The sequence below is a fragment of the Mixophyes fleayi genome, chromosome 12 (genome assembly GCF_038048845.1).
Source record: "Mixophyes fleayi isolate aMixFle1 chromosome 12, aMixFle1.hap1, whole genome shotgun sequence".
Taxonomy (NCBI): domain Eukaryota; kingdom Metazoa; phylum Chordata; class Amphibia; order Anura; family Limnodynastidae; genus Mixophyes; species Mixophyes fleayi.
The window spans coordinates 33,471,307-33,597,243 of record NC_134413.1 but is presented as its reverse complement, the minus strand read 5'-3'; the positions used below and the strand labels follow the sequence as shown (position 1 = coordinate 33,597,243).

General features: G+C 41.3%; 1 protein-coding gene across 2 annotated transcripts; it reads left to right on the top strand.

Moving 5' to 3' along the window:
- The first annotated feature begins 22,733 nt into the window (after window positions 1–22,733).
- RPAP1 (RNA polymerase II associated protein 1) lies at window positions 22,734–84,117 on the top strand. 2 transcript variants are annotated; one of them, XM_075193056.1, is made up of 25 exons: window positions 22,734–22,830; window positions 24,372–24,582; window positions 25,873–26,021; window positions 27,232–27,324; window positions 36,171–36,342; window positions 37,942–38,106; window positions 39,841–40,023; window positions 44,764–44,879; window positions 45,340–45,438; window positions 46,002–46,103; window positions 46,343–46,510; window positions 49,314–49,511; window positions 55,155–55,289; window positions 63,395–63,574; window positions 64,265–64,422; window positions 71,969–72,151; window positions 72,668–72,869; window positions 73,789–73,898; window positions 75,066–75,261; window positions 76,397–76,546; window positions 77,719–77,861; window positions 78,936–79,740; window positions 81,574–81,750; window positions 82,448–82,504; window positions 82,971–84,117. In XM_075193056.1, the coding sequence occupies exons 2-25, from the start codon at window positions 24,393–24,395 to the stop codon at window positions 83,136–83,138; spliced, it is 4,299 nt and encodes a 1,432-aa protein (XP_075049157.1). In that variant the 5' UTR covers window positions 22,734–22,830; window positions 24,372–24,392; the 3' UTR covers window positions 83,139–84,117. The 2 variants fall into 2 exon arrangements, with proteins under 2 accessions (XP_075049157.1, XP_075049158.1); XM_075193057.1 differs by lacking the exons at window positions 22,734–22,830; window positions 24,372–24,582; window positions 25,873–26,021; window positions 27,232–27,324 and adding an exon at window positions 29,351–29,430.
- Window positions 84,118–125,937: the final 41,820 nt, after the last annotated feature.

Genomic DNA, 125,937 nt, shown 5'->3' with positions numbered 1-125,937 from the left:
TATTGAACATGTATCTCCTTTGCTTATTTGCGATTTTCTCCCCTTTTTTATTTTCTGTACCAATTTGTTTGTTATGCTTTTAAACATTAATAAAAATATTTAAAAAAAATAAGAATTTACAGACTTATATATACTTTTCTTAATCACTGTAGCTGTACTGTGTATTGAAAATAATAATATTGACTTACATCTCATGGGTCCCACCTTCCCATTACCTGGTTCCACACTTTTAGTTATTCTCCCAGTAATCATCTGAGGAAACAAATCATCTTCTCCTGGGTAGATGGGACAGAGCAGCAACAATCGTACAGTAACAGGCAGCAGGTATGGTGCAAATGAGTGACGACAGTTGTATGAGTTTTAGTTTACAGATTGCAGTGTTCACAAAACAATGAATTAAACAGCACTAATCTCTGTCTAATGTTACCTATTAGAATATCTCTCTTGAAAAGGGCTATAAAGAACAGAACCCCCAAAAGTATCTTTTTTGTGTCCTAATGATGACAACAAATATGTTAACAGTGTTAACAAAAAAGGAAAAAATATTAAAGAGGACGGGCCTGATTCATTAAGGTAAGTTAAATAAAAATAACTGAGTAAGTAGTCTCCTGGACAAAACCATGTTAAAATGCAAGGGGTGCAAACTAGTTTTCTATTTTGCACATAAGTTAAATACTGACTGTTTTTTCATGTAGCACACAAATATCAACTTTAAATTTCAGTGTACCAATAATCTATCAAGTATTTGTGTGCTACATGAAAAACCAGACAGTTTTTAACTTATGTGCAAAATAGAAAATTAGTTTGCACCCCTTGCATTGTACCTTGGTTTTGTCCAGTAGACTACTTACTCAATTTTTTTACTTAGCTTTCCTTAATGAATCAGGCCCAACATCTTTAACCATCCGCACCAAAGTGTAACCTTATCATTCATTACAGATAGCTGCAACTTCCCTCTTAGTGTCCTAATGGGATCTGATACAGGTGCAGTCATTTCACTCTGTGTAACCTTTGGCCCTGCCAAGTGCAGGCTGGGCCAGGGGGTAGTCCAGCATAGAAATTCCCAGCCACGTCTATTCTGCGCTCAACAAGGGAACCCTTATTCCTCCAGATGGGTCCTGTACTATAGGTTCCCTCCTCAGCCAGTGACTGTATCAATCCCTCACTCTGTCTTCCGATACACCTGTTTCACGTGGTGCTCTGTCTCAAACCTCATGCAGGTCAAACCACAGCCCGTTGGTCGGCTGTCTCATGGTCTTCTCAGAATTCCTGCTACCCACAGGACACATACTGGGCACTCTGCTCTGACTCCTAAACTGAGGTCTTCAAGCTTCAGTCACATCTTTTTTCAATCTTGTGGGGGATGATCCTAGACTCCAGGGTTTGAACATTTGGCAGACTAGCACACCTAGCCTGTAACCACAAGCCCTGCCCCCCTCTCCATCTCCTAACCTCTGGGGTGAGCGACTTAGGGGCAAAACCATTCATGTCAAAGTCGTTCTTCGATTTCTTGATCGAGGTCTTTCCACAACTTCAAGACCAACCTTCTCTCATCTGTTGGTCTCATCTTCCATGTTCATTTGTCTCTTTTCTGTTTGGATCTTGGGACCTTTGCATGTCTGTAACTCATCCACTTGAACAGTATATTTTTACTCTAAACTGGCTTGTGCCTCTTCCATTTTTGGCTAATGTCATGTGTGGAACTGCAAACTCCAGCTCCAGTGCCGCTTTTATCTCTACTTTACTATACATGGTTACGGTCTGTCAGAATCACTAGGTCTAACACGCCCCTGGTTTTCACCAGGAATCTCCGCAAGGAGGTATGGACTTCGCTGCAAGGGACGTGCAGGTCGCGGCCCTCAGTATCAGTCAGCTGGCTAGGTAACAATTGAGGCAGCGGCGACAGCCCACCAGGAGGCAGGATGGAAGAGTAGTCAGCAAGCAAGGTCAAAACAAGAGGAACGGATATAGTCAAATCAGAAGCAGGAGAATGGTCAGGAAGCTGGGTCAGTACCAAATATCAGTCTAAGCCAGAATCAGGAACCAAAGGAGAAGTCAGGAACAAACCGGGGTCAGAATCCAAATAACAGCAACACAGGAACAAATGCTGGAGCAAGGCTGAAGACCAAATACTCTGGCACTAGACATGTGTCAAAGGCTGCTTTATATACCCTAAGGTGCCTCCTGATTGGGTTAGGGAGATTTTGGTGGTAAGACATGCTGTCTGCAGACAGGTGAGCAGAGATAGCGTCCCGCTGCTAGGCAACAGGACGTGGTTGCTGAGAAGGTGCAGGTGTCTGTCTCCTACACCAAGTGTCAGTGCGGAGACGGCGCCTGACATGGTCAGCTGCATTTCCTTCCTCGTGCAGTTATCTGCTGCTCCTGTTTATTGTCAGAATTTCTCAAACTCTAATTTACAATTCTTTTCATGTTAGGAGTTTTCTCCTACCTGCTATGCTCTCTCTCAGCATTCGGGCAATGTACTTTCCAACACCATCGCACAAGCACTTTATTGTATTTCCTTAACATTTTGATAGTTTTAGGTAACTTTCTTGAATTCCCCATCAGGTTGTGAAACCTTACTTCATTCTATTATGCATACTCTCTCTGCTTCTGACTGCTTCCTTCCTGCTTTCCTCTAGGCAGCTTCTTTATTTATAGAAACTGCAGCCTGTATATACCACATCCACAGGGTAAACAGATTATCAACCTCTTTAATAGACAAATGAGACACTTTATTTGTCAGTAAATCATAATTTTGGCTGATCGTTTTACTGTCCATCTTGTTCTGAAAGTCATCACAATAACTGTTTCCACTTCGACCAGTGTATATATGTAGGTGTGTGTATATATCATATATATATATATATATATATATATTTAAATTAGTGACAAAGAGTGGTTTGCCACAGGCCTCTAAGGGAGCGGTTGGATGTTCAGCAAGGCACAGCTGCAGGACGAATTATATATTTTCATCACAGTGCACCTAGTTTAGAGATAAACAGGTGGAGGATATACTGTATGTGTGACAAAATAATAGTATATGGTGTGATTTAACTTACATATTTTGTAGTGGTTTTGAAGGATTTTTTTCCACTGCTAACAGCAAGTTGACAGGGTTTGCCTGCAATGAGAGCAATCAAGCAGAGCACTTGCAGAGAACTCCTTTTTAAAGGCATGGTGGGAGTACCATCTGTCCATCAAGTTATGGCTGTGAGAGGAGTATAAAGAATTTAAACCTGTCTTTTTCATTTGTACAGTGTGACCGATGCCAGAGAGTGGCCGGTGTCTATGTAGCTGGAATCTAGCATTAGGGTCATGAGAAAGTGTGTGGAACTTTATGATGTAAATTACTTTGCCAACCTGACAATAAAGAGCAAAATACAAAGCTACATTATAAATCATATTCATATATATATTGATTCAGGTCTCATATGCAACTGCAGAGATCTGCCTTTCAGCTGGTCATCACTGATGCACAGTTGCCTAATTTTAATGCGTCCCCTCATGGGAGGTGAAAGTGACAAATGTGGGCAAGTGACACCTAGATTCACTGTAATTTGTGTCACTGAGCAGTGCTGGTGGGGCCATGATGACACAATTCATTGCAAATTCTGTCATCATAGCTGTCACGATAGGACTTGGAGATGCCGCTGACTGGTATTGACTCTACAAGGCAGGAAGGCACAGAATCTAACGTAACCCCGATATTCACCAGGGATCCCTGCAAGGAGGTATGGGCTTGGCTGCGTGGGGAACGCAGGTCGCGGTTACTTCAAGCTAGTTAACAGCGCAGTGGGAGTTTGCAAGAGTAGTCATACGGTCCGGGTCGTAGCCAAACGGGAGCGCGGTACACAAGGGTGATCCAGGAGAATGGTCGAGAGGATAGCTAAGGGTCAGAGTCCAATAAACGCAGAAGCCAAATCGTGGAACAGAGAATGGTCAGAAACAAGCCGTAGGTCAAACACTAAAGGAAGCTGGAAATATGGGAACAGGATGTAACGCTGGAGAAAGGTGAAACCAATACTCTGGCACTGATGAGAAAAAGGAGAGCCTCTTTATAGTAGGGCACTAGCCCTGATTGGTGCTGTGGCAGTCAGGTGCTTCCTGACCGCCAATATAACGGAAAAAAAGCGTCCCGTTGTATCCGGCAGCCGAGTCAGGCCTCCGCTCCCGACACCTAGCATGGTGTGAGAGCGGCGCCTGACAATAGCTCCATCCCACCCATTTCACAAGAAGGGCAGGAACTGATAGGGTGCCATACTCTTCCAGAAGTGCTCCCTGAAGTCCATGGATCTCCTAGGCATTGCAGGAGAGTAGACAAATATGCACTGGTGATAGGGACTGCCCTTATATATGAGAGTTATCATAAATTTCCTTGTCGAGCGAACAGCATTAATGCTGTTTGAGGTGATGGGGTTGGGAGCAGAAGCCAAAGAAAATTATCCCTGACCCCATCACCACCAGGCTGTCATTGATAGTGGATGGCCACACATCTATGGATCCTTGTCACTACTACTTGACCACCATGTTTTGTAGGTGTTCATATACAGTATATGGGCACAGATAGATTAAAAAGCAACTGTTTTCATACTAGGTTTTCGTAGTCTATAATATCAAGAAAATTGGTTCAGTACACAATGTAGCTACCTCCACAAAGTACCTCAGTGATGTCACTGGTTCCTTTCTAGTGATATGCTGCATTCTCATACATTTTTGGTCAGCTTACAAAACAGCTGTCTCTATTTTATGTAGATAGCAGATCAACTTTTAATAGGGTCATTTACAGACTTAGATTATGCTTTATGTGAAAAGGTTCATTTTTGATACAATGTTAGCCCTTTAAAATATCAAGCTCACAATTATATAGCATATTTACTTTGTATAGCAATGCAGGCTTTTCACATGGACAGACTCAGCTCCCTCGCACTTCTCTGAAGATGTTACAGAGACAAGGTGAGAATACCAGCTGCCAGGTAGGTAGGCCTTCAATTACCCTTTAATCAGTGTCTCTGTCTGTTCAGTGTTATGGAACTATAAGTCACTTCATGACAATGCCTATGCCCAACAGTTCCAAAATAGCTGGAGAGCCCAAGGTTACACTGGTATACAGCTAGCACAAAATACTCTTAAAGTGGAACTATCACCATATTCATGGTACCTAAAACAACCTGTGAGTGCTATTTACCCAACCCTAGGCTAAAATTTTCCTGTCAGCCCCTAGGCCTTCCCTGAGTATATATCAACCAATTTCTTAAGATGTCAGTCCCTCTTGCCTGCTGTGTTAAAGAAGCACATTCCTCTTATCCTGGACTCATTCAGTTAAGCACATACACACAAGTCGTTTCATGTACATATATTAATGTCAGACAGTTGCTTTACTTGCCATTGAAAACTGGTCTGGCTAGGGAACTTGCCAGATTTGAGGAACGCTGCAGCAAAATTCTCTGTATTTTATGTGATCTTAGTGAACTAAGCCAGCTTGAAAGATATACTGCAAAATGGAGGTTGCACTGCACATATACATGTAGGGTCTGATTCTTTCAAGAATGTAAATGCTGATATGTGTCGTATTTTGAGTTAAATCACACTGTGCATGCCCAGAAATTGACTATACGTCAGTAAACGCAAGAACATCCAAATAATCTTTGCACGCAAAGGACACTTCTGACAGTGTTATGATTACTAGTAAACTCAGGAAGCGGCCACAGAAGTATAAATACAAATGAATGAAATCTCTGTACAGCGCTGCGGAATTAGTGGCGCTATATAAATAAACAATGATGATGATGATGATGATGAAATGACTTTATTCCTGCAAAATATATGAGCAAAGATTCAGTTCAAGGAATATGCAGGTTTTTAGTAACAGCATAAACAGGTATTACTCCCAACATAAATTTGAACAGGTGTGATGAATGGCAGGAAAGTTCACAGAGCAACAGGTTCCAAGCAAATGACAGATATAGTTAAAATGCAGGAACAAATATAGAGTTACCCTATTGCCAGGATGTATGAGTCTGTCCAGGGAAGCAAACAGAGGTGTTGAGTCCAGTGACCAGGCAGAGGTCCAGGCAACAAAAATATAAGCAAAACCAGAGTCCAGGCAGAGTACAGGGTCACAAGCAAACTAGCATAGTCCGTTAATCAGGCAGAGGTTTTGGGCAACGAGAGTTCAAGCAGTATCCAGGCAGAGTTCGGGGGTCACGCAGGGTCATCTTTCCCATTGGGCACAATGGGCAGGTGCCCGGGGGCCCTGCAGCCCAGGGGAACCCGTCAGAGGCAAAAAAAACAAAACCTGAAAAAAAAAAAAAAGACAATACTTACCTTGCGGTCAGCTGGCGCTCCGGCTCCCTCCATGGTCTCCTCCTCCGTATGGCACCCGACATCCATTGTGGAGCGCGATGGAGGAGGAGACCATGGAGGGAGCCGGATCGCCAGCTGACCGCAAGGTAAGTATTGTCTTTTTTTTTTCCAGGTTTTTTTTTTTTGCTGCCTCCGACGGGCCCCCCTGGGCTGCAGGGCCCATATATATAATTTTTTTTTTTTTTATATATAGATGTTGTTAAGAGGGCCCTGGGGTCACGAGCAAACAAGCTTCAGCAGTAAACAGACCAAGGTCACAACGGGAGATCAAGCAGCAGCAGAACCAAACTGGAACAGAGAGACACGAGCAGCAGCCAGATATACACGGATGAACTGCACTGAGCACAGGTTGAGGCAGGTATTAGAAGCTGAGACACAAGTGCAGTTCTAATTAGGCAAGGAGGTTAAACCCTACAGGCATAGTGCAAAGCTCAGGAGCAGAACAGCAGCACTTCTGGTGGATTAAAGGTACTGCTGCCACATACAAAAGATAGGAAGAGTCATAACAGACAGCCTACATGTTCATGGATGGCAAAGGGAGAGGAATAGGCGTATACACATAGTCAATGTACAGTAAGGGCGTGCCAAGCTCGAGTGTACACAGCAGTGCTCTATTCGAGCTTTGGGCATCTCTAAGGTATGTGTTTTTTTGTCGTATAACTTGCTCCAGCTACAGGTCAAGTGTAAGTGCCAAATAATAGTGATGACTGTTGCGTATACGTGCTAAAACGTGTTTGCAATCAAGAGCAAAAGTAAAAATGCATTTTATGTACAGGAGACATTAATAACATCCTCATAAATGTATTTCATGGGGGGGGGGGGGGGTATTATATGTTTTTTCATTAATTACTATATTATAAACAGGTGACAATAATTGAATACTTTTTTTCTTCTGTGTGTTCTGTTGGGACTTTATATACCACATATGTATTGTACGTGTCCTGCAGTGTACTGTGTCTGTCTCAATACAGCAAATGCTGTATAAGCAGAGCGTACCTAGATATGGTTTGAAGGGCCAAAGGCTTCTGACATTACTGTGGTTTGGTAATGTAGTTGGAAGATTACAGCATACCTGGGGTAATAATGGTCATCTTCCAACCATTTATCAGTATGCAAGGTAATTACATAATTGGTTTCAATCTGATTATTAACAGTCATCACCATTATTTTTTGAGTCACACATACTTTAATATTGCAACATGTCCAACAATAGTAAAATTAAGAACTTTGTGACATCTACTGAGCAAATAACATATTAAAAAACTGTCAGTCATTATAACACAATTGGCTGAACTACTTCTCAACAGCAGAAAAGTTTACTACAGTCTATTAACACATTAAGTGTTAAGACGGGCCCAGATGGTAGTCTAATAGGTAAACCAATTTTCCACAGGAACCCTGAAAGGAAGTATTGGCCTTTGCCATGAAGGCTCATAGGTGATGGCTAGTCGCACTAAGAAAATTGTTGTAAGCGCCGGTCAGATACTTAGACAGGTTCAAGCTAAGGGTTGGGCATGGCATTAGGTTCAAAGTCAGACTAGAGGCAGACCTCAGGGTCACTGAGTTCTGGGAAACTGGGTTAGTACCAGTTAATGAGATATGTTAATCAGAAAAGTGGCCAATGTAACTAGAATTTCAGAAGAATGTTAGGCTGGGTAAACATTACAGAAAATTTCTCAGATGTGACATCTTTAATGATTTTACCAACAACAGAAAAAAAAAGTCCCAATCAACATGCCGATTCATGTGTACACACTATACGCGTTTTACACAATTTACCTTCAGATCTGTGCTCTTCATCTGTTATGACCTTCTGCTGAAAAGATCGTGACTGTGCACATTCCATAGAGATCTATGGAGACTGTCGGTAGTGAGTGCAAAAACACTGCAGGATTGGAACAACGTCATTGAACGGCTTTTTAAGTCCGGTTTAAACATCAACTGAAATAAATATGATGTACTTTGTAACGATAATTGTTCATTATTGCAGTGTACACACTAATGCGATATCGGGCCAAACGGTCGTTTATCATTTGAATGGCCTGATAATTGCCTGAAAACACTGCAGTGTGTACCCTGTCTTATTCATCAGCTGAGCCACAAATTTAACAGGCTTTTATAATACAGTGGGTGATGTGAAAGAGCTTGCGCTGGAATGTGTGCTTGCACAACACGAGATGTGCCTAACCTGCTTCCTCGATAATTCAAACAGCGAGTCATGCACCTAGATAAGTGGAGACATTGGAGACATAGAAAATGGATACTATAGTGACAAGAGCACAAGGACACCTGTCACTACAATGGTTTTGTAATAATGCAATCAAACATTATTTTACTTTTTTTTTTGCAGGTCTCTGGTTTGGAGCTGCAGATTTCTGAAGATCTCCTGCCTTACATAGTAATTAGTTGACTCTCATGCAAGTCAACAGGAGTGGGCTTCACTTTCCCATTCTGCTCGGAGATCTTGCATATCACACAGCAAAATGACAGTTATACCTGGATACCTTTGTGGAAGAATACTCACAATATTGGTGCTTCATGAATTGTCATGCAGATTGTTTACATAATCAATATGACAATAGACATATTAATGTATTGAACAGCTACACCCATTATTACTGTTATTCTTAACTTGCAGCCAGGCATAGATTTGTGGAAAAGCCACCCTAGGACTCGGCTTAGGGTGGTGTATTAGAACTCTACTGAATTTGCACATCATAGTTTATTTATTTTATATATTAAGAATGCATTTGTTATATTTAACAAACAGATAAATGTGAATATTTTATATACATGGTATGCCGTAGTGATTGAATTCATGGAGAACCACAGATGTTTAGGAGTACTGAAGTGTGTTCGTGGATTGGTGACTAGGTACTGCACTTCCGTTGCATGTGTATGCTGTATCTACGAAGAATCACATCTGTCTGGTGATTGTATATCCACATTGCCATATTTGGAATAAACTGTGTTTTGGTTGCAACAATCTGCCTAGGTGATTTCAAAGGAGCCACTAGGACGTGCCATCCTCACATTTGGTGGCAGTAATGAGATCACCAAGTGCTGGAGAAAAGGCTATTAGATTCGAACTAGGCTCCAAAAGCAACTATACACAGACACCCATGGCCAACAATGTCACTGAGGAATGGCACAGGGGAAATGGCTGGACTGGAAAAGGAGTACAAAAAGGTGTGAAAAGGACAATGACAAGGAATTTTCAGAGGCAGAGAAATTTCGGCTGTGGAAAGTGACACAAAGGATGTGTTGGTAGCCAAGTTGCTTCAATGGAAGCAAGAGCATCCGACAGGTCAATTCGAGGAACATATGGAGGAGATGTCAGAGACAGCGAATGAGCCAGGGATTGCGCCTGGAACCAGTGTGAACATAGGGCAATCCTTTATGACCCAAGGTGAACAGACAGAATTAGATGCCAGATAGAATGAAATGCCAAATGTAAATACATACATACATAAGCTCAATGCTGCAACCAACACTAACCAACAGCTACTCATGCAAAGACTTTCTGAACAACAATATCACTTTTTTCATATAATGCTTAAGAACAGGGTGTGAAACAGGCTGCACATATACTTGTAAACACAAGTTGGGAGTCTCATCTCCTAACTTGTATATGCTAAAGTGAATTTGGTGACATTACTATGACAGTGTAGAATTAGAATGTGGCATAATGTCCACAAGGGATAGTTAGTCCATAAGAATCTAGAGCAGCTCCGTGAATATTTTATAATGTCACACAGAGATAGCATTACCTTGTAACCTAACTAAAATATATATCAAGTAAACGATAAATAAGTCTTCAATATTAGGGGAACAATATTTGATTTATAAATTGGATACTTAATAGTTCTATAATCAGTAATTACTGCTAAACCAAATTATTGGTATAATCTTTGTACACGAACACATCACTTTAATAATGGTTAACCCTATAATTATATAATATAATGAGGACATACTATTATGGAATATTTAGATTAATTCAACAATATTAAAATAACTCCCAGCGTACGGTTTAGATTATGATAAGACAATATTTTAAAAAATTCTAAATAAAGTTGTGTTAGTAAATAATGGACCTGGTACATTCACTGCATGGGCAATAGCACACTCTGGGTCCCATTCATCAAGGTACGCATTCTGAACGCAACCCACGTTTAGTATTATACACGCGTATTTAGGTTTTGCGTCCTCCCGAATTCAGCAAAGCACGGATCTCAAGAGTGTGCTTTTGAAATCAGGTGCTCTACTACAATGGACGCAGCAGGATACGGCCAATACACATGTAGATTATAAATTCGGACAAGAAGGCACGCATATTATGAATATTTATTGATAAACCTTAGTGTACAGATTTTAGTGCAATTACAATTTTTCAATTAAAAAGTTTTTCAGATAGTGGCCTGCTGATATCCCAAGGGTGTGTATTTTGCTCAAGGGATACTTACGTGACATTATTAACCACAATGAGTCTGGCGACTCCCCATTCATTGTTTTACTTCTAAGTACTAGGCTATCTCCTGCCTATCCTTACTCCTACTGGAATCATAGTCAAGAAGTTCACAGGTAGTAGGTATAGCTGTTATCATAACAAGAGCACATTAGGGGATCAATATAAGTAAGGGAGATAAGAGGATAAATGATTCTGAGAATTTGCATATTACAGTAAAATAATTAATAAAACAGATATCATTTGTACATTGGCAGTCTCCTTCTCCACCAACATTAAAAGTGGTTTGCAAGATTGGTACTCTTAAAAAGTATGGACGACATTATTCTATCCTCCAACGACAAATTTGAAACTTAGTGTACGACATGGAGCAGCTGGTTAGAATTCACAGATTCTGTAGCATACACCTCCATACAATTTCTTCCGCCTTGATGAAGGCTGGCAGTGGTCTCTATCCCAGACCCCTTATACTATGTCTCTTGGTTGACACCGGACCTCAAATCACAACTTACATTACTCCCTTTTACACTCTTTTCACCCCCCTTTTCTTTCTTTCTCCATCTGTTTGCTATCATTATTCTGTGTCTGTCTGCCAACTTTCTTTGTCAAGAGGAAGATATTTTGTACCACACGCTAAAGTATCTATAATTTATTATTCTCCATCGCTCGTTTCACAAGATTTATCTGTACTTTTGATTGAGGATTACATCACGACTTCATATGTTCTATTATCATACTACTACAGGAATTGCTAACATGGTGTTTCTCAGCCGTGCTTTGCAATTGTTCATTTACCTCTTTGTACTTTGATGGTATTGGTTTATACTTCTTCCAATAAAAAGATATTATACAAAAAAAAAACAAAAACAATTAGATATCACTTACAGCCATTTTTAGGATCTTAAGTCTTACGATTTGCAGAATTAGCTTATTTTGAGACATTATTTCCCATTGCAGTGCAATATTTATTGAGACAAAGTTCATAGGATAAAGTTCCTTAATGTAGAACTGATTTTTTTAATGAAAATTTCTGTTGGAATATATATTTAATAACAACTTCAAATTACATTTACATAATGGCACTATGATACCTCATATCAAGGTATTCAGATACCATTTGTGACAATAATTCACTATAGCTTGGATGACTATGGACAGTCATTTTTATTGTAATTTGTTACGCTACATATAGTTCTGGGCAACACACTGGAGGCAATTATCTTGAGGGGTCCCATCACTGCCTGGCTACCAGAGGAGAGGAGTATGAGTACATTGTAAAGCAGATGCTGGCATGGGATATCTATACACTGATAACAAGGAACTCTTTATAAAACCCAGCATCCAGCAATTCTGATGTAATTTAAACCATTATAAAACCACCTGCATGCAAAAGATTTACTTTAAATAAACTTAAATAGAAAAAATACCAAAGACAATTGTAATAAACAATTTTTTTTACTTTTTAATATATACAAAGTTAACTTTAGATGCAATATTATACATTTTTGTATATAAATAAAAATAGCAAGGTAGTTTTGCATCATTATAATGACAATCTCTCGCACACATATACAAAAAGAAAAAAGTCCTGCTTTCCTTAATAGTAAGAGAAATCGAAAACAAATATGCATAAAGTGCTTTAGAAAGATCTAAAAAAAACAGAAAGGTAAACTATTTTGTAGCAATGTTGTAAACAGTGTTATGGAACTAGAAGCAAAACCTATTTTTGCATCTAAAACCAGTGTATTTATATATAAACTACAAATTCTAAATCAAGTAAGTAATATGAATGTTAACAAAACAACCAATAAATATATAATAAACAATGCTCTGAGCTGTAAAGTTTAAGAATTTTACATTTAACCATATTTAATAAAGAAATACAGGCATATTGAATTTCACACTCCCTATTGTACGGTGAATGCTAAAGTTTCCTATATAATTAGATGTGGTGTAATAGATGTGGTGCTAGACTCACTCACTTTTTCCAAAGGTGGAGCTTAAATCCATTCAGTTACAGTAGAAACTAAGTTTTTTTTAAAACATTTTTTTTGACAAGGAATGATTGCTAGGCTAAAAAATCGTAAGCATTCAATATGACAATCCTAATATGTGTCACATGGTTCTCATAATATATTTGCAAATTATGTTGTCACTATTTTTTTTATAAAAATAATTAAAAAAAGGATAGAAGTATATTCTCAGCTTAACAATACTTGGTTGAGCGGCTAAAGTTTCTGCATATATCTAATATATTGAGATGCTTTTAGGATAGAAGAGGAAAGAGTGAAGGTCTCTTCCACAAGGGTTACAGATAGACATGTAACAAATAACTAATCTACATGGGGATGGGGATGGGAATGATGCAGTCGAGGCTCCTCTTCCAGGTCTGGCGGCTTGTAACCAAAAGAAAATGTGCTACATAAAAAGCAGTGTGTCTGTCTATGTTGTGTTCAGAGGTCCTACATGTGTAAATCACCGTACATTGTAAATTATTGTGCACCATTTTCACATAGGGGCTTATGGCATGATATCATCACTAAACAGATTATTTAAATAAATAGATTAATTGCTCGCAGTGCAATACAATGGGGTATATTTACTAAACTGCTGGTTTCAAAAAGTGGAGATGTTGTCTTTAGCAACCAGACTATAGCTTTCATTTAATTAGGGTGTTCTAAAAAATAACAACTAGAATCTGATTGGTTGCTATAGGCAACATCTCCACTATTTCAAACCAACAGTTTAGTAAATATACCCCAATGAGTGAGCTGGTCTGGCTGACCACCTGTATCAGTCACCTCCTCATGGATCCTTCACTGTAGGGGTGGGGGGAAACTTTGGTTTGCACATTAAAATTGTAAAATTGGATAAAAGTGTGAGCAAAGGACCAGGTAGCCACCCAACACAGAAGTTCAATCAAGCCGCCATGGAACACTCTCCGATCTGGTGGAGAGAGCCCGAAGATTCTCCAGAAAAGCCTAATCTTCTCTGCAAAAATCCGTCTAGCAATAGTAAACTTAGAGACTCGCCAGCCCCTCTTGTGCATATCATAGAGGACCAAAATATCCTCAGTCCTGCAGACATCTTGAGTTCTAGATACATAAGTGCACAAAGCTCTTGTCACGGGCACTAGGAGTTGCTTACCCGAGTTTCACCAGATGGAACTCTGCTAGAGAGGCGGGGTTATGGTACGCACCTCAAAGCAGGCAGGTGAATGATTGGAGCGACACAACAGCAGGAGAGTAGAGATAGTCTGAGGAAGTCAGCGACTTGCAGCTATGGTTAGAGGAAAGTCAGCGACTTGGAGCAGTAAACTGGAGGCTGAAGATAATGTAGACACGAGGAGTGGACGTGGATAGGTGATGGTAGGTAGAGGAGGAGTCAGTGGTCTGCGTACAGCAAGTTGTACCACTGTAGTGATGGGAAGAATAGTACTGGTGCAGGTAGGTAGCAGGGTAGTCGGTGGTCTGCGTTCAGCAAGTTGTACCACCGCTATGGTGAGGAGTCTGGTCCAGGTGTAGGTAGGTAATAGGAGAGTCAGTGGTCTGCGTATAGCAAGTTGTACCACCGTTGTGATAGGAGGACTTGTCCAGGTGCGGGTAGGTAGCAGGGAAGTCAGTGGTCTGCGTGCAGCAAGTTGTACCACTGCTGTGAGAAGGAATGAGCACTTGTCCAGGTGCAGGAGAGTGAAGTTGAAAGGCAAACTGTGGCTTTATGGAAACAGCGCGAGTAGAGCAATGTCTTGTGAGGCAGAGATGGAAGGCACAATGAATAGTCTGTATGGAGTAGATGCCTTGCAGGGAGGAGAAGCTGGTCACAGCAGATATGCACAATAACGCTAAGTAGTAGCTTGAGGAGATATCGTAGCTTGAGTGAAAGCTTGTCCTAAATGAAGCAATGCAGTAACACAGTCTATATGGGTACTTGTACCCTGTGCAGCAAACAACAATGGATACAACTGGTATGCGAGCAATAGGCAATAGTCAATAGTCAGTAGAGCATACCCAGTTGTGTAGATCCGGAATCAGCTGAGAAGTGAAGCGTTGTAGCGGTATGGGAACCGCCGCTGAGTTGAGCAGGGAGCAGCGTGGAAGCTGAAGCATGAGTAGAGCTGGAAGCAGTTTGGAAACTGTACACAGGAGTAGAACTGGAAGCAGTTTGGAAACTGCAAACAGGAGTAGAGTTGGAAGCAGTTTGGAAACTGCACACAGGAGTAGAGCTGGAAGCAGCTTAGAAACTGCACACAGGAGTAGAGCTGGAAGCAGTTTGGAAACTGCACACAGGAGTAGAGCTGGAAGCAGTTTGGAAACTGCACACAGGAGTAGAGCTGGAAGCAGTTTGGAAACTGCACACAGGAGTAGAGCTGGAAGCAGATTGGAAACTGCACACACCTATAGAAGTTCACTGGGAGTGAGACTTCAAGATCAGGTCCCTACCTAGGGTTGCAGGTGCCTCAAATAGGGTGAGGTGATTGATCTGTCAATCACCTCCATGGACAGGTAAAGCTACTAGCGAGACCTGCGCATGCGCAGATGGCAGGATCGCGAGCGGCCACGATTCCACACAGGTGTAGGGAGAAACGATGGAGGACCTCGCACCAGAGTAGAGGCACTCACGGTCCGGTGAGTGACAGCTCTGATCACATCCAAAGAATGAAGAGCGCTCTCGTTATCAGAGGACCTACTCTTGACCATAGCTGGAATGACAATGTCCTGATTAATATGGAATGTGGACACCCACTTTAGGTTTGAAGGATGGTTTGGTCTGAAGGACCGCCCGATCCTCATGAAAAACTAGCAGAGAAGACTTGTAGGACAAGACTGCAAGCTCTGAAACTCTCCTAGACATAGAAATGACCAAAACTAAGATAGTCTTCTAGGTAAGGATATTCAAAACCAACATCCAAGGGTTCAAAAATAAGAATGCTGCCAAGCATTTAATACCAAATTAAAAATATCAAGAAGCCATTGAACGAACATAGAGGTTGCACATGAAGTATACCCTGAAAGAACATCTGCACATTAGACATCAGATCCAGTCTTCATTGAAAAAAACGAAAGAGCCAACACCTGAACCTTAAAAGAGCTAAGGCACAAGCCAGTTTCAACCGTTATGTAGAAACGGTCTTTGACTTAGCAGGTCTGGTCTAAGCAGCAGTCGCCACGACTGACTCACCACCATGAAGACCAAGCCCTACTTAAGGTCCCTCGGAAGACATACTATCGGATCATTTATGGATAGCAAATTCAGATCTCGGATAACCATTATATCCCGGCTTCAGGTTACTATAGTAACACTTATATTACGGTTATCCAATTGGAAGTTCGAGGGAGGAGTTATAGACATTTAAATCCCTCCATTGGTTCACTTTGAGCCTCGTCACTTGTTAATATGAACTTACTTTTTAGTGATTGGAGATAGTGGATATGATAGAGTCTCTCCGTATTGGCGAGTATTTATGTTTATTTCTCATGTCCTCTCATGATTGGTTAATCCACCATTGCCATATTGTAATTACCGCCCCCACTGACGGTATTTAAGAGCTGTCAGTAATCACCGCATTATTCAAAGATTAAGCATACTCAGCGAAATGCACGTCGGCGTCTCGCTGGATGCTTTTGCCTATTGATTTAAATTTAGAAGGAGAAACTTTGCACAGACTGATAGGGTTTGCTCATTATGCCCAGAGCTAGTGGAGCATTGGACAGGTAGATAGCAATTAACCTCCCATATGCGATTGTGGCCGTGGGCTGTTCAGCTTCCCAGCATATGTCTGGATTTTGTGGTGGTGCTCTAATTTAGGAGCTACGATTACCCCTCACCTACCAGATCTTTATCTGCATACCTCGATCTATTTACAGGGCAGGTTGCCCCTCACAAGTAACAATTTGGAGCTATTTCCCTGACTCTGTGCTATTCCCAGTATATATATATATATATATACACAACTAAGGCAATTTAGCATTCAGCTAGTTTTAATACACTGCATTTTAATATGTTACATATCTCGCTGTTTTAATGTAATAATAAAAGTTATATTTTAATTTGATTCCACTGCATCATTTATGATGTTATAGTGAGCTTCAGTGCACCCAAAATTATTTAGGTTTCTTTTTTACTCTGATACTCCACATAAGCCTCCCAGGACTTAAGCTAGAAAGTCCGAGGAGCCGAAAGCGCAGAGGCATATATCCATACTTCAATCAGTCCCTCATCCTGGGCTGCCACTCCCAGATAGTCTGTAGCTCTCTGAATATGCTCCACCAATGGGAGCAATTCAGATCCCGTCTTGCCAGCTAACAAGCTCTCTGAAAGCTGCTCGGGCCAGCATTCCACAGCCTTGGTGTCACAACTTATCTGCTCCACACTAATGTGTTGCTGATTTCGTCTAACTCTGTAGAACTCAGCACTTCCTGGTTTGGGCAGTCACATGACTGCGGCTGGGAGGCGGCATAGTGTTTCAGCAGAGTATATAAACCTCACTCTGAGACTGTAGCAGTGTCAGAGCAACAAGTGTCTAAGCTTGTCTGACTACTGGTCCTTGTTTGGTTCCTGTGCTTTCGCTCCCCGAGTTGCTATCCTGTTCATTGACTATTCGTGTACTAGACTCTGGCTCCATCCTGACACTCCATCTGCTTCCTGATTCTACTACTGCATTGTCCTCCTGTGTACCAGACTCCGGCTCAGTTCTGACAATCCATCTGCCACCAGAACTTATTAACCATTTGTGTGCCTATTCAGATTCAGTTTCTCCGATTGCTGTCAATTGCTTCTTCCCTCTCCTACTGTGTTTAGTATCATGTGTTACACCTAGTGGCAGGTCAGGGGACTGCGACCTGCGGGTTCTCGGCAGCTATGTCCATTCCGCCTTGTGGCGGTTCTTGGTGAAAACCAGGAAATCCGTTAGACTCCGCACCCTTGTCGGCCAGCGCCAATCTAGGTTAACACAAGGAATCCTACCTCTGAAATTGTTACACTTGGTCACACAAGCCGAGGCCAAAGCGGACCATAAGGAGGCTCCTGCCACCACAAAAATGGACTTAAGGATGCCCTTGATCTTACCATTCATCCTTAAGCGTAGCTGCATTAGGAATTGAGATGGCAGTTGTCTGCACTACCTGTCTATCTTAAGAGTTGTTTTCCATTTACTAATATCCTCAAAGGGAAGAGGTTAACAGGACTGTAATCTACAGGACAGAGAAGGCTCTGCAGTCTCAGGGACTGCAATCTCTGGGAACTTTAACACTTGGGCCACAACCCATTTCAGCTCCTCCACCCCCTGATGTTCACAGGTGACTTCCTCCCCAAAGAGATAAAAAGATGGAGTAGTGGATTACATCATCCTCTCCAAAATGGAGTAAACCAAAACCAAGCTCTGTCCCAAACTCTCTAGAACAGTGACACAAGCCAGGTAGTCTGAGACTGCTGCCACTGGACCCGCAGGACCTTGGTTTGGCACTACAGGCACCGAACCAGCCAGATTGTTTGAAGAGCCAGAGGGAACCTGGAAAAGACCGGTCCCTAATTGGGAACAGACTAGCTAAGCAATCTCAGCCATAGCGTTGGCTAGTAATCTAGCCTAGTCAGATTCCGCCATGTCAGAACCGCAGGCCCCAGGCACACAGGGTATCTGGTAATCAGACTGGCAAGCTGCGCACAAAGCAACCGCACCCGACTATACAGAAAGCAATTCAGCATTGCAGCCAGCACAAGTAAACTTTGTCATAGAATTTACCCCAGCCTTAGCCCTCAAAGATCTCCCCCTATCTGACATTACAGACACAGATAGAAGAAAATGTCAAGAAAAGACAGAAGCAGCACACAATCAGAAAAAACTAAAGTGAGTCTGCAAGACAGATCTAGAGCCCAATAAATCTGATGGACTAACCACTTAGAAAACCAACCCCAAAACCTGGGACTTTACATATGGAAGGACAGAGAAGGGGAGTGCTGTAGCTACAAGATGGCTGCTGTTTTGGGGTCTGCATATGGAGAGTGAGAAAATACATGGGGCTAGATTTACTAAACTGCGGGTTTGAAGAAGTGGAGATGTTGCTTATAGCAACCAATCAGATTCTAGCTTTCATTTTGTAGAATGCACTAAATAAATGACAGCTAGAATCTGATTGGTTGCTATAGGCAACATATCCACTTTTTCAAACCCGCCGTTTAGTAAATATACCCCATGGAGTGAGACACCATCTGGGAAAGGGAAGAAGCATCTCCCCCAGGGCCCAGAACTGGATTGGTAGTTGTTCAGAAGGACAGCCCCCTCCAAAATGCAGTGCCTAGTTGGGACGCATATATACCCAGTTACCACATGAGCCAGCTCCCTAAAGTAAATATTAAGCCTGCCCCTATACTAAGTAGAAAGCCATTCCTGGAGCCCATTGCACGATACTCTGAGAGGTTAGCTCCCACCGTCCTGCCATCCTCCGGAGTCCCGTAAAGCAGTAACTGTCATTACTACTGTGTCTGCCTGAAAACCCTGCGCACAGCCTGCAGCAACTATGGCCGGGTCCTGTGTTGGGATTGGGGGGTAACAGTGGAAGCACCCCTTCAGTACCTCTAGTCCCTCAGTCAGATCAGTGCACAGCCATCCGTGCTGTGAGCCATGACACTGCAGTTACACAGTCCAGAGACCACTGAGGTGGCTCTGGAGCCAGTAACATAAACAAATAAAGAAAAAAAGAATAGAAGAAACAGAAAAGCAGTCCCAGTAATAAAAAAAACCCATGCCCTGCCAGGCTGGGCATCTAATATAAACAGAAGGCCTAACATGAGAGGGTTATAGAGGAGAAGGCGCATAGTTGAACTTATATGATATCTTAAAATGTCCCCACGATCGGTCCCTACACTAAATTCCAATGTTTCCCAGAGTGCCCCAAAGGATGCCTGAGAAATAACAAAATTTAAAGTTCTGGGTAAATGAGAAGACTGAAGTATGACACCTAAAAAAAAGTGCCTAGAAAACGGAATGTATTATTGTGTTTGTGGAGATTGAAAATGGGATTTTATTTTTGCGAGACTTTTATTTACTGTGTTCTGACAGAAACAATTATACTTATGGTCCTTTATCACACAAAGGGTGCCTACTCACCCGGAACTTTCGGTAGGCTCCCGAATTTCGTGTAGTCCTTCCGGACTCCCGGAAGAGTAGGCAAACCTCCTGGACCCTATAAAATGCAGAAATTCATGGCATTGAATAACGGGGGCGGGGCTTAATTGTGTCATTAAGCCCCACTCCCACTATTCAATACCTTGAATTTCTCTAATTTTAGTGTGGCCAGCGCTATAATGATACAACAACGTTGTAACGCCCCCTACTACCCTCTGTCACATGACCTGTACTCCGGGATCTCCCAGAGTACAGATTTAAAAAGTAGGCAAGTATGGGCATATGTGGTAAAAGCTGGTGGGCAGCGGTGCATGCAAGATAGAAAATTGTGGGCAAGGGGCCTGTAAGGTAAAATAAAGTAAGCAGGTGTCATTGAGAATGTCAGATAAAAGCTGCGAGTGTCAGGATATTGATAGTTGAGATGGGGCAGTGTGGGGAAGGATCACACATGCCCCCACTGCCCACATGCTATACTTACACATGTAACCATCTGCCCACATGCTTTACTCACACATGTACCCATCTGCCCGCATGATTTACTCACATATGTACAGATCTCTGCCCACATGCTATACTCACACATGTCCTCTCTGCTAATATGTTTTACTCACACATGCCCCCTCTGCTAACATGTTTTACTCACACATGTCCCATCAGCCCACATGTTTTACTCACACATGCACCCTCTGACCACATGTTTTACTCACACATGCCCCCTCTGACCACATGTTTTACTCACACATGCCCCCTCTGACCACATGTTTTACTCACACATGCCCCCTCTGACCACATGCTTTACTCACTTAAGTACCCCTCTGCCCACATGCTTTATTCACATAAGTACCCCTCTGCCCACATGCTTTACTCATATAAGTACCCTTCTGCCCACATGCTTTACTCACATAAGATCCCCTCTGCCCACATGCTTTACTCACATATGTATCCCTCTGCCCACATGCTTTACTCACATAAGTACCCCTCTGCCCACATGCTTTACTCACATAAGTACCCCTCTGCCCACATGCTTTACTCACATATGTACCCCTCTGCCCACATGCTTTACTCACATAAGTAACCCTCTGCCCACATGCTTTACTCACATAAGTACCCTTCTGCCCACATGCTTTACTCACATAAGATCCCCTCTGCCCACATGCTTTACTCACATATGTATCCCTCTGCCCACATGCTTTACTCACATAAGTAACCCTCTGCCCACATGCTTTACTCACATAAGTACCCTTCTGTCCACATGCTTTACTCACATAAGAACCCCTCTGCCTACATGCTTTACTCACATATGTACCCCTCTGCCCACATGCTTTACTCACATAAGAACCCATCTGTCCACATGCTTTACTCACATAAGTACCCCTCTGCCCACATAAGAACCCATCTGTCCACATGCTTTACTCACATAAGATCCCCTCTGCCCACATGCTTTACTCACATAAGAACCCATCTGTCCACATGCTTTACTCACATAAGTACCCCTCTGCCTACATGCTTTACTCACATATGTACCCCTCTGCCCACATGCTTTACTCACATAAGAACCCATCTGTCCACATGCTTTACTCACATAAGTACCCCTCTGCCCACATAAGAACCCATCTGTCCACATGCTTTACTCACATAAGATCCCCTCTGCCCACATGCTTTACTCACATAAGTACCCCTCTGCCCACATAAGAACCCATCTGTCCACATGCTTTACTCACATAAGTACCCCTCTGCCCACATACTTTACTCACATAAGTACCCTTCTGCCCACATGCTTTACTCATATAAGAACCCCTCTGCCCACATGCTTTACTCACATAAGTACCCCTCTGCCCACATGCTTTACTCACATAAGTACCTCTCTGCCCACATGCTTTACTCACATATGTACCCCTCTGCCCACATGCTTTACTCACATAAGTACCCCTCTGCCCACATGCTTTACTCACATATGTACCCCTCTGCCCACATGCTTTACTCACATAAGTAACCCTCTGCCCACATGCTTTACTCACATTAGTACCCTTCTGCCCACATGCTTTACTCACATAAGATCCCCTCTGCCCACATGCTTTACTCACATATGTATCCCTCTGCCCACATGCTTTACTCACATAAGTGCCCCTCTGCCCACATGCTTTACTCACATAAGTACCCTTCTGCCCACATGCTTTACTCACATAAGACCCCCATGCCCACATGCTTTACTCACATATGTATCCCTCTGCCCACATGCTTTACTCACATAAGTGCCCCTCTGCCCACATGCTTTACTCACATAAGAACCCCTCTGCCTACATGCTTTACTCACATATGTACCCCTCTGCCCACATGCTTTACTCACATAAGTACCCTTCTGCCCACATGCTTTACTCACTTAAGAACCCCTCTGCCCACATGCTTTACTCACATAAGAACCCATCTGTCCACATGCTTTACTCACATAAGTACCCCTCTGCCCACATAAGAACCCATCTGTCCACATGCTTTACTCACATAAGTACCCCTCTGTCCACATGCTTTACTCACATATTTACCCCTCTGCCCACATGCTTTACTCACATAAGAACCCATCTGTCCACATGCTTTACTCACATAAGTACCCATCTGCCCACATGCTTTACTCACACATGCTCCCTCCCCATCAGATTATTGCCCACATTATCCCTTCTTCTAACCTTTTTCTCCACTAGTGACTTCCAGCTGCATAGGAACAGAGATTTGCAGCAGCAGCAGCTGCAGCCTCCTGCACTGTGCACCATGTGACTGCGGTCACATGACCTGCTGATGTCACCACGATGTCGAAGGTACCTTAGCTGAAGGGATCTAGCCACTACCATGTGGTTTGTACTGAATGTCTGGGCTATTGTGGGTGAGTGATTGTGTTGCCGAAACCAAGCCTGAAAGATACGCAGAAACGCTAATACAAATGTTAAAGTACCAAACTCATAATTGAATATCTGTAAATTACTTTGCATACTTATGCTCTGTTTATATAGGACTGGAAAGAGAATATACAAAGCTGCAGGATTATAGTGTTAGTGAGTTTGACAGTTGTGGGTTATTAGTTTGTGCACGGTTATATGCTGTAACATAGTTACTTCTTATTACTGAACACTGACAGGAGATTCCTACCTTGATCGTTTGTATTTGTTTCATGTGGCACAACTAATTACAGTATAAATTATCCACATAACACATTAGGTGAATATTTTACAATAAGCATCTATCTAATGGGATACACATTTGAAGTATCTCACATGTATGTCATTTCCTGTAAAGTGAAGTCTGTATTTACCATTATACTTGTAGAGATGTCAGTAGTAACTACATGTACTAAACTTGTTTTCTCACGAATATCATATAAAAAAAACATTAATTTGCTCAAATAATTCTTGATAAGCGCAATGTTATGCTAACCATTTTATTCCAGAAATGTTTTCTTTTAATTTGTTTTTATGCTGTCCATATCTATTTCTGCTGACTGCAATTGCACATATTTTGATATTCACTTACAAAAGTATTCATTCTAGCTCTATGTATAACTAAGCAATTATATTTGTTTGTAAATAAGTTAGAGCATATTGAATAATCAACTTTAAAAAATATTTTCAATTTCATTTAGTATTATGGGATTATTTTGGTAATGCATTATTAAAGTGCATACTCTTATTTTTGGGAGGGTGTTTGTTTGTGCTGCTACCGATAAAGAAGTGTCCTGTTGAATTTGTAATTTATGTGTGATACAGCAACTTGTACAAACTTGAAGCATCCACTAAATTAATTAATGTATAAGGAGAGAGAGGTTAGATTCCAGGTTATTTATCGGTCTTCTGAACAGAGTTTAGTAATGCCATAAGACTAGTGAAGTATTTCTTTACTAAACCGTACTTAAGATGGGAAGTAACTGGTGAGGAAGTGATAGACTAATTTCTTCAATATTGCTGTTTTTAGTGCATTTAGCTGACAGATGCACAAGATCCTACTGCCTGGTTTATGGGACTGGTTCAACTCAAGTTCTTGAGCACCCATATTGAGCAATACCTATTTAAACTGGACACACAGCTTGTGATATCACAGCTGACATTGGACAATTGACCTCATAACTCAATGTCAGTGAGCCCAAAATGACCACAATGCCAAAGAAATTGCTGTCAGCAGATGACCATTGTTGGCATGTGTTTATAGTCATCTTCTGACTACACCAACATGCGCAATAAAACTTGAGGGGATTGGCCGCTCAACCCAAGAGACGAATGACTTTTTTCGTCCGATTTGGCGTGATATTGAACTTTGATCCTGTTGCACAACTCTTGTGTTGAGCACATTATTGCTCTGTGTATGACCACCTTACATGTGCTTTAATTTTGTGTTGCCATAAGAATATGCCATAATTCTTTTTCATTGTACCAGATTTCCTGAGATAAAGACAGAATGTTGTCAAGGCCAAAGCCCGGGGAGTCAGAAGAAGACATCTTGAACTTCCAGAACCAATTTCTTGCTGCTCGGGCTTCGGCAGCGGCGACGGTTGTCCGGAAAGCAGATAAGAGAAAAGGAGTTTCTGAGGGATCAAGTACGCAGACTGCTGGAGGAGCAGAAGCAAGAGATGTTGTGTCACTTCAGGGTAAATATTGATACGTAGTACTCCGTAGAAACAGATTGGGGAATTTGCTAAGTTAGTGAAACCTGATTTTTCTACTTCTTCAAACTGCAAAGTCTGCTCCCTGTGCTGTAACAAGTCCAGTGAATAAAATGGGCATTTGTTTAAACATCTAAAAACCTAATATGACAGTGAATTAAACATGTGTTGAATCTAAACAAATTTTACATCTGCCATGTTACCAGTAGTTACAAAAATAAACTGCATGCTGAAGTATCTGATTTCACTGTCCCAATATAACGATGCATATGTGTTGTAAAATACGTTTGGATGATGACTTCAATTGACCTGACCTGTGTATGCGGCCATCTTCTGTCTCTCTAACATGCCTAACATGCCTTATTGTGATCTGGTCTTTCATTGCTCAGGCCAAGTGGCAACTGTGGTCATCATTAAAACCGCAGAAAGGCTTGGAGGGCAGATATATCAAGCTAATAATACCACTTTCACATTGCCTGTAATTTCCTGGGTTTTTCAAGCCGGGTTTTCGCCATGTCAGAGCATCCCAGCTCAGAGACCCTGTTCACACTGCACCTTGGACCCGGGAATGTCCCGGGTCGACCCCATTCATACTGAACCCGAGTCTACCCTGGCAATAAGTGTGAGCCATCCCAAGAGAAGATTTGTTTAGCTGAAAATTAGTGAGATCATTTAAAGGGGACTTTTTTTCTTTTTTTGCACACAAAGATGAGGCCAAAGTGGGTGGTGACTGTTCACAGCATTGCTTTAATCATGGCCAGATCTGTTAGTATTATTCTATTTTATTATTATTTTATCTGTTAGTATTTTTGCTATGTTATAGTACACTGTTGCATCCTTTAAAGTGCCTGTGATCTGTATTTTGATTTCCTCCTTTCCTCTAATGGCCAGCAGCTCATGCACTTCTTCTTCTGGACAGTGTGCCATGCTTTCTCCTATCGCTCTTCTCTGCAGCATTGAAATTGCGTCATCCTAATCCCCCCAATCAGCTTCTTTATGTGAGACCTGGGTCACACCATTCACACTGCAGGTGACCCGGGACTGACACAGGAATAGCCAGGGATGCAAAAGTCCCAGGTCTAATATGACCTGGGATTTTGCAGTGAGCCACAATCCGGGTATTCGGAGCTCGCCCCAGCAAAAACCCAGGTTTTATAGGCAGTGTGAATGGGGTATAAGCTTGATCTTCATTTTGTGAAGCAGTGACTGAAGCTTTATTTACATAAACTCTCAAGGTCATCTAGTTATCACACTATCACATCTTTCTCATTTCAGATTTCAATGACTTGCCACCAATTTTGACACCTGGGCCAACTAAGAAATCAAAAGTTGCTGGAGCACGGGTCCATTTTGCTGAAGAAGATCCAGAAGACATATTGGACTTGCATGACCACCATATCACAGCTGTCATCTCACAAATCATTGTGAGTCTTTTCACACTTGCTATCTTGGTTTACTTTCTAGACTTTCTTTTGTTAAAATAAAATTATTCATTTCCGTTTTGATATCCGTTGTACAGTTTGATATCTTTTCACAGTTGGGATGACTTGGAACATTATGGGCACAATTACTTCCTATCTTATAAGTTGAAACTATCTTTCAAGTCCTTTGTCTGATGGAGGTTTTAACGATTTATGTCAGTTATTCACTCAATATAATATATATAGAGAGAGAGAGAGAGAGATATCTCTACAGTTTTTTTTCTGCGTATTTGAAGTATACAAGTTCATTTCTAAACTGTTCTAGCAACACATAGGCCTTCTCGGCCTTTTGGCTAAGATCAAGTGCAGTTGTGGCAGAGATGCACTTGGTCCTCTGGCCAGGGGCTGGGATTGCTGCTTTGAAAGCCTGGGACAAATGTGCCTCCGGGAGTGGCGACCCCGGTGGTGCCATAAATCACTGGTCATAGCACCTTAAACACGTGATTAGATTGGCACCCATGCACTTTTGACCACTTTCTTTTAAGCACTCGCTCTATTCTTTGCCCCGACCTTATGGCTGGGCGAGAAAATTTTTATACCAAGCCCAGCCATTAGGCTGGGGCCGTACCCACTCGGCACTATTTATTTTTCTTCACGTTTGTCACTTTTTCTTTTGTGTTCACGTTTCTGGATTTTATTGGGTGCGGGTAGGCCCTTTTGGGCTCCTGTCCCCGAGACGATCGAGGGGGGGTTGTGTGGCCCTTAGGTTCCAGCCCCCCTGATCACCTACGTAGGTCCTCCCCTTAGGGGGTGGACTAGTTGTTGAGCCCTGGGTGAAGCTTCGGTGGATCGCAGGGGCTAAAGGGACCCCCATAGCCTCGCAGCGAAGGGGGTCTGAAGACCCTTGCCCCCTAAGGGACCTTTTTGGTTCCGGGGGTCGGGGACCAGGGCCCTTTCTTTTTAAAGAAGGGGCCAGTACCGTACCCCTTGTGCACTTTTTTATGGTTTTACACCTTTTTTGGGCACATTGGGTTTTTGATTGCACGTTCCCAGGCTTTCAATAAAAAAAAAAAAAAAAAAAGGTTAGTTTTGTATTCATTCATTTATTTCATCTAACCACTGACTTTTCTAGTTCCCATTATTACACTATGTTTTTTTGTGTGTTTGTTTTGTATTTTCTTGTGACCCTTTAATGTATTACCTATGATTTCAGGAGCGGGACACAAGTACTGCCACCATCACAGCCCCTGTTCCTACTGGAGAGCCGTTTCCTCGCGTCTTTCACAGATCTGAGATACCCAGTGTGGTGAGAGAGCTTCTCTGCTAATCAATGCATCTTCCAATAATTTCTTCACTGCAAAAAAGTTAATTTTATCTCAACTGCAACATATATCTGATTTGTTATTTACAATACCTAACGAAATGCAACTTGACAGGGAAAACTGTATCATTAGCATATATATGTATAAAATATTCCATACCTTACCAAAATATAGCTTTGTAAATTGTATGCTATATTTTAACAGTTGTCAATTTGAAATTGGCTTTTTTTGATCAACTATATGCTATTTACTCATTTTAAAATGTAAGTAGTGCTAATCTGTTACAGTGACAAACAATAATATATGTAAACAAATAAATACCTAGAATAAGTATTCTTATATTATGTATCTTCTACATATAGTTGCAATTTTCTTTTAGAGGCTAAAATACACCTACTTTCTTTCTTATTGCATTCACAAGTATATATGTAGTTTCTATTTTTGACGGTACCATAAAAGTTGTATCAAAGCTGGATCTCACCCCTGTCTTGTATATGAGAGTCACTGGCATTAGGCAGTAAATACAGAAAGGTATGGGTATTTTTATATACTATTGAAACAGGAGATGTTAAATTATTATGACGGGTGTACTTGACTGATGTCCCAGTACCTTATTGTATTCATTCTCCATTGTCTCCTTGTCTGTTTTGTCCATTATGTAACATTTATTGGCTAATCAGATCGTTGGCTACGTAGTGAAAATTATAATCGTACCATTGTATTGTTCACGGCATTGATTGCTAGAAAGGACAAGGCTGCATGTGACAGTGTCATGATGTGAGTAGGGGAATGGAGACAAGCAGGAAGCTACAAACTGAGATTAGACGAGGAATGACGGACGCACAGAGTAGTACAAGGCTAATGCCACTTGGATGGTTGTAATGTCAAATAACCTGTTTATGAAATGAAGTTCATGCATCTTGTTGAACTTGTAGCACTTTAAAACTTGGGCAGAAGCATTAATGTTAAATCTTTTGTTATTCATTTGCTACCAAATGGCACAAATTTTCTAATGTTCCTAGGACGCTCTCCTCAATTCTCTGTCATTGAAATCTGCAGCATCTTACATCCTGCCACAAAAAGACATTTTTCAACAGTGGTGCCATTATCTGCAAATACATGATCCAATGACATTGTTTCCTTGGTAACTATAAAACATGATGGATTTCTTTGTATGCCCAGCAATGACAGCTCATTAGTGAGGAAACCATTGGAGAGCCTGCTGCAGCCACTTCTAATATCATTAATATCCCTCAATTCCAGGTGTTGCTAGGAATTGGTGAAGTCACTGCATGCATTAAACAATTATTTGCATTTACCTGACACTGTTGATCTTGAAACTATTTAATAAAGGAACGTGTAAACTAATCTCTAAAGAGCACCTATCACCTACACATAATTGGAGGAGGAATTTTGTGGGCAGCGCCAATATTCGTGAGAATGTAGCCTATTGACTCCGTAGGAACCAGTGGTCTTGCAGATTCCTGGGTTTGCCGAATATGTTGCTTGTTTAGAACGCATGCCTTCACTCTGTCTAGGTAACGAATATACATTAAGAGCAAAACACCTACAATGCATAACTTGTTCTTGTATCTCCAAAACTCATAACATAACACTTTGTTCTTTGTAATTCCTTACTTCACTTTTTGTAACTATCTATTATGTGCCTTTATTTTATCACTCATGCTCCCTTTTAAGGTGAGTTTTATAAAGACAAAAAACCTCATATGTTCGTACACAAGAAATAGCTCCAACCCATTTGAAACATGACTTTTCTCTCTCCTACCACTGGGGGACACTGCCAGACATTGGGGTATAGTAGTGGGATTGGGAGTTTAGGCACTAAAAACTCTATGATTTTTACTCCCCTCCTCTGTTATGCCCCTCCTCTCCAGTAGATACCTCAGCTTTTTTTTAGTGCCTTAGGAGTTAGGCCAGTTTGGTATAGACTCCTGCCTATACTTACTTTAGTGATAGTTTGTCACGTTTTTTTATTTTATTTTTTCTCAGTGGTGCTTCGCGGGGATCGATCCTAAGTCCCAGAGAGGGTGAATAGTCCTGGGCTTCCTTCACCCTGATCCCCGCGCAAGGTAAGAAGTGGCTGATGCCCAGGTCTTCCTTTCACCTGTCTTGCCGGCAGTTCATCCCCTAGAAACGAGCTATTAGCTGTTGGTAGCGCCATTAGGGCTTTAGGTGCCCACGGAGGTAGACCTCTTCAGCGGGCCACGGAGATAGGTCGCGCGGGGGAGATCCAGGATCCATCTCTCCCCGCCGACGGACTAGCCGGCAAGCCCCCTCCTCCATACCCCCACCTCCCTGACAACGAGCAGCGGATGTCCGTTAGCGCTCCCTCTATTATAGAGAGCGGCGCTGCATGAGGAGGGCAGAGATTACACACGCTAGCCTGGGCACTGTAACAAAGCGTGTTGTGGAGCAGTTACCGACAGCCATATTATAGATGAGCTGTTTGGTAACTTAGAGAGGAGCAGACATTTTTTTGTTGAGGGCGGAGCTGGAGGAGAACCTTCGTTTCCCGCACTTCTCAGGATCCTGCACAGCGGAGTCGTCATTTTAAGCTCATATCGAGCAGCTGCATGTCGCTTCTCTCCTCTCATTTACCTCTTCTGTGACTGGTATCGTTAAATCCTGTGTTTGTTTGTGTACAAAAACATTTTAAACATTCATGGTTGATTGTTCTGCCTAGCGGGAGAGGTTAAAAGTTACTTTGGGGCTGATTTGTACCCGGGTATATAGATCTGGCTACAAATTGTGTATTGCTGTATTCTGACATTAACTGTTTATAACTAGACAGATAAATGATTATTGTCTAATCAGTTTATACTGTATTTAACCAGTGATGTCTAACAAGGAGTCCTCTGACAGAGGATCCTCTGGAGGGTCTGCATTGTTTTTTACTTGTGCCATGTGTAAAGTAAAACTCCCAAAAGGACAAAATGACAAAGGTGCCCTTTGCGCTGCTTGTGAGGCCGGATCTCAGGAGCGTCCCGCCCCAGTTCAGACACCAGTAGCCATGGTGGTAGAGCCGCCTTGGTTTAAATCCTTTGCTGCAACCATGGAGAAGTTTACTACTGTGATGTTACAGGCTGCAGAGGTACGTCAGAATGTTGTTACAGACTCTCAGGTATCTCTCACTGCAGGGCAGCGCTCCACACATGTAACGGGGGGGTGACCAGATAGAAAGTGCAGGCACAGAGTTCTCTGACTCAGAGTGATGATCGCCTACTTGCGGTCTCCCACAGAGCCAAAAGGGCTTCACTGGATGTAAACCAGGGTGGTAGCCCAGGCTCAGATATCCCATCAGATGAGGATGGGGATGTAGACTTGGATACTCAGGAGGAAGACTCACTGAGTATTATGACCACCTCAGTGGGTAATATTGAAAGTCTGGTGTTAGGTATTAGGCATAGCCTTGGTTTTGCTGACCCTACACCCTCGGCTCCCTCAGGTTTCTCCATTTTCAAAAGGACTAAATCTCAGGTTATGTCTTTTCCACCATCATGAGAGATGGTGCAGATTGTGACGGACGCTTGGTTAAATCCAGGGAAACAGTTCGTTATGCCGGGTAGATTTAAGAGTTTTTACCCTCTTTCAGCAGAGGATTGTATTAAATGGGAGGCGTCTCCTAAGGTGGACAGACCGATTATCAGTGTCAGGATTCGAACCCAGGGCTTCTGCCTCCGTGGACTGCTGCTCTGCTGACTGAGCTATTCTGGCTGCTGGACAGTTCCTTGTCTTTATTCAGTGTTCTAGATCAGTTCCAGTGATCTCCTGATCTTCCAGCATGCCTTAGCTCCACCCCTTGACTTCCTATAAAAGCCTGGCCAGTTCCTGTCTCCAGTGCCTGATTATTGTGCTCTGTGCCTGTGATCTAGCTCCTGCTCCTGTTGCTGTTCCTGTCTACCTGCATTTACTACACGTGTACCGACCTCGGCTTGCCCTCCACTACGCTTCTGCCTCAACCTTTGGACCGCTACGCCTCTCTGTGTACCGAACCCGGCTTGTTTGACCTTTCTTCCATCTTATCTCCTGTTAGCCAGCCTTCCTCCCTGCCACTGGGCTCTTATCCAGTCTCTGGACCGTGACAATCAGGTTGTCCTCTTCCTCTGCCATTCCTACCCAGGAGGGAGTATCTCTCAAAGACCCTACTGACAAAAAGTGTGACAATGCTCTCCAGTCCGCATATGTTGCTTCCAGTAGCTTGTTTAGACCCACTATGGCAATTGCATGGGCAAATAAGGCGGTGCAGCTATGGGCGGAGCAATAAATCTCGGGCATTCAGAGTAAGGCTCCGCTACCTGATCTCCTTGTTCTCGCTGAGCACATTCAGGAGACGGCGGATTATATGGGACAGGCATCCATGGACGCAGTAGCAGTCAATGCTAGAATTGGCGGCCTTATTATGGCGTCACACCGTTCCCTATGGTTATGTTCGTGGACAACGGATGCTGAATCAAAGAAGTCCTTGGAAATCCTGCCTTTTGATGGAGTCACTATGTTTGGGCCGGAGCTTGAGAAAGTGATTGAGGTAGCCACAGGAGGTAAGAGTAATGTTCTTCCCATGGGCTCTCGTAAACCTCGTCGGGCTTGGTTTCGCCTTCCATCTCTCAGGTCCGTGGCGGCCGACCAAGGGGTCAGCCGGCTGTTTCCAGAGGAGGTGGCGGCAGAGGTAGGGGCGCTCCCAGACGGGGAACGTCGCGTCCCAGTGAAAAACCTGCAGCATGACTCCTTGGCCCCCACGCCGGTACCCGTGGTGGGGGCACGGCTTCTTCTCTTCAAGCGCCAGTGGTGGTCAGTCACGTCGGACGCTTGGATTCAAGGAGTGGTGTCGAGGGGTTATGTTATAGACTTAATCCAGTCTTCGCCAACAAGGTTCCTTTCCTCACCGGTGCCCGCTTGTCCCCTCAGAAGTCAGGCCCTGCTGGAGGCAGTGGCGAAGCTTCAGGGTGTGGGAGTGATGGTTCCGGGGTCAGGGGTTCTACTCCAATCTCTTCTTGGTTCCGAAACCGAACATTCCGCCCTATACTGAACCTCAAGTCCTTGAACAAGCAAGTGGTAGTCCAGAGATTCAAAATGGAGTCTCTACGGACAGTCATTGCAGGGATGGAAGAGGGAGAGTTTCTAGCTTCCATCGATATAAAAGATGCGTATTTACACGTTCCCATCTGGGAACAGCATCATCGGTTCCTGAGGTTTGCGGTGAGTTCCGATCATTTTCAATTCAGGGCCCTCCCTTTCGGTCTGGCCTCCGCTCCTCGAGTGTTCACCAAAATTATGGCCGTTATGGCAAGTGTCCTGAGACGAAGGGGAATCACGATGGTTCCATATCTAGACGACCTTCTCTTAAAGGCGAGGTCTGCAGAGATCTTATCTCGCCAGGTTCAGACCACAGTGGAGTTCTTTGAGGACCGTGGGTGGATTCTGAATGTGCCAAAATCGTCTCTCATCCCAGCTCAGCGCATGCGCTTTCTGGGATTGGTGTTCGACACAATGGTTCAGAGGGTGTTCCTTCCTCAGGAAAAGATCATCGCCCTCTAGCGGAGAACCAGAGTATTATTGGATCGCCCTCGAGTGTCCATGCTCTGCTGCATGAAACTTCTAGGGACCATGGTTTCGGTGTACGAGGCAGTTCCATTTGCCCAATTCCATTCCTGCTCTCTTCAGTTGGAGATTCTCCGGAAATGGTCGGGGTCACAGGAACAGTTGGACAGGCAGTTCATCCGCCTGTCTTGTTTAACTCGACTGTCATTAGCATGGTGGCTCTCCACGAGCAATCTGAGCAAAGGTCAGACCCTCAAATCGGGCCCCTGGACCTTAGTTACCACGGACGCAAGTCTCTCGGGTTGTGGAGGAGTCACGGGACCGTTAAGGTTTCAGGGACTCTGGTCTCCCCAGGAGTCAGCTCTTCCCATAAACGTATTGGAGCTGAGAGCGGTTCACAAGACTCTGTTAAAAGGTCAGGGGTTTCTGAAAGGAAAACGCCTTCAGATACAGTCAGACAATGCCACGGCCGTGGCTTACTTAAATCATCAAGGAGGAACTCGCAGCAAGGCAGTCATGCAAGAGGCTGCCGGGATTCTAACCTGGGCGGAACATCATGTACCCCAGATTTCAGCTGTATATATCCCGGGAGTGGACAACTGGGAAGCCGATTTCCTCAGCAGAGAGAAAGTTCATCCGGGGGAGTGGTCCCTGTGCAAAGAGGTCTTCGCTCTTCTTCTAGTCCAGAGATGGGGTCTACCAGAAATAGACCTCATGGCTTCCAGACTGAATTGTCAGGTCCCTCGGTATTGTGCAAAGTCCCGGGACCCTCAAGTATACGCAGCAGACGCCATGGCGATTCCGTGGCGCTTCAGGCTGGTGTATCTGTTTCCACCATTTCCGATGCTGTCTCGCGTTCTAAAAAAGCTGAAAAGAGAACGCGTGTAAGCAATCTTAGTAGCCCCTCATTGGCCTCGCAGGGCGTGGTTCTCAGACATCCTAGGAATGTCAGCAGATCAGCCGTTTCGTCTGCCCATGCGCGCAGACCTGCTCGTTCAGGGCCCCCTTCACCACCTCGAATTAGATCGGCTGGCTTTGACGGCGTGGCTACTGAATCCTTAGTGCTAAAGGCTAAGGGTTTTTCGTCACGGGTTATTGCCACCATGATTAGGGCAAGGAAGTCATCATCTTCGACTATTTATCATGGGGTCTGGAAGATTTATATCCTCTGGTGTGAATCCAAAGGTTTCCATACTTGCAGGTTTAGTCTGTCTAGACTGTTGGCTTTTTTGCAGAAGGGGCTGGATAAGGGACTCAGACTGGGTTCCCTTAAAGTTCAGGTGTCTGCGCTGTCAATTTATTTTCAGCGAAAATTGGCGCCTCTGAGTGAGGTTCAGACCTTTTTACAAGGGGTCCTTCATATTCAACCCCCATTTTCTCATCCGGTAGAACCTTGGGACTTGAATTTAGTGTTGAGGGCTCTTTGTCTTCCTCCATTTGAACCCCTTCAGACCGCAGAATTGCATCATCTGGCTTGGAAGACGGTTTTTCTTCTAGCTATATCCTCAGCTAGGAGAGTTTTAGAATTGGCAGCGCTCTGTTGTAGCTCTCCATTTCTGGTGTTTCATGAAGATAGAGCGGTGTTACGTACTAAACCTTCCTTTGTTCCAAAGGTAGTGTCTAGATTCCATCTCAACCAGGAGATTGTGGTTCCGGCATTTCATCCGGATTTGTCTTCTTCAACTGACTCTGTTGATTACGATCTTCATCTGGATGTGGTTAGGGCTCTCCGGTGCTATGTGGACCGCACAGCCTCAATTCGCAAAACAAAAGATCTGTTTGTTTTATACAACGTTAAGAAGCGTGGTTGGCCGGCGTCAAAACAGACTATTGCTTGGTGGATCACTTCCACTATTAATCTGGCTTATGTCCGAGCATCTCGGCCAGTTCCTCAGATGCTTAGGGCTCACTCGACCAGGGCTGTTGGTGCGTCCTGGGCGGCGCGCCATGGTGCTTCAGCTGAACAACTGTGCAAAGCGGCCACTTGGACGTCTGTTCATACTTTTCTAAAGTTTTACAGATTGCAGGCTTTCGCATCTTCTGATGCGAGCTTTGGCAGGAAAGTATTGCGTGCAGCTGCTCCAGAGCATTCCCTCCCATAGAGGCTGCTTTGGTATGTCCCCAATGTCTGGCAGTGTCCCCCAGTGGTAGGAGAGAGAAAAGAGGATTTTTACTTACCGTAAATTTCTCTTTCTCTACTGGGGGACACTGCGCTCCCTCCCTTGCTCTGTAGACGAATTGATTATGAATGTTTTTGATTTACATTCTTTTGCCCTTTGGGCAGCTCCTTATAGTACACTTGGTTAGTCAAAACTGAGGTATCTACTGGAGAGGAGGGGCATAACGGAAGAGGGGAGTAAAAATCATAGAGTTTTTAGTGCCTAAACTCCCAATCTCACTACTATACCCCAATGTCTGGCAGTGGAGAAAGCAAAATAGATTTTACGGTAAGTAAAAATCCTCTTATTGCTGAACTGTTCTGTGACAGAATACCTAAGTGTTAACAAAATGCCTATCTACACCTATATGCATACATAGATGATGTTTTTTTTGTTAAAGGCTAAAGGTGTTTGGAAATAACCACCTTCATAATGTCAGCCTCACTAGCTATAATATCTCAATGCATTAAACGCTACTAATTCTATTATGTCACTCTCTTTATAAATCCACCATCACTATAAAGCCAGTTTTGGCCTCTTAAGGTGGCAGTATATAGAGGGACCACTGTATTACCCCACAGTGATAGTGTGGGCAGCATGTTGGCACAGTGTTTAGCATTGTTGCCTCGCTGTGCTGGGGCTATGGGTGTGTCTGTGGTAGAGAATTTAGACTGTATGATCCAATGGGACGAGCACTGATATGTATGATTAAATATTCTGTATAAAGTGCTGCATAATATGGTGGAACAAGGACTGAATGACTTTTTGCCTGTATGTGTTGTAGTAGATTTTCTTTTTTCCTGTAGAAACCAAATCTTTTTTATTTTTTTTTATTTATTATTTTTTTAAAATTATTAGTATGTATGTATCCGGAAACGATAGGCCTGTGCAAATGTTTTTTATGTTTGTAGTTCAGTGAAGCAGTTACATGCCTGCCGGACAGCTCCCAACGTGAATCATGCCATTCGCTCATTTTAATGAAACAGACCGCACCCAAAAAGCTTTTGAAAATATGATTTGCGAACGTACTACAGAATCTATGATGGAGAAAAATACCAGTATATGTAGATAAACTATGTCAATTAAACCTAGTATTTTATGTCTCTACTTAGGCCATGCCTGGAACTGGGAATATAAGCATCTTTGCTCAGAAAATGGCTGCCAAAAGGGTTTCTGAAGCAGGAAAAAGATCTGCAATCTCCACAGAACAACCCCAACATTTTTCCTTTGTTGATCCTATAAATAGTCGTCCCTCGGAAGAAAGCAAATCTCCTCAGTTAACAGGTAGGCTGTCAGCATGGTGAGTTTCTATAGGAATGCCTGTGTACCCAGTGGCTGATACTATAAATACTGTCACCTAGATAACTGGTAGGCATGAACTAAGACAATGGTTTCCAGTGTGTGTCAGAATGGAGATGACATTGTAGTTCTGTACTGCTTGGGTGCTGATATTCTAAGACACATGAACCATAGCTTTAAACTTTCTATCAAGCTTTAGTTAGCTGGAGGAGCAAGGAAAATGCTTGAAAGAAGGCCATATCAGTCAATCAACAATTAGCATTGGCTCATCTAGTGTAAATTAGACTAATAAAAGCAAGTTTGATTGGTCTGAGTTACTACTGCCCAGTGCATTCTACACCTGTTTTACTAAAACCCCACCCCCAGATTTGTATTGTACATCAGAGTTATTATACAGCTCTGTGCTATGCTATCTTTGTTTTGGTATCTGATTTTTGTTTTCCAGAGAACATGTTATGTTGGTGAGAGTAAATGGGGCCAACATGCTTTATTAATTTTAATGACTGAATTTATATTAACATTTGACGGAAGCTTTAGTTATTTTAAACATATGTACTGTTTGTGAAGCTCTTTTTGCTGTTAAAACCATGGTAACTCCACAATTACAGTTCTTTTGCGTTATTTATGATATATTAAATAAGTGATTCCCAACCATACCGACATTGGTCCTAGGCACTCAACAAAGACATTATTGATGATATGTAGCTACCTCAAACTGTAATCTTTATTAAAAACAGGGTATGTTCATTCCACATATTGCAACACATGTTAAGCTGACCCACTCACACCAAAGTCTTTCCCTTCTGGCCAGTTCTACACTAAATATAACATGAATTCTAACATGTTCAGTGCTATGCTTTGTATATGAGACGAGTCTTGCCTGTTAAACAGCTTTTAAAAGCAAATACTCCAACCTGTACGTCAAGAGATATATTTGTGTCATCATAATGTGCTGAATGCGTAACAAGATTTTAGATGTTATAGGAGAAATGTCTTAAAATAATTTGAAAACCTGAAATGGGCATGATATATAGACTACGTTTTCATTAAAAATGTAAAAATTTGGTCAAGTAAATTTTTTTTACATTTTCTTTATTATATTGCTTCTTACAATATTTTAACACTGTTATATGGCAAAAAAATGATTATGTCCATTGTTTAGTTACAAAATCAAAATGGTGAGGAAGCACTGCAATAGAGGTTTATTGATTTATGTAAACACCAAACCTATCCCTCTCTCCCACTCACCCAGCATGGGGTGATGGCATACTGAGTTCACTTACCATATAAGTATGGGATGCATTGTCCTTTTCCCGCACCTCCCACCCTTCGTATTCAGATTACTGGTGCCACACAGAACTGTGTTTGTTTAGGGCAGTCTTGCTTTCTGCTTACTTTACGGGCATCATTCCTAAATGGTCTAGAGCACAAAGGAAATTGACATGCCAAACAGGCAGGGCGAGTCCAAGATTAGTAATTAGGAGTATACTAGGCACTGTCAATTTGTTACATATTTGTATAGTAAACCTTATAATTGGGTAACACGCTTCACTTAAATACTGTTACTTTATTGGTATGTTTCAGGTGAATCGCGTATGACCAGATCCTGTCTGGTAACCGGAAAGGGTCTTCGAAGTTCAGGAGGTCTTGAAGAAGCTCAGAGAATCCATGAGGAGAATGTGGACAAGCTGAAGGCTTTATCCAAGGAGGAAATAAAACAGGAACAAGAGCGTCTGATGTCTCAGCTTGGTAAGAGAAAAGCACTATATTGATCTGTAAGTACAATCGGCTTGATTTATTGAAGGTTAATTGACAAATGTAAAATTATGCAGTATGACGCACACAGAGAGAATCCACTACAAAAAGAAGAAACAACCTTAGGCACTAATAATAATTCCAAATATTATTAATAGTAGCTTAATATCGCATGGGCAAAAAAGGTGCTGCCAAAAAGAGATTCTGTAATCTCTTTAAAAGGGATACTAGAAAGAGAGGATGGCAATAAAGTGCACCTATATCATATATTGATATACAAATAGAAGGATCTAATGTAGAAACCAGTGTGTACATAAAACCAAATTGTGCAATAAATAGAGCCAAATTAAAATTCAGCTAATTAGCATAATCCAACTTTAATTTAATATGAGGTTGGTCCTCTCTTTGCTGCTGTAACAGCCTCCACTCTTCTGGGAAGGCTTTCCACTAGATTTTGGAACATGGCTGCTGGGATTTATATCCATTCAGCCACAGGGCATTAGTGAGGTCGGGCACTGACATTGGTCGATAAGGCCTGGCTTGCAGTTGTCATTCCAATTCACCCCAAAGATGTTTCCGGCTGAGCTGTTGTTGCTCCTAGGTGTTTGTTTCCACTTCACAATATCAGCACTTACCGCTGATGGTGTCCTCTCTAGCAGGACATAAATTTGCCATATTGACTTGTTAGAAAGGTGACATCCTGTGACAGTGCAATGTTGAAAGTCATTGAGCTCATTATTGCAACTCATTCTACTACTAATGTTTGACTTTGGCGATGGCATGGATGTATGCTTAATTTTATGCACCTGTGAACCAATGAATGTGACTGAAATAGTCAAACACACTAATTAGAAGTTATGTCCACATACTTATGGACATGTAGTATATATATATATAGGAAACACAAATCCCAGATTGTTTTGTTCAATGTACAGTGTAGAAGACAAAGTCCCAGATTGTTGTTTCCTTAGGAGAGGGCCAAATATGTAATAATTATGTAGTGTAGAACGATGGAGCAAACATTTATCCCATCAGTAGAATAACTTGATTCAAAAGCTACTGGTAGAATGTTTTTGTCACTATTTTAGAAGGGCTGTCAGACTTGTTATAGTCTCCAGGATTGTAAAGGTAATGACTGTCTGCACTGCCTTTAGTGGGGAAAGTTGTGTCCATTGTGCTACCGTTTGAAGGGAGGGAAGTGAAATAGAGAGAGAGAAACCCAATGTCCTTTCATTTAGGTTAATAGTAATAGGTAATTTGTTCAACCCCCCTAGGTACTCTGTATGTGAATATAGATTTTAGCTAGATGGAAGGTAGCAAAGTCAGACCACATATATAAGGTATAGTATACAGTCACGTAATTGGTATTAGTGCAACAGATATAAACTTATCAAATATAGTAATAAAAACAATGTAAGTGTGCACAGAAAATCTTCATTAGAGTAGAATATGGCAATAAAGTAAATTGATGATGGTCCGGATATAATCTTTTTATTGTTTGTATAACTTATGTCTTCCTGTATCCGTTTTATGCATGCATCTATGTATGTATGTGTGTATTTGTAATATATATTTTACAGTCATATACTAATATTATATTTCAGGAAAATATCTTTGTCACTTGCTTTTTGATAGATTTTTGCTGTAAATCTATTGGCTAGAGGATGTAATGTTGAAATGTATGAGGGTTGTGCAGTTACTATCATGCTTTCCTTTTACCTCCATAAGATCCCATGTTGGTTGCATTCTTGAGATCAAAGAGAGGAAACCAGACCACCCAAGAGGATTCGGGCACTAAAAGCACAGTGGGGGAATCCCAGACTATCAGCCCGAAAACACCCCATTCTCCAACAGAGACAAATACATCCCAGCAGTCTCCAAGCGATGAAGAAAATCAAAGTGCACTAGCAGGTAATCAATCACCCTCATGACAGGACCTCTGCAGAGTAGATCAATACCACTAAATACCGGGGATGAGTTCAGCATCAGAAGTGAATGCTTGCTGCTTGAGTAATAGGTCTCATTTCCCGTTTTATTCACTTTTCTCAGTATTACGGTGCTATCCTTATTACACACATAAAAAGTCAGTGTACAATATCAATACCCAGCATCGATAACAGACATCATACATCAATCAGTGACAGTGTCCTAGTTTTATTGCTAGGACATTACTTTTACCACAGAGTGTACATTGTTTGGCTGAATTAGCAGATTTTACCTCCTATATAATTTTGATGGGAAATGTCAATCACATTTACTAGTGCTGGTTCTTAGGAAGTTTTTATAAGCGCTTCACCATAAGTGACTTTATGTATCAACCTCATCTGTGTTTGTATTTTTGCAGAATTGGATTTTTTTTTAAATAAAATAGGGTATTGAAGAAAACTAAGAAAAAAAAATTGTTCTGTACCTTTATTTTACACACAACGTTCTATATTCGCTGTTCAAGATATGCCTCAACACCATCTTATTGACACACCATAATGCCCTCTTGCATGTAACTATCCATTGACATTGCCCTTCTGCCTTTAACATACAACACCTGTTGTGCCTCCGTAAACATTATTAACGTTGCCCTTCAACACTTCCAGCTTATCTCCGCACTTCTTAATTTACAATATCTTTCATCTGTTATGCATTGGTACTCAGTGACTCTACGTCCTCATATTCTGTTTAATTATCCATATTTTATATGGATACATGTAGAACATAATGTTCTTCTAGATTCTTGTGTTGTACCACTCTGCCTGGGTTATGCTTGCTCGATAAATAGAAATATTATGGACTGTAATTACAAAACGGTGACATACACTAAAAAAAGTGTTATGTGTATATTTTCCCTTTCTTTTTTCGGTGACTTCGTCAGGCAGCTGTGCATGGCGTCCCGACCATGGTTCTGTAGTTACTGCAGTTGTTACCTTCACTGTCTGCTAGTGCCATGCCATCCCTCCTTCTCCCTCTGGTGAGTGCGATGAGCAGGTTTTTATGTACTAGAGAGAAGTCTCCTCCCTTCTATCTTGCAGAGAATCAGTGCATTCAGGGAGTCCTCTGTGCAGTGCATTTCCTCTAGCGGTGAGGAGGGGCTATGGTGTTAGTTTGCACAGATTTTCTTTCTGGACTAACCCTGCCCTAAATGCCTCTCATCCCTCTTTTGTACTTTTCTCAAGCATAGCGCTTTTTCTCTTTCCTGCCATTGGGGGACACTGCAACCATGGAGTGTAGTAGGTGGACTTGGAACAAGGGCACTTTAAATCTCGAACTGTTGAGTGGAAACTCCTCCCCTACTATGCCCCTCCCATTTAGAGCCATCCTCCATTTTTATATTTTGTTTTTGTTAGCTTGCTGGCTGCTTGCACTCTGTGTCCCTGATCAGAGGGGAGTAGCCATTTGTTGGCCCTCACATCACTCATTTTCCAGCTCCTCTGCCTCGGTACAGCAGTGCGAGTGTGCTAATTTGAAATAGCTGCCACACTGCAGAGTCTGAGCTCCTGCAGCTACACCTTATGATGAGACCTCCTTGGCAACGAACAGTTCTTCCCAGGAAGAGTACGTCTCAGCAAGGGGAGAGCACCAACAACAGGTTCTGACAGAGCAGTGAGTAGAGGGAGTGCAAAGCACCTCCTGGAAGCTCTCATAGTGGGAGAGCTTACTAGATAGGCGTGTTTCTCCTTTCTCCTTCTCCATTCTTTGGCCGACTTCTTCAGCGGAGACGCCATTTTTCATTTCACAGGGATGATTCTCTCCTGCTGTGCGCCCACATCTGCTAGCACCAGGATTCAATACTGCCCATCAATGTCCTGGAGCCTCTGGCTGGGAGACCACTCAAAGTCCAGTGCAACAGCGGTAGCCTACCTGAATCATCAGAGGGGAAGACGGAGTCTATGGCCATGCGGGAGACAGCACGCATCATGTCCAGGGGGCAATGTACTGTTCCAGTGATATCGGTCACATTCATCCCGGGGGAAAGGAACTTGGAGGCTGATTACCTCCATCAAAACAAGATTCATCCGGGGGAATGGTCCCTTAACGCAGAAGTGTTGGCTCAACTGGTACTGCATTGGGGTCAGCCAGAGGTAGATTTCATGGTATCCCGCCTGCAATCTTCAAGGTTCCTCAATTCTGTGCAAATTCCAGAGACCTTGAGGTGAGGTACACATATGCCATGACTATCTCATTGAAGTTTTTATTTGATGTCCTTATTTCCACCAATTCTCATGCTCCCACGGGTGCTAAAAAATCTAAATGAGAACGGGTAGCTGCCATTCTGGTGGTTCCAGATTGGCCATGCAGGAGATGGTACTCAGACATCCTATAGATAGCTGTAGGTCTGCCGTACCGTTTGCCTCTTCGTCTAGATCTGCTGGCTCAGGATCCTCTTTCGGTGTCACTCTTTAAGTTGTCTGGCTTTGAAAGAGTGGCTACTGAGACCGTGATACTTCGGGCCAGGGGATTTTGGCACAAGGTTGTGCAGACTATAATAAGGATGAGGAAACCCACCATCTTCTGCAAATTACTGTCGTGTATGAAAAACTTATATTCAGCAGTGTCAAGGTCACAGTTTTCACACATCCCAGTTTAGTCTTTCCCATTTGTTATCCTGCTTATAGGAGGGTTTTGACAAGGGTCTCTGTCTCTCTTCTGCGAAGGTACACTTTTCGGTGCTCTCAATTTTCTTCAGCATAGGTTGGCATTAATGAAAGATGTAGAACCCCCAGAAAGTTCTGCACATGTTCAGTCCCCCTTTGTACATCCTGTAGAGCCTTGGAATCTTAATTTACTGCTCAGGGCTCCTAATAAAGAATTGATATCTGTAATGTTACCAAGAAAGTGGTGTTTTTACTCGCTATCTTTTCAGCTCATCGAGAGTCTAAGTTGGGGACATTGTGTTGTTACCCCCCTTTTCTGGTTTTTCATTCTGACAGGGCAGTGCTTCATCCTTTTTTTGAGAGAAAGTGGTCTCACGTTTTCACTTGAACCAGGCGATTGTCGTTCTGATATTTTGTCCTCAGTCTTCTGATGAGTCTTTGCAACTTCTGGATGTGGTCTGGGCCCTCTGATGCTATGTGGCCCGTACTGCATCCGTTTGTAAGACTAATGACCTTTTCATTCTGTTGGATGCACATAAGTATGGTTAGCCTGTATCTATGCAATCTATTGCTCGTTTGGTTAACATCCACAATAGTTTGGCTTACATTAAAGTGGCTAGACCAGTGCCGGTGGGCAGTTGGTGCTTCCTGAGAGGTGCGTCATGGTGGTTTAAACAGTTGTGCTGGGCTTCTACATGGTCGTCTGTCCACACCTTTTACAAATTTTACACGTTGCAGGGCTTTGAATCTCATGATGTTTGCTTTGAGAGCAAGATCTTACACGCAGCTGTTTTAGCACAATCCCTCCTTTAGGGGCAGCTTTGGAATGTCCCCATGGTCGCATTGTGGCTGGTGTAGGTTATAGCTCCTAAAAACATTACATAGTTATAAGGTTGTAAAAAGACAATCTTCTTTCCTAAGCTCTAATTTTGTTGGTTCACAGGAATTCAAAAACAAAACCCCTAGTTTGACAGTTGCCACTTTAGCCTCAAAATAGGAAAAAATCCTAAAAATCCTAATCTGTTCCTGGATCAATCAACCCCATAATGTCCTCTGTCAATTATAGCTGCAGCTACCATTTCTTGTAAGAAATTCCTGCAATCCATTTTTATTTATTCTGTAAAATGACTTTCCTTATCACATGAGGTGGTGATGGCAATTAAAACAGCTTTAAAAGCTTTACAGTAATGAACAATTTCCAATGCTGATGGTGATAGTGTCTTTCTTTATATCACAAATGATGACCCCTTGTTCTCTGTATGGTCCTTTTGAATGAAAAGTTCACTAGATAATTCTAGTTATTACCATGGTTTTGTTAACGTAATTATTTATTGTTACTCATGTTATGATAATCTGGTTAGTTTTTAGATATAAGTATATTTATAAATACATTTTGTATATTTATTTATTTTTTACAAATGCTTTATTAAATTGTCTATTGAGCATAGATTCTTGTCTTTACTCATTCTGGTGCCAAGTATTTTCCAGCGCTGTGAGTCTAGTACTCGTTGTTAATAATACTACATAGCTTAGTAACCTCAGCAGATATTGACAGCTTATCTTTAAAGTTAACGACAAATTCAATATTAGAAAGCTTGAAAAAGACAGGAACCGATATTGATCCCTTTGGTACACCAATAATTTAGCTCCATTGTTCCATTTACAACTACCCTTTGTCTTCTCTCCTGCAACTAGTATTCTTATGGTCACGATCTTTACCAGGGTCCTGTGTACCAATCTTTAGGAGCCTGACGTTAAACTTTATTTTGTCATCCCACCTGTAGTACTCCATCTCTGGAAACATTCTATCTGATACTAATGGAAACAGGGAGAGGCCAAGAGTGTTGGGGATTAATCAAATGCTGTCGCACAATGGAGGATATATTTTCATTTGGAGATTACATAGACTTTGAAGAAGCTTTTTTCAGTATTTCACTACTGTTTTGCAAAATTTAAACTTTCTTTATGTTGATACGTTTTTTTTTTGTACTGATATGGAAAATTGGTATATGTGAAATATTGCATTTGTTAGATTTACTACAGTAACTCCAGCTATTCTTAACAGTTGAAGACCTCCCGGTGAAGCCTCAGAAGGAGTGGGTTCACATGGACACTGTTGAATTTGAGAAGCTGGCATGGACGAAGGGCCTGCCCCAGACAAAGCAGAAGAAAACCAAGAAGGTATTATTATGTCTGGCTTGTGAGTGTTTAATCATTTACTTATGCATATCCTATGCTTTTACAGCCTTCTCATAGTGCACATGTCAGTCCCCATTTTTAATGTATTGCAGTTGGCTTTCACAATTACTGCACAGCTTAGGTTTTTGAAATGAAGTAAAATGGATTGAGTGGGGGTTTTCAGCATCATGAAAGTGATTGTTAAGGAAGGTGAAGCTGGACAGTACTTTTCTAAATGCTAAATATTTTTTCACAACATTCCATTTATGGAAGCACAACCCCATTAAAATATTCGTTTGTACTATGCCCAGTGTCTGAAAAGTGCAGCATTTATGAATGTTGGAACAGATATTTCCTGCTGACCACTCTGTTCATCTCTGCTTTTCTTTGACAACATAAGTAATGCTTCTTATACTGGGTGTATTATCTTGTGATACAATATAAGCATGGTCCATGTTTGCAGGGAATGCAAGCACGATTCAGCTTGACAGGAGATCTGATACCTCCACATTCTGAGATTCCTGTTCATCTGGGGCTGCACCACCATGGAGAGGAGGCTGAGGTAACCAAAAGTTGAAGCTTTTTTTAGCTATGTGAGCGGACTCGCTGTAATAGGCTGTTATAAGTCGTTGGCACCAGTGTAAATAGTTTTAAATTAATAATCTAGACATGTCTTTTAAATGCCTTTACCCCCCCCCCAATCCCATCTGGATGTACAGTGGGGTTCTGCTGTCAAGGACCCACACTGATTTATAAAAACTCATCCTCTGGAGCCTCTCTAGTGGCTCATTGTACTTGTCAGGAGAATTTCATATTTGCCAGCTCTTGTTGCGCTCTTACATTGGGTTGTGGACGCTTCTAAGCAGCTGCTATTAAAAGAAGGTCCTTCTAGCACCATAATGATAATGTACTTTTACCTAGATATAATGGAACTAACGGTCTTCCTAATGACAGAATCCCGTCATTGGACCCCTACCATTCTTCTACTTTTTAGTCAAATATGCGAGTTGGTCAGAGGATACTGCCAGTTACCAGTTTCTTCCTGGCTTCATACACTCTTCACTTAGCTGAGTATGTGAATGCCATGTTCTTCTGCCTGGCTGACTTATTTATTTTGTTTTACAGAGAGCTGGTTACTCCCTCCAGGAGCTCTTCCATCTTTCTCGGAGCCAGTTCATTCAGCAAAGGACTCTGTCGCTGCAGGTTCTGGGACGTATTGTGAAGAAGGTAAGATAGAGAAAGTTACCTATGAGGTTATACTAGCTCAGAGGAAAGCCCATCAGCCAGTCTAGTTACCACTTATGTTGGATTAGTGCTTAAGACAAATTGACACTACAAGGGAAATTATGAATAGTGAAACCAATAGTTGTTGCTATAAACTTGCTCTTTCCCTCTTGTGTTAGCTGTCAGTATTTAATGCCCATGTGTTGATTATCAGTTGATGTCCGGACTGTTCTATCTTATAGGCCAAGCAAGGAGAGTTTGTGTCTGTCCTTAAAGGAAGTGTTCTACAACTGCTGCTGGATGCAGGATTCCTCTTCCTTCTGCGTTACTCTTTAGATGATGCTGTAGAAAATGTAATTGCTGCAGCAGTTGGCGCTTTGCATTCCTTACTGGTGTCGCCAGAGGATGAGGTAAAAGTTTTTATCTTGAATTTGCTTTTTGAGATTTGTTAAAATTTATGAATATCCTACATTGTGAGTTAATTAGGCAGCATTAAAGGTAAAACTATAAATACACATATTATTATTTTATTTCCATCTACATGTAACATTACAAGGTCACCTTCAATGTTAATGACTGTATTTTGTATCACTTTTTATACTTTGGCAGAACGTGACGTATTTGTTGATAGAGTTTATTATATTCATTATTGTCTGGAGAAGTTTTTAATTTCGTTTTTGTTTTTTTAATCGGGTACATTTTTTGAGATTTTACAAGCAAACAAGACATAATATAGAATACAAATCAAAAATGGTAAATAATCAAAAAGTAGCCGCAACAACAGTGAAGGTAGATTGGTACAGGCAGCATTGATTCAGGTAGATTGAGTGTTTACATGGATGCATATACAAGGATATAAGTGGTACTGTTCTTGAAATAACAGGTGGCAATTGCAAAGGAACAGCAATACAGGTGGTTAGTGTACTGAATTTAATTTATCATCCAGTAGTTACAAGAAGCAGATATAGCTGGAACTGGCCCCTGGAAGCTCAGTCTTTAAAATAGAGAGTGGACTGGAAGGGGGGGAGAAGTTTTTCATGTTTGGTTATTAAAAGAGAGTTCTATTCCTGGAATGGTAGAAACATGAAATTTGTTAATGTGTGAGATTCTGTATAGGTGAAAATATTGCGGGACATTTATGAAATGTCCCGGAATATCTCCAACGGGTAGAGGAGTTGGCACTCCAGAACACAGTTTGCCGCCCCCATGGGTGGTTTGCAGTGTGTAGATGGCAGGCCTGGTCCAACAGCCAAGCCTGCTGACAAGCAATTGACATTACAGGCGTTCTGCCAACCCATGATATGCTGCGGAAGGAGCCTGTATACTTCTCCGACAAGCCGGCACTGCTGAGGCAGATATCTTGGCCCCAATCAGTCTAGCATCCAGGATTGGTGGCTGTCCTGAAGGACCACCTCCTCCCTCAATCCAGTGCCTAGTGGGGGCTAACATGAAACAAGCAGCCACTGCCTAGGAACCCCGTGGTAAAGAGCCTTGTGGTATACTTGGGTCTTCACCAAGATCGTGGCAAGCATGGCAGCTTTGTTGAGGTCAAAGGGAGTGACCATCATTCCCTATTTGAACGATCTTCTCATCAAGGTGGAGTATCCAGCGGTGCTTCTGTCCCATGTTTAAGTGACAGCAGAGACCATGAAATCCCATGGCTGGATTCAGAATTTCAAGAAGTCCAAATTCTGTCTCACTGGATGATATTTTGGGGTCTCATCTTCAACATCTGTAAACAGTGGGTGTTTTTACCACCTGAATAAACCAAATTTCTTATGGGAGAATGTCCTGTGGACAGGTAAGACCAGTGAAGAGTTTTTTGGGAAAACAGATCATCTCTAAATTTACAGAACGTAAAATGAAGCTTTCAAAACATCTTCCCTAAAGTCAAACATAGAGGATGTTCAGTGATGTTTTGGGGCTGTTGTGCTGAATCAAGCATTGAGTGCCTTTGAATATGTGCATGGCATCATTAAATCTGGAGATTACCAGGCAATTTTGGAGAGCATTGCTGAACCCAGGGTCAGCAGGACAGTGACCTCAAACACTTCAAAGAGCATCCAGGAATGGTTCAGGACAAGACACTGGACAGCAATTGAGAGAAGAGTGGACCAAACTGCCAACAGAGAGGTGCAGGAAGCTCATCCATGGCCATGGGAAGTGGCTGCTTGCAGTTTTTTTGTCTAGGTTGTCAAAAAATTTAGTCAATGCCATTTTCTTTTCATTTTCTTATTTAAAAGGATATACAGGGATATATTGGGTGCCAATATTTATGGCCATGACTGTAGCAACAAATACCTTTTATATACATTAAGACATGAGATGACCACCATTTACTGTCTAATCTGTATTGTATTCTAATTTGTCATAATATAATTTTAGTTTAGAAACTCCTTTAATTGATTATTCATGAGTGAGACATAAAAGTTAACTATCGCTCACTGTAGTCTCTATTTGCTTCCAGCCTTTATTGTGATAAATGTATGTTTTCCTCTGTTACCTGAACATGTGAAGCAAATTTGTGTTCAACATCCTTTTTGTCAAGTGGCAGCAACAATGTATTTTGCATTTTAAGCAGGCACTTCCAGACAGAAGTACATGTTGTAAGAATTTTATGTTACTCTAATAAGGATTTTATTAGGCAACATAATTTTTACACTTTTATTCTTGCACTTAGTTCAATATTTCCAGAAGTTCTTTGATTGGAAGTTCATTTTGGCAGGGTCATCTTTATTTTCTGCGGCATGTCACTGCAATGTGCACTGCTGTGTAATATGTTGGTGCTATATACAATAAAATATAGTAGAATAATAGTAACAATAAAATATGCAATGTTGTCTTCTGCATCCTATATGTATGTGTTATATATGCAGCACTTACCACTGTAACGTTGTAGACCATTAAATCATGCAAAGCAAAATTGATGCCATTGTTGTTCGGAAGAGATTAATAAGACTGCAATAGCAAAAGGGCCAGTTCTGAGGAGGTATTGAATGCTTTCAGGAAGAACGCTGAGTTTTGCCTCGCTAGAAAAGGACGGTATCATTACAATTGTATTCTTGATAAGGATATACACATACACATTTATTCTTATATTTTGTAGTACAGGGTTAGCTGAACTGTATTTTCTTTTCTTGATTATCAAGCACAGGGCTGCATTCATTTGTATATATTTGTAGGCATTTAATTGACTTTACTTTTTTGTGGCAGGAATACCTAGATATGACTTTTTCATGGTACCAAGGAACAAAAGTCTTCCCTTTCTTACCCAACGAAGAGGAAAGTGATGATGATGATGAAGATGAGCTAGAGGAGAGCACAAATAGGGCTGTCGAAAAAGAAAAACTGCAAAAGTATAAAGAAGAAAATAAACCCGATCCAGATGTGGCTCGTTACGATGCTGTAAAGGTGAGACTGTTGTTTCTCTTTCTGCAGTTTGTGGACACAGATTGTGGATAAACTAAACCCTCTGGGAGTCAGGCCATTGAAAAAAAAAAAGGTGAACTTTCCCCCACCTATAAAACCATCTGTCCCTGGACAGTTGTCCCCCCCCCCCCCCAATCAATGCCTGCCATAGGAGGTTGTGGCTGGGTCCCTGCAATTATCTTTAAATGGAGGGGCTACGATACTGGCGCTAGACGGTGTTGGGATATGCTAGTTTTAAATGTATTAATTATTTATTGATAAAAATGTATTTTAAAGTGTGCGCTGCGGCGTTGGGAAGGTAGTTCCTAGCACCGCAGCATTTAAGGGGTTACACCTCGGCGCCAGGGAGTGTAGGGACATGTGTTTAGGTAAATTAAAGTAATAAATGCAAAGATGTATGTGTGTAGGCACTGCAGCGCTGGTATAGAACCATTGTGCAGCGCTGAAAGAGTTAACACACTCGCTAGGTGCCGGGAGTGTTAAACCATGTAAATATATGTATTTTAAATGTGTGTGAAATGTATAAATGTTTAAATGTGTATAAGTAATAAAATAAAAATGCTCTTACCTGTCCCTGGTGGTCCTGCAGGGGTTGCAGGGGCAGCCCTGGATGCCCTACCCCCGGCAGCCAGCTTTCAGTGGCTGCTGGAGGGACCTATAAACTAGCCTGCTGGAATCAAATAGATCCAGGTGGTGCAACCCCTCTTGGTGGTTCCTGGAAGGCTAAGTCGCTTACTGGGGGAGATAGTTTTAGGCGGGAGATTTAAAAGATAAATCTACAGATTACACCCCCCCTTGACACTAGCAGCAATGTAAAAATGTGTTAACCCCTCCAGACTGATTTACGTGCAGGCTGCATGAATCAGTCTGAATTGGTTACTGGGGAGAAGGCTGGATTACCTCCTGCCAAGGTAGTGTCTCAAAACTGTATTTCTCTTTCATCCAGTCTGGGGGACACTGCTTACCATGGGTTGTGGAGGGGAGCACGGGAGTTGGCACCTAGCTAGTTAACTTGAGCACTGCTGACAGACCCCTCCCCTCTACAATCCCCCTGCCTCTTCCTCTTCAGTTTTTTTCTAGGTGCCCATGGAGTTGGGCTGTGTTTTAGTTTCTGCTAGGTTTATTTCATTTAATTTTATTTGACGAGCCTATATCAGATAGTGTGAAAATAAGTCATGTCACACCTCTTCTTTTCGTCTCCCTCGCTTATTGGCTTTTCTTCAGGATGGGCTAGAAGAGGGTCTCCGTGTAGGTTCCTTAAGAGTTCAGGGTTCAGCGCTTTCAGTTTTCTTTCAACTGAAGTAAGCGGATTTGCCAGACATCAAGACGTTTCTTCAGGGAGTCTTACATATTCAGCCTCCCTACGTTCCGCCTACAGCACCATGGGATCTTAACCTGGTACTTAACATGCTTAAAGGGCCTCCTTTTGAGCCATTACTGGCGGCAGATTTTAGGTGTCTGACCTGGAAGGTCGTTTTTCTTTTAGCGATTGCATCTGCACGCAGGGTTTCAGAATTGGGAGCTCTGTCTTTCCGGGAACCATATCTGGGTTTCCACGAGGACAGAGCGGTATTAAGAACTCTCCCATCTTTTGTTCCAAAAGTAGTGTCAGCATTCCATTTGAACCAGGAAATTGTGGTTCCGTTTTTTTCATTGACTTCTCATTCTGATCAGCAGTCTATGGAAACGTTAGATGTGGTTAGGGCTCCCCGTATTTATGTCAAAAGAACATCTCAAATTAGGCATACAGATTCTCTGTTTGTTCTTTTTGATTCTAATAAAAGAGGCTGGCCAGCCTCAAAACAGTCTATTGTAAGATGGATTACGGCAACCATTAAGCAGGCTTACGTAAGGGCTAACCGTCCTGTGCCAGAGAGACTTACGGCCCATTCCACCAGATCGGTAGGGGCTTCGTGGGCAGCCAGAAATGGAGTTTCTGCGGACCAGCTTTGCAGGGCAGCCACCTGGTCTTCTGTCCACACCTTTACCAAATTTTATCAGTTTAATGTATTTGCGTCCGCGGATGCAAATTTCGCTCGTAGTGCTCTACGAGCGGGGCTTTCAGAGTGGTCCCACCCTTAGGGGGGCTGCTTTAGAACGTCCCCAAGGTAAGCAGTGTCCCCCAGACTGGATGAAAGAGAAAAGAGGATTTTTGTACTTACGTTAAATCCGTTTCTCTGATTCCGTCTGGGGGACACTGCGATCCCTCCCTTCTGCCTTTCCTCTGTATGCTCTTGGTTGATTGTCCTATCTCCTTGGGGCTTTTTAATTAACTGAAGAGGAAGAGGCAGGGGGATTTTAGAGGGGAGGGGTCTGTCAGCAGTGCTAAAGTTAACTAGCTAGGTGCCAACTCCCGTGCTCTCCTCCACAACCCATGGTAAGCAGTGTCCCCCAGACGGAATCAGAGAAACGGATTTAACGTAAGTACAGAAATCCTCTTTTAAAGAACCCTGTTTTACATTGAAATGTATTATACCACCTGTACTTTCTAGATATCGCTAGTACCTCCAACTAGTGTAACTGTCCTTTTCAGGACTTCTTGAACTAATAAAACTCACTGCTTAAGGAAGACTTTGATGCCTACTTGCTTGCTATAATTCCTGTGACCTACAGATTAGGCACAATCGAATCCGTTATTCCGGCAGTTCTGAGATTGGGACCCAACGTCTAGTGCCAGAGTGATAGGCCAGGGGGAACCATCCACAGTAACCCTGATCTGAATGCAAGTGGTCAGGGTACCCAGCCAGATGTACCAGCAAGGGTGTACACTAGCAGCGAGAGTCACCCAGAAAGACACAGTTCTAATTCTTTGTCCCAGATCTTTGATGGAGGGTAGCCTTTTCAAGAAATACTTAATCAGTATTTACCTTTTTCATTGTAGGATAAAAGCAGGTCTGTGACGAACCCTCTAAATTTCAGACATGTACATTGTGGTACAATAAAGTCCTTAAGGACAGTCAAACATGTCAACCACAAGTCGTCTGACAACACCAAGAACTCCAGACTACAGGTTGAGTTCTGAGGGCTCAGGGGCAGTAGGAGCTTGCCTTCTGCTCTTCAACAACTTCTGTTTGTGCCTATTTGTAACCCATTGGCTTCTCAACTTTGTGAGGCGAGGATGGCAGATGTTTTCCAAACAGATTTTATATGTCCTTGGTCCCTAGGAACCAAAAGCAGAAACTGGCCTTTCAGGCTATCGGCCAAATGCTCTGGATATTATGGTCATCTGTCCAGTCCCAGGACACCAGAGGGGTCAGGAGTTCTACTGCAAAGTGGGATGGGTCTTTCTGATCCATGTTGGATCTAGACGTTCAACAAGGTTCTACAACTTTGAGTCTTTTAAAATTGAGTCACTCTGGTTGGTAATTTAGTCAATGGAACGGGAGGGGAATTTGTGGCGTATTTGGATATCAAGGACGTATTTCTCCATTTATCCAGAATTGTTGATGCCACAGCATGACATTTGAGAAGGACTCCATCAAGTGAGCATTGTCCATTGTCTTCAACTAGTTCTCAAAACAGGCCCAAATCTTCCTTTGTCCCATTGAAGTTGTTTCTACTCCATGACTAGGTACACTCTTTAGATGAACAAACCCACAATTAGGAACCTCATGATCATGTTCAGAACTATAGTCTCTCTTCTGGAGATGATAAAGTACATGCAGTTGTACATGCACTCCCTGCAGAATGATCTCCTGCTTTCCAGAAACGGGTTCATGTCAGCTCTCAAGTGTCTGCCTTCCAGGACAATAATACTCTCCCTGTATTGTATTGGAGATTTTTCAGATGATCAAAACCAATCTGTGTCTGCCTGTGGCAGGCAGTTCTTTTTCAAATTCTGTTTCAGGGGACATCATCTCCCCAGGAGATTGAGCCTGTCAATGTCTGAGCATCTTTAATCTGATCCAAGCTCCTAGACTAACTCTCTCCTGGGCTAGGCGTTCAGAGTCTAGTCTGGCAATGCCACTTTTGTGGCCTACCTAAACCATAAGGAGGAAACTTGCAGCCCTTGGGAGATATGACATGAATTCTGCATTAGGAAGAATGGTTTGTTTCTGCCATTTCTTTGATTCACATCCCAGAAGTGAAGAACTGAGAACCAAAATTTTTTAGCCACCAGCGATAACGTGGGGTTTCTGTACCTCAAAATATTTGAGTGGAGGTATGGGACCTTAGTGATAGATCACAAGCTGCCCTTTTTACAGGGACAGGATCATTCCTCAGTCACGCTCTTTGTATACTAAATCTGGCCTATCCCTCTGATGTCTTGAATTCTTTGGAAGGTCAGATTGGAAGAAGCTTGGGTGCTGATCTGATCAACCTTTCAGTTGATTGGTCCTGACACTTTGCACTTCAGCTAGACCTACTCTCTGAATGTTACTCTCATCAATGTCTGGCTTAAATTACATGACTGCCCACCCAGAGGCAGAAAGATGTCTTTAAACTCACCATTGTTTGCTCGTCAGGTTGTGAATGCATAAAACTTCCCTATCTCGCATCTGTCATAGGAGTTGAGAAAATATGTGCTGCATAGAACAAAGACTTTCAGATGAATGTCTGGCCTTTCTTTACTTTTTTTTTTTTTTGCAGGGTGGCCTGGAGATGCACTGTTCATGTTTTTTTTCCAATGTCTCATGTAGCCATCATTACAGAGGTTGAATTTTCATTTTTGCTAAAAATTGGGTATGTTAATTTGCCATTATGGTCCAGTTCTTCCTTGGGACCTTAACCTGGATCCGAAGGTCCTGCAAGGGGCTCCCTTCATCATTGCTATCTGTTCCAATGCCCATCCTTTCTTGAAAGTGACTTTTTTTTCTTCTTGCTATTGTTTCTCCAAGACCCGGGAAATCTGCTGTACATGTTCCCTCGTACTTTTCAATGGACATAGAAAGGGCTTAGGCGTGTCCTCTCAGTTTATCTACAGATGGATCAGAACAGCAATCAGATGTGCTTAATGAGTGGCTGGAGAGACCACTACCTTTTGAACTTAATTCTCATTCAACCCATTTGGTCAGCCTTTGGTGGTCCGTGCATCATGGAGCTTCTGCAGAATAAGTCTACAGAGCAGCCCCTTGGTTGTCTTCTCTTTCTTACTTTTGACAGATTTACAAGTTTGACTTGGTAACCAAGACGGAGGCTACAGGTGGCCATTGAACCTTACCATCCATCCTGTGTATGCTTAGCTCTTGGACTCCAACCATCTGTGCCCCCTAATGCAGAAGTGGAGAAGGGGTTATTTTTGCAGTTATCGTTTAAATTGTTTTTTCACAATACATTTTGGGGGTCACAGTCCATCTCAGATAGGAATTTCACTAACTTCTGTATTTGCTCCTTTTCTTATTTATTTTTATTGCTTGGCTATCTGTTAAAAAGTAGGGTGAACAGGGGGTTTACAGGAAAGAGAGGAGTCAGCTTTTCTGCCAGTGACCACCTCCTGGATAGTGAAGCTTTACCACTGTTTATGTCCCTACCTATCTCATCTCCTTGTAGAGGTCTGATATACTATAAATCGTTATTGCACACTGTTCTGTGCACATATTTGCCTATAGTGCACCTAAATTGTTTATTATTATTTTTTTAAAAAAAGCATCCTAACTTTTACCAACTTATTTTGTTTTTGTCTAGGGTCTTCTGAAGACAAAGTTTCTTCACAGGTTCAGATATATCTTGGAAGTCGTAAGACCGCCACCCGCTGTGGTTTTGAACATTTTTGATATCCTGATAAGGGTGGCTCGACACTCTGTGACAGCCTGCAGCCAGGTGAGAATTGCAAAGAACATTCCCCCAAAATATCTCCATATGATTTACAATGATAAAGAGCAATGCAAGCCATGTCCCTGAAGAAAGTTGTGGTTAAGTGTAACAATACCAACCAATAAGAAAATTATAACCCGAAGGTTGAACCACAGCTCCAGTTTAATGGGAGCTGCTGATTTTTAAAGGACCACTAAACCTAAAATAAAAGCCTTTAAAAAACAAAACGGCTAACAGCATTCACAAATAGATATATGTAAAAGTTTCAGGATGCCATCAGAACTAAAGAGATGAGATAAAGTATATATGGGCAGTAGTATAATCCGCTAGTGGAAATGATCCAATTGCTCGTCTTGACCATCGCATGTCCAGATCTCATCCAATTTGACCACCCACCTGTGTAGTCAAATTCAACCTTGATCGTGTCTCTAGGCTCTTGGGCCGAGCAGGTGCATTGCAGTGTTTGTGGACATCTTAACATCTCAAATTGTGTTAAGGTCTGGGAATATTTACTAAATAACTTCTGAATATTAAGTTATTATATTAGGCAATATGTAATTGTAGGTTTAGCTGTCCTAGTACTTGCATTTAGTGCAGTTTTGAAACACGTGCAGTGCAAAAAACAGAATTATTCTTATTTTATTTTGCACAAATATATATATGTACTTATTTAAGCATTGTCATGTCATTTGTAATACAATTGTTAATCTTGTGTGATATATTTTAAAAAGGTTTATATATTGCTTGCAGTTTTATTTTCTGCACTTATAGTTATAATGTTGAGAATAATAAACTGCAGTCCCAGTAGGTCGCCAAATTGTATTAAATCTGGCTATTTGGGGCATGGGAATGCAGCTTGATCTCTCCTGTCATCACTGAGCCCTGATACTGCGGTTAAAAGATGACCCCAGACAAACTGATAGTCATCATCTTCCACGCACATTTCCCAACATGCTGATAATGGTCTGATCAATTTCAAACAGTATTTTCAGGCATCTGAACTATTTTGTGGGCAGACACTGTAATATCGGTTCAGTTGCCTGTTATTGGGGTTAGCATGGCCTCCATTTAGTTTTTGGCTTGCTGGGTGTCATAGAATAATTCTCAAAAAAAAAAAAAAAAGCTAACCGTTCCAAATTCAGAATTCGAGTCAAGAAAAAGTTTTAAAAAAGGTTATAAAGTCTAAACTACTTTATTATCATAACGGGTTAAACCTAAAATGAAATACTCAATTAAAATATTGTTGAATCCCACTATATGTTATAACACATAAACATAATAGCATATTGTCTAATAATTAGCTTAATCCTAATATTTATGTGATCATGTGAAATACTGTACAAAATCTTAACCAAAAATATTCACACCAGTTCACATCTTTTATGGAAAATTTTACTGAGAGAATAAACTGTACTAATCAAAATTTCTCTTTCATCCTATCTGGGGGACACTGCTACCATGGGTTGTATGAGGGGAGTGTGGAGTTGGCACTTAACTAGTTAACTTGTTTAATGTAGCAATGCTGACAGACCCTTCCCCTCTGCAACCCCCAGTAGCACCTCAGTTTAGTTTAAGTGCCCAAGGAGTTGGGCTTACATTTTTTTTGCTAGCATAGCTTTTTACTTTTATTTATTATTTTATTTTTTAGGAAATAGTTTTTTGTTTATTTTGCTATCTTTATCTGAGGAGTGTGCTCTAGAGAAAGAGAGCATACTCCTATTAGGCAGCCGCACTACAACTGTCTTGTGAGAGCCGGACGACTCTCACTGACAGTGACTGCAGTTTTTCAGTGCTGACAGGCGGCTTAATGAAGACGCGGTCACACTGACAGCCTCCCGACATACCAGTGCTGCCTTGACAGGCATAGAGCGCCAGCGGTCGGAGCGATGGCAGTCACCATCTTGCTGGATCATACAAAGTTCTCCCCTCAGAGAAAGGAGGGGATGAATCTTGAGTAAGCTGCAGAAACGTCATTCAGGAGGAGAACGGACAACACATAATGCGGTTGGCTGTTTAAAATAGGAACAGCCACCGATTCCATTAATGGACAGGAAACCTCGGGGGCGGAGCTAAGGCATGTAGAGCTTCCCCCATCTCTGCTTGCATGTTTGGACTTTACTATATGTGCGCAAAGAGATTTTTCGGTAAGACAACAGCTCTCCTCAGCCTGCGGGGATACTGCTGACTGACTCCTCTCCTGATATCTGGCTTAGCTGGAAGGCTAAGTACCAACATTATATACTTTATACTCTGTATTGGATATAGGGATATATATATTGTTAATGTGTTGCAAGTAGATTAAATTATATTCTACTTATTCAACCTACATCTTTTCACATATTGCTTGTTACAAGTTATAACTTTTGACTGTCATAGATTAGTTATTATACTTGTAATTATATCAAGCCTATATCTTGTATGACTGAAATTCTATTGCTTCAGTGTGTTTCCCCATTAAAAATATGTCTAATAAGCAAAACCAGATTTCCATAGTTGGAGGGCTTTGGTAAACGAGACCATGGACCACGAGAGATACACATATACTTTGCGAAGGGCTGAACACAAATATCATGTAGTTTGGTCATCTTGGTACGAATCCAAGCATAGAAAAAGAAGGGTGGCCCAGGATGTTGGATAGTTAAATGTGAGAGCCCCTCTTGGTCTGGACTAAATTGAAATTAATTTAATTCCATTATTTAGGCGTTGATAAACTTTGCTACTTTATGCAATATTTCTGACAAGATTTTATGCAGGATATTTATACATTCAAATATGTTTGTAGGTATCTGTTCTGTTGAATCTGAACTTGCCTCATTTCCTCTATATACTATTCTGTTCTACGTATATATATTTTACATCTATGCCTTTATTCGCATTGATCTCACCAGGGTAACCTTAGAGCTTTGCTAAACCGCTGACATACGTTAAGTTAAGTAATGTTTGTTTTGTCTGGTTTTTTTTTTTGTTATATGTACTAAAACTCAATAAAAAAGTACCTGATTTAAAAAAAAAAAAATGTCTAATAAGGGGAAAACACCACATACAAAATATTTCACTTGTTCAAAGTGTAAAGTTAAATTGCCAATTGGACAAAAGGACCCGGGGGTGCTTTGTACTGACTGTGACGCAGGGAAACTCTACGCAGGCCTAGATTAATGTACTACCACTACCGGAAGGACCGGCATCGGCATCTTCTCTGACGCAATCTGTTACTACACTGGTCCAACTGCTTACTAAGCCTACAGGGCTAACAGCAGTTTCTGCTGTTCTCCCCGCCACTTCAGTAGAACTTCCCTCCCCGTGACAATAGGGATTCCAGTGACCGCCGGGACATTTAAAGTGGCTTTGGAGGATCCATCATCCTCTCTCGCTAACCCAGGCCCTTCGTCTGGAGAACTAGTCTGGGCCTCCTCCTTGGTCAGAGGCCTAGATAGATTAAACGGGTTTCTAGGCGCACAAATACTTATACTGTCTGGAAATAAGAGGCTTCGGTCTGCAAATCCTCTCCTATCCCATTCTGATTCTGAAAGATCATCAGAAGAGGAGGATGAGCCTATTATTGACTCAGTGTCTGGGTAGGTCACTGATCCGGAAGAATCCTCTTGATATCAGGTCATTGACGATCTGGTAAAGGCAGGCAGACAAGCCCTTGACCTTATGGATTTGGATGAACCCAAACCTTCGGATCAGGGTCTTTTAAAAAAAATTAGAAGACGCACTATCCGTTTTCCACAGTCAGTGGAATTAACAGACATCGCAGAAGCAGCCGGGCCGGAAGTTTACTATTCCAAGGAGATTCATGCTCTGGCTAAAAAGAATGATGTAAACCCTTGATCACCTAGTCTAGTCTAACTGTAAAACAAAAATCTTGTCACATTCTTTACCCTCTGTTGGTTCATACGTAGGTGAACACTGAGAGCCAACATCCTTCGTTATAACAATGCTGGCATGTAATCATGATACCAGCCTGAATGTTGGCTGATATCATGGGTGCTGGCTAGTATCATGTGCAGCACGGTGGCTTTGTGGTTAGCACTTCTGCCTCACAGCACTGGGGTCATGAGTTCGATTCCCAACCATCTGTGTGGATTTTGTATGTTCTCCCCGTGTTTGCGTGGGGTTGCTCTGGTTTCCTCCCACACTTCAAAAACATACTAGTAGGTTAATTGTCCCTAGTCTGTGTGTTAGGGAATTTAGACTGTAAGCTCTATTGGGACAGGGACTGATTTAAGTGAGTTCTCTGCACAGCACTGCAGAATTAGTGGCACTATATAAATAAATGATGATGATGAATACTATTTCACTTTTCACTCCAACTTTCTTAACCATATATCCGTAAAATGAGCAACTAATTGGCAGGCACCTGAGGCATGAGTAGGCAATGCCTAGAATACCTATGGCTAAAATTACATACTGCACACATCCGGACATCATCCTAGTCAATCATCTTCCCAACCATTCATCCCAGTTCTCACTACGCAGGTTCCCCAATTTATCCTGCAACTCCTGTACTTTCTCAAAATGACCATATTTCTCATGTTCATTATCCTTTAATGTAAGTACAACATTATTACCCTGCAAGAGCACAAGTACCTAATTTATCCGACAACACTTGTGTTCGGAACTGAGAGGAACATTTCTTCCCAAGCAGATGCACAGTGCATTACAGGGTGCACTGAACTCTACAACTTTGACATTTATTTTGTAGCTTGTTTATTGTCTGCAGTAGACCTTTTCAACTTTTCATAGGTAATAAATGTCATATCTGTGAAATCACTGCACCCTGGTGGGCATAAGAGAGAACACAAAGTGATACTAAAGCATATAATTCTAAATAAATGGCTCAAACGTAGCTCCAAAAGAATAAACAAAATTGGTCTCAAATCTAGATGAAATGTGTTAGAGCAGAATTGTGCAATAGTCCCATATCACAGGCTATTGTGGTGCTTCTTTAGATTTTAATGCAGCCAGGTTCCTGGTAAATGCACTTTATAACCAACGAGAGAACAGAAAATTCCAGCCAGCACTGTCAGAACTTGAAGTTTAACAGCTTGTATTCCAATAGTCCAAGCATTGCTTTTATGTGGTTGGTTGAGAAGGATGGCCAATCAGAGCTCTGTGCAGTGTCTCTAGAATAAACCTTATGTTAAATCCTGAACATTGTGCAGAAGATAGATTATCATCATTATTAACATTCATTTATATAGCTCTGAAAGGAAAACGAAGAAAGACCGCAAGAAAAAGAAACTAAAAGAGTGGAGTGGAATTCAAACAACTAATAACAAGACTAAAGATATTTTAAAAGAAAGGGCCATGGAATTTCAATCAAGGGTTCTTTTGTTGTATTTTTCAAATGCCGATTATTATTATTATTTTTTCTATTTCATGGTGTTAGGCAATTTAGTATAATTATTTGCAGTAGCATGCATAGGAAAAAGTATGCTCAGATGTCCCTATCATGGGAGAGAGGACATCTCGTAGGTGTCTTTTAATTATTATTGGGTTGCTATGTGCGCCCTTCAGCATTGTTGCACCAGGTCTCCCAGGGGACTAAAAAGTTAACAGTTGAATTTGACCTCCCCTGCAACAAAATATGTTGTTTGCTGTATTTTACACTATTAAGTTTGATAGTGCGTTACACATTTAATAGCATTATGGGCAGAAGAGGACAGAATACATCACTTAATCAACTCGCATCTAATCACGTGCAGCCAAGATCCCAGATTAAGCCCGGGAGCTAGCTTCAGGACCCATGATTCGGTCTTTAAAATACTATTTTTGAGTTGCTTTACCTTACGGCCCAGTCGTGCAAAGTTCAGCATTCGGTTTTTTTCTGCATGGGGTGGAACAACCCCTTTTAATCTACTTGTACTTCTGTGAGGAAATCCACAAAATATGTTCTGTTGGTGAGGACAGAAGACATGCTTAAGAACCACTACTGTGGGGAAAGTTGTAGTTCTAAATCATACTAGCACTTACACAAAAATATGGGGCTAATGGGAAACAGATTTATAAAAATAAGCTCACTCGAACGCTCTCTCTCTCGCGCGCGCTTGTACTCTCGTGTGCTCTCACTCGTATTACTTCAACCTTTTGTATTCCACATTGAGCAAGCTAGTTTGAAGTTTTCACACTTAAAATATCTTTGATTTAGATCAGGTCTGACCAAATACCAGTAGTTGGGTTGTCTGTACCATTAACAGTCACTGCTTGTGCCCAACTTTTTGGAGTCATTTCTGTTATTAGTGGATGTTCAACTTCCCTGGCTAGATATCACTGGCTGGCTGGCTCCTGAATTCTGTATTATTTTGTCCTCCCTCCATTAGATGACCAATGTCTATAAAGATTCTTTTTTTTTTCTTTTTTCTCTTTTTTTTTTTATTAGAATTTTTCAAACACCGATACAGACAAAACCTTTGTAGGCTTCACACAGGGCTGCATACGAGAGGATGAAAAGCATATAATTTACATATCATCATCCTTGTCATCTTAGAGGGGGAGGAATAACATACCGGTTATACCAGACCATTATGATATTTGTGTAAAGCCTCTCTGCGCTCATACATAAATCAAGACGTTGCTTACAGGGTAATCCAGTTATGGACACTGGGAAGATCTGGTGCCATCCAGCTTCTGGCAACAATAACCTTGGCTAGTGAATTTAGGTTAAACATACACTATATTGACAAAAGTATTTGGCCATACCTGTTAATTATTGAATTGAGTTGTTTCAATCAGACCTGTTGCCAGAGGTGTATAAAATCAAGCACCTAGACATGCAATCTCCATTTGCAAACATTTGTGATACAAAATGGGTCGTTCTGAAGAGCTCGGAGACTTCAAGCGTGGTAATGTGATAGGATGCCACCTTTGCAATAAGATGGTTTGTGAAAATTCATCCCTGATGGATATTCCACGGTCAACTATAGGTGATATTATTAGAAAGTGGAAGCGTTTAGGAACAACAGCAACTCAGCCACAAAGCAGAAGACCACGCAAAATCACAGAGCGGAGTCAACGACTGCTAAGGTCCATGGTGCGTAAAAGTCGCCAGCGCACTGCTGATTCCATAGCTGAGTTCTGAACTTCCACTGCCATTAATGTAAACACAAAAACTGTGCGGCGGGAGCTTTATGGAATGGGTTTCCATGGCCGAGCAGCTGCATGCAAGCCTCACATCACCAATGCCAAGTGTAGGATGGATTGGTGTAAAGCACACCAATGCTGGATTGTGGAGCAGTGGAAACGTGTTCTGTGTTCAAGCTTCTCTGTTTGGCAGTCAAATGAGGAGTCTGGGTTTGGCGGATGTCGGGAGAATGTTACCTGCCTGACTGCATTATGCGAACTGTGAAGTTTGGTGGAGGAGGGATAATGGTGTGGGCTGTTTTTCAAGTTTTTGGCTAGGTCCCTTCTCTCCGGTGAAGGCAAATTTTAATGCTTCAGCATACCAAGTCGTTTTGGCTAATGCTATGCTTCCAACTTTGTGGCAACAGTTTGGGGAAGGCCCTTTTCTATTCCAACATGAATGTGCCCCAGTGCACAATGCAAGGACTACAAAGTCATGATGAGTTTGGTGTGAAAGAACTTGACTTGCCCGCTCAGAGCCATGACCTCAACCCCTATGAACACCTTTGGGATGAACTGGAACGGAGATTGCCTTCTCGTCCAACATCAGTACCTGACCTCATAAATGCTCTACAGAATGAATAAATGGGTACAAATTCCCACAGAAACACTCCAACATCTCGTGGAAAGCTTTCCAAGAAGAATGGAAGCTGTTATCGCTGCAAAAGAAGGACCAACTCCATATTAAAGTATTTGTATTTGAATACAATGTCTTTACAGTACCTGTTGGTGTAATGGTCAAGTGTCCAAATACTTTTGTCCATATAGTGTATGTTTAAACATAGGTTTATTAAAACATTCTTCCAGAGTGAGGCCAATGAGACAAACCCTAGGACATAGTGTGTGGATAAATACAACTCCATATTGCTTTCCATAATGTGTAAACAACCGGACAGATCCAGAGCATGTGCCAATAGGTGATAAAGATTAATTTTAATATTTTAATTTTGGATCACTCAAATAACCTCTTGTTGTATTGTCCTTAGCTCCTAGATTGCCCACGTCTGATGGAAACCATAGTGCGTGAGTTCCTGCCTATGCAATGGAGTATTTCAATGGAAACCGGTGATCCTGGACCTTCTAGCCTTCATAGTGTGCCATGTTCACTTGCTATGAAATTTCTGCGGGTGCTGGCATCCTCAGGGCGCCATTCAGCTGCCAGACTAGTAAGTAGACAGAAATATGGTAATTTTAAAAAAAAAATGACCCTTCCTATTTTTTAGAATAGAAAGGTCTTTTATTTGATGCCACGCATTACTATTTTTAGCTCATAAAATCCTACCTAGGTGAGAACTGTATTAGTTAATCTTTATTTGGAAGCTTACTATTCTATTTAGGTGTGAAGGATTATAGAGCATTAACAAACACCAGATTTCTATATTTCTTTTGTGTGCTCCACTGGGAAATGAAGAAACGCACAGAAGGTTGAAAGTTATTTGGTAGAAGTTAAATTAGTCTCATGAAGGTGGGAAGCCCATTTAAATGTAATGAAGAATCATGTATTCTGCTTTTTACAAATTAAAGTAGACAGTTATCTATGTTGTATATAGATATAGGAATACTTTCGCTTTCTCTGCCTTTCCTGAGAAGATCTCAAACCTGTGCACAGGGTGCATCCTTATTCAACTGAGACTGTGTCATTGACAACACGTAGATAGATTTTATCTGATTAGCAATATCGATCTCTTTGCATTCACCATTGAGCAAGATATTTTGATATTTTTTTAATTAGTTGTAAGGAGCTACTCATTACGAAATGTGACTATATCAAGGATATAAAAAATTCCAACCTTCAGCATTTCATTTCCCAGTGAAAGGCTTTAATTTTTGATTTTTTGTTTTGTTTGTTCTGTTAGTTGAACACTTTTGACATGAAGAGTCGTCTAAGCAGATTTGTAGTTCAGGAGCCCCAAGATCTTCCTCTGCCCAGGGAAGAGGCAGAGAGGTTGAGCACTGAGACATTTCGCCTCTGGGCTGTTGCCGCCGGCTATGGCCAGGCCTGCGATATATACAGGTTGGTAATAATGGAGGGCACTAATATATCAGCTGAACGGTTATTTCAGGTCTAGGCACCTTGTAGCGGGGCCTGGCTTTACAATTATGCTTCACTTGCAGGAGTGACAGGAAATGAAGGTTGGGATTGGTGGCTGCAGTAGAAAATGTGTTTAAAGGCTAAATTCACAAAAGTGGTGTTTAGTTTTGTCTTGAAATTTTTTCTTAAAAAAACCCAAAACCGTTTTACAGCCAAATTCACAAACAGTGCTTTTATGAATTTGATGATCATAATTGCAAATCGAATGTAAAGGTTTTGTATGGCCAAGCTCCTAAAGGCTTATTTTAATATATTTAAATGTAATGTTACCTGATCAAAGGTAGGCTGCTTACCACCAAAACGTCAATCTAGATCATTATTTCACTTAAGTCAAGTTCTGAGAGTGCTTTCATCCTACTTTCTCTTTCATCCAGTCTGGGGGACACTGCTTACCATGGGGTTGTGGAGGGGAGCACGGGAGTTGGCACCTAGCTAGTTAACTTTAGCACTGCTGACAGACCCCTCCCCTCTACAATCCCCCTGCCTCTTCCTCTTCCTCTCAGTTTTTTCTAGGTGCCCAAGGGAGTTGGGCTCTTACATTAACTGCTAGTGTTAATTATTACTTTATTAATGTATATTTTTTATTTTTAATTCATTTTCTTTTAATTTTTAATGTTTTATATGTACAGGGACTTTTATTTTGAAGGCAGACCTGGTAGTGTGTTGTACAATAGAGAGCACACTCCCAGAACAGCAGCACAGACACGTCTCTGTCAGATGAGAGCCGAGGGCTCTCACTGGCACAGTCCTGGATGTCTGAAACAGAGTGACAAGCGGTCTCTGGACCACTGTCACTCTCCGCCTCCCCGATAACCGGTGCTGCCACTGCGGGCATAGAGCGCCAGTTATTTGATCTCCGACAGCCATCTTGAATTCGGAGGAACGACGAGGAGACCAGAGGCACAAGAAGGGGGCAAAACCAAGATCCCCCCCCTCAATAATAGGAGGGGGCATCGGGGTCAGAACCGCTGCAGGAGACCTCAGTCTTTTTGAGGTCTCCATTACTCTGCTGTTTTTTTTCTATAGAATTCTCTTAAAAAAAAAAAAAGAGAGAACTGAAACGGAAGAAGGGGAGCTAAAACTATATAGAGCTCTTCAAGGCAATTGAAACAGCCTGGTCTTCTGGCAACAGAGAAGCCCGGGAAGAAAGATATCTCGGTGGGAGCAGGCACCAGGACACTGCTGTTGGACTTCTCCCCTGTTTTGGCCTTTTGGCTAAGTATCTCAAATTTATTTAAGCATTTACAAAACTGTATTGTTTGATGATAAAGTGGGGCTAGTAGGGGTAATATTGTTGTATTCTCTACTTGCCAAAATGACATTGGTTATTTAAAAAAAAAGTACAAGTACAACTTTTATTATAGATCAGTTGATTTACTTGTGTTTTCTCTGTCTCTCTCACTCTCTCTCTCAAGTCATCAGGAGCTGTGGCTCAACAGATATATACACTGTTCTGATAACATATTGTTGTGGGTTCAATTCCCCCTAAGAGCACATATATATATTTATGGTGTGCTGGGTGATTCTTTCCTTTGTAAAATGACAGATAAAGAAAGAGGTCCTGAGGCTAAATATTTTACATGTTCTAGATGTAAGGTTAAATTACCATATGGGCAGAGGGACCCGTTGGCGCTTTCTTCTGATTGCCAAGAGGGATCCTCCATCTGCGCAAACCAAACTGCAGACTCTTCTGTCAGTTTACTCTTTAGCCCAGCTTCTCACTAAATCTACTTAGTTATTGACAAGCTCGGCAGCACTTTTTTCTGTATTGGATAATGCTCTCACGAATGTGGGTGGTTCTACTGCGGATGCTTCTACTGGGACGGCTAAAGCAGGCCCTTCTTCTTTCATAACGGATCAGACCCCTGTCTCGGCAAAGAACCAGCAGGGTCCATCATCATTAATAAAGGGTTTAGACAGGCTAAACCAGTTTCTAAATCCCCATATTTGACCCCTACTAAAAGAAAGCGGTGTAGATCCACTAATCCTTTTCTGAAGAAGGGAAACAAATTTTGATCCTGATCAGGTTCACGTGTCTAATCAGGAAGAAACCGCCAGATAGCAGGCCATTAATGATTGGTATTAGCGGTAAGGCAGGCCTTGGACCTCCCAGAGTCAGAGGATCCTAGTCCTATAAACAGAAGTCTCTTTAAGTAAGCCAGAAGAAAGGTTATTTGTTTTCCTTCTTTGGTAGAATTGAGAGATATTGCTGAGGGAATATAGAAACAACCTGATTAAAAGTTTTCTATTACAAAGATTCTCCTCCTTATATCCATTACAGGAAGAGGATCTGGCTCACTGGGAAGGAATCCCTAGGGTGGATACTCCTGTAGCCCGTTTAGCCCCCACACTACCCGCCCGGTCCTGGACACTGCAACTCTGCAGAACATACTGACCGCAGAATTGAATCTTAAATAAGTCTATATTGGAGCAGCGGGTTCTTCCTTTAGACCCACATTGCTTCGGCTTGGGTCACTAGGGCCATGGAGGCATGACCAGAGTAGCTGGCTGAGGCCTTACAGAACTCAGAATTGCTTCCCCTGGTTTTACATTTGAAAGCGGCATCTGGGTATGTTTACGAGGCAGCTCAGAACACAGCGTCTGTGTCTTCCTCTGTTCAGGCTTCGGAAAGTTCAGCAAGAAGAACATTATGGCTGAAATCCTGGAAGCCGGATTCGGAATCTGAGAAATCCCTAGAAACCATTCCTTTTTCAGCATCAGGTTTGTTCGGCCCGGAATTAGACAGTTTGATTTCTCAGGCAACGGGTGGCAAAAGCACCTTTTTGCCAGTGAATGTGGGCAGAGCCCGCCTCCCGCGTTTCAGCTCCTTAGGCAGTCCTTTCGGGGGACCTCCTTTCCTAGGGGCCAGTCATCCAGGGGCAGGACACACAAATTCTAGAAGCTTCTCAGTCAGAGATAGATCCTCTTTCTCAGCTAGACGTCAGGCCTCCAAGGTTCAGGAGAAGCCTGCACCCTGACTGCCATTCTACCCACCAGGTGGTGGCGAGAGTGGGGGTGGGGGCTGTCTCCTTTCTAGAACAGTGGACAGTGTCTTCTCACGATTCTTGGATTCGGGGCAGTATAACTAGGGGGTACAGGATAGATCTCTTGGGTCCTGTTCCACATCGTTTCTTTGTAACCCCCCTAGCTCCAGTTCCACAAAGAAGGCAGGCAATACAGAATTGGGTCGTCTCTCTTCTTTCAGCAGGAGTTATTTGCAGGGTCCCAGTAATCCAGAAGGGGAAAAGTTTTATTCAAACCCTTCTTTTTTTCTTGTCAGGAATCCGGACGGTTCCTTTCGACCCATCTTAAGAACCTAAATATGCACTTAAAAGTGGGTAAATTGCGGATGGAGTCTCTGAGGTCAGTAATAAACGGATTGAAAAGGAATCAGTTTATGGCCTCCATAGACATAAAGGACGCATACCTCCACGTTCCTGTCTGGAACGGTCATCTGTCTCTCCTGAGATTCAGGGTGGTGGCCTCTCACTATCAATTTCGGCCTCTCCTCGGCTCCAGGGTTTTTTTTCTCAGGGATTATGTAGGTCATGGCAGCTTGTCTTCACTCGGGGGGAGTTCAGGTCATGCCTTACTTAGACGATCTTCTCATAAGATCTGTCTCCGAGATTTCCTTGCAACAGCACATGTCCTCCACCATAACTTTCCTCGAGAGGCATGGGGGGTTAATGGACTCAGAGAAATCCCAGGTGATTCCGCGCCAACGCAGGATCTTTCTGGGACTCGTGATGGACACCAAACAACAGAAAGTGTTTCTGCCAGAAGAGAAGATCAGGTCGGTTCAGAGGATAATATCTCAGGTCTTGTCCTCTCCCAGTCCTTCAATACAATTGTGCATGCATCTCCAAGGAAAGATGGTGGCCTCCTTCGAAACGGTCCCCTTTGGTCATGCTTATTCCCGGTGCTTCAGTGGGACCTCTTGACAAAGGGGTCGGGATCCCTCCTACATTTGGATCACCAGAACATTTCTCTGTCTCCGGGTGCGAGAAATTCGCTTCAGTGGTGGCTGATTCCGGATCACATGTCGGTGGGCAGGTGTTTTGCTCGAGGGTTATGGATCATAGTCGCCACAGACGCCAGCCTGAAAGGTTGGGGGGGCTGTATCCCTTCATCTCCGGCTCCAGGGTCTTTGGTCAGTCCCCTCTATCCATCAACACGTTCGAGTTGAAGGCAATCCTTTTGCCTTTTTCGGGGGACCTGAACCTTTCTTCAGGGTCATCTACTCAAAGTTCAGTCCGACAATGCCACGGCTGGGGCATAAGTCAACAGACAAGGAGGAATGAGAAGCGTAGCGTCAAAGCGGGTATCTCCTCAGATATTCGTTTGGGGCGGAACAATATGTTCCAGCAATCTCGGCTGTGTTCATTCCAGGAATAAACAACTGGGAGGCCGATTATTTCAGTCGCAATGCAATGAGGCTAGGGAAGTGGTCCCTCTATCTGGAACCTGTTCAGAGGTGGGGTCTACCGAATAAAGATCTCAGGACCTCCAGACACCCTTGGCAGTAGCACCTGCATGGCCGTGGCGAGTGTGGTACGTGGACATAATCTCTGGCGATAGGGTGAGAGCATCGTCTCCCGTCGTGAGACGATCTTCTCCTTCAAGGTCTTTTTCGTCACCAGGATTTACCTCGGCTGAATTAACGGCATGGCTGTTGAAGCTAGGCTCTGGAGGGCTAAGGGTTTCTCCCCCAGTGTAGTGAACCCTCTGCTACAAACTCTTAAGCCTGTTTCGACTCGCATCTATCACCGCATTTGGCAAGCCTATATCAGATGGAGTGAAAATAGGTCCGGTCATACGTCCTTTTTTTGTCTTTTCCGAACTTCTGGCCTTTCTTCAGGATGATCTTGAGGCAGGTCTCCGCTTAGGTTCCTTAAAGGTATAGGTATCTGCCCTTTCAGTTTCCTTCCACCTGAAGTTGGCGGATTTGCCAGACATCAAGACGTTTCTTCTGGGGGTCTCGCATATCCAGCCTCCTTATACTCCTCCTACAGCACCTTGGGATCTTAACCTGGTGCTTGATATGCTTGCAGGGTCTTCTTTTGAACTCTTACTTTCGGTATGTTTAGGTCTCTGACCTGGCAGGTGTTGTTTCTCTTAGCTATTGCATCCGCTCGTAGAGTTTCAGAGTGGGGGGCTCTGTCCTGTCGACAACCATAATTGGTGTTCTAAGAGGACAGAGTGGTATTGAGAACTCTCCCTTCTTTTGTTCCGAAGAGTGTTCAGTCTTTCATTTGAACCAGGAAATTGTGGTTCCGGTCTTTCAGACAGATTCTCAGTCTGATCAGGTGTATAGGGAGAAATTTGATGTTTGTTAGGGCTCTCCGCATTTATGTTAAGACAGTTTTTCAAAATTCGGAGTACCGTTTTTCTGTTTGTCCTTTAATGATTTTCAGGAGAGGCTGGCCAGCCTCTAAGCAGTGAATTACGAGATGGATTAGGGTAACAATTACACAGGCTATATCAGGGCTAACCGTCCTGTGCTAGAGAGACTTACGGCCCTTCCACCCAATCGGTGAGGGCGTCTTGGGCAGAGAGAAATGGGGCTTCTGCGAACTAACTGTGCAGAACAGCCACATGGTCTTCTGTCCATACTTTTACAAATTCTATCAGTTTAAAGTGTTTGCATCTTCGGATGCAAATTTTGTCCGTACTGCTCTACGGGCCGGGCTTTCAGAGCGGTCCCACCCTTAGGGGGTTGCTTTAGAACATCCCCATGGTAAGCAGTGTCCCCCAGACTGGATGAAAGAGAAAAGAGGATTTTTGTACTTATGTTAAATCCGTTTCTCTGATTCCGTCTGGGGGACACTGCGATCCCTCCCTTCTGCTTTTCTTCTGTGTGCTCTTGGTTGATTGGCCTTTTCTCCTTGGGGCTTTTAAATTAACTGAGAGGAAGAAGAAGAGGCAGGGGGATTATAGAGGGGAGGTGTCTGTCAGCAGTGCTAAAGTTAACTAGCTAGGCGCCAACTCCCGTGCTCCCCTCTACAACCCCACCCATGGTAAGCAGTGTCCCCCAGACGGAATCAGAGAAACGGATTCAACGTAAGTACAAAAATCCTCTTTTTTTTTTTCTATTCCATACTTGAAAGGTACTGCATATCTTTATCATAAGCCCCCCCCCCCCCCCACCCAGGTGGAATCTCCTGGATGCTGAATGTGCGTGCAGTCGAAATTTTTTTCTCCTGGGTTCCCAATAGACTAGGCCACCTTCCTGGATCCTACCTCACTATCTCTGGAAGGGGGCGGTGCTTTTGATGCACATTGCTTTGATGAGCAGACTACCTTGTCCTATCACCGGCACTGGTCCCTTGGACCTCCTCTCTGGGATCTCCAAACTGTAGGCAGCTGTGTGTTATTTATAAGCTTGAAGTTGTGTCTGCTCTCTAAATGACTGGATGAAAATCTGGGCAAAATACCATCAGCCCATTGTGGAGAAGGTGTTTAATATCTATGGTGTATACTTCATATTTGCGTTACTTTATAAATATATAAAATTTAGGTAAAATTTTCACCTATAAATTCATGGCTTCACCTGTAGTGCACCACATGTTGGTCTCATAAATGTCCCTTAAAACCATTAAAGATGGATTACACTCTTTTCTGTGTACTAGTTTTCAGAAATAAAAAAAATGTATTTGGGCTGCAAATTGTTAATTGTGCATTTTCTTTTTGTGAACAAGTGTTCTGTAGGTCATTATTGCAAATGGCTGTATTCACTGCTTACCATTTATAAAAAGGGAAACTGTTTAACTGGTATGCTTAGCAGTGTGGGAATGTGAAAAACATCAGTATAAATTTTACGTAAAGAAAAAATAGATGTGTGATTTGTATTATTGTACAGTCCAGAATATTGTTAGCAAAAATGATCATGTGTTGGCTATTTTATCCAGTTTTGCCTTCCTAGCATGGTAAGAATAAATTTCAGGGACCTTTCTGAAAAACAGATGTACGCAGATGCTGCAACACACAGCAGCCAATCACATTCTGTCATTTTTGTAGTGGGGTTTATAGAGAACAAAATGAAACCTCTAAATGATTCACTTGGTTTCAGCATGTTTGTCTGCACAGTTACCTGTATAGCAGTTTTCATGCATGTCAAACCAATGGTCATTACTGACTCACTGACTCCAGATCTGTTGAAACAGAATAGTGAAAAGCAAGACGGACCATTTGAAGGACTGGTGTAGACAACGGGATGAGTAGGCAGCAGAAAGGTAGAGGTTTATGATACTGTGGTATTACTTATTTTTGTTTGTCTGTAATGGCTATATAAAATAAGGGTATTTTTTTAATATATAATGCTTTTTAATGTGAAGCAAATGCCTTTCATTTGGCTCCATGGAGCGCTACTTTGTTTATACGTAAAGTATATTTACCCTTGCAAATAATTTAAAAAAAAATCTGCGTGAATAGCTAACAGAAAATTGCTTAATGTTTTTCTGACTTCTAGAGACCTGTACCCCGTCCTCTTGGGAATTCTTCAGTCCCTGCCCACACTGATTGCCTCTTGTATAGAAGGAAGCGGTTCCCCCGCAATTCTCTCCATCCAACGAGCAGCTGCTGTGATTACTCTGCTTAGTCATGTGACTCAGACAGCAGGCTGCACTGCTGAGCTAGAGGCCCAGCTCCACAGGTACTGTAATAAAGATTGCTTTATTATAATACACAATATCCATAGCGGTTCGACATCCATAGGCTATTACAGTTCTCCTATTATTATCCTTTATTTATATAGCACCAACATGGTATGCAGCGCTGTACAATGAAGAATTGTTTATTGGTTCACATTAGTGCCTGCTCCATGGGAGTTTGCAATCTACATTCTCTAACACATGCACAAGTACTTTATACACCCCACCTCTCTTATTTAGTAGAGCATTAGAAAAAAATAGCATCATTTTTTTTTTTTTTTATATTTTGCTATAATACTCTTCCTTGTAGGTTACTTTACATGTGTTTTCAGTACATTGCTCTCTTGCTGCTTGTCCAAAAAAACCAAAACATTTATTGGGAGTTTTCACAAAGAACTGGGAACCAGAGATAAATCCCTACCCCAGCCAATTAAAATCAGTCTCCGTATATATAGAGCTAATTTTAAGAATGATTGATTGGTTCCTACTTATGGATGAACTTCTGGTGTTATTCACAGTACTTCATTAGACACAGAACCTCAGATTCCTCCACCTCCTGTGTCATGGGCTAATGTCACTGGATTGCTGCCTCTAGTGGAAGGATCCTTGAGGAGATGTCTGAAAGAGATTTCACATCCCAGTACCTGGGACCTTCTCCAGCCTCTCGCCATTACATCCATCAACTTTATGACATCTTATTACCGGGCTGCCAGCTGTCAGGTGAGCCTTACAAGCACAAAAACTGTTTATTAAGATGCCAGGGTATCACACACTGAAAACAATTTTACAATAATGATCAGATGCAGGAAAAAGGGAGAAAAGAACAGAACAAAATATCACCAAGACTAGAATACGCGGCTAGCTAGCACAATAGCTTCTCTGGGATACTTTACCTTCCAATGGGTCAGAGTACTACATTATATTCACAGAGACAGGGTCATTAAATTCATTATTGCCAACATCAGGTTTCAGGTGCATAGGTCATACAAGGTCATTGTTACAATGTTGAATTTAGGATAAGAACTAGTCAATTTAGCACAGACAATGAGAATTGTTTACTAACCAAATGCAATGTTGAATGTAGAATAGTGAGAGACAATAGACAATGTTTGACATATCAGGTAATGTTGAATCTGGACAAATATTGGTGCAGCTTAAGTATAGCTAATGTCTAAAGTTAGTGTTGCATTGGTATTGATTGTTTTTGAGTAAAACTCCCTTCAAAGGGAGATCATCTCATTGTATTAAGACCTCTGATGAATGGAAGCCCCGCACTATGGTTATCCTATTGCACAATGAGTCTCTATGGAAATATGATGGAACAGTTATATTAATACAACAAGCGATTCGGTTACGTTTGCCGTGCCATGCAGTCGCTAGTCTCGTTGAATTGCGATTGCATTGCACACAGGGAAAACAATTTCTAAACAGTTCAGATTGATTGATTTCACTGATATTGTAATGAGATTTTCTTCTGCAGTATACTCAATTGTTTATCTAAATTTCTAGTCTAGTTTCTATAAATACTTGTAAATTGATGAGGGAGTTGTTGGATATAGTCTTGATATATTGGGAAGCCTGCACACATAGGGCATCAGTAAAACGACCAGTACAATGACCATGTGTTCTCTCTCTGTAGCCCTCGCTGAATACTGTGCTGTGTAATGAGGAAGTTGAGAAGCTGACAGATAATGTGCTTCTGCCGTTCCTGCATCATACAGCTGTACAGTCCATGTGGGACTTGCTCAGGTAAAGTCTTCCCTGTGGTTGGTTTATATGTTGCATAGGATAAAGGGGGCATTGTTTTTGTTTTAGTTGTTGAAACTACTGAGGCAGACGTAACGGACATCTGTTGTGCCATTCACGTCCTTCGTCTCTTTAACACAACACAAAAAGAGTAAGGGAGTAAAATAAAGATGCTTCTTTATACCAATGGACACAAGCTGGTGGATTGCAGAAATGCTATAGACATGCTAAAAAGTCTACCTGGGACATGAAATGAGATTTCTGATAACAAAATTATGTGAGGTTAGGTTAATAAGTACTTTGCTATGAAAGGGGCATTCAGTTCATTGAAATTTAACATACTTTTTAGCATTTTCTAAAAATCTTTTAGAATGCCATAATTAAAATTATGACGGAAGCCAATTTTTGCTTTTCTATGGCAACCTTTAAGAGATTCCATTAAGATAAATAAAGCACTGTGGCTTACTGGTTAGCACTTCTACCTTACAGCACTGGGGTCATGAGTTCAATTCCTGACCATGGCCTTATCTGTGTGGAGTTTGTATGCTCCCCCGTGTTTGCGTGGGTTTCCTCCGGCTGCTCCGGTTTCCTCCCACACTCCAAAAACATACTAGTAGGTTAATTGACTGCTGTGGGGGCAGGGACTGATGTGAGTGAGTTCTCTGTACAGCGCTGTGGAATTAGTGGCGGTATATAAATAGCTGCTGACGATGATGATGAATATAGCAATTATTTCTGATTTACCACCAAGCTATTTTTTGGAGGAAAATATACAACATTCAATTCTGACATTTTGTAACCTAAATCTTTTTGCGGAACAACTTATTTTACTGTTTTGTAATGTACTGTGATTTGTTTCTGAATGTCGGCGTGTTCTGTCATTTCAAATTTGTTCATAAAAATCTCTTAAGTTATATTTTGAGTATTGGCCAAATCCAGTTTTTAAAATGTTTTTTTGCTGTTCATAGTGTAAAAAAAATACATTTCTGAGAGCGCAGCAATGTTTAAAATATTGTTTAAATGTGTATTATTAGTGTCCCTTTTCAATAGCATAACTTTTTTTGTGAGTTTGCTTCATATATCTTTATTTGCTTCCTAGATCTGCATCACTTGGATGTACATTGGCAAAAATTTTAAATTTGTCTTACTGTCCAAATCTTGTACAAACAGATCTTGCTCTGCTGTGTGTAACCCACTTTCCTGCTCTCCATTGCCTGAGTCTGTCCACAGTATTGTGACTTTGAGCTGTACAGGTGGGAAACCTTCACTCAGCCTCCCTGGGAAAAATTCTCCTTTCCCCTCTTTGACTGCGGTGCTGAGCCTCATCTGCAATATTACGAACATCCACAAGGGGCTGGTCAGTAAGGTGAGCTCTGCAGGGTGGATAGGTATAAAAGGCAGAGATTTTTCTATAGCAGGATTTATGTAAAGCACTAAATAAAAATGAATTGACAAAGCTGCATGTTACAATATGGAACAATCTATATTCCGATTATATTACAAAAATGTTTGAGCAAAGAAGTGTGCAGTATTTCTCATTTCTGTGTAGTATATTGTTACAGCAATTATTAATACTATTATTGTACAGTATTTGTAAAGTACTGACATCTTCACAGTGCTATTTAATCATTAAAGGGAATATATTTGTTTTCTATATATACTGTGTTAGTAGATAAATCTATGTATGTATATAAATACATTAAATCAACCAGCAACATCAAATAGGATATACAATACAGAAAACTATAATTAGTATGAGTAATGTAACGAGCAACATAAATCCCTTGGAGACAGCACTCCAGTCACCTGTTTTTTTCTATTATGGTTCCAAATAGTTATTCCACACTCCCACTTTAACCTGGGTCTATTTGGTGTATGCATTATTAGGCTGAGATCTATGCACGTCCATAGCTCATTAGCTTGTGAGCAGGGCCCTCTTACCTCTGTCTGTAATTATTACCCAGTATTGTTTTATTGTAAAGCGCAACGGAATTTGTTGGCGCTATATAAATAAATGTTGATGATGATGTAGGCGTACATTTTTTTTAAAAAAATTAGATGATTCATTATGACATACCCCTTAATAATTCAGTGCAAAGATAATAAAATATAAATAGTGTATATTTCCTTTTGAGGCTTATTTAACCTGCACAATAATTAATTAAATGGCTGCAATCTGCTTCCATGTTTGAGTCCTACTAAATTCCAAAGACTTTGATGAAAGAGAGCCCCTGAAGGCAGATTTGTCATGTGTTGTGGACCCCTACCGTTCTGCTTTTTGATAGAATTTGGATGGTCTATTAACACTATGGGACTGATTTCCAGTGAAAGCATTTGCACGTCATAATTATACGTTTTGTGCAAATTTGTCACACTATTCGTGTTCACTACTTGTGGCAGTATTTGCAGAGGCACACAGCTTACCCTTGTGAAAGCAGGAACAGTGATTTGTTTGTAGTATTCTAGTATAAACTTGACTGTTCTTTGTGCTTCTTGTGTAGTTTTCTCTTATTCTGGGATACAAAGGTCTACAAAATTACTTACAGACTGTTTGTGAATCCTCATCTCCACCGACCACTCCGTCTTCTAGCTGGCTTCTGCGACACGAGTATCACTTTCAGTATTTTGTATTATCTCTGTTATATAAACTGGTAAGTAATTGTATTCTGTTATTGTACCATTAATTCCTTTCTATGTGTGTTTATCACCTTGGTCTCTTTTTACTCTACTCCGAGTCTCTACCGCATATTATGTTCTTCTATTAGATGGTCTGATTACATCAGCAATATATGTTTATTTATTGATATAGAGTAACCAGAAAGGTTAGAGTGAGGCAGGCTAAAATGCTGTACGCATTAGCAGTAAAAACTTTCTGCTATAAAAATAGCACTGCCTCAGAAAACCATGGTATGAGCTTCATAGATGGAATTGTGAGCAGAGAAATTCAAATCTCTTAATATAGTGTACAGCAGTGGTTCCCAAACTGTGCGCCACGGCTCCTTGGGGGTGCCGCAGTGAACTCATAGGGGTGCCGCGGTCAGGGCTGGTGGTAAGCAGGGCGGGGGAGTATTTGGTAATTATTTTGGCTTAGGGGTGCCTCGAAAAAATCGTGGAGACCCTAAGGGTGCCTCGAACTGAGAAAGTTTGGGATCCACTGGTGTAGAGTATAGAGAGTGACAAATATGTAGAGCTAAAAATTCTTATTGAACAGTCCAATCATGTTGGAATCCTTCAATGCCACTGCTACTAAATGTTTTATACTATATAAAACATATTCTTCCATAATTAATCTTCATTAACAATTGTTAAGTATTTAAACATTTATTTTGTGGTTTGTTTGTTTTTTATATAAATACAGTAATCTGCTAGCAGCTAAACTAATTTGTGGAGGAATGTTTACTGTTTTAAAACCCACATTTTGCAATCAGAATGCTTTTTATGTAACATGACCCAAGTTATTATCACTTTGCTGTTATGTTTAAATATTTGTCTTACCCACTGTATTATGTTTCTTATTGTCAGCATGTAGAAAGGTGTTTCTAATCCCATGACACAGAAACGTATTCTTATAACTGCTGGTGGTTTCTATTACTGTGCAGGATATTAATACTGCATTGTACAAATATAAACATGTTACTTTACACAAAACCATACACATTAATAGCACATCCAGTTAAACCATATCTGCACTAATGTTGGTTATCACCATAATACATGCTAAGAAAGAGAAAATGTCATGTCAGGATAGCTGTGTGTTCTTTGGGAAAAGAGAGACAATTCAGATAATTTTATCTTCCTTTTCTTCCTGTTCTTCCCTATGTAGGTAATGGTGTATCCAGAACATTCCCAGCATGCATCACTTTGCCACTCTGTCTCCCTGACTTTACTGAGCAGACTCTTGCCGGGCAGCGAGTATTTGGCTCATAAAATTATTTCTACATTTACTTTCAATCCCACTTTCATGCCGTAAGTCCTCACTGCATAATGCTGTTTTACATTTTAATAATAATGTTTTTATAACTGTGTAATTTATTTTGTTGAGCCTGTTTGTTTTACCCTTTCCATTTAAATAAACCTGGAAAGTGTTCTATGTCATCACTCAGGAGAGAATTTTTTTCAACAATCATCCTTGGAGCATTGCAACAATTGGACTTGCTTTCCAAATCAAGCTAGCACACTGCACTATGCTCTCTCCTGGCCTGGCTCTCTACACTGCATATCTCTGTTGATATGCAGGCTGGAGACAGCTTGCCTGGAAGAGAGCATAGCGTGCTAAATAAACTGCTCTCCTCTGTGCTCAAGGCACTACATAGTAAAGCAAAAATATAATATTGTGGAACCAGGTAACCGTTTTGCTTGAAGATAAAATCTGGTGGATTTCAGCCATTTGTTTTTTTTGTCATCATTTTCTTGTACATGACAGTGATACCTGGTGTTAGTGGCATAATTATGTACAATGTGTACATAAGCCTAGTACAGGTGTTGCCGGTGTTCAGTTATATTTTTCTTTTTCTTTTTTATTCTACTGGTAAGTATTTCACTTCTGCAGGAATGTTTTATTTATTTGAATTCCCATGAGATTGACAATGTGGGGAGATTAAGGATAGAACACCCTATTGGAAGCTGTAACTCAAAACAATAATATAGAAGCCAGAGTGCTACATTATATAATGTTACTTTTTAATAAACTATTTTCGAAGGGCCCACTTTATTTAAGATGGCATTATCTGTTGAATGATTGTCAACAATCGTTACCATTGTCTTCAACAATTCCATGTTGCGTGGAAGCGTACACCACTTCTAGCTTTTCTTTACACTGATCTAGTTTTAATACATTACAAACTGTCCCAAAAGCCTTTTCTGACTTAGTTTTTCTTGTTGGCTGGGATGTACCACATGATTCCATGATATTGGATGTCACATGTGGCAGTTTCCAGGTGGGAAAGTAGTAGTTGAACTGTTGACCTATTTGTGTAGTGACATTAACTGGAAAGTGAGATTGTTGATGTTAATGGTTTACTTCTCTCCTATATTTCGCAGTGAGGGAAATGCAGGTGGTCCGCAAGCAGCTGATTTTTCCGACATGTTACACATAACATCTGAAGCGAAAACAACATCCCCTGGTTCAGCTGCTTTGACTTCTGTCTCTCCAAGCCGTGGTGTTCTGCTAGAAGAAGCCTTCAAAGACCTCCCTTCCATCAGGACCTGCTACTTGACTCACTTAGCCTACATGGAACAAGCCCTCAATTACTCTAAGGTTGTTTATCAGGAGAGGACTTGTTTTGTCCAGTCTGCTATGCTACCTGAAGCTAAAGGTCCAATTCTGCCATCTGATTGGCCGTTCCTTCCATTAATCAACCTCTACAATAAAGTAACCAATGCAGAGACAAAGGGAAGTATTGTAAATACTCTTCCCCCTGACCTGGTGAACACTGTCGCTCGGAACTTGCAGTGGATCCTTCTTTTGGAGACATGGCGTCCTGCCTCTTTGCAGAATATCCCCACAGCTGCAAAGCTGACACGTTTGGCTTGTGTGTTTCTTACTGGTGGTGACCTCTTCTTAGAAGGACATGTCCATGCATACACTGCTGCTCTTATAGTTTTTTACTGTCAGCCCAAATACATTGAATCTCTAAAGCTTGATGTTCCTCTGCCTGGACTTGTTTCTTTCTATGATTTCTACATGGACCTTGTGGAGCAGTTTGAGGGAGTTTCATTTGGAGACCCCTTATTTGGAACATTTCTACTCATCCCCTTACAGAGGCGTTTTAGTGTCCAACTCAAGACGGCTGTATTTGGAGAACACGTGAGCAGCCTGAGATCCCTATGTGTGCCCCTAAAAGAGGTAATGTCTTTAAAAACTGATCAGTTGCCTTACCATATATAAAACAATTATTTTAGGACTCCATGTAAGCAGCACCTGTCAATTCATAGATGTGAAGGTGATTAATGGGAATGTTATTATTGTGTTCGTTTATTTATATAGCACCAAACATATTATGGCGCTGTACTGAGAGTATGTAATTATTCAGGCCCTGCCCCATTGGAGCTTACAGTTTAATTCCTTAACACACCCATTTTGTCAGAGGCTAATTAACCTGCAAGCTAACATATCATTTTAGCATTCTGCGCCTTTAATTGGGGCTGTTCTAAAAACAAAACACAAGATGTTCCTTAAGCTGGGTACACATCTATGCAATTATCGTGGAGATCACACAATTCACGAGAGTTTGTTCTGTTACTGCATGAGTGTGTACACTTCCACGATCATGTTTTATTTATCCCATAGATTGTAAGCTTGCGAACAGGGTTCTCTTACCTCTCTGTCTATATGTATTACCCAGTATTGTTTTATTAATGTTTGTTCTCAATTGTAAAGCGCTACAGAATTTGCTGGCGTTATATAAATAAATGATGATGATTGTAGCAAAACACATTGCATCTGCTGATTTGGTTTTCTAAACTCCGTAAAAATCAGAATCCGTGAGGGAAAGATGTTGGTCAAATGTGGAAGTGTGTACGCACTCTCGACTAGCAGAATAGGTAGATATCTGTAGAGTATGAGCGGAGTCACAATCTTTTCAGCAGATGGTTATGAGAGCTGAAGATCACAGATATGAAGTGAAATTGTGACGGTGTGTACACATGAATCTTCAAGCACGTAGGGACTTTCAATCGTTGGTGAAATCGATACAGAGATTGCCTAGGTGTGTATCCAGCTTTAGGGCTCAACAAATGTGATTATTAGAGCTTGTGAAACTGTCACACATGGAGAGTTCTTGGTCTGAAAATATAGTTAAATATGTGTGAGAGAAAAGAAAATTGTGTAATAGACGTTTATCATTGTATCAATAGATAATCTCCCTTAAAAAATGTGATACATAAACAGGTGCAGCAAAATATGGATCCTCACCGCATTTATTGAACTAGAGGCAGATACCTAAAGAAGGTTGATCAAAAGTGGGAAAACATTATACTTACTAGCTTTCATCAAGCATATGGCACAATAACTTCAATGGTGTAGGATTTATATTAAACCCACACAGAGCAACCCTATGTGTGTCTGTATGAATGGTATGAAAAAAATATGTTATTCCTATGTTCTCTGTCATTTTAGCTTCAATATAAGCCTCAGAAAGATTGGGGTATTTCTGGGTTATTTCTAACCTTGTTTTCTCCATACGCTATCTTGCAGACACAGACTGACCAATGAGGATAAGTCCCATGGTGGCAGGGCAATAAAAACAAAATATAAGATGAATGAAAAGCTTCTCATTCTCCTGTAATCGTGCGCCCTGTTTTTACATTTCTTTCTCATTTAATGATATTCTTTTGCTTTGATCTATAGCAGACGTGCTGCTCTCTTATAGAAACCTTGCAGTATGCAAAGTATGAGACTTTAGAAATTATCCTTGGTATATAAGACCCTCTTTTTTAACTTTCAAAGGCATGGATGGATAGTATTTTGCCATACCATGAACTGTGGTTCACCTTGCTACACTGCTTTTATGGATGGTGTCATATGGCTGCTCTGTTCTCTCTCTTGTGGACTGGATATGTTTTGTCTAGTGTGTTAATCTTGTTATTGATATGTGACAACATTGGCATTACATAGAAAATCGATCTTCCTTTATTGTCTTTTCATGCAGATTTCTGACACTTTTTTTTTTACTTCCAGTTTCCTATCCCACTTACACTGTACACAACCCCTCCTGAAGTTAACTTGAAACTCTTGCGCCTCTACTTCCGGACGTTGGTTACAGGAGCCCTTCGTCAGACCTGGTGCCCAGTGCTTTATGTTGTGGCCGTGGCTCATGTGAACAGCTTCATATTTTCACAAGACCCTGTGGCTCAGGTAGGAGAGTGATATAAGGTGACTGGCTCTAATGCAGGCCTTGACAAACAAGTCCTCCTCTGTCAAGGACCCAATGTGTAGCAATTAGTGTTGCAAACGTTCTGCGTCGTAGTGCTCATTCATTTCAGGGGCATAATGACATTTGAACGCTCCAGACAGATCACTATTAGTGCTGTGGCTCCCAGATCTCAATATGTTGCGGAAAGGGGTGTGAGATGCGGTGGTGGTGGTAAGACAACAGAATGCTCCGCTACACATCCGCACAGAATTTGTTTTGTCAGGGTCTGTTGTCTTCAGGGAACTTGTCAGTACAGAAGAAAGGGGTCCCAGTGAATAGATGCATTTTTACAAGGACATTTCCCAATGGAGTCTTACTTTAACTGTGTGTAAACCGTTAGAAACATGTATCATGCGTCACACAAGTTACTTTATGTCATGAAACAATACTATCTGATAACATCTTGCAAATGACAGCCAATCAGATGTCTGCAAAATAGGCAATGCAAATTAATACCCAATTCGTTTTTATGGGTAGTTTTCTGCTATTTTTTACTATATAATTGAATAAACCGTAAAGTGGAATTATGGGCTATATGGACTGTGTCTAACTGGTATTGTTGATTGTACTAACATTTTACTGGACATTTATGAAATGTTCAGCAATTTGCTACTTTGACACAGCTGTGTTCTCTTGTAGGATGCAGATGCTGCAAGAAAAAGCATGCTCAGAAAGACGTGTCTCCTGGTGGATGAGGTGTGTCCTTTACCTTACATTTTCCAGTGCTGTGTTCAGCAGATTATTTACCTATTGGTACAGTACGCTTGTGAAGCAGTGAGCGGTTATCGGCATACAGTGCGATTGTTTCCAGCCCTTAGTGTAATCCTATCATGTTATGGAGAAGACCACTTAACGTGTTGTGTTGTAGAAATGGACATTTCCAGGAACAGATCACAGATATGGCATTTTACATACTTGTCTGGAGTGTACTATGCACAATATTATGCCTGATAAGGGAAAGGTTTGATTTTCCACTTGAAACCTGGTAATCACAAAAGTGGACTGTCCCCATTTAAAAAAGGTTTATCTTTCCCCCAAATTATTGTATTATCAATGCTCTGTTATGTCTAATATGAATCCCTGCTACAGACCTTAGTTGACCACCTTTAAGTTATTGAATGGACATTTTTGATGACAGCTAATCTGTTATTTCATCTCCTAGGGTCTGAGGAAGCATCTCCTGTACTTTAAGCAATCATCCAGTGACAGTCCGGTGGGCTTTGAGTTATATGACAACCTCCCACCTCTCAGGCAAAAGTATCTGATGAAGGTGACAGAAAAGCCACATCAGACAGAAGAGGCAACTTCAAATTGTGCAGCCATGATCTAGGACAGGGCAATTGGTTCTTACTGAACTCTCAGACACTAAGAGCTAAAGACCAGACGTTTTCAAGTAAATAAATGAAGTTGTGGTAAAGTGTAAAGCTGCATCCAACTAGCACATTATCTTGATGTTCTTTTGAATTCCCTGCTCCCAGAAGCCAGAGCGAGCACTATACAAGTCAGACTTTCTTGCTGTATTCCATTAAAGATGTTCTGTGTGCTGAAAAACCTCTCAGCCGCCTATAATGTGTATTTCAGTGTGTCTCTGAGGTTGCAGCTACAGAACATCCTTTAGCGGCCAGCATTGTTCACCAGACCTCAACAGTCTCTAGTACAAATGCTGAAGTGTACACCCAATACAGGCAGCCATTTTTGTGTTTATATTCCACAGAATGCAGCTAATTAACTCACTAGGAATCAGCATTCTCACTTAGGCCCGGGGGTAGTTATTTGTGGGATCAGCCTATAAGTGCACTGGTTCATGCTGTATTGATAACTACATTCTCCTTAACATTCGTTCAGCCCATAAAACAATGCCTAGGCAATGAGTACAGGAAACTCTGATCAATATATGTGTGTTTATAAATTTGAAGTACTACTGAAATATTTAATGACAAAAAATATTCCCTAGGTTTTAATTGATTTCGGTTCTTTAGTCTGTGACAGAATATCATCCGGTTTCAAAATAAATGTTTATATGTATATTGGAGATTTGTAAAGCACTGAAATGATATGAAATATATCTGCAACACAAGACAGGTTTATGGGCCGCTTATGAAAGTTGAAAGTTGGGGGTATGGCTTCATGGCATTTAGCATTCAGCGTCAAGCACTGTTTTACATGAGGAATTACCATTCATAGTGGCTGTTTGAGGTTTAGAACTGCTTATCTTTGCTCATTCATAATCCTTGTGAGATTTCTTGTAGTCAGTAAATCCATTTTTGCCTCAGAGAATTATTAATGTAAAATAAATATATATTTTTAAATTGTTTGCCCATTTTCTTTTTAATAAATAATTTATTTCTCTACTGGATCAGAGCTCCTATAAAGTGCTTGGTTGGAAGTAAAATCAGGAACAAGAGCCATTGTAACCTGATTTATATCCAATCAAATAACAATATGTTTATCATTCTAATCCCTATACTGTATTTTAACCCCCTCTATTCATTTATATCCATTGAACTACTAAAAACCAGCGATTCTGACAACTTGTTACACTCCTTAGCTGTGTGGGGAGTGTCCATGTTTTTAACTCCATTTTTCCTTCAAAAGTAGGGGGACACAGGAGCTGGGTTATATTTCACTCCTAAGGAGACAAGGCATTGTGAGATGCTAAAAACAAAATAGAAAGCAGCAGGAGCATGCACCCCATGTGTATGACATCACTGCCCTGCTGACAGCCAATCGGTGACAGCGGTGGCAGATACTAGGGATACCCCCCTCCTGCTGCTTTTATATGAAGCATATATGCAGTGGGGTGAGAAAACAAGGAATTACATGGGAAAAGAAGGGTTGGGGGGGGGGTATTATTATTTTTTTATTATTATTTATTATTAGGCGCCACAAAAGGTCCACACCGTACATGACATATATAGACCGCAATGATCCATAGTAAAAATTAAAAAAGAAAAGGTTGTGCTTGCAAATTTACGTTGTTGGTGTGACATTATGTGGCACGCTGTTATTCTGAGCCCTCACACTATAAACATTATGAAATAGCAACCTCTAATCTAATTTTATTTTTTAACTATCACTATGCACTATATAAAATTGTACCCACTAAGCTAAAATTCAGCATGAGACAATACTAGCAAACAGTACAACAACGTCATTGACAAAATATGAGGGCAGGCAACTCGGTGGAAGCGGTGCCTATAAATGTGGCGCTCAATACCCGTATGACAATCTTTTTACATTCAGTGGGCTCTTCCAGAACCACAGACTTCCTAGCAACGGTATAACCTTCTCCACAACTTCAGAATCACTTTTATGGTCCGTGATAACAGAAAATGAATTCTATAAATGGACAGTTTATGGGATAGCAGCTGGGACATGTCTACCATCCACAGTCCTAACTCTTACAGATCCTACAGTGGTCCAAACTGTGCTGCTCTGCAGTGGAGACAATTTAGGTGGACATGAGAATATAAATTATTACAATTTTGGTCTGTAACCTAAGAATCTCACTGGCAAATGTGCAAACTGCATACAGATTGTATGTCATGCAGATTTGTAAATCATGCAAAACTGTACTACATACAAATGCAAAATAGCTACCGTCATGACCAAATTGCAGGTTTTTTTTAAATAATGAACTATTTCTTCCAGAAAATTGTTGTTTAAAGTATAATAACTTATTCCACATAAAAAATTTGAAATGGACTGAACAAAATTATTGACTACTTTTAAAAGTAGTTAGAAATAATTAGATTTCAAGCAGGTGATTCACATCATCATCATCATCATCATTTATTTATATAGCGCCACTAATTCCGCAGTGCTGTACAGAGAACTCACTCACATCAGTCCCTGCCCCTTTGGGGCTTACAGTCTAAATACCCTAACACACACACACACAGACAGACACACAGACTAGGGTCAATTTGTTAGCAGCCAATTAACTTACCAGTATGTTTTTGGAGTGTGGGAGGAAACCTGAGCACCCGGAGGAAACCCACGCAAACACGGGGAGAACATACAAACTCCACACAGATAAGGCTATGGTCGGGAATTGAACTCATGGCCCCAGTGCTGTAAGGCAGAAGTGCTAACCATTCACATGGAAGTTAAAGTCATCTTTGGTGAGAAGCAGGTGTCTGCAATATAAAAATCAGTCATTAACTGAGCTTGAATAGAGAAGGGACTCGTTCTCCTGTTTTGTGTCCATATGTACTGCAGTGAGCACGGAGAAAAGAAAGAAAGCCATAGAATTGTCTGAGCAGAGAAGACAGAAGGTGGAACCAAGCATGGACAGTCTCAAGGCTTCAAATCAATGTCAGTTGAACTTGGTGTTCCCGTTTTCGCCATATGTAGTGGTACTAGGAAGTTGAACACCTATGACACTGTTGCCAATCTCTCCGGAAAGAGAAAACTTGAGATTGCAGTGCATGTTTGTTCCAAAGCACCTTTATAAACTGCCAGATTCATGCTCACCTTCACAAACAAGGTACAACCGTTTTAACACCCACCATCCTCTCAATGAGAGGTAATATATCATAGGAGGCCCAGGAGGGTCTCACTGCTGACGGAAATGCATAAGAAAGCCCAACTGAAGTTTGACAAAATACACCCAAACAAGCCTAATTCCTTCTGTGGACAGGTCACAGCTAATTAACAGACAGACTGAGACCACGCCCATGATAGTAGGGGCCCCTATGTGGTCGGCCCCATCTACCTCGGCAGACAATGTGACCGCTGTTTCACAGATTACTGAAGGGGACATGTCACAGACTGCTTCTATTACCCCTCGGTCTGCTTAGGCGGAGCAGACTCTCTAAGTATGGTGACACCTAGAACCAAGCAACAAAAATCCTCTCACTCATTTTTTTCCCTGTCAGATTCAGAGGGGTCTTCTGAAGAGGGATTGAGGATTCAGACTCTACCCAGTTGGCTGATTGGGATGAGTCAGTAAGGAACCAATTTATTAAGGATCTAGTTATGGTAGTGCGTCAGACCTTTGATCTGGTAGAATCAGAGGAGCCGGGTCCTTTGAACCAGGGTCTATTCTCTCGTAAGAGACCTAATACTGTGTGTTTTCCTTTCTCGGTGGAGCTCACAGAGATAGCTGAGGCAGCTTGGAAACAGCCGGATAGGAGATTTTCTGTTCCGCGTAGATTTTCTTTACAGGAACAGGAAGTGGCGCGCTGGGAAGAGGTTCCCAGAGTAGACGTGCCAGTAGCTCGGTTGGCTCATCATACCACCTTACGTGCCAAGTTCGACAGTTGTCTTAAGTCTATATTTTCTCCTGCGTGTTCATCTTTCAGACCCATGTTTTCATGGGTTGCTAGGGCCATGGAATCCTGGGCTGATCAACTAGCGATTGGATTACAGGATTCAAAGCTTCTCCCGTTAGCCAAGCATTTAAAGGAGGCCTTGGGTTATTTATATGAGACAGCACAGAACACAGATTCTATTTCTTCTTCGGTTTCAGCTGCAGCTGTTTCTACTAGGAGAATCCTTTGGCTTAGGGCCTGGGACTCGGATGTGGAATCTAATAAGTCCTTGGAAGCCCTGCCTTATTCTGGTTCGGTCCTTTTTGGACCCGAGTTGGATACCATGATCAGTCAGGCTACGGGAGGAAAGAGTACTTCTTTGCCAGTTAATGCACTTAGAGGTCGAGCTCCTAGGTTTAATTTTATTTCGGCAGTCCTTTCGGTGTAGCCCGGTTCACAGGGGTCAGTCTACCAGTAGAGGTAGAACCCAGGGTTCCCGGGGGCAGGCTGTCAGAAGCAAGGGGTCTTTTTCTAAGAGGCGCCCAGTCCTCAAAAATTCAGATAACCCCTACTGTAGCTTAGATTTTTCAAACTATTGAGAGAAAGATGAAATCTATTTCTCTGTCCTTTGCTGTTTGTCAGGTCACTACAGCACAGTGATGTCATTAGTTTCTAGTGAATTGATTGGTACAGCCTACAAAAAGGCAGAGTTCATTTATGAAGTGTGAAACGTCCGCTGTGTAGTTCAGAATCCTATTTCCAGTAAGGTCTTGTGTGGAGGGGCACACAGCTATTTCATCTCCACAAGACTTGAGTTTTGCATTATCTGATGGTCTTTGGGTCTGGTAATATACTTTTTGGTATAAAAGTTGGGGGGGGGGGATGGGGGTACATGAACAGTATGAGGAAACAGATCAAAATCTATTCCAACAATAATTTAAGTACAAAATTGCAGGATCCGGGGTAGTAACAAAACTTTGAAATAAAATGAAATTGCTTCTGCTTCAGGAAGGCTCTCATCTCACATGATCATGAGAAGGGCCTGGAAGCGCAGGCTTGCACAAATAGACATCTGCAAGGAGAATGCTAGAGAGGTGTTGGTGCACTTGTTTGATGACGGCCATGGTGGCTTTCTCAAAATTACCAGGGCGCCCATATGGTATCAAATTTAGCTTGTTTATCACTGAGGTAGTAGGTGATGCTTTCCATGCAAGCATAATGTGCCAAATGGAAGTTTTGATGACAGCGATAAGAGTGGGGGCCTTGTTGATTCCAATTCTTAGCTATTTGTGAGAATGTAATCAATTTTTTTTGTTCAGTTGACTGTCTTGAGGGGGACGAGACAGCAGAAAGATTCAGGGGTCTTTGAGTTTTGGTTGTTCTGAAAGTGACACAATTCCGCCTGCAATTTGGGTTGGAGGTTGGGAACATTTTAGAGTTCTCGGGGTTTTAATACCATCTATAATAAAGCTTAAATGCAGTTCTTTTTCTACAAGTGGATATCGAACTGGTGGCAATTCCCTCTCTAACCTTTTCCCAACAAAATTCATCAGTGGGTGGTCCCTGATATCCCTCTCATGTTGGCTCTGAGAGTCAAGAAAATAACCCCTATAAAAGATTGTATTTCGTAGAGATCAAACCCTTGCTAGTGGGGTATTTTATGCAAATTGATTCAAATGAGGTTAAATCTCTTAGGGAATCTATAGATGGAAGGGGAGGTAAGAAAGTGTGTTACTTAAAAAAGCCTCAAAGAACAGGGGTCTAAGAGGAGAAAACTTGCAAAAAGATGCCATCTAGAGAGGCCCAGGTATTTTGTATATTAAGTCATAAGCAACTCTATTACTATTCTGTCTCCAGTATTTAAACTGAGGAGCGGAGAGACCTGGGGAGCTCTGGATTGTCCCAAAGTGGGGTAACGGGCAGGATTGTTGTAGTGAAATTATTATGAATCAATTAATTCCTTTTTGAAAACAGGAAAATGCAATAGTGGATAAACTGTATTCTTACCCACATGAGTATGGAAGGCTCCACTCATATGGTTTTGTAGACTGCTGGAGTCAAAGAAGTTCATGGATCTTGTATTTTTATTCTTTATCTGATTTGAATGGTGTTTAGACTAACTAGCCTTTTAGTGATGTTGTTAGTATGTAATAATTAAGGGTGTGCACCGGCCACTTTTAGTGTTTTGGGTTTTGAGTTCTAATTAGCTTGAGGTTTAGGGTTCTGATTTGTTTTGCCAAAACATCCGACGAAAGGTTTTGGTTCTGATTTATTTTTAAAAAAGCATAAAAAGTGCTAAAAACCAGTTTTGTGTTTTGTTTTTTTTTCACTCCTACGCTATTATTAACCTCAATAACATTCAATAACAATCATTTCCACTAATTTCCAGTCTATTCTGAACACCTCACAATATTGTTTTTAGGCCAAAAGGTTGCACCGAAGTAGCTTGAGCACATAATGCCAAAAAAAGAGATACAAGATGGAATTGTTCTGGGCCCTCCCTCCCACCCCTCGCGAGATTCGACGCAAGACTTGGACGACAGAGCCTCGTTTTCAATTTTTTGCCCGCCGGAAATATCCGAACAGTGCTCGGATCCCGTTCGGATCCGCACTGTTCGGGTGGGCTCGGATTAGCGGAATCCGAGCCCGCTCATCTCTAGTAATAATTAACAGATGCATTTATATTTCACTCCTGTAACTTTAAATGCAAAACAATAGATGGCACTATAAGCATTCCTTTCTTTTTGATTATTATTATCGTTATCAAGTTCCTAAAGGCTGTGGTCCATTTTCCTCATTTTTACTTTAACTATTTACTCTGAATAGAATGTAATTGGTTTATTCAGTCTGCACATTGTGTTGTTGTTGTTGTTGTTAAGAGTCTTTCAAACGCTCTCCCTCCAAACTCACCTTGTTACAGTTGCCTACCTGGCTCCATCCTAAGACAATTCCTTCCTCAGGCTCCATGTGCCCCTTTAGCTCCACCTCTCTCGTCTCAATTTACTATCTTAATCCACCTAATGTTAACTCTCACAAGTTTGGTCCACTCTACCTCCTATCTTCTCATCCTCTTTGTAATGTTTCCTTTCTTCTAGTTGTGTCTTATGTAGTTGCTTTCTCCTTTGTATATTTTATTGATTGTTACTGATTTTATTATTTCTCTTGTCCCTTGCGTATCTCTTTTTTTTTTTTTGTTGATTGTGCAACACTGCGGATTCTGTGCACCATATAAATAAATTACGTGGACAATGGTGATTGTTTATTTATAAAGCACTAACATATTCTACTGCACTGTACATTGAGGGGTATCTAAATGCAAACAAATTTTGAATGATATGAAATTGATTGTAAGCTCACCTGGCCAGGTCATCTTTACCTTCTAAGAGGTGTGGGGAACAATTGATACATACATGTTATTATCTTAATATGTATTCTGCTTTTATCTACTGCATTCTGTGTTGTTTATTGTTTGCAGATACCCGGAGGTATAATGGGATGTGCAGTATTGAACCTTTATTGTCATGTATTTGTCTTGAGGAGGGAGATCATTTGTAAATGTCATTGCATTGTAGTTTCATATTATCTAATACTATAAATAGTTTTTTTAAAATCGGATCACATTGTGTATCCTTATGAGCCTTTACTTTTAATATACACATGATATACGAGTTCTACAAGGAATCGGTTAGGCTGCTTAAGTTCTGTTGTGGAACTGGTACATTCTACAGCTGTACTGCATACTAACACCAGCAAGTGGCGCTACAGCCTTTACATTCATCTGTATTGGCGTAGAAATCCTATGTGTGTGTTTGTATATATGTGTATATATATATATATATATATATATATATATATATATATATATATATATATATATATATATATATGTGTATATATATATATATATATATGTGTATATATATATATATATATATATATATATATATATATATATATGAAAATAAGGAAAGCGCACCAACACATAGTGTAAATCTTTAAAAACCCATAAATAGGTTCAAAAAGCATACTTGTCAACTCTCCCGGAATGTCCAGGAGATTCCCGCATTTTGCGAGAGTCTCCCGGACTCCCGGGCAAGTGTGGCAATCTCCCGAATTCTGCCCACTTCACTAGGAAGTGCCCACTTCCTAGTGAAGTGGGTAGAATTAGATCCCAAACGCCGCGATTCCCGGTGAATTGCGGCGTTTGGCCCCGCCCCCGCTGTCAAATGACACGGGTGCGTCATGACGTCACAGGGGGCGGGGTCAAAATGCCGCAATTTTGGCCGTCCCGCCCCCGTCCACTGGCTGGCTCCCGGAAGGGAGCTGAAGAAAGTCGGCAAGTATGTCAAAAAGTGCTACTGTGACTCGTACCAAAACGATGCTTATATGATGGTAATAGATCCTCAAGCTTCCAGGGATAAAAGTACACACGGAGCTATGGCCCAAACAAGAAGGAGCAGATGGTGTAATACGTTCCAAAACATATGTCGCAGTATGATCAAAAGAAGTAATTAATCATCCAAACTGTATTAAGAATAAAAGACAAGCAATTGCCCGTACATTAGAATCATATAAGAAGGTTTATCTGTAGTCCACCAATAGGAACATTCCTCTCAAGATGTATACGTCCTTGCCAGATGAAGAGAGACATCCCAACACAGCCTACAAGTGGAAAATACAATCTGCCAATCTTTGACGCGTTTCGTCATTCACGACTTTCTCAAAGGGTTTAACCACACTGTGACAAACAGAGTTTAAATAGTCTGAGATCGCCAGTCATATCACATAGACGCCGGCATTACGTCTTGTATATCCATGCGCCACATCCAGTGACATACTTCCGAAATATAGTTTCCGGTATCCTGAAAGGCCCCCCATGCTTACATAATACATTCATATGACACTACTCCAAAGTATCGCGGACTTCCAGAATACAACTACCGGCTATCTGAGAAGACCCTTATATCACAGACTTCCTGAAATCTGAAAGACCCCTAATCAGACATATAGAGAGACTATTCTGATAAAGTATTACATCCCCATACATCTTATCATATATAATAACATAAATAGCATATTCTAAAGCATATCATTTATACAGATGAAGTTTGCAGATAATTCATAGAAAAATTTATATAAGTGTTAAAAAAGATTCCAAAAGTAATCATACAAGTTACCTCCACGAACATAAAATCCCTTTATTAATTTACATCAATATTTATCAAATATGGATTATATAAAATAATATAAAAAGTTAAAATACATAAAAGACAGAAGAGACCCATATGTAATACATTATCAACAAAGGAAAAAAGAGAAAGAAAATATAGTTACTTAATAAAAGGGGCAATTTGGAAAGCTTCATTGAGCCCTAAGGGCGTTAAAGTATTGACTTTAAAAAAATCTCCCGGCATGTAAGTTTATTGTCCAAATTGTCACCCCTGTCTCTTAAAGTGACATGTTCTATTGCTTTGAACTTAAAACCACTATAATCTCCCCCGTGATATTTAAAAAAAAGCCTGGAGACCGAATGCACCTATTTATGTGAATTTAAAGATTTACACTATGTGTTGGTGCTCTCACTTGATTTTCTGATTTTATAGATTGACATATTTTGCAAATAAATGTTCTAAAGAGAAGAAGCTGCCTACTACACATACAAAATTAAGTATATTTTATATTGCATTTTCACGTATTGGTGTTTCACTTAGTGCCAATTGGCTTATTCTGTTGGCTAATATAATATACCTTTAAGATAAACATATGACCACTACAGAGTAAAAAGTCATATTTAATACTGCTACAGTAAAATGGAGATGTAAATGTGATCTTTATACTGGAATGAAATAAAGTTACCTCTAAATTACATGTCAACATTTGGGAATACAGTGTTGTATAGATCAGCAGCTATTTATATAGTGCAACTAATTCCGCAGCACTGTACAGAGACCTCACTCACATCAGTCCCTTCCACTATTGTAGCTTACAGTCTAAATTTCCTAACACACACACACACACACACACACACACGATAGCAGCTAATTAACCTGCTAGTATGTTTTTGAAGTGTGGGAGGAAACCCAGGCAAACATGGGGAGAACATACAAACTTCACACAGATAAGGCCATGGTTGGGAATCAAAGAGCTGTGGATCAGTCGTTAGAATGTAATTAATATATGTAATTAACCTAATGAATGATAGTCTTTTACTTTACATCTGACTTTACTATCTGCAAATTCACAAAATAATCGCAGTGTTCACGAAGTTAGTTATAACGCCATCATATTTTACAACATTTTTAAAGACATATTTAATTTTTTTTGTAAGTTTTGCCCAAAGTTAGAAGGAACAGGAGAAGATTTACAAAAGATGAGAGATTGCAAGCATCTGATGCTTCTCCATGGTTAGGGGAAATAAGTCTATAGAGTCGGAGCATAGATCATAAAAGTAATTTACTAACTACAATACATAAGGGGAAATGTGCATATTCAATCACCTTGTGTTTACAAAGTTGCTCGCCCATTTGCATGCCCCATCTGTTGCAGGATTATGGACTGTGCAGAAAATGCTCATGTTGAAAAAAGTAAAAACGTCACTTCAATACAATACCTACTGTCACTTTAGGACCCTTCCCATAATTGATCACAACGAGAGATTGTACAGCTGAATATTCACCTTATTCTGTATTTGTGAGTAAAAATTCGGTCGTTGGTGGGGGGAGCAGGCTAGTTTAAAAAAAGAAAAAACATACTCACCTGATCGCGGAGCCGGCATCCCTCCTCTCTGCTGCTCTGTGCTCTATTCAGACTGTCTGAATGCCGGGTGTGATGTCATCATGTCATGCCCAGCATTCAGTCAGTCTGGAGCAATGGAGCACAGGGCAGCAGAGAAGACCAAGAAAGGAGAAAAGGTAAGTAAAGGGAGGAAAACGAGGGGGGCACAGAGGGGTTAAAAAACAGGGGGGGGCAGCATGTCAGAGGGGGTTAAAAAAATGAGGGGGGCATAGAGGTGTTAAAAAACGGGTAAGCAGCATGTTAGAGGGGTTAAAAACGGGGAAGCAGCATGACAAAGGGGTTAAAAAATGAGGGGGAGCACAGAGGGGTTAAAAACCGGAAAAGCAGCATGTCAGAGGGGTTAAAAATGAGGGGGGCCACAGAGGGGTTAAAAAACGGGGCAGCATGGCACAGTGGGGTTAATAAACGGGTCAGCATGGCACAGTGGGGTTAAAAAATGGTGGACAGCATGGCACAGTGGGGTTAAAATGGGGGGGGGAGGCATGGCACAGTGGGATTGAAAAAGGGGGGAAGCAGCATAGTATAGTGTGATGAAGGGGAGCCAGATGAAGGGGGCAAAAGCAGCATGGAGGGCGCAGTGTGATCATAAGGCATGGCGATGATGAAGGGGCACATTATTGTAATATTGGAGCTGGAGCAAGGCCTAATTATTAATCGTGGATGGTATTGATTTAACGCCAGGGTTGTTTGGAATTATCTAAATGTACCTCTTTTTTTCCAAATAGGGCCCCCAGCATTCCAGGATCCAGACATGCAGCAACAGGTGGTGAAAGTGAGAAGAACAGGTAGGAGAGAGCAGGACAGTATGTGAAATGTTGTGATTCTAGTAGGGACAATGTAAATTTTTGGTGAGTGTTGTGCCCAATGTAAGGTGGAGGCCAAGACTGAACTCTTTGTGTACACACTGCATTTTTTCTTTACTACATTTTCGTGCTAGATGTCCTGAAAGTCATGCCCCGTTCTGTCCTTTCCTCCAAACCCATTCATTGCCGTGTACACAAAAGCTGTCCCGATGGGACAGTTGGGAGGTGTGATAATGGGATGCATTTGTTGTGTTGGAAAAATTTCACTGATCAATGGGCGATTTATAGAGAGTGACAGTGGCAGCTATACTTCCTGTCCAGCCAGGGTGGTAACTGCACTGCTCTGTTACTAATGTGTCCAGCTCCTGCAGTCAGGGCTCCTCTTACCCCTGGTACTCAGCCCCATGTGACTGAGGCTAAGTGAGTCTCAGTGACAGTTGAGCTCAGTAGAAATTGGACCATCATCTTCATATTGGACTTCATACCAGAGTGGCACCAGGCAAACTATCTCAGCACTGCAAATAGAGCTGCCAGTGTGAGCACAGTAAGCTTTTTATTATTATAAATATTGAATATTCCAATTTTGTAATAAAGCTTGATGGGTGAGCAATTATTGTAATTAAAACTTGAAGTTGATTAGAATTATGCATCCTGTTGTCCTACAGTTGCTATGGAAGTGGAAGACCTGGCAGCAGTCCTTTATTTAACGTGGTACCTGTATTTTTAAATATATTTCTTACATTTGTTGAATTGTGCTTATAAAAGGTTGTCCAACAATTACAACTTTCTGTTATGTAAACAAAGGACAGCTAAACCAGAAACATTCACTCCATTAAACATGGCCAATCCTCCACCCGTTGAGATTCAAATAAATATCTTGCTGGTTATCTGGGAAGAAGGTTTTTCCGCCTAATAAATCAGTTCCTATGTTTTTATACCTAAAACCACCTTTTAAGGTTTGACTGCTACTATTTGGCCAGTGCTGTGCGCTTGCCCCCCAGGTTAAAATTTGTCAGCCAACCCCAGCTGCCAGGTCCTCCTTAATGCACCGATGAGCATATACCATGATAGTACTTGACCAGCAGCTACAACTACTGTTAATGTTTTACTTTGTTGAAACAAATCCTACTGCTATTACAGATGGGTACTCATCGCTGGGGGCATCCTGCATAGCATGGGCAAGCCTATTTACCAAGGACAGCAGCGGTACTTGTCCTCTGATTGCTAACTCCATCTCAGAACGGCGTTCGCAGGGGGGTGCCCACATGAAAAAATACTTTATTATTATTAAAATGAAAATAAAATTCTGTTTGTTTTAAAAAAATAAAAAAAAATCTATTTAATTTTCTTTTTCCAGACTTCCAGTACTAGTTTGCATGCTCGAGCTGGCTTGCAGGCTCAAGCATGTGACCTGGTGCCAGGACTTTCTTGGCAAGCAGTAAGAGGTGTTTTATGCTTCTAGTCGGTATCACCGGGGAACTGAGCATTGCCCAACTGTCCCGGTGACATTTTTATAATAAATTGCACATTAAAAGATTTTCTATTGCTGCAATACACATCAATAGAAAATTTAGTCATTGGGGGACTCTTGATAAATAGACCTCAAAATGTTGTTTTTCAAACATAAATTGGTGAGTGAAGGTGTTTGCAGATCAATGCAACCAACACCTCTCTTCTCATCCGCAACTTGATCAGATTCCTTGTGACGTACATCTACAGGAGGGTACTCCTGGTTTCTGCTTTATCATCACTGTGGCTATGGGAGATCGAGGAGACTCTATTTCTCTTTCATCCTTCTGGGGGACACTGCTACCCTGGGGTTGTAGAGGGGAGTGAGAGAGTTGGCACTTAACTAGTTAACTTATTACTTGTGACCTGCTGACAGACCCCTCCCCTCTGCAACCCCCTGTAGCACCTCAGTGTAGTTGGGCTTACTTAATTACTGCTGGCAATCGCCTCAGCTCGTAGAGTATCGGAACTTGGGGCTCATTCATGCAGGGAACCATATCTGGTTTCCCATGATGATAGGGAGGCCTTCCGTACTGTTCTGTCTTTTCATCATCATCCCCATCTAAGGTGGTATCGGGGTTTCACTTAAACCAGGAAATTGTACTTCCGGTTCTTCAAGAACCTTCTGCTCCTTCAGGAGATAACCAGACAGAGCTTTTGGTTTTCGTCAGGGCATTACACATATATGTTCATCGGACTGCACGCGTTGGACAATCAGATTCTCTGTTTGTACTATATGATCCCCATAAACGGAGATGGCCTGCTTCTAAGCAGAGCATTTCCAGATGGCTTATTTCAACTATTAAGTATGCTTACGTCAGTGCGATCCGATCTGTGCCCAGTTGCATTACTGCCCATTCCACCCGGTCAGTGGGAGCTTCTAGGGCCGCGCAAAATGGGGTCTCGGCGGAGCAGCTATACCAAGCGGCCACCTGGTCCTCGGTACACACATTTACTAAATTTTACCAGTTCAATGTGTTTGCGTCTTCTGATGCTAGCTTTGGCTGTAGTGTTTTACAGGCCGGGCAATCAGAGCGGTGCTTCCCTTAGGGAGGCTGCTTTTGTAAGTTCTCTTGGTAGCAGTGTCCCCCGGAAAGAGGAAAGAGAAAATGGGATTTTTATACTCACAATAAATTCTTTTCTCTGATTCTATCTCGGGGACACTGCGTTCCCTCCCTTCTGCTCTTCTGCTGTTTGGTTTTTGGTTGTTTTTCTCCCGTTCCGTGGAAAATTACACCGAGGAGGTACAGGGGGGTGGCAGAGGGGAGGGGTCGGTCAGGATGTCACAAGTAACAAGTTAACTAGTTAAGTGCCAACTCTCTCACTCCCCACTACAACCCCATGGTAGCTGTGTCCCCCAGATGTAATCGGAGAAAATAATTTATATAGTATAAAAATCACATTATTTCACCCCCTGCTATATGTATCTTTTATATTTGGTATTGATGTATTTGCTTTCTTTTTTCTACTATGGAAATTACATTGTGTTTTCTTTCTAAATATAAACCAGTATATGCAAATATGGTTTTCTCTGAACTCTGTATAACAGGGATCCGCAACCCCGGCATGCGTGCCAGATGGGGCACGTAGACTACTTCTATCTGGAATGCTAAGCTCTGGAGCTGTTGGGCTAAAGAAACCAAAGATGGGTGAAACGGAGCTGCAGCACATACATGTAGCAGCTTTGTTTCAGTCATCTTCATGAGGGATAACAGGAACTGGTGGCATAAGTGTGAAGGATACCAGCAACTGGGGGCACAAGTGTGAGAGATATCAGCAACTGGGGGCACAAGTGTGAGGGATACCAGCAACAGTGGGCACAAGTGTGAGGGATATCAGCAACTGGGGGCACGAGTGTGAGGGAAACCAGCAACTGGGGGCACAAGTGTGAGGGATATCAGCAACTGGGGGCACAAGTGTGAGGGATATCAGCAACTGGGGGCACAAGTGTGTGGGATACCAGCAACTGGGGGCACAAGTGTGAGGGATAACAGCAACTGGGGGGCACAAGTATGTGTGATACCAGCAACTGGGGGGCACAAGTATGTGTGATACCAGCAACTGGGGGGCACAAGTGTGTGTGATACCAGCAACTGGGGGGCACAAGTGTGTGTGATACCAGCAACTGGGGGGCACAAGTGTGTGTGATACCAGCAACTGGGGGGCACAAGTGTGTGTGATAACAGCAACTGGGGGGCACAAGTGTGATGCATAACGAACTGGGGGGCAAAATTGTGTGATATAAACTGCGGGACACATCTTTGAGGCATAATATGATCTGGGGCACACCTATATGGCATAGTATGAACCAGGGACACTATTATGTGGTATAACATAAATGTTTATTTCTTGGTCCCATTCCTATTAATATTTTAATGATATTAGCATCATAAAATTAGAAATAATTAAAGAATATATAAATATATACACACAGTGGTCATAGAGGAAATTTAGTAGCGGCGGTATGGAAAATGTAAGTGAATGGAATTTGATAGTTTTACTATCAAAACCGTATAAGTGGCATATAGAATGTCACTGTATACCAGCACACTTTGACATATATATATATATATATATATATATATATATATATATATATATCTATATATCTCTCACTCCTGGGCTTAAAAGGATTTTTGCCGGCTCATAGAAAAAGGTTGCTGACCTCTGCTGTATAATATCTTTTTACATGATGCCTTAGTTGCGTGTCTGGATGTTTTTTTTTTTGACTGTTGTGTTTAGCTGCACATTTAAATTTTGTTAGTATTTTAAGTGCTTTCACTGCTAAAAAAAAATGTTGTTTATTATTATTTTATTTTCTAAACACTTTAATAAAGGTTCAAAAACCACATACCTTTCAAGTACAAGTGTGTATGCAAAACAAACTACACACACCTTGCAAAACAAAGATAATATGTATTTTATATGTGGTTTTGCATAGGATAATAATATTTTTAAGTGTAGGTATAATTATGTTAGACTTGTTCCCATTGAAATTCTTTATGGCACATTTTTGCTCAATATTCCCCGTCTTATTCCTTGTTTTTGTACTGTATGTTGAAAAAACATGTTTTGCTTAAGTCGGTAACATGGAAACCTGGTTCTAGAGTTGGACAACACTAAGCTTTATTTATAATCAGACAAACTGACACTCAGCATCAGAGCCGGATTTAGACCTCATAGGGCCCTAGGCAGGATACTGTTTTTGGGCCCCTTCCCTGAAACAATCCATAGCACTATATTTTTGCAGCCTACCATATACCCTTATAGTTACGTAGAAGTGAAAGCATGTGCCGCCGCATGCCTACCATATACCCCTGCGCGGCGGCACGCCGCCAAAGGAGGTGAGGGCGTGGCTTGCATCTTTGGGGACGTACCTAACATGTGAAAAGAGCAAGGCCATCCTGCTGCAGAAAAAGGCACCCCTAAATAATTACCAAGCAGTCCTGTTTTTTTAAGTAGTTGGGTCAAAACAACTTAAGTAAGTATTTCTGCCCTGACTTTAACATTTATTAAGTTGTTTGCAAAAATAATACGCATAAATCCAAGTATGTGCTCTTGTCACTTTTGTCCCTCTATCATCACACTGTGCCCCTTTTGTCAATTTTGCCCCTTCACAATATCACATGTGCCCTTTCACCATCACCACCTCTGTGCCCTTCACCATCACCACCTCTGTGCCCTTCACCATCACCACTTCTGTGCCAATCACCATCACCACTTCTGTGCCAATCACCATCACCACCTCTGTGCCTCTTCACCATCACCACCTCTGTGTCCTTCAGCATCACCACCTCTGTGCCCAGCATCACCTCTGTGCCCATTACCACCTCTGTGCCAATCACCATCACCAATTCTGTGCCCCTTCACCATCACCACCTCTGTGCCCATCACCACCTCTGTGCCCTTCAACATCACCACCTCTGTGCCCTTCACCATCACCACCTCTGTGCCCAGCATCACCTCTGTGCCCATCACCACCTCTGTGCCCATCCCCACTTCTGTGCCCCTTCACCATCACCACCTCTGTGCCAATCACCATCACCACCTCTGTGCCCATCACCACCTCTGTACCCTTCAACATCACCACCTCTGTGCCAATCACCATCACCACCTCTGTGCCCAGCATCACCTCTGTGCCCATTACCACCTCTGTGCCAATCACCACCTCTGTGCCAATCACCATCACCAATTCTGTGCCCCTTCACCATCACCACCTCTGTGCCCTTCACCATCACCACCTCTGTGCCCTTCACCATCACCACCTCTGTGCCCCTTCACCATCACCACCTCTGTGCCCCTTCACATCACCAATTCTGTGCCCCTTCACCATCACCACCTCTGTGCCCTTCACCATCACCACTTCTGTGCCCTTCACCATCACCACCTCTGTGCCCATCACCACCTCTGTGCCCATCACCACTTCTGTGCCCCTTCACCATCACCACCTCTGTCCCTCCGTTGTTTTCTTACCTTTCTATTGCCTTTCACATGATCGCTCGTCGGGTCCCGGCAGCCTCTCCTCCTCTCTCTCTATCACTGAGACACTGAGAGGAGAAGAGGTTGCCGGGACCCGATTCGCGGCACCCGACCCCCCCTCCCCCGATTTGCGGCACCCGACCCCCCCCCCCCCCCCCCTCCCCTGACTCGCGGCTCCCGACCCCCTCGGGGGCCGCGAGTCGGGGGAGGGGCCGAATTTTTTTTTTTTAATTGCTCCTGTCCCCCCCAGCTGTGCCCCCGAGAGCCGCTAGGCCCTAGGCAGGTGCCTAGGTTGCCTAGCGGTAAATCCGGCCCTGCTCAGCATCCCTGCTAAGTAAGAACTATTATGATTTATTTTCTTCGATGTAAGATATTAAGTTGTCATCATAATTATTTTGCCTTTGAAAGGGTGTTGAAGTGGGTAAGTGGAAACGTGACATTTACCAGCTTGCTGTTTGACCAGGGAAAAGTTCCCCAGCAGAACCTAGTCATTGCCTCTGTACTGATACAAACCTCAGCATCTCTAAGAACGTAGATGCTCCATCTTACTTAGAAATAAAACCCAGATAAAGGTTGTGTCATAAAAATATGAAAAATCATCAGCAGCAATGTTTGGGTTAAGTGATTGTATTGCACTTAGGTTTTTGAACATAAAATCTAGCCTCCTCTTTTTAATACTTTAAGCTGAATATCGGTTGAAGAGAAACAAGTCCTATAGCTGGCAATAAGACTTTGATAAGTAGACACTGTCCTCATTATCATGTTGACACATCACAGAGCCACTTTTTGAGGTCGGTTGGTCTATTCAAGACCTGTCGGTCATGGTCTATTTGACACCTTCCTTCTCTCCATCAATCATGATACAGAGGGGCACGAATTGAGTAGGTCACGCTCTCTACACTGTAAACAGGAAGAAGGTAATGATGCAGTCAGAAGAGGACTGATAGCTTTCCATGGTATCAGAATGACAAATTAAAATCTTTTGGACCAAACATTTTAATAGCTGATTTTTTTTTATTTATTTTTTTATGATACAGCCCATTTTCAACATACCTATAAAATAAACTAGAGGTCAGCACGGTGGCTTAGTGGTTACCACTTCTGCCTCACAGCACTAGATTAATGACTTTGATTCCCGACCATGGCCTTATCTGTGTGGAGTTTGTATGTTCTCCCTGTGTTTGCGTGGGTTTCCTCCGGGTGCTCCGTTTTCCTCCCACACTCCAAAAACATACTGGTAGGTTAATTGGCTGCTATCAAATTGACCCTAGTCTCTCTCTGTCTGTGTGTGTGTGTGTTAAGGAATTTAGACTGTAAGCTCTAATGGGGCTGGAACTGATGTGAGTGAGTTCTCTGTACAGTGCTGCGGAATTAGTGGCGCTATATAAATAGCGCCTGATGATGACTATAAACAAATAATCTTAAATTATCCAGCAATAAGTGAGTACCGTCAAATCGAAAACATTTCGGGCCTGATTCAGTAAGGAGCGTAACTGCTGACTTTTTGCGTATAATGCGCATAATTACTCTGCGCATGTCCACAACCGAATCATACGCCACAGAACGCAACAACTTCCAAATCATCTTTGAGCGCAAAAATCTATTATAGCAGCTAACGATTTCAGGGAGGGAACTGGGTGCGAAGGAGCCTATGCCAGTGGCTAATGTACAGTAAGGGCGGCCCAAAATCGAACGCACGCAGCAGCGGTAGTTTTTTTTTCAGCCTTATCTCTTGCTCCGGCTACAGGTCTAGTCATGCCGATTACTAGTGATGATGGATGACTAGATGACTATGTATGATAGAATATGTGCTTGCAGTCAGGAGCAACTGTAAAAATGTTTTTATTTTTATGTACAGTAGACATTAATTCCTAAAAAATATTTTTTTATGGGAATCTTTTAAAAAAAAAAAAAAAAAAAGAGAAAAAAATTCTTGTTTTGTCATTAATGATTATATTATGAACAGGTGTCATTAATTGAATATGGTTTTTTTTCTGTGCATAAGTTTATATTCCTCATGTACCGGACGTATCCTGCATTGTCTTTTCTAGTAGAGCAGAGCGGACCTACACCCATATTCATCACCAGACGTATCTCCACATTCGCTCCTTGTCCAATACAGATGTGCGTATACCTGTTTCATGTGCGTTTTTTTAACAAATGGACATAACGTTAGCTTTTTTTTCAATAAATCAGGGCCTTCATGTCTACTTGCTTTCACCCTAGGATAATGGTTGAAGTTGGGGAAATGTGGGGCTTTTTGAAGTTATCCGTTGATGCACTTACCTCACTGGAAATCTGGGTAGGAGTATTACAAGTTTAACATTAAGTCACAAAACCATTCCAAAGTCATATCTATGTTCCTATCGTATTAGATATTGGTGCTGAACATAACATATTCTCCTCAAAAGCAGCATTGTCCACCTAGAGCTATATTTCTTGGTGGGCCTCCTTATGATCATCTAATACTAACCTGTGATATCTCTTCTTCAAAGTGAACCTCAATATGAACCACCACTCAGATAGACATGGACAGCGACCTCTATTGCATAGCTGCCAATATTCCTGACTGGAAAATTGGAACAAAATAGGATACACCTCTGATACACCCAAACCATTCCCATTTGGGTGAGACTACTTCTACCGACAAGGCACAGCTCTTTTTCTTGCAGTAAATCGGATCCCAAGAAAATTAGGGCTGTTTGCAGGCTAGGGAGATAGGTGCCCATTACTGCCCCATGCCTGCAGACTTAATATTGATGATTGTCCACATTATTCAGTTTCTAAATGTTACATGAAATATATATCCTCCAATGTTTTAGGACATTTAAGCATGCAGGTTTTCTTTTCTATAACCTTAGTGAGAGTATACAAATGACCTTCATTCTTTTATCACTGAGACACACGTCCTATCTACAATCGCAACACACAATTGTTATGGCAAGCTTGAGCCATTTTTGTGGCCGATTGAGCAATGGCTTCTACAGAGTGTTCAAAGTGCTGATGTTTTAGTATCTGGGGATTTTTAGCAACTAATAAACTGCAACATAATCCAGAACTGACACAAGTCAGCTGCTTTTGACCTTATAGATGTTGTTTTTATCTCGCTCTGTGCCTTATTGTGGAAACCCTGGAGTATTACAGGCAGTAACTATATATTCAGTTAACACTATGCTACCTTGATGCAGATATGTTTTGGAACAGCTGTACCTGCCTTGTACTATTACAGTCTAACTATACACAAGATCAAACGAAGGGGACAGTTGATAGTCACAGTATGGTTACTCTTGTTTTAATCAAACACTCTCCTGGATCTTATTAAAAAACATAGTTTGAACTTACCTGTTAAAACTGTTCACACTTTCCTTACTGTGATTATAACAGAAGGTTTTGTTAGGTTATATTTCTTGGTGTTTTCTTGTGCTTGCTTCCATGGTTTTCCAGAACAATTCTCCACTTCCTCCTATTTCTGTTGAAAATTGCTACTCTAAATATTGCAAACCTCTCAACTGTTTTGCTTTAGACAGAACTGACCCAATTTGAGGAAGTTAAGTACCGTTTAAGCGTGCTCCAGTCTTCCTTGCTTTCCTCCTACAAATGAAGATCTCCTTTTTAAAACCTCTCTCAAAGGCAGACAAGTATGGTTGTCAGTCTTGCACACAGACTCACAGCTATCCACATTCCATGTGAAGGCAAAGGGGTGAGAAGGAGAGGAAGGATTTCACAGTGCAGACAGTGCTCAGAGACGTCCCAAAGCCTCTCGGCTCACTACATCATGTGCCATTCGACTGTGGTTGCCATGGTAATCACATGACATGGTGCAGAACTATAAATCAACATTAGCAGCCTCAAGGACCAAATCAAGCAAAATGGTAAGCTGCTTCTTCTAGCCTGTCACAGTGATCTTTGTTAAAAAAACAACCCAAAACAGCCACAGTATCTGTACAAGAACAGAACTCTTTTCCTATCAGCAAGGCATTGTGTGTGTGTTTGTTTGTGTGTGTGTGTGTGTGTTAAAACAGCAGAATTACCATGAAGATCTATTAATATTAAAAATTTTTGTTTTTGCAGAAAGTACAAGCCTATCTAATTGACTTCACTAAGGTAATTCTTGGTCACATAATGCTGATGAACTTGTTCCTAGTGAATTCATAGACTGTATTTTCATGAATCCTGATCCAGCACACAAATGGCTGTAATAATAACTGTGTAAGTGACATGTGTCCTTTGCCCTTAGAGGCGACAGAGTATATTCATTGTGCCTGAATGTTTAGTATATGGCTGTGGCAGGGTGGAGTCTGCCACATGTGAGGAAGGGGTTACGTCTCTAGAAATATGGAATAACGCCACCCCTTCCTTATACCATATGCGGCCTAGTATGGAGTAGACTATGAAGAGGGAGGAGCTTAGAATTTGCTATGCTCTGCCTGTGTCGATACTGTTTATTGTCAGGTGCCATCTCCGCGCTCTCCACAGGCGCCGTAGACGGACACCTTCTCTCCGTAATCCACGTCCTGTTGCCTAGCAGCAGAACTCTATCTCTGCTCACCTGTCTGCAGCCAGCATGTCTAAACCGCCTAAATCTCCCTAACCCAATCAGGAGGCACATTAGGGTATATAAGGCAGCCTCTGACACATGTCTAGTGCCAGAGTATTGGTTCTTCAGCTCCAGCATTGTTGTTCCTGTGTTACTCCTGTGTATTGACTCCTTGGCTATTGTTTGACTTCTCTTCCGGATCATCCCTTGTCCTTCGCTGCCCGCACTGGTTTTGACCCTTGGACTGTTCCTGACTACGATTTGCCTTCTCTCCGTTGTACTGCGCTCCTCTGGTTTCAACTCGGCCTGTTTGACTACTCTCCATTCACTGCACTGGTAACTATCTGGGAGAACCGCGACCTGCGCATCACACGCAGCAAAGCCCAAACCTTCTTGCGGGGGTCCCTGGCGAACACCGGTGGCGCATTAGACGCCGCGCCTCTCAGTTTAGTTGTGCTAATACCAGTCAGTGATACTCCTAGTGAAAGGCGTGACATTTATATTGTATATAGTCCCTTTACTCCTGTCCTTTACCATCTGCATTGTAAAACACTAGGCTGCCCATTAAAAATCTCCCCCCCCCCCCAAAATTTACAACATCCGGTGCACTTACACATACACCGCTGCTCTGCAATGCAGGGCAATTGTGTACGGAAGATACTTCCAAAAGTTCCCACTTGCAGGACAAACATGTCCCCAGATGGGACATAGCGTTAAAATCGTGACTGTCCCACTGAAATCAGGACAGTTTGGAGGTATGTATAAGGCTTTTGGGGGGGGGGGGAAATAAAACAGAAGTCAAACAAAAGAAGCAATGCGCGGAGTAAAATTTGCAGAGCGTCATGTTGTCTGAAGATGTAAAATTCCTTAAGGTGTCCTAATTTCAGTGTACATGTCTTTTTTAAACATATCAAATGTAATAATATTTATTCCATACAGTATAAACACTATCACTAAGTACTGCATCTCTGATAGCTGCTTAAGCTTATATACTTTGTATAACAATGAGTTAAAAAGATTGCCTTGTCTGGTGCTTCTGTCTTACATATCAGAGTCAAAATAGTCCTAATGAGATAATTAGTTGATTGGAATATCTATATTCTGTTAACGGAAGAGGTGAAATTAGAATCAGGAGCTACTTATTTTATATGAACAAGAAGATCTTCTTTTAAAATGTTTTGCGTGCTGCTACAACTAATTAGATTTCAGTACTCGTGGTGCATTAACCATTTGCATCAAGGAACTTATTGCTTTTCTTTTAGATAAAAATGGACTGTATCCTGTCTTGCTAAATCAGCTGTGTCTGGGGGTTGTGGACTCCAAATTTTTGAGCACTATTACCAGGCGGTTAATCTTAGTCATATTATTCCTGGCAAAACACTCTAATGGCTGCTTACACTCTGAAATATCTCCCCTGGCTCCCTCACTGCCAAAGACCAGCCTCTGTCTACTGTCACCCCACCTTGCAGCATACACTTAACATATGGGATAGACTCCTTAAAATGAAGGAACTCACTACATTCCCCTCCCCTGTCACGCCGCTATGGCACCACCCAGCATTACCTATGGGGAACTCCGCCTCATATGCCACCCCCTTGCAAATGGTGGACATCACCCATTTTACATCATCTTGGGTGAATTCGCTCCACACACGTTCTCTGACCTGAGTGAGAAAGTCGGCCTTCCCTTATTCTTGAACTTCTCCTATGTACAAATAGGGAGGTTATTCAGGCTCAAAGTAAAACGGCCAAATTACGTAAACCCACAGCATTCGAGAGATTACGTATGTACCAAGTGGGGTCTCCAGGCTTGAGGGTCTGTGGGGGAGTGGGGTCTTTCTTCCATATTTGGTGTCAATGCCCCCACGTTTTGACTCTATGGCTCCAGGTATCTGCTCTCCTAACTCAGATTCTGGACAGTAAAGTTATCCCTGACTCACTGGTTATGTTGCTTTGCTCCATGGTGAAAACTCTCACGAAATATAATGACACGTTGCTACATCATGTCTATGCCACTGTGCGTTTTCAGATTCTCGCAGACTAGAAGTCCTCTCAGCCCCCAAGCCTTCAGGTGGTTGTCTCACGGATATGGTACATGGTATCAATGGAATACATCACAATCCTTTTCCGAGACAAAGTTTCTAATTTCCACAAGGTATGGGACCTTTGGTATACTTTTCACCAATCCTCGCTGCCTGGCACCCAATGAGCCACTCTCCACGCACATGACACCTGAGCATTTCTCTTTTGTTCTACTTTCATACCCACCTGAGAGCTCTATGTGGATGAACTGTCTCCGGCTCCCCCAGGGGTCCTCTTACTCCTCTCTCTCCTCTTCCCTGGTTTGGGGCGGCTGTCGTACAGGTCACACCGCCCTGGATGCTTCTTCACTTCTACCATCACTTTTCTTTCCCTCATTCCCCCTCTCATATCTGTACACCTCGCTCCCCCCATCCCTCCCCTCGTTCCTCTTCCCCCCCCCCCCCCCCCAATACAGGAAAATCTAACAAATCTAACAACTTCGTACCCCTCATGATCCGGATCTTGGGATCTCTTACGGGACTCATGACTTGGATAACAACCAGGAACATGTGCTCTTTAACAGCAGTCCGTCTAGGCCGCTTTGGTTCTCTCAGTTTTGCATTGTTCTAGTGTTTTCTTTATTACATTGTCTTCTTCCTTGTTGACAAAAAAAAAGTATTTAAAAAAAATAGGCTGTATGAATTGAGTCAAATTATAAATCAAATCTGGACTTTTTGTTTAGTGCTGGTCTAATACCATTCATCTCCAGCTCAACACTTTCCCTTATGTTTTTCATAGGGGAAGCTGCAGTTTGTTGGATGAGACTTCTTGTGTGAAAATCATCTAGGGGATGAGCTGTAACGGCCCCTCCGGTGGTGGACTATAATAAAAATGACTGTGACAGTATCTCATGGCCAGTCTTCCTCTTAGCACTAGTAGTGCAGATTATCTATAGGCTAGAGATATGGAGAACATGGTGAGAAGGGTTTGCTTTGGATTCTAACTAGGGGTGCACCAAAACCATATTTTAGGCTTGAACTGAATACAAATTTTTTCTGCCACATACTGAACCAAACCATAAATTGCATTTTTAAATAATTAATTTAATTTTCCCTCTGTTAAGCTGACATTCTGTGTCCTGCACACTAAAATTGGAAATTAGGATACAGATTCTGTTTCACAGAAATCTAATGATTAGGTGATCAAAAATCTTGTTATAAGCTTTATTATTTGGCTGAGTTGAATCCTGGAGTTTTTCCTAATTACAATGAATACGGGGAGTGCCAGGTGTATCCCTCATATTTATAGGGATTATTTCTCACACTCTAGGCTTGTTTACATGGAAACAACAATGAATAGAAATATAATATGCAAAGCATTCAACGTTTGCAAAAGCTAGTGGTAAGTAAATGTAAGGCTTTATTACACACTATGGGGCATGGACATATAACAATGAGACAGTTAATGAGTTTCACGCCAATATAGGTGCTTTGTCAGAGTCTATCCCTTCCCCTGGTCACATGTCATATGTAAATATGCTTCGCGTAAAGGAACCATGCCAATAAAGCACCAATTTTACACCGAATCAGTAGCTCTCCCCCCCCCCCCCCAAAGGCTTAAACATTATTGAACAATATTAATAAATTACTAGGGATTGAGCCACAGCAACCGCAATAAATCTTCACTATGTATTACAAAGCAGAGCTATTAGCAACAAACATTATTGCACATGACAAAAATGTCTCCAGCTATAGTTTAATAGTGAAAACAATAGTCCTGAGAATCTTTCAGTCAAAAGGAATCATTGATTGACATCCAATAATTAGGATTGAAATTGTTTCCATTTCTCTTATGCTGCTAGGTAAGGAAATATTAGCTGTGTAGAGAACCCTTTTTGTACTCCTAGGGAAACAAATCAAAGCAGATAAGGGTTCTCTACACAGCTTATATTTCCTTACCTAGCAGCATAAGAGTGGAAACACTAATCCTAATTATTGAATGACAATCAATGATTCCTTTTGACTGAGAGATTCTTAGGACCACCTAGGGTGGTGATCAGGGCTGTCCTGATGGGACAATTTCAGTGACTTTGAAGAACTAGTTCTGGTTCTTGTTCTTTTGTTCGCCACAGCAGGGTTATGACTACTTTGTATATCTTAAGATGTAATAATAATGTTGTGCACTTTGTGTACCTTTGAATCACATCCCTGTTGATTATCTATATTGTGCAATATTTTTATATATTTACCGATTGGGTGTAAAGTTGGTGTTTTTGTTCATTTTGCAAAATATGTCCCTCGTGAACGCCTGGCTATAAATGGGTTAGAGCAGCTTCCCTTTTGATTTCTGTGCAGTTTTCTGGGTGTGCTTTCCTGGAGGGCTGTGTGATTCTGGTCCACTCAAAGGAGCATGACAACCTTTTGGAGGAGATGGGGTAACCTACTGGTGAGTTTTGGTCTCTGTTGTTTAATATGAATGCAAACTAATGTGTTTTCTCTCACTAATAGATGGGTATTTAAGTCACTATTTTTTCTTCTACTGTTAGAGTATGGTACCAACCTGATACATATATGCCTCATCAAGGCCGGTTAACTTATGTATATGTTTGCACACTGACCTACTGCCACTCTGGTTTTACCCTGGTGTCAACTTTGTGCCACTACAGAGTATTCAGGCGATTATCGGGCCAATCACATGATAAACGATCATGCACCCGATATTGCATTAGTGTGTGGGCTCCAACGATTATTGTTCCAAAGCACATTGTATAGTTTCATTTGATTACTATTATTATTATTATCGTAGATTTGTAAGGCGCTACAGTGTTCCGTAGCGCCATACAGTAGGGAAAACTGGACATACATTAAACAGGGACATGTAAGGCAGACAATATAAATGCAGACATGAAAACAAAGGGTATGGAGGACCCAGCTCATTAGAGAGCTTACATTCTAAGTGGAAGAGGGCACAGCTGAAACAAGAGGAGCAAATGTGGCTCAGAGTGGAGATTGGAACAGCGGTGAGGGTGTATTAGTGTGAATAGTATTATCGGGGATAAGGTAAGCTCTAAAAAAGAGATATGTTTTCAAAGAGCAACTAAAGATTTGAGGGCTGTGGGAAAGTCTGATTGAGCATGTTATGAAATTCCATAAGTGGGTGACATCACAGGAGAAGTCTTGTAGGCGGAAGTAAGAGGCGAGACAAGGTTCAGATCAGAGGAAGATCTAAGAGGACGGAAGGTAGTGTATTTTGATATGAGAATTGAGATGTATGAAGGAGTGGTGTTGAGGGCATTGTAGGTAAGGGTGAGTAATTTCAATTGGATTCTGGAGGTCACAGGGATCAGTGTAGGGATTTGCAAAGTGGTGGAACGGTGAGAGAGGAAGATCAATCTTGCAGCAGCACTTAGGTTGGATTGACGTGTGGATATATGGGTGATGGAAATGCTAGATAGGAGGTGGTTGCAGTAGTCAAGCCGGGACATAATGCGAGAACGGATAAGCGTTTTGGTAGCATGTTGGGTAAGAAAAAGGCGTATTCTGGCAATGTTTTTAAGGTGGAGTTGACAGGCCTGGTGGAGAGTCTGGATGTGAGGAATAAAGCAGAGGGGGCAAAGTCAAGTGTGACACCAAGGCAGCGGGCTTGGGAGAAATTGTGGTGTTATTGACAGTGAGGGAGATTTGAGGGCAGGTGGTGATTCTGGCAGGAAGAAAGATGATAAGTTCTGTTTTGGACATGTTGAGCTTTAAATAGTGTTGGGACATCCATGCAGAGATAGCTGAAAGACAGTTGGTTACACTAGATAGTACAGAAGGGGAGAGGTCAGGGAAAAAGCTATAGATTTGGGTGTCATCAGCGTAGAGGAGGTACTGGAGGCAAATGAGCATTTAAACTGAACTAAAAATCTTGTTCGACAATGGAACAATGTCATTCCAATTCTGCAGTGTGTATGCGCACACAACCATCCGTGTCCATAGATCTCTATGGAGTGTGCAGGGTCACAATCTTTTCAGCCAATGGTTATGACAGATGCAGAGCACAGATTTGAAGGTAACTCATGTAAAATGTGTTAAGTGTGTACACATGAATCAGCATGCTGATCAGGACTTTAATTTTTCAGTGTTTGGTAAAATCGTTAAGAATATTGCATCGGGAGAAATTTTGTATAGTGTGTGCCCAGCATTACCCTTCACTGCAGGTTCATTAAACCAACAAACGAAAGAACATAATATCAAGTTCATTCTTCTAACACACAAATAGAACTGCTCCCCAAGTTCAGTGTTACCATAAGTGTTTGTTTGAATGACATAGGTCCAAGATACACCTTTACATGATCCCATCATTTCCTATTATAATCTGTCATGGAATTCGTAATGAGAATGTTTTTAATCTAATCCCTTACACGGCAGACTCCCAATGTTTTTTACTTGCACTCTTACAACACAGTTTTGACCTTTTGCAATTATCAATGTGCTAACATTAAGACTTTCTTATAAGTACAAGAACACGTAACACTTTTTAATGATGAATTATGTGGTGAAAACGTGTAAAATTAAAGTTTACATCACAAAAAGCATACATTCCCCTGCTTCTTCAGTTGCACTTTTACTTTTTTTCCATGCAAACTTCATTTCAGTTATTTTTGTGCTGTAACATATGTTCTTTCCATAACAGACTAATCTATTTACTCCTAAAGGTCGCCTCAGTAATTGTTTAGCTGTATGACTTGCAGTTATAGTTTTTATTTATTTATAGGTGTAGCTGGATTGGCCAAGTCAATGGACAACAAACAAATGTGATTTTCATTTGGTTTTCATAGTCACTCTCACTCCAGAATCATTTGACTGACCTGAGCAAAGGTATAGAATGCTCCGTACAGCCTGTAGACTATGTTGCATCTCTTTACAAGGCTCTGATGGGAGGGCAAAGAAAGTTGAATTGGCCCCTATGATATCTGTCTTCAATCTGAGGACTCACATACCATTTACTGTAATTCTTCACAATTGATCAACCCTTGATTGCCAATGTTGTCTCAAAACGCTTATTCAATAACACAAACACAATTATGAAAATGTGTCTAGTAATCAAGAACCATATATGGGAAGAACCAAGTTCATCATATGCAGCTTCGTGTCAGGAAAGACCAGAAAGTAATTTATAAACCCTTGTCCAGCCTATACAACCCTATTTTCAGCAAATACATCTGTTAACTGTCCATGGAGCGGATCCAAACTTCGGCAAAAACAGGGGGCAACCTGCGTTGTTGTTGCCTATTGTACAGTAGTTCTTTGCCTATACAGAAATTCAGTTGATAGATGGAGTTTGTGTCGCCACCTATAGTACTTTAATTTTGTTTTTGTTTTTTACCTTTATATACATTCCCTAGCATGCATTTGTTACATTGCTGTTATATTGCTTGTGTAATTTATTATTATTATTTTGGTATTCCATATACATTTGCAGCCTTACATTTATTGTCACTTTAAATTTAGTGCTTCCAACAGTTTAACTGCAGCATAAAGAAGGTGATGATTTATATCAAGCATTTCATCAGGATAAATACGAGTTCACTGGAAATGATTGATGGGCTGAGTTATTTTTGTAAGTGGATGTTAAATGCTAAGATGTTGCAAGGTTTTAGTACCGATTTTGGTGGACATCCTGATTCGCAGGTTGCAACGGCATCAACAAAAAGTTGGTGGAGTTATACCTAAAAGTGATTTGCGCTTGTGTGGGCGGAGTTTGAGCTGAATGGGGGTAGGGCTTATTTTGACCACATTTCGTGCTTCTAAATGTTGAGAGGTATGCTTGATGATTTAGAATTTCATTAAGTGGGCAGGGCGAAGGGTATGATGACAGAAGTCGCACTTGGTGTTCACTGAGGTGAGTGGGGTCACTGTGACACAACGCCTGCCAACATAGCACCCGTTGTCTCTCCCGGGTGTTTGAGAGGTCTCGCCCTTAACTACATGTCTGTGAAAAGAACAATAGGGTTTTCTTCTGGAATGGTTAAAGTTAAAGAAAATTGTGCAAATGTTTTAAAAACTCAAATATTAAAGTCAGTCACTTCTGATAATTCAGAAAGGTTGATTTATTGTGTTTATAAATAAGAGTGTGACTATATCTCTGTTTTCATGTACTGAATGTGACAACTGATAAACTCAAACAATGAATCCTTGTGTCTATAATTTATCGACTGTCAGTCTATTATCTTCTGTAAAGAACACTCTGCCATAGAAAGATATATTTCAACTGCAGAAGACAACCACTAACCCCTTCTTTTTTTGGCAGACCAATGTTTTAGTTTTATGTGGAATAACATTTTATTTTTAAAATTAATGTTTTTAAAACACCATTTGTATTTCTTTGTATTTTACCATAAATAATGTGTGCAATGCTTTTGGAATGTATGTGTCTTTCTTTTGGCTACTTTCCATAGTTCCAAAGTTTGGGTGAAGTTTAATAAGTTATGTTATAATACTAAATACTATGCATGAGGAACCCACGCTTGTAGTGGTCCAGCAATGCATTCTCTACTGCTTCTACCTCTTGCTTGTTTCTTATAGGCGTCACTGTTTTCTATGGCCCTCCCATTCATATGGAGGCAGGGCGTCAACTACACTGCTCCCTGTTTGAAACTGGCAAGTGACAAGAGGGGCAAGAATCATATCATTGGACCATTATAGCATACTTACCAACTCCCGGAAACTTGTTTCCGGGAGAGGGGGCGTGACTGGAGGGCGGGAGGGGGCGGGACGAGGCCAATCGCGTCATTTTGGCCCCGCGAAAACGTAATTCACGGGGCCAAAATGACGCGATTGGCCTCGTCCCGCCCCCTCCTGCCCTCCAAAATGACGTGATTCACCGAGAATCGCGTCAAATGACGCGATTCTCGGTGAGATTGGGATGCAGGAGAAATGCCAGCTTGCCCGGGAGACTGACCCGAATTTCGGGAGTCTCCCGGACTTTCCGGGAGAGTTGGCATGTATGCATTATAGGACCTATGATAAATTGTGAGTGTAACACCCCCTTCGATATTATGTGTTGTGAAGGTGTATATACATTGAGTGATGTAGATGCTTCTCACCTCTGTACATGGTTTTCAGTGCCTCCACCTGAATCACTGCTTTCTTCTTCTGGGGGTGTTCTTGAATTACACCAGGGGGAGATTCGGGAAATCCCCTGCCCAGTACAAACACACTGTGACACTGTGTGCTGCCGAAGCCAATCTGGGACATTTATTGAACTGGAACCACTAAATGCAGCTTTTGTGATTTTATAGAAAAATAGACTTTGGTATAATTTTAAATAAAAATGTGAACAATACAATACAGTGTGGATGAAACAGCATGTTAACACAATTACTCTGAATAATATCAACAGTATAAGACATAATCATTAATTGTCACAACCTTATATACCGATACTGCAATTGTCTCAAGGGGTAATTGCATATGTATTTACTTATTTTTTTACCATATATTGCCAAACACACACACACTGGCAGCACTCAAACAGACCACACAGATAGCACGGTGCACTGTAAGTTAGGGCCTTCTGTATGGAGGCCAGCAGGGCATGGAAGCAGAATGTGTCCAGTTTGCAGCTTTTAGAGGTCTTTAAATCACTTGCACTAAGGTACAACAGCCACAGTATGCAAACCCTCCTGTAGCAACAACTGTAAAATCCCCAGCTTGTATCCTTTCTTATTTGTATCCTGGGACTTGTAGTTCCACAACTTTATTTTAAAACCAGATGGATCACCTTGTGGTATAAACTCCAATGCTGATTAAACAAACACTTGTTGCACATTTACCTGCCCACCCATCTATCCCTGACTCTTCAGCCCTTGTGACCAGATACAGTCCAAACCGCACTTGACTAATAGCAGATAGATAATATATCCAGTTACTTATCTGCACCAGTGTGGTCCCAGTATATGAACTTGATTCCCTCTAAAATGGCTGACTTGCAAAATGTCCTTCTTCAGAGGTGCATGCAAACCTCCTCCTACAGCTTCAAACTGTACCTTCCCAGCAGGTTCTGTTCACCACTCCACTCTGCTCTGATATCTCTTAAGACTGTCTGTTCTCTCTTCTCAGACGACCAATCCAGGGCCGTTATGTTTAGGGCATACTTGCCAACTCTCCCGGAATATCCGGGAGACTCCCGAAATCTGGGTCAGGCTCCCGGGAGAGAGGGCAATTCTCCCGATTCCCGGGCGACGGTGGAAATTGAATGGGGTAGGCAGGGCTTATCGGTGTCACGGATGCGTCATTGTGGCCCCGCCCCCTTGTTTTATTGGACGGGAAAAGTGGTGACAGCTTTGGGGGCGGGGCTAACTGCGCACTTCTTCGAGCCCCGCCCACACACGCCCACCTGACCCCCGAACCTCCCGGAACTTAACCTGCCAATGTTGGCAACTATGGTTTAGGGTCACCTATCTGGATTTATAACACAGCTCAGTTTCTCCCAGGATGCTCCTCTCTCTTCCTACTCCCTTGCCCTGAGGTTTCTCAGTCTTGTTAGGCTCCACCCCCTTTTCACAGTAGCCTTGTGGGAGATGTAGCTTCTCTTCCTGCACTGGTAAATGACAATGTCCATCTCATTTCTTACTGATGCAATTCTGACTAGTAGCCCCTGGGTGCTCAAGTCCAACTGCAGCATACCCAGGGGTTACATGGAGAACACCACATGCCAGCTAAGTAACATTCAGTATTATAACTCAACTTATCAAACTACATGAGAAAAGTAAAAACTGAAGGGTTATCTATGAATTTAAATCGGTACCAAGACCAGCGCAAGCCCTGAGGGGGCCCCACACACTCGGAAGTGGTGCACGCGCCTCTGGTGTCACACCGCTGCTGCTTCTTACCTTAGCAGACGGGAGATGGGGGCAGCATTGACTGCTCGTCAGACTGGGAGTGCAGCACTGAATGAGACATCAGCGCAAAGAACCACATTCCGAGAATAACATTAACGTGGAGGTGTAGCAGCTGGAAACATCACATGTCAGAGACGCTGAGGCATTAAAACCACTGGGTGAGTGACACTATGGCTCTATGAACCCCTAACCATTGGTGCTTTAGGCAACTGCATAGGATAGTAGCGCTGGCTCTGATCCATACAACTTCAGAATATTATCTTAAAATGTACTTTGAGTTCTCCTGCCAAATATATGTATTTAATAGAAAATGTGTATCTAGGGCCTAGAAAGGGTGGCTTACACCTCTGTGACCCCACACTCAGACACCAAACAAAACCAGCAGCTGACACTGACAGCCAGAATCATGCATGGGGAGTTACACAAGAACGTGATCATCGTGATGACATTTCACTTAGATTTACAGGTTCGTTGTCTACTAGATTCAGTACAAACTAACTAATAAGTGGAATACCAGCTACTACTGGATTCAAATTTTATGCTCCAATTTTCCCTTAGAAGTGCTTTGTGGGTAGTATTGTAAAATGTGTTTCACTAGGGACAGATCATCTTACTGTATTCAGTATTCATCTTCTGCTTATCCAGGATATCCAGGATAATTTGAAGACTTAGGCGGCCATATGAGGAATGGTCATATTTAGAAGAATTTGGTAGAAAACTGAACAAAAACATGCAATACAATATGCTAAATGTAAAGGCAGCCTAAAATGAAAATGCCGTCCACTTCATATCCAGGATATGAAGTGGACGGCCTAGAGCACAGGTTATTTCAGAGGATGTGGGATGCAGTGACCCTTCCACTTATGTAATTGTATAAGTGAGGACAGGGCTGCATGTGACTGATGGATGTAGAGGAATAAAGAGGGAAGTCACAGACTGAGGGGTGTATTTACTAAACTGCTGGTTTGAAAAAGTGGAGATGTTGTCTAAAGCAACCAATCAGATTCTAGCTGTCATTGTGTAGAATGTACTAAATAATTAACTAGAATCTGATTGGTTGCTATAGGCAACATCTCTACTTTTTCAAACCCACACTTTAGTAAATATACCCCTGAGCGTTAGACAGTAGGAAGAGCAGGGAAACTTAGCACAGAGTTTTAATGTGAGGTTCTCATAAGATTGATGCAGTGTTACTTACTTACAACTGTGTTACTTACTTACAACTATTATTTGTCCATGTCATTCATATGCAGCAGATGATGGTCTAGTTTAAGAAAGATCATCATGTTAGCCCTCAGGTAGCAGTTGCTGGCATTATAGAACAGATACAAATAAGACTAAATGTAGCACATTGAACTTTAAAGGTGATACTCCCCAATTTATTTATTTGTAATGAACCCACCTCCACATTTAAAGTGACAAATGAGCAATTTGAGTAGTTTCTCACCCTCCCTCCCAGTACCTCTAATGTCTCATTCTGCTAGAGGGGGTTGTAAGCATTCTGTGATTACAAAACTTAGTGCTCGCCATATGTTGAGAGCACTCATTGGTTAGTATGATCGGCTTCTCTTGTGTCAGAAGAACTGATTGGTCAATACTCTTAACAATTGTATGCTCCGTTATGTCTAATGCAATGTATTTAAAAACCCTTCTATCATTGGTGGTAAGAGAATTAGAATGATCTGTTATCGGTATGGAGGTTAAGGGGATGAGTATCTATCTAACTACCTAGCTCCTAGATGTCGGATCTCACCCTTTTCCTCGTGCTGGGGGATGGGCATTTTAGAATTAACAAAAATGTTATGGTGGACATCTCTGTGCATTTTCATTTTATTTTGCCTCTAAATTCAACATATTGTATTGCATGTTTTTGTTCAGTTTTCTACCAAATTGTTCTAAACATGACCAGTCCTCATTTGGCCTAAGTCTTCAAATTTACACTGTAATAAACTTTTATATATAGCCTCTAATGGCTTAATCCATTAGCAGCACCATCCCCAGGCTGTCAATAACATAAGCCATGTTGATTGATAGTGAGGAAAAAATTGCCTAAAACATTTTGTTTGTCATCAAAGAGGAATTGAATGTTGTATGGCCACTTAATTAAGCGGAGATATAGTTAATTCTTGCCAAAGGGTTTATAACTGTCTCCTGACGCTTTTTGGTGCATTAATAGACAAAAAGAATATTGAACTTCTGTAATTAGGGGCAGAATACAATGTCTGAGCTTGACATTTGCCTAAGGCAGATTGTTAAATTTGGGAGCGAAACCAAAGTGTCCAACTAAATTGCCATACACAATTAAGTCAGGGTAGGGTAAGAGATGTCATGATATTCTCTGATGAACTCTGCTGTTCAAGCATTAACAAAACATTTTTTTGGAAGACGGGACAAATCTATAGTTCAGTAGTGTATAAGTGTATTGTATTGATGTTTGAGTGGGTAAAAAGGAAAGAAACAAAACATATTTTGTTCACTCTTCTCTTGTCTAAAAATAATAGTTTTCTCTTATGATGCAAATTTGGATAATTTCTGATAAATATAATACAATAAATCATGCTATTTATTATAATTATTTTGGTAAACTTTATACAATGGTAGTTTCTATTATTAGTTTTTATTATTATGATTATTATTATTATTTATATTATTATTATTATTATTATTATTATTATTATTATTATTATATGTCTACACACATGAAAAAAGTATCACATTTGGTAACATTTTGAAACACACATTTAATTATTTATGTTTGTGATATTTATTAAGTATTTCAAAACTTGGATGTAAAAATAACAGTCAGAATATACCCAGTGTTTTATTTCATTAATAAATATGATTTCTTTGAAACTTTATAAGACATATTTATTTTGTTTTATGATATCAATTTAAGCAGCAGCTAAATATGTTTTTAGTTTTGACGATCTTTAGAGCATTCTCATATATATAATGAAAAGATTGCACAATTTTAAAATTAGGAATGATTTAGGGCTTTAGGACTTATGAGTTGGGCTCTAAAATGCATTTTTCATGAATCACGCTTTCACCAAGGCAAAGTATTGTACCGGTAGGGTATGTTTACACCTTGGAAATAGGTCATGCAGCATTCTACTATTTATTTTTTAAAATCTCTTTATAGGAAACAACAATTCAGTGATTGCAATAATCAAGTAAGAAAACAAATTGACAAATAGATAAAACTTTGTAAATGGCTGTGTTCTAAAGCAATTAAACATGGAGCCAAGATCACATTAATGGGATAGAGTGTTCCCATGTCACACCAAATTAATTTCGCTGTCAAAACAACGCATGCATCAGTGTTTTTATGTTGCCTGACTGAGTGTACCTTTAGTACCTCTCGGTTTGTGAGACTGCAGAGAGTAGAACAAGAAGAGTAGCTGGTTCCTGTATAGAACTAACTGAAGCTGAGACTATAATGGGGTAAATTTATCAAGCTGCAAGTTTCCAGCGATTTTGAAAAGTGGAGATGTTGCCTATAGCAACCAATCAGATTCTAGCTATCATCTTGTAGAATGTACAAAATAAATGATAACTAGAATGTGATTGGCTGCTATAGGCAACATCTTCACTTTACAAATTCGCCGGAAACTCGCAGCTTGATACATTTACCCCAATATGTGATACAGATTGCTAATTGTGTGATACATTGTACTGGGCTCTTGTATAGAGAATGTTTAATACTGTATAATGAGGCACCACAGACAGGACATGTGATTATGTGTTTTCCTTTTCATATTGTTTTTTATATTATAATAAACACACTGTGGACTTGTTGCACTATGAATCTACATGTAAGTCCTGGCAACATTTTTTCTTTTTTGCATCAATATAGTGCATTCATATTGCAATTCAGCTTCAAAAATAATGGCACGACTGAGCGATGTCTTATCTCTTCCTATTTGTTTACACGTAATGCCATGTGTTGTCTTACCTGCTGTAGGGCCCGCCTACAAAGGGTTATTTAGGTGTAATTTAAAAAGAAACCTTATCACATTTTGGCCTCCTAAGTACTGATATTAACTGCATGTCAGTAATGTCTAAAGTGTATATGTGAGTGTAGGTACTCATAACCAATCAGGACCATTGGCGATGGGTTATGGCTTAATTACTTTGATCAAAATATGAACCAATGAGTCATATAATTGAAAACCGTTCAGGAGATTTATTTACTAAACTGTGAGCATTTGTACACATGCATTCGAGGTCATACCACTATTGCCAACACACTTTTCATCATATTTGGGGGGGGGGATCTATTTTTTCAGCCAAAAATGATGTGACTTGCATCACTGCACAGTGAGGGGCAGAGCCACGATTAATAGATTTGCATTGAATTGTGTCATGAAGTTACCGCCGCCTGCTGCAAAAAAAGTGAAGCAGGATCCGGAAGGGAGAACTTCTCAACATTTGGGAGCCTTAGGAGAGTAAGCAAAATGCTATCAATAAATATATAAAAATTTATATTCTATTCCCACTTCTCTAATCCATGAAGCAGTGATTTTCAACGAATTCTGTTGGTTTGAAAAAGATGAATTAACTCAGATATTTAAAAACCTTTAAGATTTTACCATTCATTTAAATGGGCCCATTATTTTTAATGGTGCTTTTACTCCATTAAAGTGAACAGATGCATTGAAATGAATGTAAAAATTTATGTCAATAGAGTATTCAATTTCTAGCAACATGGGCTAGTCATAGAATAGTCTGACGTTTGGAAGCCCTTATGGAGTAAGGTGAATTTTAAATAATCCTGCAATTTTTGTATTTCTATGTGTCTGGCTTCCCCAAACCATAAATATATTTTTTTTTATTGCATCACTTGAAATTCAGAAGTCTGTATTTTAATTCAATGATCAATTAATTCATTAACATGTGATTATGAATATTGAAAGCTTTCACTGCAATTATATTAATGAAATAGTAGTTAGCTTTCGATACTGAACATGATAAAAAAAAGTTAACAAATTAATTAACTGCTTAATTATGACTTGACTGAATCTCTGTTGGGAAAAAAAAACAACGCTGTTTGGAGGCTCTAGAGACATGGAAGAAATGCAGGATCATTTGGAATTCACCTGACCACTCCAGAACTTCTGTAGAAGTGTGTAGTGTTGGGACCAGAGCATTTAAATGCCCACTCCAGGGCCTGGGAAAAAGAACATTTGAGCCAGAATTAGAGATCATCTTACTTATAGTTTAAAACCTTTTGTCAGGCGCCGTCCCTCTGCTCCTTCGGGACGGCCGCCTGTCACTTCCCCCGCCCCGTCTGGTTGCCTGGCAACCAGAGGTGATACTTCCGTCAGGATTGCCGGCTACTCTGCTCATGCGCACCCTATTGCCAGGCAACGGGATGCTATTCGGATCCCCGACGGCTGCCGATGACATCATGCCACCACCACCTCATTGGCTACTAGCACTATTTAAAGCTGACCCTGACACTATGCTGGTGCCAGAGTATTGGGGCATCCTGGGTCATCCTGCTCCAGCGTTCCTGTATATTATTTGGCTTGTTCTGACTATTCCTTGCTCTCCAGTGTTTCCTTATTGAACTGGCTTGTCTGACCACTCTATTGGATTCTCCCTGTGCACTGATCACTAATGGAAGTTACTTGTCTGACCATTCTACTGGATTCTTCCCTGTGTACCTCCGCTGTCTGCACATTACAGAACCAGCTTACCTGACTACTCTCTCTCGTACCTCTACTCCAGGAAGCCTCCTTGCGGGGGTTCCTGGAGAAGACCGGCAGCGCATTAGACTCCGCACCTTCTACTTGAGCTGCGCCAACGTTAGCAGGTACCCCATATATCAGAGTTGTGATACTTTTCCATTTAAGCTTAAACTTTACTGTCGGTGAGAGGATCCGATTAAGTCCCTTTTATCCTAATGCTCATCCAACAGATGCTCCGATTCATTTCTCTGGAGGTATTATATTGAAATGAATAATAGATTTAGTGATTAGAAAATAACATGTAAATCACTAATTCATTTACATTTTTTAAATTCTTTAATTGACCCCAATGCAAACTAATAAAGGTTAATAATTAACATCTAAACTTAATGATTTTAACACATACTGCAAACATATGTTAAATACAATCAACAAGAATACACAAGTGCACTTTTCATGATAGAAGTTAATGTTTTTACTTACTTTCCTGCATTTCAATTGACATCAAATTCACCATTAAAGTGAAACTGTCATCCACACAGACAAGACTCAACGGTTCTATAACAGACCGAGAACATATTTATCTAGATGTCTCATCCTTCTCATCTTTGTCTTGCACCTTGCAATCTTCTCCCTGCCTATAACGTTCCATGCTGCCTCTTCCCTGCTATTCTAGCCAGTTAACACAATGTTATTAGTATAATTATTATTCTTTGTTCATAAAGCACTGTCATATTACACTGCGCTGTACATTGAGGGATATATGTATAAATATGAATGCATATATGAATATGACATACCATCTTAATTTCATGAGAAGGTTCCTTACTACCTTGAAAGTTTACAATAATTTCCTATATAGTTAGCTATTAAAGGTATCGCCTTTTATTCCCTTTTGTTTCTGTTTTCATTTTAAAAGTGTTTTATTTCCACATCTATTATAAAACTAACATGGTACCACCAGGGCCGGATTAACCATAGGGCTAACTGGTCTACAGCCCAGGGGCCTATGGCATCCAGGGGGCCCTTGAAAGTGCTCAGCAGCAGTATTGATCGGACGGGGCAGGGGCGCCCCCGGCGCGATCAGTGCTGCTGAGCACTTTCCCTGCAGTCCTTCCCCGGCGCGCTGTAGTCTCCTTACCGAGGAGATCTCGTGAGTCTCACTCTCAGGAGATCTCAGTAAATAGCATACAGCGCGCCGGGGAAGGAGGTAAGTGCCGGGGGGGCGGGCAGCTCGGATCACGGGGGGGCCCTCACAGGGGAATGGAGGCCCCCTTAGCCCAGGGGCCTCCATTCCCTTAATCCGGCACTGGGTGCCACCCTTCATGTGTTAAACATACTATGTGAAATAATTGATGTAAAGAGTGTAAACTTTTCATCATTTTATGTTTTATCACTCTACAACCTGTGGAACTATTCATAATGTTTGTTATATTAAGAGTTATATTGTGTTTTTCTGTTACTGGTTATTTTAGGTCCACGATTAAGTCCTTGAGCGCTGACAAAATTAAAGAGTGCTGAGATCAGAGACAAATGAAAAGGTTTTTAGAAAAATCCACTGACACATAGGCTGTCCTTGCTTATACAGCACTGAACCTTTCTACTTTACTATTAATAATTCTACATCATTTCAGAGACGGATGACAGACACAACCTGTATAAGGTGACATGCGGGGTCTTTTAACAGCTTGGTAGAGAAGAACATCCCTGAGTCAGCTGAATAGCCATTAGTTCGAGGGAGGGAGATGAGAAATGACACACTGAATAATTCCACTTACTAAGATGCATACGAATTGAAATGACACGGTCAGAGGCGTATTACTCAGTGAATTTCACGCTGTTTTTCTAGTTCTGGTTCCTATGGGTCCTACTGGAAAACCACCAAATACCAGCATTCAACAGTCGTACAGATTTTTTTTTAGATTTAGACAATACATGAATGATTAATCAGCAAATAACTGTACCTTCATTCGCCCTCTAGGGGCTTCTTTATGAAAATGTGATTTTCTGATGTCCTTTTTGATTTTAACATACCAGCAATTTATTCTGTTACCTTTTGAGCTATTTAAGAAATGCAATAAATGTCTCTTTCGCATTCATTATACTTCTTGTTTTCTCAGCACAATGTGATCAAACAAGTAGTGGATACAGTGCACCTATTTAGCAACAGTGTAATGCCATAGCAAAGGTTTCCTGTGGGTCTATTACTATTGGGTACAGGTTTTCAGCTTGTGCCGAATATACCTTGCACCCCCTTCCCCTTGCAGCCTTCCTGTAGCTGAATACTATCAGCTGTGCTGAGAGCTTTCAGAGTTCTAGGGCCTGATTCATTAAGGATCTTAACTTAAGAAGTTGCTTATTTAAGTCTCCTGGACAAAACCATGTTACAAGGGGTGCAAATTAGTATTCTGTTTTGCACATAAGTTAAATACTGCCTGTTTTTTCATGTAGCACACAAATATCAACTTTAAATCTCAGTGTACAAATAAGCTATCAAGTATTTGTGTGCTACATGAAAAAACAGTATTTAACTTAAGTGCAAAACAGAAAACTAATTGCACCCCTTGCATTGTAACATGGTTTTGTCCAGGAGACTTAAATAAGAAACTTCTTAAGTTAAGATCCTTAATGAATCAGGCCCCTAGTGTTACTTGTTTATTGTTCTGTACTGTTATACCTTGTATGGTATTATTGTTTATAATCTGTATGACGCTGCCGACATAATAATAATGAGACTTTGAAAGTTTTTTTTTTACACTTTATCTGTTTTAATAACTTTTAAAAGTTCTTTTTAATTGTTTTACCATTGTTTAAAAATGTGCTTTTAATTAGATTGTTTAAATTTATTTAAACTTTTTTGGTTCAACATTTATGGCTTTTGTGGCCCCACTCCCTTGCAGCTCTCCTCTCAGTCCTGCCACATACCATTATAACCTTCTTGCCATTGTTGCTTTTTAATAAGTACTTTATGAATGACCTCATTCCACTTTGACAATTTTATTCACCAGTGCAGGTTTGTTTTTTCTGATCTGTTATAAGTAGTACCGTGGAAATATCAAACAAATAATTTGTTTGTTCATTGATTGAAACACTGCTTTCATTCTTTAAAGATGGATCCACGGGTGAAAGAAACGTATATTGACATGGAATAATGACACGCTCTTTCGTCAATAACAGAAGACAGTCTTATTATAAGACAGCATTGCAGAAGTGGCAATCCATATATGGTAATACACAGCGGTCGAAGTGGAAATTTAGAAGTACTGGCATAGAAAATGTAGGTGAATGTAATGTGATAGTTTTACAATGAAGGCAGTAGAAGTGGTGGTATGGCCTACCACTGTTTACCAGCCCACTTCAAGCACTGGTAATACATATGTGTATCTAAGGTCACATGATTTATAATTGTAATAGGCAGTACTGTATCTAATAGAGAATTCTTACAAACCATACCTGCGTTCTCCCCTGGAATATCCGGGTGGTCCCCAAGATTCAGGGAGTCCTCTTGGACTCCCAGAAGAGCAGGCACATGACTAGATCCCAGGCGGAGATGGGGCTTAAGTGCAATTTCTGTACTTAAGCCACGATCATGAATCGCAACCAAAGGCATTGATACGGTGATGTGATAACCACATCCCCTCCCATGGTTGCCAGCTGACCTCTCATCCGGCATCTCCTGAATTGGAGGCAGTATGTTATAAACCCATAAACTAAAAGATAGTATTTTGAGACATCTTGTATAAGAAAAAATGCCTATAAATCATATGTCCATTAATTATTTAACTTGATTTCTTACAAATTATAGTTAGAGTACATGCCTATAAATGTATCTTTACAACCCCCTCCTTTTGTACCATTCAAAGTGTAACAATGATCAATAATTCCATATATTCATCATCTGATACACTTCAGGTTGTTTTTGTTCTAGTTTTCTCGGGAAGGTAACATAAATCTATACACATCACCATTATCTAACTGGTTACATAGCTTAGCACTATAGCATCTCATGAACGTTTTACAAACACATAAAGATATATAAGCATAAAATAACAATTCATTATCTGGTGCTTATTCAATCCCATGTGGGAAGTAAAAACTTTTAGCATAGGAAAGGATACTTTGCGCATACATTAGGCCAAAATGATCCATAATT

What these genes read in the sequence shown, in the direction of transcription:
- RPAP1 (XM_075193056.1), top strand. Translation starts at nt 24,393, where the DNA reads ATGTTGTCAAGGCCAAAGCCCGGGGAGTCAGAAGAAGACATCTTGAAC. An exon ending in AAATCAAAGTGCACTAGCAG is followed by an intron (nt 40,024 to 44,763) that starts GTAATCAATCAC and finishes TATTCTTAACAG; the next exon opens with TTGAAGACCTCCCGGTGAAG. An exon ending in AGCAGAAGAAAACCAAGAAG is followed by an intron (nt 44,880 to 45,339) that starts GTATTATTATGT and finishes CCATGTTTGCAG; the next exon opens with GGAATGCAAGCACGATTCAG.